At 43.0% G+C, this 125,966-nt stretch overlaps 2 protein-coding genes across 9 annotated transcripts; one reads left to right on the forward strand and one right to left on the reverse strand.

Annotated features, from left to right (window-relative positions):
* Positions 1-36,176: 36,176 nt before the first annotated feature.
* TNNC1 (troponin C1, slow skeletal and cardiac type) lies at positions 36,177-53,356 on the reverse strand. The gene is made up of 6 exons (XM_032805831.2): positions 53,251-53,356; positions 45,459-45,489; positions 43,693-43,839; positions 41,964-42,078; positions 40,140-40,276; positions 36,177-36,978 (listed from the first exon to the last, which is right to left on the reverse strand). The coding sequence occupies exons 1-6, from the start codon at positions 53,272-53,274 to the stop codon at positions 36,947-36,949; spliced, it is 486 nt and encodes a 161-aa protein (XP_032661722.1). The 5' UTR covers positions 53,275-53,356; the 3' UTR covers positions 36,177-36,946.
* Positions 53,357-61,313: 7,957 nt separating this feature from the next.
* Positions 61,314-121,532, forward strand: NISCH (nischarin). Of its 8 annotated transcripts, XM_032805782.2 has the most exons (21): positions 61,331-61,567; positions 68,884-68,967; positions 70,126-70,308; positions 81,268-81,316; positions 84,426-84,589; positions 87,408-87,503; positions 92,545-92,640; positions 93,149-93,301; positions 98,711-98,779; positions 99,284-99,469; positions 99,705-99,833; positions 100,392-100,505; positions 101,767-101,875; positions 107,586-107,707; positions 109,147-109,202; positions 109,780-111,108; positions 111,617-111,791; positions 113,573-113,726; positions 115,361-115,489; positions 118,515-118,676; positions 120,115-121,532. In XM_032805782.2, the coding sequence occupies exons 1-21, from the start codon at positions 61,475-61,477 to the stop codon at positions 120,741-120,743; spliced, it is 4,281 nt and encodes a 1,426-aa protein (XP_032661673.1). In that variant the 5' UTR covers positions 61,331-61,474; the 3' UTR covers positions 120,744-121,532. The 8 variants fall into 8 exon arrangements, 7 of the variants coding, with proteins under 7 accessions (XP_074929020.1, XP_032661674.1, XP_032661676.1 ...); XM_075072919.1 differs by lacking the exons at positions 118,515-118,676; positions 120,115-121,532 and adding an exon at positions 117,326-117,484 and having other exon boundaries at positions 61,314-61,567; XM_032805783.2 differs by lacking the exons at positions 113,573-113,726; positions 115,361-115,489; positions 118,515-118,676; positions 120,115-121,532 and having other exon boundaries at positions 61,317-61,567; positions 109,780-109,966; positions 111,617-111,749.
* Positions 121,533-125,966: the final 4,434 nt, after the last annotated feature.

Raw genomic sequence — 125,966 nt, forward strand, 5'->3', positions numbered from 1 at the left:
GGGCAGAGCTCTGTTTAGCGCACATGGCACAAGCCCGATGACGGGCGTGACAGCAGGGCTTCTGGAACAGAGGTGAGCTGGGATGGATAGGTGCTGCACGGCTCCCCGGATGCGGGGGATCTGCCATTGGGGGGGCGCCTCAGGACAGGGGGGGGAGCTGCCACGGGGAGGCGCCTCAGGGCACAGCTGCTGCAGGGCTGGCGAGGGGAGGGCGCAAGGTGGAAGTTTCGCCTACGGCATGAAACTTCCTTGCACCAGCCCTGCAGAAGACCCTAGGCCCACCCTACCCCACCCCACCCCTTGCAGGGCAGAAGCCCTGAGGCCCCCTCCCCCGGTCCAGTCTGATAGCAGGAGAATGGCAGGGAGGGGTGCATGGGAGGCTCTGAGTGCCACACTTTAACTGTGAAAGAGCCACATGCAGCTCACAAGCCACAATTTGGCCACGCCTGTACTAGATCCAGAGTCATTCACAGGGACTGCTCTCAGTAGACAGCAGGATTCCATGGCCAAGGTAAATGCAGTGGAAAACTTAAGAAAATACCAATGGAGAAAACATGGCAATGCTGAGTCCCCATTGCAGAGGCAGGGCCCACAAATCTTCATATTAAAAAATAACAAGGGACAGGATGTCTCGGTGAGAAAAGAGGTTTCTTCCTGCTCCCCCCTCAACTTCTACCTAGTGCTAACACCAGGACACATGCTCTGCTGGTGTAACTCAACATAGCTCCATTGACCTCAGGGTCCAACTGATCACTATATTTGGGGACAGGAAGGAATTTTACCTCCGGTCAGATTGGCAGAGATCCAGGGGGAGTTTTCACTTTCCTATGCAGCATGGGTCATGGGTCACTTACAGGTTTAAATTAATGTAAATAGTGGATTGTCAGTAACCTGAAGTCTTTAAACCATGCTTTGAGGACTTCAGTAACTCAACCAGAGGTTAGGGTCTATTACAGGAGTGGATGGGTGAGGTTCTGTGGCCTGCAGTGTGCAAGAAGGGTCAGACTAGATCAGGGCTGGCCATCTTGAGCCGGAGAAGGAGCCAGAATTTACCAACGTACATTGCCAAAGAGCCACAGTCATACGTCAGCAGCCCCCCATCAGCTCCCAGCCCCCAGCGCCTCCTGCCTACCGGCAGCCCCCAACAGTCAGCACCTCCCCCTCGCTCCACGCACCTCCTGATCAGCTGTTTTGTGGCGTGCAGGAAACTGGGGGTGGGGCGGAGGAGTGAGGGCACAGCAGGCTCAGGGGAGGGGACGGGAAGAGATGGAGTGGGGGCAGGGCCTGTGGCAGAGCCAGGGGTTGAGCAGTGAGCACACCCCTGGCACACTGGAAAATTGGTGCCTGTAGCTCCCGCTCCGGAGTCGTTGCCTATACAAGGAGCCGCATATTAACTTCTGCAGAGCCGCATGTGACCCCAGAGCCACAGGGTTGGCCCCTCCTGGACTAGATCATGATGGTCCCTTCTGGCCTTAAAGTCCATGAGTCTGAGACCTCAGCCAGTTTACATTAGCTGTGTTCTGGGCCCAACACATCTTATTTCCTGCCTTCTCCATCTCTGCAGTGGTTTCATGAAGAATGCAGCCGGACTTCTTTGCTGCTCCCCCTGTGCTGTCTGAATGAACAGTCTGTTCATTTTGCATTTCCATTGTTCCTCTTAACAACCTTTGCCTCCAAGAAATCTTATTCTTTTAAACTATATAGCTTGTCTATTACACTCACTCCTGCTAGTTGGTACTGATTGTGATTGTTATGACATGGGTGTCCGTCCACTAGAAACTGCACTGAGACAAGCAACTTCTTTAAATATCAGCCACCGAAAAAGAGTATCTGATGGTCTGGCATTAAGGCCCTGCTGATGTGGACCAGATTAGATCTGGTTTCAGATGACTCGTGGCCACTTTACTAATCTCCAAACCAACCAGTTTCCCTAAGGCAGTCGTCACTTTCAATCAGCTAAGAAATATTTTTAATGACCTTCCTCAGTCTTAAAAAAAACTAACAAGTATCAAAACAGAAGAGCTGTAGCCAAATAGAATAGCAAATAAAATGGGAAATTCCTGCATCTTTTGCCAGTATTTCCCAGAGATTTCTGTTCTGCCTGATTGTGACTAATGATTCTACTTTACAATGTCCAAACCCACTGTTTGTTTCCTGATGTGTTACACTCGGGCTCCTTCTAGTGGTTCTTTTAGCTGCTATTCTTGCCTTCTAGGTTAGAATTGCTGAGCTTTCCTTTGCTCACTTTAGTGGTGGAGTCACCCATGCACTCTGGAATTTGCTAAATCTGGGTTAGGATTTAGGTGGACTCTTGGGCCCAAGCGTCCTTTGCGATGGGGCAGTTCTGTGGTGCTACAAAATTGCCTCATACCAGCATAACCAGCCAGCGGTGCTCTCTCGGACTAAGGGAATGGCTGGTATTATAGCATCTACAACCCACCCCTCAGCCCATGGAGCAGTGAGAGTATGTCTGGGGGTAGGGGGAAGAATTGTGAGGCCAAGATGTTCCTACACCCAGATAATCCCCATTGGTCAGAATGGTCTCTCTGATGCAGTCTGCAGGTGTTACAGATTATAGCAGCCTTTGGATTGCTCTGCTCACGGACTGTAATAGCACCAGGGCAGGACTGGGTAAGAGTAAAGGTGTATTAAAGCCATCTTTGTATTCCCCTCCCCCGCATCCCTGAGCTGTGAAGGGTGCAGATTATGAGGGCTCTGGTGTGGTGATACTGCAGCAGAGGCTGTCTGCACATGAGAGAGTTGGGAAGCTACACAGTCTCTGTGTGTCCAGCGTCTTAAATAAAGAATTCTCTGTCCCCTCTCTCTCTCGCTCCCAAGGGGCAAACTTTGGAAATGGTTAACATTAGGGCCAATGTAGGTCTGCCTTGTAAAATGCAATGTAACACAATTCCAATCGCAGGCTGGTCTTGTGTAATTGACAATGTTTGTAAATGCCTCAAGCTTGTTTCAAAATGGACCATACCGGGGAAAGGCAGATGAAAGGGCAGATTTGTTTTCTCTTTTAATGATGGGATGCATTTTGGCGTAATCATGGATGCTGTAAACTGCCATAACAAAAGTTTAATATGTCATACATTATAAAGTGCTAAGGAAATGCTTAAGGAGAGTCTGGCACATCATCATATAAACAGATGTATTAAAAAGGAAGAATTAAATTAATCCAATCATAGCACAACCTGTAGGCAATGTGGTTCCCTGCATACGGACAGGAAAATCTGCCAGTTTAATCTCCAGCTGCCTTGTCTTATTATTTATGTTATGGTAGTGCTTATATGTCCACTGTGCTAGGCACTGTGCATACACACAGTAAGCGTCCCTGTTCTGAAAACCTTACAGTGTAACTAGACAAGACAGACAGATGGGGGATTATTGTTCCCATTTTGTAGAGGGAGAAGTGAGGCACAGAGAATGCAGCTGAATTTTCTCATGGAAAGTGAGTAGCACCTTATTCCCTCATGCACCTTTTTGAAATCCCAGCTTAAGTCACACAGGAAGTCAGTGGCAGACCTAGGAACTGAAGCCCTGATCTCTTGATTCCCAGGCCAGCCTTCCTCTCACTGAGCAACACCACAAGGAATCTTACAAAGACTGATGCTTCCACCACTTCTATTAGAAGTCTTGCAGAAAGACACATTCGCAGCATCACGGGGATGAGCCTAGAACAAAAGGGTGAAAGTTTGCACTGCAGAACATTCGTCAGGCTTCTTTTTAAATGATTTCTTGGATATGCAACAAAAGGCCACCCGTTTCTTACGTGTTAGTCCTCCTACGCCACTTATGTACCATAAACAGGGCCGGCGCTTCCATTTAGGCTACTGCAGAATTTTGCGGCCCTCGGTGGCAATTCGGCAGCGGGGGGTCTTTCCGCGCTCCATGTCTTCGGCGGCAATTCGGCGGCAGGGGGTCCTTCCACACTCCGGGTCTTTGGCGGCAATTCTGCGGCAGGCCCTTCACTCGCTCCAGGACCCGTTGCTGAAGTGTCCCAAAGACCAGGAGAGCGGAAGGACCCCCCCCCCCGCCGCCGAATTGCCGCCGACCGGGAGCGCAGAAGGACCCTCGCCTAGGGCACCAGAAACCCTGGCACCGCTCCTGACCATAAAGCCTCTCCATTACTGTGATATTTTGTGCTTATCAATTCCATGTATTTAGAAATGAAAGGCCTCGTTTGTGGGAAGATTTCAGCTGCAGCAGAATGCAGTTATGCAACTGAGCATCTAGTTAAACTCTTTGCTTTCTTTCTGGCTGGGCTTTAACAATCCGAGGACCTATACTTCCCCTTTTCTGCCCTTTGGGTTGTCATTTAGCCCTGTGCAACATGGGGGTAAAACATTCCCATGCTGAGGTGTCATAAACAGATAGCTAAGGTTTAATGTTTCTTTTACCTGTAAAGGGTTAACGAAGGGAACCAAACACCTGACCAGAGGAGCAATCAGGAAACCGGATTTTTCAAAGCTCAGGGAGGGAATGTTTTGGGTGCGTGTCTTTTGTCTGTCTCTCGGCTATGAGAGGGATCTTTCTATCTTCAAGCTTCTAATCTTCTGTTTCCCAGTTGTAAGTACAGGTATAAGACAATATAGGTTTTTATATTGTTTTTGTATTTACATGTGTGTAGTTGCTGGAATGTTTAAATTGTATTTCTTTTTTTGAATAAAATTGTTTATTCATTTTTTTCTTTTAAGCAATTGACCCTGTATTGTCAACCTGATGCAGAGACTATGTTTATGTGTTTTTCTTTCTTTTTATCAAAGCCTTCTTTTTGAAAGACCTGTTTTGAGTTTCTCTGGGTAGGCTAGGAAACAAGGGAGGAAATTCTCTTGTGTTAGATTAACGAAGGGTGGAATCAGTGAGGGCAGACTCAGGGGAAGAGAGGGGGGGGAAGGTGTTTGTACCTCTCTTTTTGTAATTCAGGGATTAAGATGAAGTAAATCTTCCAGGATAACTCACGAGGGGAAGCCTGGGGAGGAAGTAAAGAAAAGACAAGGGGAGGGGAGTTATTTCCCTTTGTGGTAAGACTCAGGGCTTCTGAGTCTTGGGGTCCCCCAGAGAAGGTTTTGGGAGACCAGAGGGAGCCAAGCCCTGGAATCCTTGGCTGGTGGCAGCAATATCAGATCTAAGCTGGTAATTAAGCTTAGAGGGTTCATGCTAGCTTCTCAGTTTATGAACGCTAAGGTTCAAATCTGAGTAGGAAGCTACGACAGGAGGTGTCAGCATTTTACATGCACTTTGCACAGGGATGAATGGTTGCACATGGACAAGCCCTGGTTCTCCAAGCATAGGAGCCTCATTTGAAAGGTAGCCTTAGCACAGCAGGAGGGTGGTGTGAGTGGAGAGGACACTGGACTGGGGTTCAGGAGACCTGCATTCTCACCTTAGCTCTGCTGTGCGAGCTTGTGCAAATCATTCCACTTCTCTGGGCTTCCGTTTCCCCTCCCACCGTTTGTCTGTCTGTCTGTTTCAGCTCCTTAGGGCAGGGTCTATCTGTCACTACATGTCTGTGCAGTGGCTTAGATAATGTAGGCCCTGATCTTGACCCAGAGCCCCTGTGTGCTACCGTAATACAAACGATAAGAGGGATGTAGTGCTGTTAAAAGTGCACAACCAACAGGAAATGTTGCCACTCAGACCTGTCACATCTTGTGCCAGCAGTGAGTGGTATCTTGTGTGTGTGTGACATATATAATACCTTGTTTTTGCTCCCCAACTAGCTTCCTCTCATCTCCCCTGGCTCCCTGGCCCATCACACCCATTGTGAGCTGCTCCACCCTGTGGGTCACACTCAGTTCTGAAACACTTGGCACCCAGAGCTGTGTAACCTGTGAGTGCTCCCCTGATTGGTACCTGGCTCCCTGCTCTGGCCATGCATGTCAGACAGAATGGAAAGGAAGGGATAGGGACACATACAAATGCTTAGGTGGATAGATAAAAACACAGCTTTAGAGTGCTAAAGAACAAGATGCAAAGCAGGCCAAAGGGATCCAAATCTCCATCCTGCCCTCTACATGGTGCCAATTTCCCTCAAGCCTCTGGCTGGACCTTGGCTGCTCTGCTCCTGTAGTGAATATGACAGTAATGCTTAGCACCCAGATATCACTTTATCTTTACATTCACTAACTAATGCTTTTTGAAGGTGTTTGCTTGATTCACAACCTTCCCACTTGGCCTAATGCTCCTGAGAAGACCTCAACTCTCCAGGGCCCAGCTGGACCTAGTTAACCCTTTGACATTCTTTATTTCCTGTGTCACTATTTTAAATTAATAAAGCTTTGTCTGCAGTAAGAGGGTTGCATTGGGCGCAGCTGTGCTGTGGCTGGCCTCAGATAGCTGAAATGCACACGTGGACAGGAACATATTGGGTGGGATATCCCCACTAAAAGTGGACATCTAAGGAAATAGCGCGTCATTTGGATTTTAAACCCACAGCACTCCCTTCAAAATGTGCTTGCTCCCTTATGCAATGTTGGAGACCACTCGGAAGTAGGCCAAGGGCTTTCAGAATCAGCATCCGCTGAGAATTGGCCCAGCGACTATACTTCCTTGACAATCAGTGAAATGAACAAATGAGGGATTACTTGTGTTAATTCATTGCCCCAAGTATAAATATAGGCTAAAGGGGGTGGTTTCAGCAATGAAATTAGAAATTGCTTCTGAGATGCAGGAACAACAAAGAAATAATGAGGCTATGAGAGTATACAGAAATTGTCTTCCATTATGCAATGCCATTAGCTGATAGAACACTGTCTGTTCCTGTCATTTCAAAGGCATTTTGTGATTTTCATTTTAGCCAATGAATTCTTAAAATCCCAGTTACAAACACCACTCTTTAATAGATAACACTGAGGATAACACTGAGTAATGAAGTCTGTAATCATTAAAACTATTATAGTCAAGATGACCAGCTCTTTATAACACAATAACTGAAGACATCACCTGGCTCATTAAGGCGCAGGGTAAAAACTCAGGCCCCAATCCTCAACTGCTGTAAACTGGCATAGCTAAATGGACTTCAACAGAATTATGCTAACATACACTAGTTCACGATCTGAGCCTGCATGAAATGTGAAGCTACTTGCTTGAGTAATCCTAAGTAAGTGTGTTTACACAGCTTTAGTCTGGAAACTTGACTTGATTTTCTATCCTGTACAGCTAGAAAGAGATGAAAGGGGGGAAAGTTTCTCCATTTGTCAGTGTCTTTATTTGGTACATTTGACAGTACTAGGTGGATAGTCACAGTCACTGTTTCTTCTGTATAGATTGCTGGGCTTCAGTGGGACTACTCATGTTCTTAAAGATAAGCACATGCATAAGTGCTTGCAGGATTGAGGTCTTTAATTATCACACTGATGTGATACTCCAAAGGGAGTTATGAGCAGCGTCTCCAAGAATCAAAACAGCCTTTGACTCTCATTTGAAAAAGGCCTATATTTTATGAAAATAAAACCACTCTTAACAAAGAGTTGCTAACTGGGTAACATTTTAATTAACAAATTGCAAACAAAATTGCTGCTAAAATTATGTAACATGTACAACTGCAGATAAGTATTTCAGACCAAAATTTATCAACATTTTATATGTTCTGTTTCTGATTCTGTGATCAAACAGTGCCACTAAGTGAGAGAAACACATCTCAACTGTACATACGGAAAACACGTCACATGATCTTATGGTTTGGATTCTCAATGAAATGGTTTAAGACTGCCTAAATTATTACATGAAGCTCTCATGTCAAATCTAATCCCTTGTTCCTTTCTTGAGTGAAGGTATGGCACACTCTTTAACTCTGAGCAATCTTGGAGAAGTTTGCATCTCATTGTTCATGCATTCCAAATTACCAGATTAAGATGTATCAAGTGGAGGAGGTCTGAGAAAAAAGGGTTGTTTGGGAAATATAAAGAGATACGTAGTAGTTGCATTTTTTTAAGGGAAGGAGCTCTTGGGCAATGTTGAAGCAGGTGAGTGTTTTCTTACTAGAAGCTTTTCTGGGGAAGCAGAACTGAAGGCAGAGTCTAGAGCGCTTGCATTCTCAATTGGCTTGGCAACCTAACCTCATCCCTAACAGCAGAATACTATAGCCCTAGATTTGAATCCCTAAAAATCAGAAACAGAGTTTTCTCTGTGAACATCATCCTGGTTAGGTAATTTGCTCCACAGACCAGCTGTCAGAGCAAGTTTGCTGTTCTTCAGGGTGCAGTGGGAGGCTCCTCTTTTTGGCCAAGTGTTGATTTCTGGTTGGTACGAGGTTATGGAGGATTTCTCACAGTTAACATGAAGGGGTGGTTGATGAGAGACTGGCTATTACTGGTATTCAGTGTAAGCAGCACTGGCTGACATATTTTATGAGCTGATACTCTTCTCACTTATACCAGTGATTTCAATGGATTTACTCTTAAAATACACCAGTGTAAAACAGAGGAGAATCCAATCCTTTATAATGGCCTAAGGGACATGACTGTCTGTGCAAAATAATGATGATTAGGGCCAGCTCTCATCCTCCCTTTAGGAAGGAAGGGGCATGTGTGTTGCTTTGTGGATTCATCCCCATTTCAAGGACACAGAGAGTGTGAGTGAGACACACAAGTGGACAGTCCCTCATGGGCTGAAACTAGGGTGGACATGCACTGTCCCCCTTGTTGCCCCATAGAGCTTGCCTAGAAAAGGTAACAGTCTAGGGGTCCTGGCAGGAGGCAGTACCTTCCTACCTTTCCTGGTAAATTCCTCTGTGGAATGGCCAGAGGGCTGGGGCTTCACAGACAGCATTGCTGCTATAGCGCTGTGGGGTGAGTGCCAGGAAACGGGATGCAAAGAATGCAAGGCCTGTGCATCACCGGGCCTTAGGGCTTCATGCAGCAGCCGGGGGAGCCTTCAGACTGAGAGCAAGCCCTGCAGGGGGCAAATCTCACACCCCTCCTCGCAAGGAAGGAGGGGGGAGGTTCCCTCTTAGGAACGTCCTGGCTCGCTGTGTCTCAGGGCACCGGCCGTCACGTGGAGGCTAAGCCAGGGCTGCTGTTGCCTGGCCAGGTTTTCTTGGACTACTAGGCCCCCAAGGCCGCCTCAGCTCGCCTCTGCCCGGCCCCCGCAGCCCCGGGCGGCTGCAAGCGGTGAAGTGCTCGGAGACCACAGCCAGGGGCCCGCGGGTGACCCGGCCACGCGACCCCAGCCTCGCCCCCAACACCTCATCCCGCATCCGCTGCCTGCACCTCCCCGGCCCGGAACCTCCACGCTCGCAGGCCTGTTTCCAGACAGACTCAGGGGAGGAAGGTTTCCGGTCCGACGCTTTCCCCTTCCCCCTTCCCTCGGCTGGTTTCCCAGAAGACTTTGCAGCTGCGCTTTCTCTTCCGGCTCGGTCACCGCAGTGGAGAAGTGCTGGTGAGCGTCGATCCGCAATCCGGCGCCATCGTGCCTGCAGGAGCCGGTGGTGGGGCTTGTGCGGGGCGAGCTGTGCTGGGGATGGACCCCGCTCTCCGCCTGGGAGCGCGGCGCTCTCTCCTGTGCGGGAGCAGGGCTGGAGCTGTCGGGACGGGGGGGGCTCCCCGGGGGGGCCGGGGGGGAGGAATAGGGTGGGGGGGGGGAAGCCCCTGGGAGCAGGGCTGGAGCTGTTGGGACGGGGGGGGGGAGCCCCTGGGAACAGAGCTGGGGTTGCTGGGATGGGGAATATTAGCATAAAGCTTGGGGTGAGTCTGGTTCCCACTGGGCTTAGGGCGGACATGTGATATCTATGGAACCAGAGGCAGAAGGAATTTGAACAGGATATTTCCCATTGGGTGGGTAGCATGTGTGGCTGCAGGGGCAAAGTTGGGAATAATCTCTAGGGCTCGGTTATATAGATGGGGGTTGCCTTTTCTGCATTCCCCCATTGGAAGCATCACAGAGCATGTGGGTGTGAAGGAGTCTGGTGCCTCTGTTTCTGCCTGTCCTGAGCTGAATGTTTCTTTCCCCTCACAGGTTTAATCATGGCCAAGTCCAAGAATCACACCACTCACAACCAATGTAAGTTTGGGTTTGGTTCTGACCCAAAAGTAGTGAGATTTTAAAAACATTGCTTGGTTTAGTACAGTCAGATACAGTAGAGGTAAATTTTCAACAGTGCCTCTTTAGTGCTTGTGGAAGAGAGATCTGTATTTTCTATTCCTGAGGGTGAGAGTTGGGGTGGCGGGGGGGGATACTTCTGCCAATAACACTAATACTTAGCATGGGCTTGGAATAGGTAATATTTTGCCATCCTCTGGTTGTCAGAATAATTCCAGGTGTGTTCTGTTAGACTGCTAGTTTGGAGAAGGATTGGGTTAGGGGCCTCATTTTATTTTTCCTTCAATAGCAAACCAACCAATATGGTGAGTTTTATTATAAACTTTTATGTCACTCAACAAGAGAAAGCATTCCTGCCCTTCTTGTTTCCTAACTTGCCTCAAGTTGAAGGAAGTGACTGTAAACAAGCAAAAATAAAACGTAAATGATAAAGAATCGGTATATAGCAGCACAGAAAGGATTTATGCTTACCTCAAAAAGCGTGGAAAACTGGTTTCTGTGGGTTCTTGAAAATCAGTTGTGCCGTTGAATAAAATATTTTCTGTGCCATTTTTCTCATCAAAACTTAGTTACAATAATAACTATTAAACTTCATGTAATGCAAAGGGAAGGTATTATAGAGAGCAGGAACTTTTTTGTTTGTTTTAAATTACTGTTTGTAGTAAGTTTGGCTGTGGTGTACTAAATTCTGTACTTAGTGGATTTTTTTATAGGATAAGTTTTGTTCAAAAATAGCATACTAGCAAGAATATTTGATAATATCTGCAGTTCTGTTTTTAATCTGTGAATGTTTCTATCTGTCAACAGCTCGCAAATGGCACAGAAATGGTATCAAGAAACCCAGATCCCAGAGATATGAGTCTCTGAAGGGGGTGAATATTTCTCTTTTTTTATAATTTTGATGTCAGGTTCTGCAGTCTTACACATGAGCTGTAGACATCCAGCATCGGTACTTGCACACTTACTTTCCAGTCCTCTGTTTGAAGATGGTTGTCTCATTTCCTAATATGCGTGGGTTTAAACTTTACTACAGTAAACACTTTTCTCTTTTCACTATTTTGCACTTGTCTTTCCTGCAAGTCATATACTGTGTTGCAGATTTGTCTAAATAGCTATCCGCAAACAGTGTTTAGTCCAGTGGCTCTCAAACTTTTTTACTGGTGATTCCTTTCACATAGCAAACCTCTGAGTGTGACCCCCCCTTATAAATTAAAAACACTTCTTAATATATTTAACACCATTATAAATGCTGGAGGCAAAGCAGGGCTTGGGATGGAGGTTGACAGCTCACGACCCCCCCCCCCCCATGTAATAACCTCGCGACCCCCTGAGGGGTCCTGACCCCCAGTTTGAGACCCCTGGTTTAGTCTCACAGGCCTTGTCTAGACTCCACTTTAACTCTACTAGCTTAATACCTGTTAAAGCCGGGGGGCGTCATGACCTCTTGGGGGGGTCGTGAGCCGTCAGCCTTCTCCGTCAAACCCTGCTTTACCTCCAGCATGTATAATAGTGTTAAATATAAAAAATGTTTGTTTTTTTAATTTATGGGGGAGGGTCGCTCTCAGAGGCTTGCTGTGTGAAAGGGATCACCAGTACAAAAATTTGAGAACCACCGTGTTAAAAGTATGCTGCCTTGCCTGTACTAGCCTGCTAACATACATTAGCTGACACCTTTCAAGTCCTAGTCTGGACAAAGGTCATCTTTATTATTTCCCATTTTTCTCCCCTTCGGTGAATATATGTGGGTTGAGTAATTATTTTCCATATTTGTTTTTTGCCTAGGTTTCTAACTTCACTGGTTCTCTTTGTACACCTCTACCCCGATATAACACTGTCCTCAGGAGCCAAAAAATCTTACCATAGTGTAAGTGAAACTGCGTTATATGATCAGCCGGAGCACGCAGCCCTGCCCCTCTTGGAGTGCTGCTTTACCATGTTATATCGGGTTGCGTTATATCAGGGTAGAGGTGTGTTATTTCTCTGTCCTTATTGGTGTTGAGAAACTCTATAGGACAGAACTGGCTTTAAATTCCTCTAACTGAGAAATGAGTCAGCTGATGTAACAGCGCCTCCCTTTTTTGGAAAATAAAGTTTACTTGCACTCAGAAGTGAATAAGAACCCAAAGACATTCCCTGTGTTTATGGGTTTATCTGTATTCTCTTGAAACCTTGGTATATGCAATCGTTCTTCAAAGCTTGCCTAATGGTCTGGGTTTTTTGTTTTGTTTTTTTAATCCCACCATTAGGGCCCAGTCCTGCAAAACCTTACTCATGTGACTAGTCCTATTGACTTCCTTGGGATTACTCCTCTGAATAAGCATTATATTGAATAAGACTGCAAGGATCAAGTCCTTATATTGTATGCCATTAAATGCTTTTGATTAGTGAAAACATTGTTTGGGCGACTACAGTAAATAGCAAATTGTGTTTATCTGCAACTTGATCATTTAATAGTGTTTGGCTGTTTGAACTAGGCCATCCTGTGTTTGCTTGAGTTTGCAAGGTGGGGGATGTCCACACATGCTAACTACACTGTAGTGGTACTGTCATAGATTGCTCCAAGAAGCACATAGTTATTTTGCCCTTATACTTTATGGGTGGATAGGGGAAAAAGGTATCTTCTTACCCCATGTTAGCTAACACATGATAAGAACAGATCATTTAACCTCGTGAAGATAAGGCGCTGTTATATTGACCTGGAAATACTAAGAACTGCCCCCCAAAAAATGAACAGGATTTGTTTGCTGTGATATTGGATCCAGAATAAATCATTACATGAAATTTTGATCTCATTGCATGGAAATTAAATTTTCTTTATTATCTAATTTCTACTCCAAAGTGCTCTTTGTTACGGTTTCTAAAACTGAGGGTAAACACTAGTTTAGTTCTAAGAACTACACATGTTGTGTAAAACTCTTAATTCTGAAGTAGTTTCAGATTTAAATGCCACCAATATTTGGGGATTATTATTTTTTAATGTGTAATGTATCTGTTCCAAATGGGGAAACACTGGCGTGCTTCCTATCTTGAATGTACACGTCAAATGCCCTATGATTCCCTCCCCCAATTGGTTTATTTTTACCTTGTTTTTTTATAGGTTGATCCCAAGTTTCTGAGGAACATGCGATTTGCAAAGAAGCACAACAAGAAGGGACTGAAAAAAATGCGGGCCAACAATGCCAAGTAACCAGCTTGACTCTCTGCAATGAAAGGACTGGCTTGTTTTGAACCTGAAAAGCAGTTTTTTTTCTATTGGCATTTGTTACACTCAAAGCATTTTTGTACAAATAAAATGAGAAGTAACAAAATTCAAGAGCAAGCATCCTGGCCTTTTGAGTTTGAAGGCAAGACTTCAAAATGTTGAGTTATCAAAATTTCCATATTTAATATTAAAATTGTTTGAATTTCATATTAAATATCATTGAGGCATCTTAGAGACTATTTATAGTCACCTGTGTGCATCTTTGTTCAGAGTAACTGGAGTTTTCACAGTTGCCAGCTGATGTCTGTTGTCCTCAAAGGAAATTGAAATGACTGTCCCCCTCAGTGCTTTTTTTAGCCTACCACATTATTGGTGTGACTCTGGTTTTGGATTTTATGCACGTTTCACACTAGTCTATTTTTCCAGGTTACAAAATGTGTTTGTTACTTGAACTCTAAAAGTAAAGCTGGAAATGGAGCACCTTGTATAAGTTTCTTTAAATGTAAAGTACTGTCAGATTACTTTGAGGAAAGCATAGTTCACTAAAATGTCTTCTCTGTGTATAAACCAGAATACCTTCTCTAGAGGACTAGCTTCCTTTTCCAGAAATTGCGATTTAAAAAATAGTTTTGATGCGCCAAAATTCTTGCTCTAGCGGTGGTGGGTTCTACTACCGGCAAGGTAGTATAGTTATCAGGCGCCATCCTAACTTTGCATAACCACGTTCTATTTAGGTATTTCTGATACACCCATTGCTGAGGTGAATGACAATTTATCTAAAGCCAAGGGATTATATATAAAATGGGATAGCTGACAGTTTTAAATACACTGGGGGAGGGCCACAGTAGCTGTAGTTCCTTGGCTAATGCCTTCAGTGTAAAGCATCATCTATGAGGTGTGTGCATCCCTGCATTAAAAATGCAATGAGTGACTGCCTTATGTGACTCTGGCCTAACTTTGCATATCATCTGTCATTAAAATGACCCCTTTTTTACACGTCCCTGGCACAAGGTGTTTCTTGGCTATAAAGTTATGATGCTGGTAAAGCCAGCATAACACCAGCATTTCAAACTATTCACTTTAAAGTATGCTGTTGGCCTGATTCTCATTTGGCCTGGTCTACCTACACAAGGTTTTTGCATCTGTCAGGAGTGTGATTTATTTTACTGCTATAGTTCTGTATGGGAAAAGCTATACTTGGGTCAAGTCTACATTACAAAGCTAAGTTGACCTAAGATACATCATTGTACAGCCACTCCAGTAATTAAACCACTTTTGCATGTCCACACTATGTTCCTTATGTCAGCAGTGCGCATCTTCACCTGGAAGCACAGATTTAACTGTCTGTGGGGCATTGTGGGACGGTTTCTGAAAGGCAGCAATAATCAATGTACACGATGCAGCGTCTACGCTGTCACTGCGTCGACCTAACTACATCGACCTATGCGCAATGCCTCTTGCAGAGGTTGAGTTAAGTCAGCATAATGGGCAAGTTACATCAGTGGGAGCTGTATTTTAGTATAGACTACCTGTGGCATGCGTGCTGAAGGCGGCGTGTGAGCTGATTTTCAGTGGCACTCACACTGCCTGGATCCTGGGCACGGGTCCGGGGGCTCTACATTTTAATTTAATTTTAAATGAAGCTTCTTAAACATCTTAAAAACCTTATCTACTTTACATACAGCAATAGTTTAGTTATATGTTATAGACTTATAGAAAGAGACCTTCTAAAAATGTTAAAATGTATTACTGGCACACAAAACCTTAAATTAGAGTGAATAAATGAAGACTCGGCACACCACTTCTGAAAGGTTGCTGACTCCTGGTATAGACACGCAGGTTGACGTAAGCTGCCATACATTGACCTAACTAGTGCAGATCATGCCTTGTATAATAATAGCCACACTAAGGGGGTCTCACTATCTACTGGTGTAATTAAAACAGTGCAACTTTTGTGTGTAGGCAAGTCCTAAGACCTCTTCACAGCACTCTGGTAGTGTTTGAAGTCATAAAGTGGGTGTTTGATGTTTGTTCTCCCTGTATGCTGCCCCAGCTCTGTGCAAAGAGCCGGCACAGCAGACCTCAAGCAAACTGCCCAATGGCCACAAGATTCATTAAAGTACAGAGGCACCAGGGCAAATTTATTGTTGACAAAGCACGGTAATAGCAGCTGGCAGACTCTACGAGGATACTAAGACATGTACGCCCCTGAAAACAGATGCAGCTCAGTGAAGGGTGGGACTTTCCATGCCCTGCCTCCGCTGGACAAAGATACTCCTGAGATACATCTTTATACCCTGATACAAACAAATTAGTACTGTCTCTGACAGAGTTACTTCCCCCTGATGAGGCTAGTTGTCACCCATCAGCTTGTACGTGTTGGTTGAATCAAAACCTCTGTTATGTACTGTCATCCTGACCTTATCTTTTAGGAGGGCTCAGTGTGTTCCTGTTATCCTTGAGGAATGTTTTTTGTACCATGATATTGGGATGTTCTGGTGCCACTTGATATTGGGATGTGTTTGTGTGAGTAATCTGTTCTTAGCATTTCTTAGGAATGTGTATTTCTGCATTATCAGCCCTGTTCTTGCCAGATTTTGTGAGCAAGCCCTGCCTCATACTAGGCCTCTGATACAAGGGCTTATGTTTCAGGCTCTCTTCCTACCACATCAGTTACCTTATTTCATGTTCCCTTTACGCTACTAGAAAAGTGTAAAGATGGCTTAGGGAGAGTATCTCCAGCTGCTCATTTGGTAACAGTTTGCCTCTGGTTTTCATCAACTATCTCAGACCTGTTCTAAGCTCTCTTGTTGCTAGCCAGAAGATAGCTTCTGCATTGCCTAGAAAGGGGCCACAAAGCCAGTTTTTTTGTAGACAGCCTCCCCCCACCCCCAAAAAATTTCCATTTGCTTTCTGGGAAGGAGATTTAGTAATAAAAATAGGCAGACCTATACTATAGATCTAGCTGACTATTTTATTATGCTGGGAAGAATGTGTGTATTGTCATTTATAATAGGTTTCAATAAGATATTTGAAAAATAATGGAAACTGTTGGGAGCTCAGGTGTGGCAACTGTCACCCCTGTAATTATGGATGTTATCAATGGCGCTCTTGCTCAAAACGTGATCCAGGTATGTAAAGCCATGTAAAAATACCAGACTTCAAGTAATTCCTGGTGACTTTACAGAGTTCCTTTGTTAAAATTAGTTGTTATTGTCTCTTTAATGAACTTGGTGACTTGATAGTCCTGGAGATTGAGGGTCTCTACTGCTCCTCAGAGCAAGTGACAGCACAGTGCCCCTTCATGCTGTCTCCTGCCAGTGTGCAACTTGGAAGAACAAGTGACAGCATGAGGGCTGACGCCAACCCTGTGGTACCTCTTTAGACCAGGGGTCGGCAACCTTTCAAAAGTGTGCTGAGTCTTCCATTTATTCACTCTAAGGTTTTGTGTGCCAGAAATTAATACATTTTAACATTTTTAGAAGGTCTCTTTCTATAAGTCTTAAATATATAACTAAACAATTGTATGTAAAGTAAATAAGGTTTTACTTATTTACTTTACATACAACAATAGTTTAGTAATATATTAAAGACTGAGGATATTAGGGAGATTCCCAAACCTGAGCTGGTTTTTGTAGGTGACAAATCTGAGGAACTGTCACAGATTGAAATGTCACTAGAGGAGGTTTTGGAATTAATTGATAAACTTAACATTTACAAGTTACTGGGACCAGATGGCATTCACCCAAGAGTTCTGAAAGAACTCAAATGCGAAGTTGCAGAACTATTAACTAGGGTTCGTAACCTGTCCTTTAAATCGGCCTCTGTACCCAACGACTGGAAGATAGCTCATGTAACGGCAGTATTTAAAAAGGGCTCTAGAGGTGATCCTGGCAATTATAGATGGGAAAGTCTAACATCGGTACCGGGCAAATTAGTCAAAACAATAGTAAAGAATAAAATTGTCAGACACATAGAAGAACATAAATTGTTGGGCAAAAGTTAACATGGTTTCTATAAAAGCAAATCGTGTCTTCTAATCTGTTAAGAGTTCTCTGAAGGGGTCAACAAATATGTGGACAAGGGGGATCCAGTGGACATAGTGTACTTAGATTTCCAGAAAGCTTTTACAAGGTCCCCTCACAAAGGCTCTTTACGTAAATTAGTTGTACATAGGATAAGAGGGAGGTCCTTTTCATGGTTGAGAACCAGTTAAAAGACAGGAAACAAAGGTAAGAATAATGGTAAATTCTCAAGAATGAGGGGGTGTTCCCAGGGTCAGTCCTAGGACCAATCCTATTCAACTTTTATAATCGATCTGGAAAAGGGGTAAACAGTGAGGTGGCAAATGTTATGCGTATGTGGCTGGCATACGGGAGAGGATGAAAACTGCTCAAGATAGTGAAGACCAAAAGCAGACTGTGAATAACTGCAAAAAGATGTCACAAAATAAGTGATTGGTCAACAAATGACAAATGAAATTAATGTGATAATTGTAAGTAATGCAGATGATAAAAAGAAGCTCAACCACCAGCGTAACCACTATGATGGGCCTTAATTTAGGCTACAAATCAGAAAAAGATTTTGGAGTCATCATGGATGTTCTCTGAAGAAGTCGTGGAGTGTGCAGAGGCAGTCAAAAAAAAGCAAACAGAGTTTGGGAATCATAAGGGACAGAGAATAAGAAGAGAATATCTATTGCCCTCATATAAATCAATGTACACCCGCATCCTGAATACTGCGTACAGATGTGGTTTTCTCATTCTCAAAAAAGATATACTGGCACTAAAAAGGTTCAGAGAAGAGCAACTAAATGGATAGAGGGTTTTGGAACGGCCCATAAGAGGAGAGATTAAAGAGGCTAGGACTTTTCAGCATGGAAAAGAGGAGACTAAGGGGGGATATGATAGACGTATATAAAATCACGAGTCGTGGAGAAAGTAGATAAGGAAAAGTTATTTATTTATTCCCAGAATACAAGAAATAGGGGTCACCAAATGAAATTAATATGCAGCAGGTTTAAAACAAACAAAAGGAAGTTCTTCACATAGTGCACAGTCAACTTGAACTCCTTACCTTAGGAGGTTGTGAAGGCTAGGACTATAACAGCGTTTAAAAGAGACCTGGATAAATTCATGGAGGTTAAGTCCATTAATGGCTATTAGCCATGATGGGGTAAGGAATAATGTCCCTAGATTTTGTTTGTCAGAGGGTGGAGATGGATGGCAGGAGAGAGATCACTTAATCATTACCTGTTAGGTTCACTCCCTCTGGGGCACCTGGCATTGGCCACTGTCGGTAGACAGGATACCGGGCTAGATGGACCTTTGGCCTGACCCAGTATGGCCATTCTTATGTTCTTTTAAAATGTTTAAGAAGCTTCATTTAAAATGCAGAGCCCCCCGGACTGGTGGCCAGGATCCAGGCAGTGTGAGTGCCACTGAAAATCAGCTTGCATGCCGCTTTCGGCATGCATTGCCATAGGTTACCTACCACTGGTTTAGACAATGTATTGTTTTTGTCTTTGAACATGACCACGGAGCAATTATTTGATGTTGGGGTTGCTGTAATGACACTTCACCACCAGATGGTGCAAAAGGAATGCTTGTCAGGTGAAAAATGGTCTCATTTTTTTATTCAAGGTCTACACCTGCTCCCTTTCTTCCTTGTGCTTCTCCCTTGTAACTAGAGAGTAGGGTGACTAGACAGCAAGTGTGAACAATCAAGACAGGAGTGGGGGTTATTAGGAGCTTATATAAGAAAACGACTCAAAAATCGGGACTGTCCTATAAAATCAGGACATCTGGTCACCCTACTAGAGAGTCCCCAGGAGATCTGCCTGTAAAAACTTCTAGATACCTAGAGGACAAGTGGACCCAAGGAATGGTGCTCTGCAATGAGGGGCATGTACCTCACACCCAGTCATGCAACAGAGGAGTTAAAAGCTGCTATAGGAAGAAGCTGCCTGGGCTGTCAGTCAGTGCCAGCTGTGACTAGTTAAGGAGCAGGCTTGTTTGTTTGTTTTTTCCTCCTCTGCAACAAAGAGCTGGGCTGGATTGTTGCTTTAGAAGCTAGGAGGGAGTGTAAGTCACAGAGGTCAAAGACAGTGAAGGCTTGGTCTCAGACCACCCCCCTGGCAGTGGAAGTGTGTTTGTTTTCCGGCCTAGTTTCTAATATCTCTGATGACAAGGCCTTCCCTGGGGAAACTATTCCAGAGTCTAACACATCCCCCTGTGGGGAAGATTTTTCTTCTGGTTCGCCTCAATTTTCCTTCTGTTAGTTTTGCCCCCTTTATCCCAGTCGCAGCTCTCTGTGCTGCATGCACTGTTCCCTTTCAGGCTCTAGACCCATCAGTTATTTATAGGCTTTATTATCTCCCTCCCTCCCCCAGCAGTTGACAAGCTCACCATAGTTAGCTCTTTGGACATTTCCTCTAAATCAGCCCCTGCAGACTTGGTGTGGGGGGAGAGATGAATGAATGGGGGCAGGGCACGGAGAGGGGGAAGGACACAGAAGGAAGGAGTGGGAAAGAGGGTGTGAGAAAAGGGGAAAGCACAGTAGGTATCAGAGATGAGAAGAGCAAGAAACAACATGAGAGTCAGAACAGGGGAGACTTAGGAGAGAGGGAGCTGGAGGTGCAGATACAAGGTAGAAAATGGCCAAGGATAGAAAGTGAAGTGAGAGGGGGGAATGTAACATGACCCAGTTTTCATTCTGAAAGCGGGGGTGGGGGGAAATGAAGAGTTAGTACCTGCCCCGCCCTATCCCCCTTCCCTTGGCTGCCATAATCTTGCCGGGTGCTTGCCTCTGCCTGCCCCCAACCTCCCCCCCACAGCAAGCGCCCTGCTTTTCCCACTTCAAACATTGAGTTCCCCTGCCAGAGAGTGACTGGAGAATCTGAGCCCATAGGCCAAACTGAGCACTGATTCAAAGTTGCTGCAGCTTGTTCAGGAGATGGAGACGGCCTGTGTTAAATACACTCTGAAGCAAGGGACTCCGGTCCATCCTCTACAAGCAAGGGGAGTAGGTGTTCCTGAGAAGCAGGGTTCTTGTATGGGCTTAGCTGGTGCGAGAGAGCCTGTTAGTTTTAACCCTTCGTGCAGAGTCTATTTTTAGAGAAATCCCCTGGAGATAATCTAGTCCCCTGGGCCAAGACGTTCAGTCATATTTAGGTGCCTTGTTCTCATTAATTTCAGTGGGAGATAGATATCTAAATACCTTTGAGGCTTGAGGCCTTCATGACTTTAAAGAACAGGGCTGGTCTCTTCATGAACATCTTCTAGGGCTCTGTAGGAGGTCAGTTGTGGCAAAGCTGTGGATCCATCTGTGTATCTGACATTCTGGCTAGTAAGACGTTGCAGTTACAACACTTTGTGCAATTGATAGGTAGAACAGATTGCCGGGGGCAGAGTTATAGTGGTGATGGGAGCCATGTAAATTTTTTGCTGTACATTTTGGTGTATGTAAATTCTCAGCTGTAACTTTGCCTTAAATCTCTGAGGTGATTACTCCTGGATGGCGAGTTCAACTTTTCCTTGTCCCCTCAGCCTTTTCTCACAGAAGTGTCAGCAACTTGAGTACCTTGCTCACAAGCCACAATACATAGCGACCACTTGGTCAGGTTTAGAGCAGGGGCTTCTGATGTTAATGGGGAGAAGGGCCTAAGGGAAGAATTTCTGATCCTTTCTCTCCTACAGTAAAACTGCCTTTGTGAGGAGCCGTTTCTCATCGCTGCCCTTCAGCCTGCCCTTCAATGTGAGAGACTTTCCCAAATATGGGCACAGCTACTTCCTGACCAAAATAGCCCCTGTATGACACAATGCAGTGTGGAATAATGTAACCTTAATCCAGGGCTTCATTGTGCAGAGAGAGGCAGGGACTCTTGAACTTTCACGGCTGCTCAGTGTCAGGTTTACTAGTGTCTGCGTGCCATTTTGACTCTTCCCTATACATGCTTGGGTGTCCTCCAGAGAATCATCTGGGGGCCAAATCCGTGTCACAGCTGTCCTTTCCCACTTTACTAGCTTGCTAGGCTTCTGCTAAATGCAAGTCCATAGCAAGCTACAGCTTGGTTACGGTCGCCATTATCTATTATTTCTGTCACAGTAGCACCTGGGAGCTCTAGGCCCAGACTGGCACCCTATTGTGCCAGGCGCTATACCACAAAAAGCTGGTCCCTGCCCCAAAGAGCTCTCAACCTGCATGTAGGCCAGATGCTCCACTCCATCCTCTTGGGCAGAGGAAAGCACTATGAGTAGAAAGGATGGGGCAGCCTACGGCGGCATGGCCTTTGGGTTTGAGTGTAGGGCTGGAAGTTCCCAGGACTGACACTGACTGCTCCTGTGGCCTTGGCCAAATTGTTTAAATGCTCTGCTTTCGTTTTTCCGTTGGTAATCTGAGGCTGCTTAGGAGTATGTATAAAGCCATTTTCAGATGAGTTCTAACCCTAGCTACCTGGCAGTGAGACTGTTCTGTATCGCAACGTATTATTGGTCACCTAAAAGTCCCAAAACTGTTCCGATGGAGAGAAACTATGAAATAAGAAAGGAAGCCTGTTTTGTTTATTGAGATCTAAGAGTAGCTGAGCACTGAGGTGGTTTCAGAACTTACGGAGTTGGTGCCCATGGAGAGCTGCTACTTCATCTTATGCTCTGAAATCTTCCCATTGAAGTGAGTGGAGGTGCAAGGAATGCAGGCTCAAGCGCACAGTGCAGCAGACAGCATTCTGGATCCAGGGCACCAAAATGCTGTGTGTGCCTAATGTTTATTTTAGGAGTCTTAGGAACCAAACACTAGGTTATGGACTTCTCAGGGACTGTCAAAAAATAGTCAGTTTGGCAGTAAGAGACCCCTTAGACCAGTAGCAGTCAGCTTTGTCAGTAACTTTCTATGCTTTTTTCCTTTATTTTAGATATGAGTTTAAATTCCAGCCTTCTCCCTCCCTACTTGCCTTCATCATCTGCCTGATCCTGTCATGAAAGCATAGCTCTGTGTTTATGATATCACTGTGATGTCACAAATGTTACTGTCAGATGTATGAATCCACAGCAGCAGCAAGTAGAGGAGAAAGCCCTTGTGTAAACAGTAAAACATCCTTGATAGCTATTAATGGGCTAGAGAAGTGCTTGGAAACAAGTGAAACAGACATGGCTGTAACTGAATACGTAAGACAGAAATATATTTTATGTTCTGCTGAAAGTCTGCACTGATATTTCAGTTAGCTTTAACCCTCTTGCACAGGGATTCTCAAACTGGGGGTCAGGACCCCTCCGGGGGTCAGGAGGTTACTACATGGGTGGTAGCAAGCTGTCAACCTCCACTCCAAATTCCGCTTTGCCTCCAGCGTTTATAATGGTGTTAAATATATAAAAAAGTATTTTTAATTTATAAAGGGGGTTGCACTCAGAGACTTGCTATGTGAAAGGGGTCAGAAGTAAAAAAGTTTGAGAGCCACTGCTCTTGCACATGAGGCTATGGAAGGTGCTTGAGCAGCAAGAGTAGCCTCAGGGTTATGAAGGGTCTGAGCTTTATGCATGTGACATTGCTGTTAATAGAAGTACACCAAACTGGACGAGGCCAAGAGTGCAATGTGGAGTGGATCTGGATTAGTATAGGTGGGGTTCATGGTCTGGGTCTGAGGCTGAATCAGGGTCAGTCCTTGTGTTTGGGATCAGATTCTGTGGTACAGAAATAGCACAAGCTGCTCTTGCAAGATTTTGGCTTCAAAATAATATGCTTTGGAGATTTTCAGTATTCAGGGATGAATATCTTACAAGGTTGGCTGTGTCCTAGCCAGAATCAGAAACTCTTCTGGTGGGGATCTAGTCCAGGTTTGTTGTTTGTCTGTTTTATAGTACACCTAGAGGCAGGGCCGGAGCTACCATCTAGGTGACCTAGGCAATGGCCTAGGATGCCAGAATTTTGGGGGGGCGCTATTTTGCCGGGGGGGCGGCACGCGGGTCCAGTGGACCTACCGCAGTCATGCCGGTGGACGGTCCACTGCTGGAAAGGCTCCGGTGGAGCTGCCGCAGTCATTTCAGCAGAAGGTGCGCTGGTCTAAAGGCTCCAGCGGACCTACCGCAGTCATGCCTGCGGCAGGTCCACCGGAGCCTTTAGACCAGTGGACCGCCCGCCGGCATCACTGCAGCAGCTCCACCAGAGCCTTTCCAGCAGCGGACCATCTGCCGGCATGACTGCGGTAGGTCCACCGGAGCCGCGGGGGGGGGGGGCAGCGAAATGGCCATCCGCCTAAGGCGTCAGAAACCCTGGCGCCGCTCCTGCCTAGAGGCCCTAAGTGAGATTAGGTGCCTGTTGTGCTAGACGTTGTACAAACAGCTAGTGAGAACCAGTCCCTTCCCCAATTCACTTACAATCTGAATGGGGGATGACGACAGAGAGGTGAAGTGCTTTGCCCCTGGTGACACAGCAGGTAGTGGGAGATCTGGGAATATAACCCTGGTGTCCTGAGTCCCAGCGCAATGCCCTATTCACTAGACTACATTACTTCAGATGGCAAGTATCCTTCCCATCTCTCCACCCTGACACGTAAAGGGGTTCGGATCAGAGATGAGATTCTGGGTTTGGCCCCTCTCTAAACAAAGTACATGGGGAAATAGTTGTTTACGGAGTAAGTCCTCGTGCAAAGCTTTGTGACCATGTCAGAATGTAATACCATGTGCCAATTTAAAACACCAGTAAAGGATCTGAAGAGGACATTCGCCCAAGAGGGCTGGTATTTACAATGCCATGGTACAGTCAGTTCAGTTGAAACTTTTTGCACAGAATCATGCTTTGATGACAACCAGAAATAAGGCTAGATGTGGGTCTAATTTGTAACACTTTGTACACAGGGCTCAGAAGTACTTTTGGACTCAATTTACACACGTGCTCAGGTGTCTTGGAAGTGAACTGATCTATATCCCTGTTTTGATACAAGTTCTACAGCTCTTAGGCATATGTCTGCATCAATGACATTTTTCACATGGTGAAACATTATTTATCACTAGTGATCCCCAATGTATGCCCATGCAAAAAACATGTACAACGCTTTATTCACAAGATCAACTGTCAGCATCTTAGTCATAAACCTTCTGCCTACCTCTCACAACAAGATGCATAGGAAGTAGCTTGGTTAGTGTAATGCAGTGGTCCCCAAACTTTTGAGGGTCGCACCTCGCCTTCCCCCGTCCGTGCCTCCTGAGAGCCAGGGCCAGGAGCGGGGCTGCAGCTTGGGGGAGATGGACAGAGGTAAGGGGGCCAAGGCTGGAGCCAAGGGTGGGGATGGAGCTGAGAGCAGAGCGGCAGCCAAGCCACAGTGAGGGATGGCAGCCAAGCCTCTGCCCGGGTGTGGAGCCAAGGCTGGGGACAGAGTCAAGCGCAGAGCTGGGGTCATGGCTGGGGTGGAGCCAGAGCAGAGCTGGGGGCAGGACAGGGCTGAGTGGCACTCCCTCCCTGCCCCATGTGGGGTCTGGTCTGGCCTGCCACACCTCCTCCACCCCGAATGTTCCTCCGCACACCTCTAGGCACACCTCAAAGTTTGGGGACCTCTGGTTTAAAGCATAACAAAAAGCTTTGTGCTCAGCTCTGAGTGAAGTGAGGATCTGAATGTGCAATATACCATGGCTAGGGCAGCCATATTTCCCAAAGAGAAAACGGGACACCCAGGGTCGGCTTTAGGCCGATTCGGCCGATTCCGGGGAATCTGGCCCTGCACCTAAGAGGGTCCCGCGCCTTAGGCACTTTTTAAATTTTTTTTTTTTTTTTTACTTACCCTGGTCCCCGACTGTGGTCTGCTCCGGGGTCTTCCATGGTCCCGCTCCTTTGAGTGAAGCGCCAGCAGGAGCACGGCGCAGCACCGCTCTCCCAGTTAGAGCTCCAGCCGGGGCGGCGGGGCTTGCCGCGCCCTGGCCGGGGCTCCAGTCGGTAAAGCGAGGCCGCGGGGCTTTGCCGCTCTCCGGCCGGGAGAGCGAGGCCGCAGGGCTTTGCCGCTCTCCGGCTGTAGCTCCGGCCAGGAGAGCAGGGCGGCGGGACTTTGCTGCTCTCCGGCTGGGAAAGCGGAGTTGCAGGGCTTGCCGCGCTCCAGCCGGAGTGCGCAAGCCCGGCAGCTCCGGCCAGAGCGCAGCAAGCCCCGCTCTCCCATCTGGAACTCCGGCCAGAGCACGGCAAGCCCTGTGACGCCGGCTGGAGCTCTGGGCCCTTTAAATAGCCCTCCGAGCCCTGGGGCAGTGAGGGGTTCGGGGGGCTATTTAAAGGGCCCGGGGCTCCAGCTGCCTCCACCACCCCGGTCCTTCAAATAGCCGCCAGAGCGTGGCCTCCCCCATGCATTCCCCGGTGCTTCCGCGGCTATTTAAAAGGTCCCCGGAGTAGAAGGGGGTTTGGGGGCTACTTAAAGGGCTGAGGTTCCAGCTGCCTCTGCTGCACCCCATGACCTGCCCACACCAGTCCGGCCCCCACTGCCTGCAGCCAGCTCTGCACCCCGTGCCGACAGCCAGCCCCTGCCAAACCCCCTGTCCTATCTCCAGCCAACCCCTGCCACATACCCCTGCAGCCCTGCCCAAAGCCAGCCAGCCCCCCCCCACTGCTGCCCGCACCAGCCCTGCACATCCTGCCCACCCCGCACCCCCTGCCCTGTCTCCAGTCAACCCCTGCTGCACCCCACTGCCTGAAGCCAGCCAGTCCTGCACTCCTCTGTCTCCAACCAGCCCCACACCCCTTGCCCTGCCTGCAGCCAGACCCTACCTCCAGCCAGCCCCATGTCCACTGCTGCCCGGCAGTTTCCTGGGCAGTAACCCTGCACACCTGCTTCAATGAGGGGGCAGGGAGCAGCTGGGACCAACACAGTGCACACCCCCAGGGAGAGGCAGGGACCCACACATGTGAAACGGCAGTCACTAATAGCCAATCAACAGCATATATGATGCAATGTATATAATATATAATTTTATTATTTATATAGTTATGGAAAGTAAATAATACATGAAAGAAATGGGAGGCTTTTTTTTACACTTTTTTTTTTAAGTCATCCTTGCCAGGGCCCCACCAAAAATGTTCGAATTGGGCCCCGCACTTCCTAAAGCCGGCCCTGGAGACACCCCCAGCCGCTTGGCCGAGGGCCCCCTCATGATGTTGTTGCCCATCACTGGAACCATACCAACCCCCCCAGCTCTGCCGCCACCCCCCCCTGCAGGGGGCTGGCATCTCCACTCATCCCCCACACGTTCCTCTGTACCGCACCCCACTTTTTGGACAAAAGTGGGCATTTGTCCCATGTGCTCTTGCCAACTGAGCAATTCAGCAAGAGCCACCGAGACAAATAGCGCCTTTTGAAAAGAAAAAAAGATGTTGGGACAGCCAGGACAGGGCTTAAAAACGGGGCTGTCATGGCCAAAACAGGCCATATGGTCAACCTAACCATGGCAGGAATGCAATCTCTGCCGGCTAAAGAGGGTGCACAGAACATGCAGCTCTGAGCAGGTTTGTGTGCATGGCAAAGCGTGCCTGAGCCTTGTCTGCAGTAGCAGTTGAGCACTGATACAGCAACGCCATGGCTGGCATTGCTGGAATGCAGGTACTCATTTTATTAGTGTAGTTGCTTATTCACCTGTGAAGTGGGAGATGAAAGAGAAGGGAAAAACCCATCAGAACGTGGTTTCTTCTGTTTCACCAGCCATTGCTTAGTTTGTGCCTGTGACTAAAATTGCTTGGAAAAATGAGGGCATAGTGTTGTTCACTATGTTGCATAAGTATTAGGATAACTGCATGCAAAAAAGACTATGATTTTCTAATGGACGGGAGGGATTTTTACCATCTGCAATCGTATTAGAATTGTCCCATTGTATATGCAGTAGAATAGCAACTGTAGTTATAATAACTAGGATCAGAATTACAATCCTCAGTTTTCAGGGTCTGGATTGAGCACCAGGCAGGAATTTCCTCCATGGTATAATAGTGCACAATTTAGGAACGTTATTTATGCCTTTCTCCCTGACATCTGGCTGGAGAGAGGATACTACCCTGGATGGACCAGCCAAGCTCATAAAATACTTGTGTCCCCGTTCACGTGTGGCGTGAAGCATCCCTCACCCCTCCTCAGTGAGGTGATAAATGCCCTTACCCCTCACTGAGGTGAATAGGAGTTGAAGGTTTTCAGGACCTCCATAGGATCTGCTCTCTGCATTGTAATCATGGGCTTCCTCAGTTTCCCTGTAAGACTCATGGATTGGCTCCCAAGACTTCCATACTCTCACAATTACAATAACCAGTCTTTCCTTGGCCCAGATTAGCCCACACACAGGAAACTTGGGGGAGGGGGCCCAGGTTAGATCCTCTGTGTTCTCTGTGTAGGGGCAGGGTTTGTCCTCCAACCCTATGGAAGAAGCAGAGAAGCAAGAACCCCCAAGCCCCACAAATCCAGATCTTGGAGATCCACTGAGGCACAGGAGCCCCTGTGCCCCTCTGCCATCTCTGGCTTCCTGCCAACATGGCTGTGCTGGGGCTTTGCTCACAGGGCTTCTCCTGCCAACAGTGGCTCCTGGAACCCTGGCTTAAGATGGCAGGAGGTTCCCTGCCTGTACCCATCCTGCACCTCACCAGCCCTGAGTCCATATCTCCACAGAGGACTCTGAGAGCCTATTCTCTGCCTGCGAAGGGTGAGATGCACACATGGGAGCAGGCAGAGGGACCTTCCATGCATAGATCTTAGGGGGAAAGCCAGGCTCCTCATGCTTCCATTGGGTTGAATCCCAGTTGTTGTCTAGCCATTGACTTCAATAGGGCCCAGTTCTGGCCCTGTGTGGGCGTTGCCCATTCATGACTCTCAGGGGTTTTCACTGTCTTTTGAAAGGGCTGAGAACCGATGTGACTTGTTGGCAGCAGCTGTTGTGGTGCCGACAAGGCGTCACCTTCTCCCTGCCTTGCAGATGCTCGGACTAAACCCTGACAGAGACACGTAGACACCAGCACATCAAAGGGGATGATGTCCAGGGACAGAATGAGCTGACAGCTGCCTGATCAACGCCTGCATCAAGTATTCCCTGTGTGTCAGGAATAATATGGCTAGAAATAGACACTGTCATACTGGCATAGGACATACCTAGCCTGCATAGTTTAATGGGGGGTTTTTTACAGCAAGGCAGTTGTTCCTAGAGCCCTGTGAGCATGTGCAGGCTGCATCCAACAAACCCAGAACCACAGTGCTCAGCTGGAACCAGTGGTGGTTTTCTCCCTGAATAATACAGTAATAACCCTTTGTGTCTCACTCAGCTCAGCCTGTCTCATCGACAACGCCCTGCAGTATGGTCCAGTGCTTTGCCCAGCCTCATTTGAGATGTCTCACGCGATGCAGTTCCCTCCATTTCCAGTGGGAGGAGGCCATTCACTGCATAATTCATCTCCCTGTTGGAAAAATGTCCTTGATATGCTAGATTCTCTCTTTTAGTTTCTTTTCATCACCCCTAGTGGTACCTGCTGTGTAACCACCGAAACCGTGAATCCCTCCTAGCTTCATCTGGACCTTCTGGGAAACTGGTTTTGGGTTTTGAGATTGTAACATAAGTTTTAAGTGTATTTGCACAACTGTCTTAGAAATTCAATTGCTCCCCTTAAAATGCCTGTGAATAGCAGTATGTCCTGTTAAGAAATATAACCAGTTCATACAGCCTTTTGGAATGCTTTTCAGAACCTTCTGGACTCCATTCTGCAAGGCGCTGAATACCCTCAATGTCAAGGAGGCACTCAGCACCTTGTAGATGCTATTCACTCTCTGTGTCAATAGGCAAATACCAGAACCTTTCTGTACCTCAGTTTACCCTGTTGTAAAATGAGCATGATAACACTTCTCACGCCCTTCAAAGTGCTCTGAGATTCCCCAGTAATTGCAAAGTATCATATCTTAAGGATAAAGACTTCCCTTCGGACTGAAGAGATTCTCCTTTCGCAGGGTGAAAAAGAGTTTGCCATACGACAAAAGAATAAGTCTCAAAGGAATCAGGAAGAAGCAAACAAAATGCTACAGGCAGACAAACAGGTGAGCCAACACCGTGTGGTTCTTCTCAAAGCGGATGGCTTTGAATGGCCTGCACAACCCCAAAAACCTCTGTGTGCAGACGTCAGGACCGCAGGACCATCAGCCCTGGGAAAGGCAGAGGAAGGAAAACACATGAAAGCAGATTCCAAGGTACAGTTAATCTGACACAAGGTAAAATTAACCATGTGATGCTGCAACCAAAGGTAGCAAAAGAGAAGGTGACGCTCTATGAAAACGAAGTATGTTAGAAATGGGTTAGAGCCCCCGTGTTTGCATGAAGAGTTTCAATGTGGGCCCATTTAGCAGACAGGTCCAAGCCTTGGGGTTTGGATCTGGATTCCCCCACAGTTCAGGGAGTGGAATTCCAGACTGAGCCCTATCCCTAGTTCATTTCATGTATGTAAATCAGCGAGGCACACTGCTCTACACGTGCTTTGTCAGCATGTATAGTGCGTGCTGGGTCACGGGAGCCCCAGAGTACAGGGAATGGGTGCAGAGCAGCAGCCTGGCGTTTAGCAAAGGGGCTGCCACATGTGAAGAAGATCCCCAAAGGAGCTCTCTGTGGCTGGAAGGGGTTGAATGGGGTGGGGAGCTGGGACCCTATTTGATTTCAGAGGGGAGAGTAGCATGCAAAGGTATTTCAGAAAAGCAGCCAAGTGCTTAGAAACTCATCTGAACTGAATCCATGAACATTTCAGAGGTTCGGTCACAATTAAAGGAATACACTGTAGCTGGTTAACATTTTACCTTAATAGCCACAGCATATTTTTGTTTAGTCTGTGAGGATGGGGCCAGAGAGAGTCCCATGGGTGCATAAGGTTGTGGAAAGGGTACCTTTTGCACATACAAATGTGAGGTTTGCCTCCATAAATACACGGACATGGATGTCTGTGCATTTTGTGGGCATGTAAGTATGTGGCCATCAGTATTTAATTGAGGCAGTGTGGCACAGCAGCAGACAGCGTCATGGGCTGCGTGTCAGGAGACCTGAATTTCTATCACTGCCACAGACCTTGCAGTGTGATGTAGAGGAAAGAGAGGGCAGATCACGTGACCACTCCGTGCCGCAGTTTCCCCATCTCTAAAATGCGAATGTCAATCCTCATTAGTAAAGCACTTTGGATGAAAAGTTCTATGTAACTACTAAGAATTATTGATGTAATTAATTAGGAATTATTATGATTATTAATAATCACTCTCTCTTCTGAGAGTCTCTGTCCCCTGACATTTAAAAAATCCATCAGTGGCATCCTTCAAGGTGAAATTCAAGACTCTGTTTAAAACATCTTATTTATTTTGTATGTTGTTTGAATATGCTGGATGTGTTTGTTGGAGTTTTCATCAGATTTTATTCCTACTTGGAGATTTAACTGGGCATTTGGACTATGTATTGTAAATTACATTTGTAGTTTATTTTTGCTAAGGTCCCAAGTAGGGCCTTTCAGGCATGAGGTGGTTATAAGTTAAAGCTTATGGATCAGATTTTCTAAAAAACACAGATGCACCAGTCTTTGAGACAAATGCTCACATAATTCATGCTTAATTTGTGTTTGCAATTACTGCAGCTGCACGTATAAATCAGGTAATTGTGCACACATCACCCTAACTGGCCATTTGTGAACAAATTTACCTGATTTGTGCACACAGTTCTGGTAACTGTGCATGCAGGCTAGGTACACAGTTGCATACTTAATATTTTAAAATCTGTCTTTGTTGTTGTTATTAGAGAGAGAAATAAATGGTAGGCAGGTCTCAAATACACATACATAGATTCAGGCCCACTGACGGGGGGGCAAAGAGGGCAATTGCCATGGAGCCCAGGTGATTTTAAAGGGCCTGGGGGCTGCCACTGCTGCTGCAGTAGCTAAGACCAGCATGGCCAGGCTTCCACATGCCCGCCTGGCTGAAGAGCGTAGCCAGCAGCTCTCTGGGCACGAGCCAGCGCAAGCGCAGCACCGCCCAAATGTCTGTGTGGGCGTAGCTTGTGTGTGTGTGCACCAGCCGCCGCATACGGTCCCGCTCCACACCCAGGTGGCAACACCATGCCGATGCGCCGCGGTAGCCCACTGACTGTTCTGCCCTGGGGCCCGGAATTGCTGTCGGCAGGGCCTGTATAGATGGATTCATTGTAATCCAGCATAATTCTACTATACATCAAAAGCGATACAGATAAATAGCATATCACAGATTCAAATTTAGTAATACTACAGCAGGATCAGCAACCTTTCAGAAGCGACGTGCCGAGTCTCCATCTATTCACTCCAATTGAAGGTTCCGCGTGCCAGTAATACATTTCAACATTTCAAGAAGGTCTCTTTCTGTAAGTCTATAATATATAACTAAACTATTGTTGGATGTAAATTCAAAAGGTTTTAAAAATGTTTAAGAAGCTTCATTTAAAATTAAATTAAAATGCAGAGCCCCCCAGACTGGTGGGCAGGACCCGGGCAGCGTGAGTGCCACTGAAAATCAGCTCACGTGCCGCCTTCGGCACACGTGCCATAGGTTGCCTACCCCTGTACTACAGTATGGGCCAAATTCTGGCTGATGCAGGGTAGTGCGTGACCCTCTTACTTCTGATGGGCACAAAAATACCCATCACAAGCAGTATGAAAATTTGCACCTATTCTTGAGACCAACTCTTTGTGCTTCTTGCTCCCTCATGTGCTCTGTTCTAAGAGTAGCTACAGTTTGCATGGGGGCAACTCTTTACAACTCTTACTTCAGATGGCTGCATATGTCTTTGAATGTATTCATGTGGCCAATGCCCATTTCCTCGTGACTGTGCCCTTTGACGTCCTGCTCTTCCCAGCCGATCTAGAGTGGTCTGTGCTCTGTGACTTCCTAAAGCTTGTAAACTGAGCTGACAGCCTTCTTCCAACATGCACTGCCTGTCACTGTTCTGCTGTGCAGGAATGAGCATCCTGACCGAAAACTTGGCCCTGTATCCATGGCTAGTCCACATGTTTGTTGTTCTGTTTCAATCCTATTTGGTTAGCACCCATTCTCGGTGTGGCCAGCTCTGCACAGTTCACATTGGCTTCAACGGGAACCACCTCTGACAATCAGGCCCTTAATGCTCATGCAGGAGTTCTCTATTCAGAGATGACAGACTGATGCATCTGGCATCCATCTTAATAGACAAATTGGAAGTGACCGGCAAAACTACTTCTTTCTTGAGGGTGACCTTCAAAGGAAAACAATGAGTTTCTGTTTTGGTTTGGTTTTTTTGGTTTGGGGTGTGTATATGTGTTTAATGACATGCATAAAGAGGCCTGAAAGAGTTTGGGATTTTTTTAAGCAGCTGTTGTGGAGGAAGAGGTTTTTTAATCTTAGAAATAACAGGAATGTCAAATCTGATCTCTGTTTTTGCTGGAGGTTTCTTTGGATGACTCAGATATGTGGGAGTTTTCTCACTGTTTAAATGAAGGGGGACAGAGTACTGAATCTTCAACAAAGAGAAATTACTCCCAGGAGCTGAACAGGTGCTAAACACCTTGAGTTTTATTGTTTGCAGTGGTACTGTAGGCATGTTGGTCCCAGGCTGTTACAGAGACAAGGTGGGTGAGGTAACTTCTTTTATTAGACCAACTTCTGTTGGTGAAAGAGACCAGCTTTCCTGTTACACCAAGCTCTTCTTCAGGTCTGGGAAGGGTACTCAGAGTGTCACAGCTGAATACAAGGTGGAACAGATAGGTTAGCATAAGCAGTTAACACATCAAAGAGACCATTCAAGGTGAAATGGCCAGTTGATACCCTTCCCGTTATAGGACAAAAAAGGGGTTACAGGTTGTTGAAATAAACCATAAATCCAGGATCTCTATTAAGATGATGATTTTTAGTGTCTAGCAAAGTCATAAATTTAAGCTCCCAGGCTAGTCTTTTGAAATTGTTGTGCAGGTTTCATTTGAGGATGAGGACTGAGAGGTCAGATCTAGAGTGGTCGTGTTGTGAAAATTGTTCACCCACGGGTGATATGGTGTTTTTGTCTTTTTATCATTTTTCTGTGAGTTCATTCTTGAACCAGCCACTTCACCTTGAATGGTCCCCTTGGTCCCCTAGAATATGTGTTAAATACTTCTGCTAAACAATCTGTTCCACTTCGTATTTAGCTGTAACACTCTCAGTACTTTCCCCAGACCTGAAGGAAAGCTCTGTGTAGCACGAAAGCTTGTGTCTCTTACCAATAGAAGTTAGTCCAGTAAAAGATATTACCTCACCCATCTTGTCTGAGCTTGAGTTTTAAACAGTCTGAATAAAAATCACTTCCCTCCCACACACCCCAATTAATCATGTTTTACTTGTTTGGCTTCTCTGATCTTACAAACCTAGACACACATCCTGCAAAGGCCTACTCACATGCGTAACCAGTGCTTAATTTGTAATGAAAGAGGAGCCAGGGCTCAAACAATTTTTTTTACATTCATAACTAATGTAGCAAGCCCAGAGATGCTAGGGCTATGAATTGCCAAGCCTAGAGGTGCCAGGGCTCAACCCTGGAAAGCCCTGGCACAAATTTAAGCACTGAACTTTACATACAGTGCTGTAAGTTAAGCAAAGCATATATGTGGATCATTACAGGACAGGTGCTCTCCTGGATCTCCAGTCAGCCAACAGGGCTTTTCAAGTAAAACAGAGTAGACAAGGCTGAATTTCCAATGTAAAATACAAACAACCAGGAAAGAAATATATGTGGCCTTTTTCATACCTCAAAGAAGCAATATAGATCATAAACCCAATTTTTATTTTCCTTTCCAGACCACCTTTCAGACTCATTGCCCATTTTGTATTAAAGTGGCAATGCACTCATCTAAAAGAAGAGAAATGCGTATGGTGGGACACAGGCCGCTTAGCTTTGCATACATTTTAATTTCAGATAACTAATCATTTAAATACTTCTTTTGTTCTTAGCTAGAATAAAAACATCCTAGAGTAAATTGCATGCTGAGGCACCAAGAGCTCTTTCTCCCTATTATCAAAGTCACTAGGCAATTTCTAACAGGCCCAGCGGAGAATTCCTCCAGCAGTAGTATCTCGATCAATATTTAAGGCACTGAGCAATGCAGTTCTCTCAGCCTGTGGATGTTTCTGCTTTGCTTGGGTAAATGTTTGATTTTAGCGACATGAAAGCAATGTGAGAGCTGAGCTGTGAATGTTAATTCAATGGAGATAAACAGCATGGCTGAGAGATAAGTGGGAGGAACTGTTAATGCTACAGGAATGTGATAATCATCTTCTCAGGGGAAAAAATATTCCAGGGGTTTTGCCACCCCAAGCAGCCAAAAAAAAAAAAGAAAAAAAAGCCGTGATCGCGATCTGTGGCAATTCAGTGGGAGGTCCTTCGCTCTGAGCAGGAGCAAGGGACCCTCCGCCGAATTGCCGCCGACTACCTGGACGTGCTGCCCCTCTCTGAAGTGGCCGCCCACAGCTCCTACTTGCTAAGCTGGTGCCTGAAGCCAACCCTGCTTGGGACCACTATTAAAAAGAAATAAGGGATGGAAAAGGAAAGGAGATACTCCTAAAGAAGTAGTCCCCTGACCCTTCCTCTCTTGCTGCTCTGACTGCCCCCTCAAATCCCTGTCCCCTAGCTCTTTGTCTTCCTCATCGGGCCCCTACATAATCTTGCCCATGTCTAGATCTCTTCTCTCATTCTCTTCTGCTCTCCACTTGCCCCTGTGCCCCACCGAATCCTCTCCCATTACTGCCTTTCTATACACTCGGGCACTGACTCAGCAAAGAACATAAGAGCCTGAACTTGTGGTTAAATCCCACTAAAGCCAACCGGATTTAGGCTTGGTCTACACTTAAAACAGCTGTTGGCCTTGCTACAGTTTCCAGGGGCATGAAAAATCCACACCCTGAGCACCGTAGCTGTGCTGACCAAATAGATGTGGCTAAAGATTGCTTTGATCATCCTAGCTCAGGTAGGTGGAGTTCCTACAGCAATGGAAAAAAACCCTTTTCATTGCTGTTGTCTGCATCTACACTATGGGGTTGCAGCTGCCTAATTACGGCATTGCTGCCCTAGCGCCCATAGTGTAGATGTTCTTAGGCTTAAGTGCTTTGCTGAATCAGGGCCTCTCACCTTTGCATTACCTGACATGCTCCTCCCCCTGATGCTTGGAACAGTTTCCCACGTCCTGCCCAGCAAGCTCTCTCAAACTGCTCCTTCACATCCCTTCTTAAACCTGCTTCCTCCAGGGATCCTTCCTACCTTATTCTGCTTACCAATAATCTTGCCTTGTTCACCCTTCTGCAAACTGTAGTGCCATATTCTGTCTCTGTTAGCTGAGTGTATATTTTTGTTTGGTGCTGAAACAAAGAACCAGAAAAAATTGTTTTGGGTGGTTTTTACCCTTGGAGGAAAAAAATTAAGCACATCTAACTAAATTTCACCACAAAACGTCTTTTCGAAATGAAAAGTCAGAGTTTCATTTAGAAAATGTCTAAACAAGCCATTTTGACTTTTTACTTTCATTTTTTATTCAACCAAAACTGTGTTAAATTCAACCTGAATTTGTGGATAGTTTTTGTCCATCACAAGACTGCATTTTCTAGCAAATGAACTATTTGACAAAAATTTTTTGCCCAGCTCTAATCAAAAGCTTCTCAGGGCCGTGGATGTGCCTTACTCAGTGTTTATAAAGTACCATGACCACTTATGGCACAATCTCAGTGATATCTGCACTCAGTAATGGAGATTATGAATAGGTTATTTTGAGGAAACTGAAAAGCTTTCATCCTGAGAAACTTGTCCCGGCCCCCCCGTCTCCCAACACTGAGTGGTTTTACTCAAACCTGACATGACACTTCATTGAGCGTCTTTCATCTGGGAGTTCCTTTTGCTGGTCTTACAGCTGCAACTATAAATTGCTTCTGTGAAACAAGCAGGAATGGAATAATTACTCTAGCTTATGAATTATTTTATTAGCATTTCAAAAAGGAATCTTATTTCTGTACACACTGCCCATTTACATTGCACTTCAAATCAATGGTTGGAGGTGGAGGAAGAGTAGAGATCGTCAGAATGTTTGGTGACAGTTTAAGTGTCTCAAATCATCATTCAACTGAAGGTTCAAATGCTAATTGTTTCACTATAATATTTTCTAAATGATGTGATTCAACCCATCAAGTGCTGGGGGCCAAATCATGGTAGCATCAAATCCAATGGCAAACTCCTAACAACTTCACTAGCAACAGGAATTTGCTCTAAATGCCTGATTCAATGTGTAGCTGTAAGAAATATGCAGGGATTGAGCAACTCATAAAGGGGTTACATGTGAGTTCTCTGCCCTACTGGTACAGTCTGCTGGCCGTCACTGGTTTTGCTTTTTACAGCTGATAGGTTCTTACTAGACTATAGGAAAAACATTCTTTACAGACTTAATTATATGTTCACTATGTTATCTGCTCCAGAGTGTGTCAAGGGACTCAAGACTTGGCTCTCTCACATTTGCTATTGCTCAAAAGAGCAACAGCTTAGATAATTATTAGGTCTGTTACTTAAATATCCATGAACTGACTGAGGCACTTAATAACAAACAGAGTGTATTCTTCTGATTGCCACCCTGTTCAGCACTTAGTCTTCATGCTAGCAGCCAAGCGGACGCAACCACATAGACAAGATGAGGAATCAGAGGGCTTTAAAAGTCGAGGCTGCACGTCGTGTTTAAGATTTATTCAACTCCCTTCATGAACTCCAGGAATTCTGCAAAGCAAGGGAAATTAAAGACACGTATTTTAGATGACAACCGGAGAGTCAGTGTGTAGCACTTCACACTCTTTCTGGGTATCTCCAGAATCATCCTTCTTCTCTCACCCATTTTCTCCCCTTCACAATTCCAAATGCCTAACAATATAGCTAGCTTTGCTCCAGCCAGGGAGAGGTTTGTTACTCCTCCTGGAAGTGCCACTAACGTGATTCAGCACAATGAAAGATCTGCAGTACAGACAGACTTAGAGGAGGCTTGCTAGCTGGAGTCTGGGCTTAGTAGACAGGTGGTCAAATTTCGTCTTATAAATCAGCATAGCCTCGCTGAAATCAATAGATAGATGCCAATCTATATCAGATGAGGCTCTAGCTCAAGATATCTAACGTTCGGAGCAACAATTCTCTAAAAATGCCCTGTGCGTACAGTTTGAAACTGCAGCTCCCATTTTTTTAACAAATCATATTCACTGGAGCTGGTCGGGAATTTTAGAAATGTTGACAACAGTTAAAACCCAACCCTTTTTTTAAACCAGCTTCATTGAGTGGCTGAAATGTTAAAATTCTGACAAAATGTTGTTGACAAGCTCTCATGTGCATGTAATAGTTTTATTTTTCAGTTTCTGACAGTGATAATGACTCCAGAGCATGGATTGTGCTAGAGACTGGTGCCTGTGTAGGTATGATGAACAAGGCCGGCTCCAGGCACCAGCAAAGGAAGCAGGTGCTTGGGGCGGCCAATGGAAAGAGGCGGCACGTCTGGGTCTTTGGCGGCAATTCAGTGGCAGGTCCCTCAGCCCCTCTCGGAGGGAAAGACCCACCACCAAATTGCCGCCAAAGAATGGAGCGGTATGGTAGAGCTGCCGCCGAAGTGCCGCCAATCGTGGCTTTATCTTTTTTGTTTGGTTGGTTGGGTTTTTTTTGTTTCACCACTTGGGGTGGCAAAAAAACTGGAGCCGGCTCTGATGATGAAAGCTCTGATCCTGCAGCTTGGTGCATTCAGATTAGTCCAGGTGCCTGCATAGAAGCCCTTTGGAGTTCTGTGGGAGCACAGGAGTCCACTTGCATGGAGTCAGTTTCAGGATCAGGGCCTACGTAATTATATTTCTCTGAAGAAGGTACCATCCAAGACACCCCACTATGAAGTCAGTTGTGTTGTTTGTGTGTAACGGAGAAGAGAATTTGGCCACTAACCTCCTGTTGTCAGATCTCTAGTCCTTTAATGCACTCCCCGTGACCAAGAGTTTGATAACAGCAGCCTGGCCTCAGTTTCCCCTTTTTGGTATTCTGAAATGTGGCCTATAGCACTTGGCCTCTCTTTACAGCTCCAGACCCTTTGTCTGTGTCATTGGAATCTCTCCCCTTCTGGAGCGGTAAGGGGCCTCCCGCCACTAGGCCTGGAGCAGGGGTGGCCCTAGACATTTCGCCGCCCCAAGCACAGCGGCATGCCGCGGGGGGGCGCTCTGCAGGTCGCCGGGAGGGCGGCAGGTGGCTCCGGTGGACCTCCCGCAGGCGTGCCTGTGGAGGGTCCGCTGATGCCGCGGACCGCTGGTCCCGTGGCTTTGGCGGACCTCCCGCTGGCGTGCCTGTGGGAGGTCCACCGAAGCCACGGGACCAGCGCCTGTGGGAGGTCCACTGAAGCCACGGGACTAGCGGACCACTGAAGCTGCAGGACCAGCAGACCCTCCACAGGCGTGCCTGCAGGAGGTCCACTGGAGCCGCCTGCCACCCTCCCGGTGACTGGCAGAACGCCCCCCGCAGCATGCCACCCCAAGCACGTGTTTGGTGTGCCGAGGCCTGGAGCCGCCCCTGCCTGGAGCCCAGTATCCTTCTTTTCCTTCTTCACCAGGGAAGGAACAAAAGAAGCAAAAACTGAAAAGTCCAACAGTCTTATGTTAGGGCTGCCAGTCCAAATCTGAGGCTTCAGCAGTCGCTGCCCCTTCCCTCCAAGCTCGCCCTCTCCTCTGGGTCCCAGCCCAGGAAATATATATTAGGCAGTCAGGGGCATTTGTTTAGTTCCTGGGCTGCTTTCTGCCTACAGCCTTTGCGGGCCTCTTCCATATGGCACCCTTCTGCCTGGAAGTTGATCTCTCTGGGCAGCTTTGCCTCATCTGATGCTGTGGAGCTTCCCTATGATGGCCCCCAGCCTCTCCAGCAGCCATCCTGCTCTGTCTGGGTTGCAGCTTTTTATCCCATCTGTTTGCTCACAAGCCACTGAGCCCACAGCAAGGGCAGCGATTGCTCTCTTCATTCTGTGCCCTGCCGCGGGGTCTGCACACCCGACCTGCCTTCCCTAGGTAGTTCTGGCAATAATAATAATACAAAAGTGGCACAGGCAGTTATAAAGCAGAATCTTTATCAACACCCTTCTTTGTATGGTCTAGGGAAAAACCTAGCCAGCTCTTCAAACTTCTACCTGCGACTCTGTGTGCATAATGAACCATATCTATGCGAGCTAAGGGGGCACTTTCAATACACCTCTACCCCGGTATAACGCTGTCCTCAGGAGCCAAAAAACCTTACCCCGCTATAGGTGAAACCGCATTATATCGAACTTGCTTTGATCCGCCAGAGTGTGCAGCCCCGCCCCCCCGGAGCGCTGCTTTACCGCGTTATATACGAATTTGTATTATATCGGGTCGCGTTATATCGGGGCAGAGGTGTACCTCTCACCAACGAACGTAGCACTGGTGCAAGCAAATTCAAAGGTTTGTTCTTCCCAAATATTGCATGTGTAGATTCAGAAGCTATTCTGAAAGCATGGGACTACCAAATGTCATGTTTCAGAGCCTGAACCAAACCTTCTGGAATTTGGAGAGACTGGATCCAGATCTTGATTTTGCACTGGTTCATTGCCTCTGTAGTGGGTGGAAACCAATATCTACATCCTTCAATATTGGAGGCAAGGGGTTAAATCTGTACCTAGGTCTGCAGCCTGCCTAATTTTGAAGCTGGCTCATACCTCTATGAAAGACCAAATCCTAATCCCATAGCCGTACACTCTCAAACTTTGTGGGAATTAAAACCTGGATCTGAATTGTGAGTCTTAGGCCCATCTCTATTATATACTACTTACATCTTTTGTTAAGGCTCTGAGTTCCTGAGGACAATGGATATCCCATTTTTACTTTTAACCGAATTATGCACAAAAACACACCTACCATCATAGTCAATCTTGCCATCATTGTTTTTGTCTCCATCCCTCATCAGTTCCTCTATGTCATCTTCAGTGATGGTCTCTCCTGTAGCCTGTAGCATGATCTTTAGTTCGTCAAGGTCAATGTATCCATCAGCATTTCTGTGCAATGACAGAATGGCTCAAAGATAAAAACCAAAAATACTGTAAATGGATGGACAATTGCACCCCATGTTACATCACTTCCACTTGGTCTCCAATCTGTTTTTTATCAGCAATTGCCCATTAGTGACTCATTGTCTCTGGTTTCCTGTCATGAATTGGTAGGATAAATAAATGAGGGGACACCAACTCTCCCCTTTCTGCAGGTCTCTATGGGAGTAACCCTACAGGATTTGTGTGCCTCCTGAAACAAAGAAAGCAGAGAATAGTAACTATTTGCTTCTGCTAGTGAATTAAGGGATGGTCTTCATGGACATATAGTACATGGAGAAGTAAAAGTCTTTTGCAAGTGATGAAGACCTGATTCAGCAAACTGCTGAAGCATGTGCTTTGGTCCATTTTGAAATAGGGAAATTCTTTGATTTTCCCTGGAGGAGACATTTTTACATACCAACTTCTGCTGAAGGGGAAATGTTAACTTATGAAAAGTAATATCAAAAGACAGCCCTTAATATTATATATTTCTTTTTCAAAACTACTTGTGGCACCAGATCTACTCAAGATTCACGTCTCTGGCAATTTTTGTGTAGATAAGCAATGTCTGAGCAAGTTCAGCCTATAATCTATCATCCTAACAATTAGATACAGGAATCATCAAAACTTAATTACAACCTAATTTCTTTAAATAGAGCCAGGGACAAGATTTCAATGAGTCTTAACTATGGGAAAGTTAAGAGTTAATATAACTCGGAACAAAAGGGGTCTGACACAGAGCTAACTTTCTAAAAGGACCCGTTTTAAAATGAATTTTAATTTATAAACTAATGAATGGCTTTACTTGAAAATTCTCAGAAAATTAATTCTGTGCTCAAAGAATATGTGCTGTTGTTTTGTGTTCTTCAGATATCACAGAGTGGTTGGTTGCTGCTTTCAGCGCAAAATTCAACTGCATTGTAACTATGGGGACATATTCAGCAGCACCATAACTGTTGGGAGATGTTAGGGTTAAGTAAAAACCTGCGAAGCTGCTGGTATGCTGACCTGGCATTAGGGAAGGAAGGCATAGACAAGCAGTATTTCTTCATTTAATAAATAAGTTTCCATTCTTTTCCCTTCCCTGTTGCTTGTTGAGAATTGATAAGGCCTGCAGCTGCATAAGAAATGTAGTTGTCTAAAAAAAAATGTAGTCGTGTAAAAGAAGTGTTATCTCCCCCTTCCTTCTTTCCCAGCTACACAAGTGAGCCCTGAGTCAGAGTCCCTTCCTCCCTCCCCTGAGAACTGCTCATGGCCCCTACCTCCCTCCCCTGAGAACCGCTGATTAAGGAAATTTGCAGCAACAAATTGCTGCAAAGAAATGTATTTCCAAGGTAAAAATGCCTGTATAACATGTATAATGCTGTGAATAAAAGCTAGGGGTGGGTATACTAATTCTATGGGTGCTTTTATTACTTAATAAAGATTTTGGGGGTGTTGTACTGGGTGTAGGCATTTACATACTAACTTAAATAAAAAGAGTGTGCTGTAACTAAACCAGTGCTTACTTGACAATTGGGCCAAGGGGAACAAGTATTGCAATAAAGAAGCCCATACTCAAATCCACCTCTGGCTCAACCTGCTCCTTTTCTTCTAACAATAATAGCTAGCAGTGTTGTTTCTTGTTTTAGTGTATTACATTCCAGTCTCTTACTTATCAAACATTCTGAAGAGATCTGAGAGTTCCTCTTCTGATTTTCCTTTGCTGTCATCTTTCATACATCGGACCATCATAACTAAGAACTCATCAAAGTCTACAGTGCCACTGCCTGAAGGTGAAATAAACAAGGTTTAGATTACACTACAATCTAGAAGGCAATCTTCTGGGGGGTTTGGTTTTGTTTTTTTGTTTTTTTTTGACAAACAGGCATATACATAAAACAGAGATTAAGCTTTTATTTAGTAATCCAGCCACAGATTTCATGTTAGTAGCACTAAGGAGTGGGTAACAGATTATGGGATGGATTCACCATTGATTTGCACCTTATGTAGTCATATAAACAAGTGCAAATTGAATATAAAACACAACTACTCGTGTAAATGTGTGGAAAATTCTGATCTGATAACACTTGACACTCTTGTTGCACAGATGTAAATTACTATGGAAGCTGCAAGACAGTGGAGAATCAAGCACCATATTTTTTATGCTGATGGTATGTTATCATTTGTTGTTTAAATGACACTGGCAAGATATTTTCCTTAATTCTTAGCATAAATTTTCTTGCTTTTGGTTTTAACAAGCTTTTGGAAGCTTGGAACTGAAATCTTTATCAGTTTCTTTCCTAGATTGTTTTCTGGCAATCTGCACATGCTGGCTTGTTATTGTGGCGTTGTTTGTGGGTATATTGTTGTGCATGTACGTGTCCATACACTGAATAATTTGTTTTGGGATTAAAACACTGCACATCTATAATTCCAAGGAATTTGCAAGCACAGAAGAAAAAAAATGGTGGATCAAATTTTCAACCTATAATCTTTGACATGTCCTTTTCTATATCCTTATATTGCCCTCATCACTGTAGTATCTGAGCACCTGTGTCTCTTAAAAAAGGTTTGAGAAATCTCTGTGCTTCCGTTATAATAGTAATATTTCTAGTGCCTTCCATCTGTTACACTGGAGTATTCAAAGGCATCTAAGACACTTAAGCATTCATTGAAATTCAGTGGGTGTCTGCGACCCTTTGAAAATCTCAGCTTTAGCATTTTATAACCTACGGCCCCAGTCTTGCAACTTATTCCAGACAGGCAGAGCTCTGCATCCACAGAGTTCTGTTAAAGTTCCACTAGGGTGGATTGGTCCACCTGCATAGTTCAACTGGCAGGATTGAGCCATGTGTGCCCACAATAGCTCTTCAGTGCATCAATTTATGCAGTGTGTAGTGGCATCCAATTGGTGCACAGCATGCTGCAAAGACATTGCAGAGATGGGACTGTGGCCAATAGCCTTGTGGCCAATTCAAAGTCTTACACAAAATGGCATTTTATCTTTACTGTCCACTCCACACAGAATGTCCGTGTCTACAGTATTACCAGAGTGATCCACCTACATTAACCAGTTTGTCTTACTCCAGAATTATGAAGATGGAGGTAAAAACCACCAGAGTTTGGTTGTTTCCAGGGTGTCTCAACTTTAATTTATAAACTGATGAATGCCTTAACTTGAAAATTCTCAGAAAATTAATTCTGTGCTCAGAGAATCTACTCAACTGATCTACTTTCTCTGGTAGAAGTAGAGTGCACTCTGTTTTCTTTCATGTGATTCTTGTGCCTTCAAAGCCTGACTGCACAGTATTTAAGGTCCAGCTAATAACCACTACTATTCTGGCCCCCTGTAAATGCTTTGCAATGCACTGACACCTAGAGGATTTAAGAGAATAGCTTACCATCTTCATCCACCTCATCTATCATCTCCTGCAGCTCCTCGGGGGTTGGATTCTGCCCCAGCATTCTCATCACCTTCCCCAGTTCCTTTGTGCTTATGCATCCGTCCTCAGCACCCAGGACGAAGATGTCAAAGGCAGCCTTGAATTCTAGAGAGGAAAAGGAGAAATGGAGGGATTTGCCCTTTTAATACGAGTTCGCACACAGGAAATCAAAGGGAGTTTCATTGCTGTGGTGATTCAAAAATGGACAGACTTCAACAGCGTATCTGCAGAAGACTTTTTAGCTGTGTCAATGGAAGTCAAACTTAATACCTCCACCTCCCCTGCATTGGTGTGAAATCAATCATCCTGCTAGGGTAAGCTCCACTCAACACCCAATTTAACACAGTGTGATCAACCCCAGTGGAAGAACTGAGGGATTCTTTGTCAGCCAATACAAAGTACAGGTGGAGATAGAGTGACCAGATATCCCAATTTTATAGGGGCACTCCTGATATTTGGGGCTTTTTCTTATATAGCCCTTATTACCCGCCACGTCCTGTCCCAATTTTTCAAACTTGCTGTCTGTTCACCCTGGTAGGATAGTCTAGACTAGACAGAGCTTAATGGCTCAAAGTTTGGATAAGTACCCAGAAGTTCCAACCAGAGGCTGCTCAAGACAATCTGCTGCCCTAGGCAAAGCTTCAGTGTGCTGCCCCCACTTCCTGCCACAGATGGGTGTATGGGCATGTGAATTATAGAGCACTGTAATGTGTTCCACTGTAACTGCCCTGTATAGACCTTCTGGCATGAACTAAAGGGCACCTAGTGCATGTTAACATAGTCCTGTTGACGCAGGACTACATCAGCACAAACTCGCTACCTCTTCATTCCAGCAGGGTCTAGATGAGGCCATTAGAGCGCTATATGTTAGAGAGTTTTGCAGTTCACACCCCTATAAACCACCTGTAGCACAGTGTAGACAAGCATGAGCATTTAAAAAAAAAATCACTTCTCCCAGAAATCTCTGTGCTGCCCCCAGAAATCTGGCCTTCAAGGCAGCTGCCTAGTTTACCTACAGCTAGAACAGCCCCGGTTCCAACTTCCCCACCACTGAACTTTCCAAGCATCTTAGCTCTACAAAATTGGGCTGGAACTCTCACGAGAACAGGCTTTGTAACAGGATTTCTGGTACTCCCTTTCCTTATTATTATCCAAGACTTTTGACACATAATTGCCCAGAAGCCCCTGTTCAGCACAGAACTCCACTGGTTTTCAAACTAGGGTATGCGAGCTCTCATCAGGAGTACACAAGGAAAAGCCTGTAATAGTGGACAATGCACTTTATTTAGCAAGACCTGGCAAACTAATCATAGGTATATATTATGACCCTATGTCAGATGGGGGTACATGGTAGACTACATTATTTGGAAAGGGATACACAGCCTAAAAAGTTTGAAAACTACTGTACTGATGTTGGTCAGACACATAAAAAGATCCTGTGCTTGCCCCAAAGAGCATTAAGACCAGAAATACCATGAAACATTATTGTAGCAATTCCACTGCCAGCCTCTTAGCCCTTTTTCTAAACTTGGGGATGAGAAGTCATTTGCTTTGCATTGTACTTTGACAGCTGGAAGTGTGGTTTTTCACTTGTGATAGCAATTGTTGACCCTGAGCTGGCCTGTTCAAGCCACAGGCTAACATCATGGGTTAATAGTGGATTGACTATCCATTACAGGAAGTATCTTCTGTCTACAATGGTGTCAGAGTAAAGCCACACGTACCATTTTTCTGTTCTTCTGTTAACTGCTCAACCTGTGATGAAAATAAAAAGAGAGCAAAATTCATTTTTTATTAAACTTAATCATTATCATTAATTGATAATACCACTTATATTGCACACTATTTGTTCAAAATGCTTTACAACCCTCCACTAATCTTCACAACAGCCCTTCTTGTGGAGTAAGAGGGACTTTTACCTAGATAGTTTTGGCATGGTCCCTTTTTTGGGGGCGGGAGGGCATACTGCATTATTCTGTTCCTCTTTTTTGAATATTTTACACTCCTCTGGAGTTAACATTATTTTTAACCAGAGTGTGAGTCTCAGGCATGTGGCATGATTGGTTTTTAGACAGTCAGGGCAGCATTTCATTATGCAGAGTTGGGGGACTGAGTGGGAGAAGCATTTTTCACACTTGAGAGCTACTGTGTGGTGGTTCTTCATATGGCTGATGTAGATGTAGAGCAGCAACTATAATTTCACAGTTAGCTTAAGCCAGATAATTGTGTCAGGAGTAGTGCAGAGCGTCACTGTGATGACTCCTTCATATTTGGGAATCGGACACTGAGTTGTTATATGTTCTCTGGTCTGTTCTGGGTGACCACAGTCACACACTGGAGAGTTTTTAATTTTCCATTTGTGCATCAGGTACCTGCGTCTGCAGTGGTTTGTGCAGGTGCGGCTTAAGGTTGCCCATAATCTTTGCAGAAGACCGAAGCCCAGGATCTTCTGTGTTTGGTCTTTCACAAGTTGTTTGTTTGTGACTTCTTGTGAACTCCATTCAGCTTTCCAAGCTTCATCAAGACTGATGTCACATCGTCAGAGGGTAAGCGCATGGATCCAAAAGAGCTTGTGTGACTTCAAGCAGTGCTGAGGGATGTCTTTGAGGTCCTAGTGGATGGGAAGACTTTACTTTTCCTCAGTTCGCTAGACTTCCTGGAGGGTTGCAGCATCGCGGCAAATGGATGGGCAAGTGATATACGAGAGCACAGGTAGCCATGATGTTGAGATCAACTTGAGGGTTCCAGTGATGCACCGCATTGCAGTGTTCAGTTGGACATCAACAAGTCAAGTGTGGCTACTTCTGGTCCATACCAGTGCACAGTACTCAGTTAAGGAGTAGACAAAGATGCTGATGCCCCCCTTTCCATCCCTCTGATTGTGCTTGCCAGTTTCTGGGCCAGGTTGACCCTGGTCTTCATCTTGGTGGCTACTTTCTTCAGGAGTGGAAAATGGCAGCCTTCATGTGGTCCACTCAATTAAGTGAGAAGTAACGACTAATGCCATCAACCCAGTGACCAAACATTGATCAACGATCTCCTAGTCTTCAGAGCAACAATGCAACTGTGTGATTAATTCTATCACTGAGAGTCTTTACACCAAGACTGGATGTCTGTTTAAAAGATGTTCTAGTGTGGCATCAGATTGTTGGGTTTCATGTAGAAATCGCTGGGTGAGGTTCTATGGCCTGTGTTGTGGAGGAAGTTTGACTACATGATCATAATAGACCCCTTTCACTTGGGCAGGATCTAGGTTTTTTGCCGCCCCCAAGCAAAAAAACAACCTCTGAGAGCGCAACTGCCGAAGCGAAAAAAAGCTGGTGCCTAGAGCCGGTCCTGCTTTTCCCCTTTAGAAGTATGAATCTACTGAACTATCTATTCCACTAATTTTGGGACAACCTTCATTAAAATTCACCTTTTATAAATTCTGATTTTGGATGAAGTATCGAGGGGCTATTGTTTTTTTGACATGTCTCCTACTGTTCAGCTCTCTTGGAGAACTCCAGGATGAGAATTTTAGAGCCCAGTCCCAGATGATTTCAATGGGAACAGGATTGGTCCCTTCAAGTATTATGGGAATGTGTTAGGTTTCCTGGTTTTATTGCATTGCTTTGATTATCAGAAGAACAGAGGGACTTATGTTCTTCCCTTTTCTGTTCTAGTCTTAAGTCACTGGTGCTCTAAAAGTGTGCTGAAAAGTGGAGGTAATACAGAGTCTGAAGAGGAACTAAATAAGGGTAACAAAATGAAACTGCATTACTACAGTTTAATGTGAAAAATCTTAGTGTAAAATTTACCCTGCCAAGTCCTTGAGTAAGTAGGCTTTGTGCTTTGGTGGGAATGGACGCCTGGATCTATGGACAGAGTGGAGGGCAGCTCCGCAGCCCTTCTACAGTCTATTGAAGTCTATGAGTACTCCCACAACCAGTGAAGCTGGCCTATCATGCCCTTGGTCCAATCCCCAAACTCTACATACCCATGGCCTTTTCAAGTTGCAGGAGCACTCTACTCTGCCTTATATAGAGGTAGTGGCTTTTCCCTGCCTGCCTGCTATGCATCATATGTAAATGAGTTCCTCTAGTCAGGTACTGAACTAATACTGGACTGTAAGATAATTTCCATCTCCTTTCCTGGTTATCAAGAGCAAACAAATAGTGGAGGCTTAGTGTAAATTTGAATTAATAAGATACATTTACAGGAACAGAACATAAGAACGTCAAACCAAAGGTCCATCTACCCCAGTGTCCTGTCTTCCGACAGTGGCCAACTCCAGGTGCCCCAGAGGGAATGACCAGCACAGGGAATCACTGAGTGATCCATTCTCTGTCGCTCATTCCCAGCTTCTGGCACACAGAGGCTAGGGACACCATCCCTGTCCATCCTGGTTAGTAGCCATTGATGGACCAATCCTCCATGAACTTAACTAATCATGAACAGCAAATAGGATTGTGTAGTTGAGTCATGTGCTAGTGGTCTGGACCAGTGGTTCTCAACCAGGGGTATGTGTACCCCTGGAGATTTGCAGAGGTCTCCAGGGGGTATTGAATTCATATAGATCAGTGTCTCTCAACCTGGGGTTTGCAGCCCCTAGAGGGGTCATGGGATGGGTTAGAGGGATCGCGAGTTGTCACGGAGTCCCCGGGCAATGCTCTGGAACTGCTCCCCACTAAGCCAGTCAGGACTTTGGGGAGCCTCCTCTCCCTTGGAGCAGACTTGTTCAGGGCAAGAAGCTCACACGTCTTCACCTCCTGGGTCTCTCCTTGGAGCATTCAGCATCCTCTGCCCCTCCGTGTGCTTCCCACAGTGAGCCCACCCAGGCGGGGTCCTAGGGAAGCCACAGGGTTCTGCACCCCCACTTTGCATTCAGACGTGACTCTTAGCCAGCAAAACAGAGGTTTATTCGACGACAGGAACAGGGTCTAAAACAGAGCTTGTAGATACAGCGAACCAGACCCCTCGGCCAGATCCATTCTGGGGCAGTGAGCCAGGCCCCTAGGTCTGCACTTCACTCCTCGTCCCCAGCAAGCTCCAAACTAACAACCCCCTCCAGCCCCTCCTCTCTGCTCAGCTCCTTTCCCGGGCCAGGAGGTCACCTGATCCCTTTGTCTCCAACACCTTCAGTTGGCACCTTTGCAGGGGAGGGGCCCAGGCCATCAGTTGCTAGGAGACAGAGTGCCAGGCATTTAGGTGCACTGGCCCTTTGCTCTGCAGCAATCACACACCTTTATTCCACCACCTAGATACCTAAGAACTGCCTAGGGGACACTGAGGCACCAACACAGTATTCAGAGCAAACATTAAGAACAGTCCCAGTTCGTCACACAAGTACAAGGCCGGCATTAGAGAGTGGCAAGCAGGGCAATTGCCCAGGGTCCCATGAAGCTAAGTTATGTGCTTCAGCCCCTGGTGACAGGGCTTCAGCTGCAGACAAAGGCTCATAAGTGAAAAATAGGTTCAAATATTGCACTGAAATGTAAGTGCACTAATTATATTCCAATCAATTATTTTATAATGATATGGTAAAAATGAGAAAGTCAGCAATTTTTCAGTACCGCTGTGCTGTGACACTTTGGTATTTTTATGTCTGATTTTGTAAGCAAGTAGTTTTTAAGTGAGTGAAACTTGGGGTATGCAAGACAAATCAAAATCTTGAAAGGGGTGCAGTAGTCTGGAAAGGTTGAGAACCACTGGTCTGGACAATGTTAGCACTTCTCCTCTCATCTGAACCTACTTCCCTCTCTCAGTTCATTCCTTCCTGATCTTGATGTTTCATTTAATGCCACATCCTATTCAACTGGCCTGCAGAATTCAGTGGTGCTTTCAGCTCCTTCCTGGTTTCTTTCCTCCAGCAGCTATCCAACTGCTACTGCTTGTCGCCACCCACACTCCTCTGTCACTAGGCAGCTCTATTTTGGTCCTGCCTTTGGTCCTGCTCTCGCAACATTTCCCTACTCCCTTTCTGGAATCAGTCTATGTAAATGGGACCCAAATCTGCAACCACTTTACCAGCCCATAACATAAGGCCAATGAACCACATCATTACCACCAGCTTCCCTAGGTTCTTAGTCTTATATCCCCAGTGTTGCCAATACACGCTGTTCCTGAGCTGTATCACGATCTTAATTCCAGTCTTGAGCCCTGACAGAGCTTTATCAATGCCCCTTAATCTGAAGCTGCAGCACCTGCTATTTCAGCCTTGGGCCTTTGTTGATAAGATCCTTGCAAATTTCTGCTAGAAAACTTCAAAGCCTGTTGTGAGGGCAGAGGCAAAAATGACCAGCATTTCTTACTGAGAAATGTTGACTTTTACAAACCACAAATGCAGAGGACAGACCAGGGAAGCTGATCCATCCATATCAGATGCAGATAACAATAGCAGCAGGATTCTTCTTCAGCATTGCATCACGTAATCTGAACCCTTTTGTCCAGCCACCCATGATGGAAGGCAGGCAGCTGCAGGCTGCTCTTCCATTGTTTTGGCAGTAAAACAGGATAGTTGGGGACTCTGAAGCTATGAGCTGTTCCCAGTAAATAAATGCCTATTGCCACTTTCATGCCTTCCATGTAACTCAACTCTTTTGGCATGTTAGCTATTTATAAGCCCCAATGATTGAGGTGCTGGAGATAAAGATAAACCTTCTGATTGTTCCCAGGAACTGAATGGCATTGGTATTTATCCTTGGGCCCTTTTATCTGGACACTTGTCCTTGGCACTGTTCTTAGCATGGTTCAGTGGAGTTTGAAAGCTTACCAAAATAGCTCTGCATTTGTATAACCTTATCTAGACATGAGTGAAAATGAAAATCCACTGGAGTCTCTTGGTGCATTTAGAGAAATTGGTGGGAGCTAATTCAATGCTTTATTAAAATGTGTCATCAACTTGCAACAAACCACAAATGGTCAATTCCTTTGGATCAAGCTAACCCTCTTTAACTAGTGCCTTTCTTTGTGTGCATAAATTTATAGATATAGGAATGTACTGTACATAAATTAAATGATGGGTAACAATAATGCTAGGAAGATCAATTCACTGCAAGGCTCTGGTAATAAGATAATAAACCATGAGGTGAAATTCAAGTGGTTTATGATCTCCCCAAGACCACATGATCTATTCATGGCCTTTTTCTTTTAGTGTCTATATCTTCTTGTTTTGGAGGTTGACTTCTTTCATTACTGCCTCAGTGTGTAAATGCTGAAGATGCTGTCATGATACATAAGCAGTGCCATAAGGTGCTGTCTTGGTTATTCCTTTTTTGGCTTTGTTCTTCATTCACTGTTTCCATCTGAAATTGTGCTGGTGAGAGCCAATCAACTTTGCCTTGCTTTAGTTACTTTCTAGATTTCTTCCAGTTTAATATTTTCTTACAGTACATATATTTAGGATCTTTTTTTATGGAATGGTCCAAGGAAATATCCTTTACACTCAGTTGTACTGCAATTTAGAACCACGTGTGTGCCTCAACCCAGTATTACTTTGCCTTTGTAAATTAATTACAATACAAATGCATCTATATTAACCTGCTTAAGACAGGAATCCCACTTCATCTATCTACATTACAGTTTTTTAATGGTTCTCATCAACATGGTATTTGAATGTGCCCCAAGCTAAAAAAATTGGCACAGCAAAGTCTCTACTGGACTTCATGGAGTCTTCTGGTCCTCTCTCTTTCTTGACTATAGAACACTACGCTTGGAGTAAGAAGTTTGTTGGTTATGGGAGATGGCATTTTTTTGTATTTGTGGCCCTTTTTTGAGCTAAACTCAAATTCCATTGAAATCCATGGAGTTAGATTAGGAATTAATTTGGTTTTCTGGGTCTTTGACCTGTATGGTGTTTAGCAGGTTGAGAGGTATGAAAGAGACTGAAAATTGTGCATGGGAAACCTTCCTCTATCCATCTCTTGACTCTAATTCTTCCTTTGTGCTAGACAGTGCATTCCATCCACCTGACTGACAGATCCATTTGGCTAATTGTTAGCATTGCTGGCTTTCAAAACGTTTCAACATTTTTTCATAACAATGTATGTGATGCTTCTAAACATTATGGAGCATGAGTCTAATAAAGAGCCAATTGCAGAGACATGAATTTTGTTTACTTCTATAGGTCACTTTTTTAATTTCATTCTTTTTGAGGACCTGGACTTTTGGCTCACTGAACCCAAGAGGACTGGGGTCTGTAGAACGGAGTCCCAGCTCAGTGCAGATCATAGATTAGTCTAATATGAAGAACAACTTGTTTTGTTGCCATGTGTCAACCATGATCCCTGTTCCTTTAGTATCAGAGGGGTAGCCGTGTTAGTCTGGATCTGTAAAAGCAGCAAAGAGTCCTGTAGCACCTTATAGACTAACAGACGTATTGGAGCATGAACTTTCATGCGTGAATACCCACTTCGTCAGATGCATGTCAGCAAAGTGGGTATTCACCCACGAAAGCTCATGCTCCAATACGTCTGTTAGTCTATAAGGTGCCACAGGACTCTTTGCTCCTGTTCCTTTAGGACATCTTGGAATTTTGAAAGAAATATCCACATTTGATTTATCTTAATGCTCTTGATAGAAATGTGAAGACCAACCTAATCAATTGTTAACTATCTGCAACACCATATATAACCCTGTAACCAACCACAAGAATCATGTACAGAACTTGGTAACACAGAATTCAAGGTAAAGAGATCATGCAATACAGATTCCGGAAAAATACCACTCTCATATTGTTCTGCCTCCATATCATCAGCTATTTAAGGTACAAAATAATGCTGCATCTTTACTGAGGGAAGACAAAATAGTTTGGGTTTATATAGTAAGCTTGGTATGCAGTGGTTGAAGGCAAAACTGCTTTCTCTTGTCTTCTTATAAAGCACAACCAGTATGTTTTACATTATAATTTTTTGCAGTGTAGATATCAAGAACAAGGGAAGAGAAATTACAAATCAGATCACTTATTTCCTAAGCCTTTATTAAAAGGGGTTTTCAAAATATATTTTGCAGAAAAACATTCAGCTAGGGAAGAAGCTTGGAAATGGCAGAATTTTAATACACAAAAATAACAATGCTTCAGTTTCAGCTTATTCAAATTCTCTTCAGTTCCCCATTGAAACAGTTGATCTGTCAAGTCCTGGATAAAGCAGTAACCATACCTGATACTTCAGTAGATTTTTCAAAATATATGTAAAATTATATTTACATGCCATCTCTCTATTTCACAACACAGAACCAGGGAAAGACTTATTACAAATAATTTAGCAGTTTATTTTTAGAAGAATCTGCTTACAAGAAGAACATTACATATTTAGAATGGCCATTGCATGAAAAATTCTATGTTCTGAACTAGAAGGTACCTCACTACAACTAACATTCCTAAGTGCATTTCATTGTTACATTAAGTACTTGTAGTGTAAAGATAGTTATTGCTGTGCTCTATTGTGGCTGTAGGAGATCAGCAAAAACTCTTTGAAACATCTTTCTAATACAACAAATGCACCCCCAGACTAAGGTACGTTTAAACATATTACTCACTGCTGCCTTGTAAATATCATCCATGGTTAGTAACTGCGGGTCAGGAGCTGGACAGAGAGGTCAAACAGTAAAGAGACAAACTTCAAGTCTCTGTCAGCTGTCCCCTCCTTCTATCCCTGCTAATATAGCAAGGTGTCAGCCCTAAATGTGTCACTCAGGGGCCGCTGCTCACCACATCAGCAATCTAATACATAACTATCAATGATACCCACTCCAAGTGAGAATTCCTCATCCCTGGGAGGAGGGGAGGGAAGGGGTATTGTGTGAGGCCAACAGCTGGCATTCCAAGGGCCCGATCCAGCTCTCATTGAAGTCAGTAAGCTTAATACTTTAAGTGAATACTGGCAAATATTTGTGTCAGGCTATGGGTCTGATCCTCTGGAATTCCCTGGCAAATTTCCCTTTGAAGTCAAAGAGAACAGAAGGGTGTTCGGAACTAAATATTGGGCATATGTTTTGGACAGCTATACCCTTTCTTTATAACAGGTTGGACCCAAAGCCTGGATCCAAACACTCCCAATACCTGGAATAGTTTGGATCAGAACCCAAGCTCTGTGGCTTGGTCCTATCTCTGCTTCCTTTTTTTATAGACGACAAACAAGTGGAAGCGCTTCCAATGAACAATTTATATACATTTCTCCTTTTCAGAAAGTGAGTAAGCAAAAAAGGCTGCCACTTCAGTTTGTACTATTTCTATCTCACTGCACAGCTATCAGGGACATAATACAATGGGCCATTGAGGTTCATCTACAACTGTGCCACTGACTGATCTTAAGCAAGTCACTTAACCTCTTAGTGGCTCAGTTTCTCTGTCTGCAGAATGGAAATATTTAATACCTAGCCACCTTTGTAAAAACACCTTGAGAGATGTTAAAGAAAAGGCTATTAAGTGCCACTATTATTTTATTGTATTTTAAATTCTCAGTTACCTTGGTGATGCTCACGAGTGACTTCACGACTCCCTGTTCACTCACAAATGTTGGCCCAAATCCTGCCCTCAGTTATACTGGTGCAAATCCATTGAAGTTGATGAGTTTACTCTGGATTTACTCCAGTGCAGCTGAGAGCAGAATCTGGCTCAGCAGGAATAAACTTCTTGTCATTAACTGTACTATATGCATAAATAAATACATGAAGAGTATTTGGCACATTGTTAAAAATCTTCATCTACAAATATGGAATCCCTGGTGAGGTCATTTTCCTTCATTAATCCAGGGCTCCCTCTTGTGTCCAAATGCAGACAGCAAGAAAAAGTAGCAAAAGAAGTCATCCAAATGTGACACCAATGTGTTTCTTGGACTGTTTTACAAATTAGCCAATACTGAAAGCAACGCTATCTCTGCCCTGTTGAGAAAAGGGATGTTCTGTAGGGGAGTGGATGGCTTTTAGAACTGGTAACATGATGCAGAGCTCAGGTCAGTAATGATCATTAATGGCCTAATTTCCAGAAGTGCTGAACACCCCACTTAGTTGCAAGTTTTGGGGGCTCTGCACCTCTGAAAATGAGACTAAAGGTGGTCTATGTGAAATGAGTTTGGTGGCCTCTGTCCAGTTCCTTTTGGACAGGTATCCACATTGGCGCTGGTCAAAAGATAGGAAAATGATTTTGCAGTTTTCAGAGTTTTATTTTTTTCTGTTTTACAGACATGGAAATGAACCTGTTTTCTGTTTTTCTCAAAAAAATATGCAATACTATTTACTGAAATTGACTATTTTTCATTTATTGGCCATCTGGTTTTCAGAAAGAAAAGATGACTTCCAGTAACTGAGAAGTTTTCATAGCAAAAAAATTACCAAAAATACCACCAATAATGTAACCAAAAATAAACCTTTGATTAATGCTAACAATAGTTTGCAAAAAGGTCACTTTTCCATGAGGGGGTGAGGAGGAGAGGACATTTTGTGCAAATATTTTGACCATCTCTAATCCCTAATCTAATCTATCAGCATTAATTGGCAGCCTTGCTAGTGGTCGCAGGGAGGCCAAGGACCAAATGGCCATAGGAACACTCCCTTAAGAAGTAGTCCTTCCAGGTTAGAGTGGATGCTCATTGCCAGAGTGGCAGAAGAGAAACTACTTGTACAGCTGCCTGTGCCTTATCTGTTCTGTGGGCTCCTGCTAGCCTTGTTATACCTGTTCACCACACACAACCGGCCTCTCCTCAGCATCAGCCCAACACAGAAATTAAAAGAAAAAGGTTATTTTATTTCTTTTTAGAGCATATTAGCCTTTGGAATTTGCTCTGAGTAGGGGTTCAGTGCTTTGGACACACAAAGGTCAGCACACAGCAAAGTGCTTCGTGGCTGTGAATCATGGCCACTTTTCAAGAATACACTGTGTTAAGGGAAACTGAAGCACAAAGAGCTCAATTTGTCCAGGAACATTCAATGGACTGGGAACAAAACCCAGGAATCGTGACTTCCAGTCCCCCTGTTCTAACCTCTCGACTGCACTTCTCTCTAGCTAACAGTTTGATTGAACTAATGTAATTAGGGGCTTTGTAATCAATACAGAGTAGTAGTTCCATTTGGGGGGTTATGAATAGTATAGCATACTATACAATAACAATTTTTTGTCAGAAAAGTTCTTTTCACATCTGATATATTATTTTATCCACTTTTGTTTCCCAGGCTGGTAATATAGGATTCTGTGCCAAAAAATGCCATGGTCATTTCAGGGAGTTAATGTGTAAATCTATGACCCCACCCACAACAGCCTTGAAGGTCCATTGTGAAGCAAACCCATAGTGGGTGTTATTCTGAGTGTGACACCTGGTTCATGCTCAATTCCTGCCGCTCTGGGAGGTGATTGCTCCCATGTAAAGCCTCTGGGATGCTTCATAGTATTTTTAGTGCCTGGTTCAAAGCCTTTGGAAGGCTTTGGCTTTTGATCAGGCCCTCCGAGAATTGAAACAGTGATTTAGTTAAGGTGAGCGGAGGTTGGAAAGCTGTAACACATCTCAGTCCATGGTGTTTTGAGAAGGCAGAAGGGAAGGTGTCTTTCTCTGCTAACCAACCCTTGCTGTAAACAGCACAGTGCCTGTTCCCTGTGAATAAAATCCCTGCTCGCTCATTACTAGTATTTGTCTCCACTGAATGAAAACTGCAGTCACTGTTTATGTGGAATTATACAGAGAAAAAAATAGCATGCTCCTCTTAAAGTATAAGGGCCTATTAGACTGGCTTATGAGAAGGGCTTGTAAAATCTATTGAAATCCTTATACCCAGAGGCCAAAACCTATTAGCCAGAAGGGAAAGTTACTTCCCTATCTTTGCGCAAGGACCAGGAGCATGACATGGATAGAAGCCTGTCACAAAGCTCCCCAGGTCCGGCTGACCGGAAAGGGTCACTGCGATTCCCATCTATTCCTAGGTCCTGTGCCTCCCTTTTTTGTATAGTCCTTAGCAAATGGATGTCTGATACATATCAAGCTCTCTTCCCTCCCTGCCTCCTGATTGCTGTGATGGGGAAGCTGCCTTTTGTCTGCTTCAAGTAGAGAACTTCTCTTTTCTCCTCCCTCCTCTCGACAGTTGGAGGGAAACTCTTTCTCCTCTCATTGTTCCTGCCTCTTGCTTGCTTCCAAGAAAAGGTGATTCTCCTCCTCAGCCCAGCCTTCTGATTTCTGTGAGTTGTTAGGACTGAAGTGCTGCTGTTGGCAGGTGGCTGCATTTCAAGGAGTCCCATCTATTGGAGAGGGGTTACACATACACCAATGTTTGTTCATTGTAAATAAGTGTTGTGGTGCTACAATGATGAAAACAAAAAAATCTGTGAACCACAGAAGCTGCAAGGGGCAGAGGCAGATATAGTAGTTGAAACTCCTTGAAACACATTTTAAAAATGAAATTATTTGATAATGTCCCTTTAAAAACTAACCTACTGTTTTGGAAAATTGGTTAAAAAGACAACATGAGGACAGTAATGTCTCTAATCATTGTGGTGTTGTAAATTGCAGTGCTTTGCATAATTAGGGTAGAATGCTGTAGTTCATTTTTTTGTGAGGATTGTGGAGGAAAGGATGAAACTGACTACAAGCACGAAGTAAAATTAACCAAACTAGTTCCCTGTCCGGACAGAATGAACCACAAAACCTGAACAAACAGGAGCGATGGGGAAATGTGAATTCTTTCATTTTTAATATTCTGAAGCATTGTTAGTAACAATGAAAAACTTTCAGTATATAGTCTGATCCTGCTGTCCTCATGGAAGCAAAATCCTGCTGACTTCCATGGCTGTTTGCTCTCCATTTTGATCATCACCCTCCTTCTGTGGGCAATCAAAATGCAGTGCTGGTTACTGGAGATTGTTTCAAAATGCATGCTCTGGCAGTTGTGTGAGGGCCCCGAATGTCATCCGCTTCTGAACCCCCCTCTAACCTTTAGATGTGACCCCCAGGGAGCAGCATGGAGGATGCTTGCACTCCTGCTTGTACATAATGTAGCCCTTGTGGGGATGAACAGAATATCAATCTGCCTGATTATCAATACAGCAGAAATTCACTTAATCTGGAGATCATGGGAGGCAGTACCTTGTGGGCAGCAGGCTCTCTGTGGTACAATAACTGTCATTTCTATAACCTCATTTGTCTGTTAATCAAAACCATCTAATGAGAGGAGAGTGAGAGTGTTGTGTACTGATTTCAACACATTTTTTGATGCAGCTATAGTCCACTTCACACGCTGTGGCAGTAGCTCTAAAAGTGACTGTCTTTGATTACACAAACGGAAATCAGAAAGGGGAAGGAGTGTAAATCTCTGACTTTGTAAGAAAGATTTTTTCCCCACTAGTCACAAGGGAGGGCTTGATATGGCAAGGGGCTGAGCACCTTCTGTAAGATATTGAACGTGCTCCTCTCCCTGCAAATCAACTGCACTTAAGAAGATCAGAACTTTTGTGAGCTCTTGAATTTATTCAAGCAGGTTAAACTCTCAGGGTCAAATTTTTCTCTCTTACATGGGTTCAACCCTGTTAATTTCAATGGAAATTAAATGGTGTAATGGAAAGGGAAATTTCACTCTTGGTACTAAAGTAGTAGTGTCATGCGATTTTATCCTCAATAGACTAAATTCAGCACTGATTTACATCCTGTGCAACCCCAGGTTAAATCAACACAGACTCTGACCCTGTGTTTGCCTAGTAAAGTAACTGAACTACATAAAAATGGCCACAGAGGATCAGATAGTTAATTGGTTTTTGACTATTAGCAGTAAATATGCCCAATAGCCTGTGATGGGATGTTAGATGGGGTGGGATCTGAGTTACTACAGAGAATTCTTTCCTGGGTGTCTGGCTGGTGAGTCTTGCCCACATGCTCAGGGTTTAGCTGATCGCCATATTTGGGGTCAGGAAGGAATTTTCCTCCAGGGCAGATTGGCAGAGGCCCTGGGTTTTTATTCGCCTTCCTCTGCAGTGTGGGGCATGTGTCACTTGCTGGAAGATTCTCTGCACCTTGAAGTCTTTAAACCATGATTTGAGAACTTCAATGGCTCAGACATAGGTTTGATACAGGAGTGGATGGATGAGATTCTGTGGCCTGCGTTGTGCAGGAGGTCAGACTAGATGATCATAATGGTCCCTTCTGACCTTAAAGTCTATGAGTCTATGAGATCAATGGACAATCTAGCCTAGTATCCTGTCTTCCCAAAGTGGCCAGTGCCACATGCTTTAGAGGGAATGAGCAGAACAGGGGCAATTATTAGGTAATCCATCCCGTTGTCTAGGCTCAGCTTCTGACAGTCAGAGGTTTAGAGACATGTAGACCATGGAGTTGCATTCCTGACCAGCTTGGCTAATAACCATTGATGGTCCTATTCTCTATGAATTTATCTAATTCTTGTTTGACCCAGTTATACTTCTGACCTTCACAACATCCCTGACAATGAGTTCCACAGGTGGACTGTGCATTGTCTGAAGAAGTACTTCGTTACGTTTGTTTTAAATCTGCTGCCTATTAATGTCATCAGGTGACACCTGGTTCTTGTATTATGTAAAGAGGTAAACAGCACTTCCTGATTCACTTTCTCAACACCAGTCATGTTTTATAGACATTAATCGTGTCCCCCCCTTAGTCATCTCTTTTCCAAGCATGATATTCTTGTGTAATGCTTCTTTAGACAGTGATAGGAGAAATGGCTGATGGGACGCTGACTGCATATGCTAATCCTGCCACACACGCACAGTTGAGAATTAATTAGGAACAGGAGAACAGGATCAGACAAGATGACAAACATGCCAGTACAGCAAATTGTTATTTACTTAAGAAGATGGAACATTCAGAGGGATCTTAATTAAAATTGCTCTCTAAAAATACTTATCTGATTATGACACAGTGCTTAGCAGCAGCTCTGTCTGACACTGTGATGATGGCAGAAGACCTTCCTGGAATGTATTCAGCATAGGTCTTTGTCTTCTCACAAGCATGATCCCCTTTGAAGTCACAAGCTGTGTGAAAGAAGGGCAGCACTCCCACGCTCAGGGAAGAATAAAAAAAGTATGCATTTATCAAGCTGGCATTTGCCCTCGATGGAAGACTTGTCCTGATTATTTACTGTCCAGTCCCAAGGTGATCCTTTCTGTTCTCAAGACACTGAGACTCTCAGCACTTATTCGATGATTCAGTTTTCCCATCTGTAAAATGGGACTAATGATACTTATCTCTATTGTAAACTAACTGCTTTGAGATCTACAAATGAAAAGTGTTACATAATGAAAGGGGAATAATGATACCTTCTTGATAAAGCACTTTGAATTCTACTTCTGAAAAGTGCTATATAAGAGCTAGATACTATTAATCATAAAATAATATTGGGACAAATTCTACCCTCACTTAAAAAGTGTAGTGTAAGCAATGGCAGAAATTAGACCGTCCCCTACACTGATTTGGAAGATTCTATTTACATATGGGCCAAATTCTAGTTTCAGTTACACCCCATGCAACCCTACCCATTTCATGGGACATAGATCAGAATTTGCTTCCTAGTTCTCCAAAGGTCTTTATCTTAATTGCATTAAATTAACACCCAATTCTAATCCTTATTTTTAATTAATTCTTCTGTCATCTCCCTCTCTCTCTCTCTTCCCCTCTCCCTCCTATTTTCTGTATTTTCTAACTTCTTTACAGGACTTCAATCAAGTTGAGCCTAATTCAATCCTTAATTGCATGGATATAACTGAGGGGAGAATTTTCCCCTTTGCTTTCTTTGTTGGGCATCCTTAGATTCTCTGCTTTCTTCTGTAATGTCTGCATCTGGTGCTATATGCTGTTCTCACTGACACTGGTGTAATTGGGACTACAATGCAGTCAATGGGCCAGATCCTTATAGCTGTAAATGGAGTTAACAAGTGGCTTCAGTGAAGTCAAAGAAGTTATGCCGATTTACACTAACTGAAGATCTGGCCCCATGGATTAACACTGTTGTCGCTGAGGTCAGAAACTGTTCCACTCTCTCTGTTCAGCCTAAATTGATATTTCCAGCTACCCTGGAACCTTCTAATTATGGCAATCTTCTGATTAAAGAGCCTGTCCATGTCAGGCAGGGGCAACTCTGGGGCAAGGTTTCCTCACAGAACTGTTCTGTTGAGATGCTTGTGAAAGCTGCCATTACTACATTCTTATGCTTTCATCAGCCTGAAAGGCAGGGCAGCTACCATTAGATGAGTGAGACTTCAATCGGCCATTACAACAGTAAATATCACTATTTTCTACCATATTTCTTTTTATTTCCAGTCCTATGTACCAGGGAGGGTATGCACTGAAGAAAGCTCGTACCGGCTCCTGCAAAAATGATTTACTAGGTAGAGTGTATTGCATGACTAACCCTCCTGGCCCTTTCCATAGCCCCGCCCATAAACTTCAGGCCCCGCCCTTTGAGTCATATCACCGCCCCTAAACTGAAGGTCCCGCCTCCTGAGCATGAGGCCCCGCCCCTCAAGTGCTACGTTCTAGCCACCGGTGCTGCCTCAGCCTAGCCTGGTGTTAAGCCCCGCCCCTCCCGTGTGCCTGTCCGCGGTGCAGAGTCCCAATAAAGTTGCCGTGGTTAGGGCGGGCCGCTGCCTGTGGGGCGGCCGGGGGAGGGGGGAGAGACAGAGGGGGATGCAAACAAACATGGCGGCGGCGGCGGCGGTTGGTGCAGGGGGAGGCGGCGCCGGGGCCAGGCGGAGGAGAGCGGCCGAGTGAGCGTAGCGCAGCCGGAGCCCGGACAGCCGCCCCCCGCGGGACAAGGGATGGAGGCGGCGGCGGTGGGGGCCGGGGAGGAGGGTGAGGAGCCGCCCAAGGAGGCCCGGATACTCGGCTCCGAGCTGGTGGAGAGTTACACGGTGAGGGGCCAATGGGCTCGGGGCCGCCCCCGGGGACCAGTGTGGGGGTAACGCTGAAGGGCCGGGGCCGTCCCTGGGGACCTGTTGGGGGCTGGAGGCGGGGAGTGGGACTAGCCGAGGGCGCTGTCCCGTACATGGGGTGGAGTAGGATCGTGGGAAGCAGAGAGGGGAGTAGGTTGCCAGCAGGTCCTGTGGGTGAGATGAGGCTGGTGGGAAGGGAACAGGACAACCCTCAGTAGGGTGACCAGACAGCAGATGTGAAAAATCAGGATGGGGCGTGTGGGTGGGTGGGGAAATATGAGCCTATATAAGAAGACGACCCCAAAATCGGGACATGTGGTCACCCTACCCCCCCAATGTGCTAGTACCTAGCTCAGGGTCTTCTGGGGGAGTATGGAAGGGAATTGTCTGAGTGCTGTCTTGGAATAGCGATGTGGCCAGTTTGGATATCCTCCTCATTTCAATCCTCCCTCTACTGCCCTGGGGGTAGGAAGAGCAGAATTTTCAAAAGTGCCCAGTCCCCACTATTGGGGCCAGATTTTCCAAAGTGCTCAGTACACTGGAGAATGAGCCTTTCTTCAAAATCTGGCCCCAACTGCTGGTGCTGAGCCCTTGAAAATCTGGCCCAGGAGCTCATTTGAAAATTTAGCCCTGTGGAGCAAAGCAATGCCTTTTATGTAGCAGGATTTGTATGAGTGGCTATCATGTTCTTAGCATGTATTTGCTATGAAAATGTCAGTAAGGGAAGATAGCTTTTAAACTTAAACTAAGTTAAAGATTTTAGTGCTTGACATAATGAAAACATTTTAAACCTATCTTCCAGTTGAAAAGTTTTGAGAGTTTTCCTGGGGAAAATGAGATGATTCAGGGAGGGTGATTGGGGTTAAAATTCTCAGTAAACATTTCTAAGTTTACTTAACAACTTGGGGAAGGAATTTCAGATGCCATACGTAGCATGCAAATTCTTTTTTTAAACGACATATATAGAAGTTACACTATATAAAATAGTTCCTTGATCTGTTTTTCAGGAAGAAGCTGTTTAGAATTAAAAAAAAGTAATTGCACATGTCCATCGCTCTGTTTACATAACTAAAAATTTGTTCTCCTCCTAGTCTAGTTTACTATGATTAGAACAATCTCTTCTCACTGAATCCATCAGTATGGCTGCACATAGCCATACTGCACTCTGCACACAGAGTGAAGTGCTCAGAAAAATATTAGAAAATTTAAAGGGACACTATCAACTTAAAAGTGGCCCTTTCTGATTTTTTTTTACCTGCTATTGTTACAAGTAACATCTATTCTTACGGTAGCTGAAAAAAATTTTTGAAAAAAAAATCCTATCTTTTTCCATGTTACCTCTGTGAACAGGGCTTCTGGAACAATTTATATGGTGGAGTTGCTGAGAGTCATTGAACCAAACTATAAGCCCTGTATATGATGGAAACTGTTTGAAGCCAGCGGGTGTGGCAGAATCCCTAGTTCCAGCACCTGTTTGTGAACCTTCACACAGTTTTTAAATAGGAAAGTGTGTTGAACCAAGTATTGGCAGGAGATCTCAGACAGATGTAGTCCTGTAAATTCTGTAACTGTTTAAATTGACTAGATTTCGGATTAGTGTTGTCCCTTTAAACACGTGCAATGTGACTATTCTCCTTATGTTTTCCACACTTTGCAATGAGTCATATGTGACAAGCAAATTTGTTTGCTGTTGAAGAGCAATCACTGTGTTGCCTGTACAGCAGGGGTTCTCAACCTTTTTCTTTGCGAGGCTCCCCCCAACATAAAAACTCCATGGTCCAGCTGGGCCAGAACAATGGTTTTTCTGCATATAGAAGCCAGGGCTGGTGTTAAGGGGTAGCAAGGGTAATTGCCTGGGGCCCCACACCATAGGGGGCACTGTGAAGCTAAGTTGCTCAGGTTTTGGCATCAGCCATGGATGGTGAGGTTTGGGGGCTGGGCTGTATCCCACATGGATGGCCTTCAGCTTTCTGCCCTGGGCCCTAGTGAGTCTAATGCCAGCCATTCTTGGTGGCACCCCTGAAACCTGCTTGTTGCCACCTGGAGGTCCAGGACCCTGGTTGAGAACCACTGCTGTACAGGATACTTCTGGATTGGGGATAGTAAATCAAAACATAGGTATCTGCTGAATATTTCAATTAACTTGGTTAAGAGGAGCATTCAGCATGTTAGTTTGTAGAAAACCTATCAAGAATTTTCTTATCAATTTTCTGACTAGTCCTCTTCCCCTAGTTGTAACAAGCATTTTTTGTATATTTATATTGTTGCTGACATGCTAAAAGTGTACTGTATAGCTGGAGAGACAGTTCCTGTTCCAAGGAACTTACTTTAAAAGACAAAGACCAGACAATGCATTGGGAGATGCTGACCAGAGCATTGTGATAATTTAGAACCTTTTTTTTGCTTTGTTTATGAACTGAAGTGGTAATAATGTTGTTGAGCAACTTCTACGTTTATTTTTGTGTAATGATAATGGAGATTCTGGTGCCATGTTCTGTGGATAAGGTAAGAGACTTGTTTAATATTTTTATAGATTCTTTCTCCCTGGTATTGTTTTGGGTGTAGCATGCAGAATCTCACAGGATTAAAACTGCAAAATAGAGATTCATAATATTATAGCAGACTCTGCAGATGGACATTATATAACAGACTATACAAGGCTGCTAGAGATGTGAAGCATTATCTAAACATTGAAACAGGGGGTCTCATAACCCTGATTCCACACCTCTCTCTACTTTATAGTCCACCTCCTATCTTGACAAAGTAACGGAGCCTAGATGGAAAGCATTTGTACTAAATGTATTTGTTCATCATCCCTGGATCACATCTTTGTATCCTATTTTACTACTGTAGTGTTAGCAGAAAATCAAAGTGTACTTAACATGACTGTTAATTTTTTCTCCTCTTCTAGTTCTCAAACACCCAAGTGTTTCCTAAAGATTTGACCTAAAATTTAAATTTTATAAAATCAAGCTTTTATAAAACCTAAGGGCAATAGTAATGTTTTTATACATTTTTTTTAAAAGTCTACAGATTTTTTAAAAAATAAACATTTATCTTCAGTGTTTGGAACTCAAACATTGCAACACTGAGAATCTGAAAGTGAAAGAGGCTGCACAAAAGTGAAATGTTTTAATTGTTTTTTTTCCAATTTGAGAAAAATGTGAAAAAATATAATTAGCAGCAAACTGAATTTTTGTAACTTCCACTTTAGGTAATCCAAGGTAGTGGTAACAGCATTTATATTGTGATTTTTAAGTTCTCTCCTTAAAAAAATTTTTTTTAAATGGCCTGGTGCTGGGTTTTAATAAGGTACACCTTTATTAAAGACACTGAATTAAATAAAGAGGAAATAAGGTAAAAGTCCACCTGCACTTTGAATTTTCTGCATGAACTTTTATTTTATGATGTTGATTTTAAAAGAATCAGCATGCTTTAGCATGATTTCTTCTTATTTTCTTGCACCCCATGAGACTATTGAATTCAAGAATGTCACAGAGACTGGAAAAATTTCAAGAGCCATTTTAATGCCTGTATCTTCATAACAACTTTGTCCTGTAAAATATCATCAGGGGTAAGACAACAGTTCTAGGAGGCTTAAACACATGTTAGCAGTCCTCACTGAAATTGTTATGGGTGCTGAGGAATGGAAAGAAGGATTATGTATGAAACCAGGGTTTCTCAAACTTTTGTACTGGTGATCTCTTTCACATAGCAAGCCTCTGATTTTAATTTTATAAATTAAAAACACTTTTTTATATATTTAACACCCTTACAAATGCTGGAGGCAAAGCAGGGTTTGGAGGAGGAGGCCGACAGCTTGCGACTCCCCCGCCCCCATGTAATAACCTTATTACCCCCTGAGAGGTTCTGACACCCAGTTTGAGAACCTCTGGGTAAAGCTAACCTGACAGAAACTAAACGTGCTGTTGAGTCTCCCTTGGTCTTTGAAAACATTTATCAATGAAAATGTGAAGAGTCAGGGCTTTCTCTTGTTTTTACTACCTTTGTATTGTTCTGCTTCCAATGTAAGCTTTAGGCATACCACAGCTTTGTCCTTCCTACTTACGTCATTGCTATTAGATGCTCACTGAAGGTTGCCTGGTTGAAGATATGACTCTCATACCACTAGCACTGCATTTGTTTCCCCCACACACCTGGTTTGTTGCTCCTCAGTTATGTGCTCCTGCACTTCCTGGCAATTGCAAACATTTTTTAATGTAAATACTTATCTTGATTATTTTAAAGGAAATTATTGCAGCTTCGTGTATTGATACAGAATTTTTACTTGTAGCCTTATTAGGGAGGAAATGTGATTTTGTGGTTATGTCATGGGTCTGGAATTTGGAAGTTGTTGGTGATCTGTACACCTCTGCCCCAGACTTTGGGCAAATCCCAGTTTCTCCATCTGTAAAATGAAAATACTTGCCATTTTCACCATTGTGTTGGGCATAATTCATTAACATCTACTGTGCTTTGAGATCCTCAGGTAGAAGTTACTATGGAAGCACAAATCATTCAAGTCTCTAATGTGAGACTAGCTACTTCCTTGCACCTAGAGCAAGTGAACTGGAATCAGGCTGTTGCACTGATGTTCTCTTTAGCAAATGGGGTTAAAAATCACACTGTTTTTTGAAATACTAAATTAATATAACATTTTATTTATGAGCTTGAGAGGAATTGTATCTAGGATATAAAACTCCTAACTATAACATCAACCTTAAAAAAAAAATCAAAATTCTTATCAGCTATTTATTATGCATGCTAAATATAGGTCTTTCTCCTATATAAACATTTCAAACAAATTAAAAAGTTGAAGTGACTAGACTGAATAAACAACTTCATGTCAAGAATGAAGAGATGCTTGTGATCAGTGCTGTAAGAGTATTAACATGAAAAAATGACAGGTCTATAAATACACTGAAGGCTTTACAAGAGAGGATCTAACCTGTCCAAGACAATTAGTGTATGCTGAAGGGTACCGAGCCCCTCACTAAACAGAGCAATCTGGTAAAATGAGACTGCCTGCAAAGCAGGAGTTGTGCTCAGAGGGGCAAGCCAGTGAACTGTCGGGTTGTGAAGAGTTCTGAGATTTAATAAAAAACCTGTGTATGGCTGAAATGCATGCAAAGATCTCTTGCAGTAAGTTAATTTTTGTCTGCAAGACCATACCTGATGATGCAATTTTGTCATCTTTTTCACTTTGTTTATATCATTCCAACAGATGGCTCGATACCCGACAAATGACCCATGAAAACTCTTAATATAGTAAGCATAGTCAGCCCTGTTGTATTAGTGGGATCAAACAAAATCATTTAGGAATATTTTTAAACATTAGTCTGACAAACCTTTTTTTAATCAGATTTTTGCTTTAACAGTTGGTAGTTAATTCTATATCAGTTTTTGAAACACTGCAGGAAATCCAAGGCGCTCTTCATATTTACTGAGTAAGATATGACAGTGTGGATTACTGTGAAGTGATTCAACAATACTCTGGTTGCTAATGCTTTTAGGGGTGTGTATATGTGTGCTAATACATGGTGAATGAAGTCTACACAGGAATCCTATTGCAGTAATTTTAAAATAGCGTTTTGTGACTCCTATCAGTACCACTAAAAATGTTCATTTGGTCAGATCCATTGGTGATCGTATCCTTATCCATTTGCTTTTAACAAAGTGGCCAATATTTGTTACTTCAACAGGAGATATGAGTCTTCCATAATGCATCTGTGCTAATTGTGCAGTACTTTATTATGTTAGGCGAGAGGAATAAATTCCTTCCTCCTCGCCGCAGGTTATCAGTTTATACTGAGAATTGGTATAACTATGTCTCTCAGGGGTATGAAAAATCCACACCCCTGAGGAACAGTTATACTGACCTAACCCCCAGTGTAGACAGCGCTATGTCAGCGGAAGAGCAGAGGTGTATTAACTACACCGCGTCAGCGTAGAAGCATCTTGACTTAAGCACTACATTGGTGCAGCTGCGCCTATGCAGTGTTTTCAGTGTAGACCTGTAGGCTTTACAGTTTCTTATGGAGTGCAAGTTCCACCATGCCCTTTGAGACTTTATAATTGGGCACAATACTCAGGAGTTTGTAATTCTTCGTATGACCTAACTTCTGTCTTTTCATTACTGTATTTCAAACACCCAAGCAATGTTTTCTGTAGCAGCTGCTGTGCACTAGGTAGACTTCTTGATTGCATTCTGTTGTAGAACTCATTTTTCTTGCTGCATGCTAACATACTATAAATTCTGAAGTTGCATGAACAATTAAGTGTCTTTGACCACTTTTAAAGTGTAAATTGTAGCATATTTTAATATCTTGTATGCTAGTCTTCTGGGTTAATTACATAAAACAAAGGCATTCTTCATTTATTAAGATGATTTGAAAACTGATCACAAGTTAATTTTTTTTAAATGTGATTAGTGATCTGTTTTATTGAGTTCCGGCAGCTGTGAAATGGGACCACATGACCTGCAGTCTCTTCCACATTCCTGATTATATCAAGTGATTTCAAGGCTCGCTGATCAGCTGATTATTCACTTCATGCACATCGAACAGATGTGATGCCTTAAGTTTTGTGTTTCTCCATTGTTGTACACATGGAGATTGGTTCTGTTGGTTCAGAGTTCACCTCTGCTGCCCCTTTTATCTTTCTCCAGCACCTTCCAGGTTTCATCCTGATGGCTTCCTTCCAATCCGTCAGAAGGTGGATTGTAAGTTTTCTTTAGTAAAAGGTCATCTGCAAACGAAAATCTTAAGGTTCACCTATTCAGCACATCCATAATAAAATACTTTTTGGGTCCCACCGATGTCAGTTGGTTCCAGCTTAACTATAATGGCCCCTCATGCACAGTCACACCTGCCGTGAAGCTCTGTCATAGCCTGGAGAAAGCTCATTGGACCTTGAGTAATTCTGTTGATCTTGTCTGGCTTCTCAGTTTCTATACCCTCAAAGGGAATACAGTTATTTAAAAAACTGAAAAATCATTGAATGTACTTGCCTAGGCTTCTCAGAGCTCTGCATGGTAGCTGTGAAGTCTATGGTGTTTGCTAGGTTGTCACACTGGGCATGATTTTGGTAGACCTGGAGGAGAGATGTTAGCTTTTAGGGTTGTGCAAGGTGCTTCTGAAGAACGATTTATCATGGCTAGAGGAAATGTTCAGAGCATAGTGCAGAAAGTGATGGGATTTTGAAATATTTGTGGTTGACCTTTAAATCACACAGATAAATGGTAGCTGAGTTTAAATGCTTCTCAAGTACCTAACTCTGCTGTTTGCTTTCTTTAGGTATACATTATTCAAGTCAGCGTTGGGAGTCATCAGTGGACAGTCAAACATCGTTACAGTGACTTCCATGACTTGCATGAAAAGGTAAAGATCAGAAGACTGGTCTTGAGCTCCTGCAAAATAAATAATTTGTCAAATCTTGGTCCATGGCACAAGCTTACTGACATCCTTTTTAAAAAAATACAAAGTAAGGGATATTTGGCCTTTGGGGTGTATTGTTAATGAAAGAGCAGATTAACTGAATTGCAAAATGAAGTCCTCACTGCACAAGCAATACAGTCTGCCTCTTCTATACTCCCTCCGATGGACCATATTGGCCAATAAGAAGGTAGTTCAACTATAAGGAGAGGCCCCAGCCATTTGGCTTGCCAGGGTGAAAAATGTTTTCATTGCTTCCTGGATCAAGCCGCCCCCCCACTCCCCTCAAAAAAAAAAAAAAAAAAACAACACAGAAACCCTAAACCCAACCACAGCTGTCCAGTCAGCAGAGAGGGACAAGATCCAAACAAACCTGCTTAATTAGTCCAAAGCAAAAACAAATAAAAGCAGTATGGCACCCCCTGGAAGTTTGCATCTGCCTGGCACCAAACCCTAGAACCAGCCATACAGACTCTAATCCTTACACTCTTTGCTGAGAGTGCCATATGTGATCTATTCACCAGAAGTTGGTTTCAGACCAAAGACTTGCTTCATATGGGTTACTAATGAGCAGCCATTGGATAGTAATTTCTAATCCCTACCAACCTGTACTGATTTAAAACAGCAGTATCAAAATATGGAATTCAAGGTCCAAACTCCAGAGAAACATTTTTCACCCCCGAAATAATAAGTAAATAAAAAGATTTTGCAGTCCATTCAAAAGCATCTGGCAGTCTGGATTTGGCTTGTGTCTGCCAGTTGACTACCCCTGATCTTGTGGAACAATGCTGGTGGTTGTACTTGATGTTTTGGGGGAGACTGGGGAAGATTGGGTTCAAAAGTTTGCAGACACTGAGTGCCAACACAAAATATACTTACTGTTAAACTTACTGTTGTTGTTTTCATGTTCTAATATTCTATTCTTATCTCTCTCCAAAAAAACTATCTGAAATTGAGATAAGTAGCCAAGTAACTGCAGTTTCAGAGAAATGTTACAGGAAAAAGAAAACATTCTCTTAGTATCTTAAGTTGTACAATATTGCATCATTCTTGCAAGATCAAAAACTACTTCAGGTAATAACTTATAATAATCTGTTTCTACAGCTTGTTTCAGAAAAAAAGATAGATAAAAACCTGCTGCCTCCAAAGAAGATTATTGGGAAAAATTCCAAAAGTCTGGTGGAGAAAAGAGAGAAGGAATTAGAAGTTTACTTGCAAACAGTTCTGGTCAAGTTCCCCATTGCTGCACCCAAATTGTTGTCACACTTCTTACACTTTCATCTATATGTAAGTTGCATCCTAGCTATCTAGGTATTTATAAAGTGTCCTCTCACTGTGGTATATTGCCCATTTGAGTCAATGAGCAGAGCAAGAGTCTAGTGAAAGTGTACACCCTAATTTTGAGTAGCTTGGGGTATTTTTGACTGACTTAAACAAAATAGCTTTAAAATCACTCCCTTTTGAGGATTTGGGCAACATAAAAAGTTAGGCCATAGAATGAGCTTCTCCAATGAAATCTTTGATGCTGTCCCTACTGTCATTGAAACTGTGCTAGCAAATAATATGGACAGGGCCTTTGACCTGAAAAATATGTTGGAGTTATATTCTGGTACTCTGAATGAATCTACAGTTGCATTAATTGTTAGTCTGAAATCAATATTGTTAGGTCTCAAAAGGAACATTATGTAATTGAACCCAACCCTGCTTAATGGTTAGTGGTTAGAACTATGGTTCATATTAAGACAGCTTCCAGTAGGCCAAATGAAGAAAAATGGTCTCTCTCCAGGAAAACATACTGATGGAGTGACCTCTAGAGAAATATCTCTACACAGCAGATAGAATATTATAGCAGCGAATGTTTGAAGTAAGAAGCAATAACTTCTTATTGTGGTTCACAGATTGAAAATGGTTCATTCATTTCTTATGATTGGGTTTCTCCTTTTTGTAGTATGCTGTTGTGTTGTAAGGCTAAGCAGACATTACGAAGAGGAACATGCACTGGGTTTGAGCAGGAAGGAAAAGTAGTAATTGCTTTAAATGGATGGATATGTGATAGGGTGGATCATTATCATTAAGACTATGATTATGTCACGGAGGTCATGGGATCTGTGACTTCCACTGACCTCTGAGACATTTTCTGCACTGGGGCTGGAGCTCCTAGCCAGCCCTGCCCCCACATCTCCCAGCCCCCAGTCTGGTGAGAGACCCCCCACAGCTGCCCAGCCGTGGCGGTGCGGGACCCAGGAGCCCAGCAGTGGTGGGTGCTGAATCCACCTATCCCTTTTGTCAGGGATATTTTTAGTGAAAGTCAGGGACAGGTCACGGGCTTCCATGAATTTTTGTTTATTGCCCGTGACCTGTCCATGACAAAAACCTAGCATTAATTATAGTTCAGTGCAAAGATTTTGGAATTGAGTCACAAATGATCAGTTAAGTAGGTTGATTAAGCTTTAGTGGCCAAAACAAAACCATTTCAAAACACGTAGTGTGATCATAAATGAGTTTACAAAGGTTGACTGGAGTAAATAGAGGTTTTGTTCCATAATATTGCTATTGATCTGCCATTTTGAGCAGAAGCACTAGTTTAAATTAAATGACAACTTTTAAAAATATTGTAACTGGGCATAGTGACATGGCATAGTGTTTAAAATACAAGATTAGGAGATAGATCTGGGTTCTAGCCTGACGTTGCACAGGCTTCTTGTATGATCCAGAGCAAGTCACTTAACCTCCCTGTACTTTAGTTCCCCTATCTATATAATGGGGATTAATACTTTGATCCATTAATGTTTTGGAAGGTATTTGATTTCAAATGGACGTACTTATGTCGTGAATGTACAAAGCATTATTGTGTAGGCAATTTAACCTATATTCTTTAAAAAAGTATTGATTTGGAAAATGGTATATTTAGACAGACTTATAGATCTAAATTTTCAAACACACATTGTTTTTGTTTGTTTACTGTGGCTGCCCAATTTGAGATACTAGGAGGTGTGAATTTCAGAGGTGCTGTATGCCTGTAACTGCTGCTGAAATTGTGCTTGCCCCACACCTCTGAAAGTCAACCTTGTGTCTGAAATTGAGCAGCTAAACTATAACAGAATGTGTAATACTCTATTTAAATTGATTTTTGGTTTAGCATGAAAGCTAATAATTTAATTCAGAGTACCTCAGGGTTCAGAGTGCTTTCCAAACCCTTACTATACCTAGGGTTTTGCGAGAATTTGATTTTTATTTTTTCATAACTTTGATATAGAAGGATGTTTATTTTTAAGGATATTTTCTATTTAGATGTTCACAGCTGAGAGAAATTATGGGAGGAATATATAAGGGGGTCAGACAACTTAATGACATAGATGAGATTCAAAAAGTTTTAAAGCTTTTTAGTAGTTAATACACAAATTGTAAATATCACATCAAAATATACAAAGTAAAAATCCTTCAATCAAACTCTAATAAGTTCTCATGCGGCACTTTTCTTGCTTTGCCTGTCTGTATATTTCAATTATTATCCATGGTAGTAGTCTTTCCTCGGTTTCTATTTGTATGCTCAAAATCAGTGTTTATTGACATTTACCAATAACAATCTAATCCTTCCAAGCCTAAGTATACGTAATGAGAGAGGCACTGTAATAACATTTTACAGTTCAAACTCAGGGACAGAGGTTGAGACTTGCTGATGACCATCTGGCAAGTCAGTGCTAGAGATGAAAAGAAGACTTGGAGTTTCAATCCCCAGTCCTCTGCTCTTGTGCTAGACTACTTTCCCCTTTGTTTCTGGGAATATATCCAAACCCAGCTCATTGAAACTTACTTATTGCTATGTATTTATCCACTCATCTTTATTTAAAAAAATATTAGAACTGGGATTAGCTATCTAGACATTGACTCTCATTCTGTATTTGGATAATACTTGTGTGTTAGCAGCCAAGTGCAGTGCTGCTTAAATTATACCTCTTTTCCCAGTAGGCAAATCTGGGTTAATGTATGAACTCATAAAATCTTTTTGTTTGGCTGTTCTAGAATACTTTTAAATATTTACATTAGTTAGTTACATATCAAAAAACCCTAAATATTAACTTAGCAATTCTGCTAAATAAATATACCCTCCAGCAGGTCTTTAAAAACATGACTGCCTAGGAAGGAGTACTGCGGAAAGGGATCTGGGCATCATAGTTGACCGAAAGCTAAATATGAGTCAACAATGTAACACTGTTGCAGAAAAAGCGAACATCATTCTGGGATGTATTAGCAAGAGTGTCATACGCAGGAAACGAGAAGTAATTCTTCCACTCTACTCTGCGTTGATTAGGTCTCAACTGGAGTATTGTGTCCAGTTCTGAGTGCCACATTTCAGGAAAGATGTAGGCAAATTGGAGAAAGTCCAGAGAAGAGCATGAAAAATGATTAAAGGTCTAGAAATATGACCTTTGAGAGAAGATAGAAAAAATGGGTTTGTTTCTTCTGGAAAAAAGGACTGTGGGGGACATAAGTTTTCAAGTATATAAAAGGTTGTTACAAGGAGGAGAGAGAAGAATTGTTGTTGTTAACCTCTAAGGGTAGGACAAGAAGCAATGGGTTTTAATTGCAGCAAAGGAGGTTTAGGTTGGACATTAGGAAAAACTTCCTAACTGTCAGGGTGGTTAAGCACTGGAATAAATTGTCGAGGGAGGTTGTGGAATCTCCATCATTGGAGATTTTTAAGAGCTGGTTAGACAAACACCTGTCAGGAATGGTTTAGATAATACTTAGACCTGCCCTGAGTGCAGGGGACTGGCCTAGATAACCTCTTGAGATCCCTTCCGGTCCTATGATTCTATAACAGGGGTGAGCAGACTATGACCTGGGGACCACATCTGGCCCTCCAGATGTTTTAATCTGGCCCCCAAGCTCCTGCTGGGAAGTGGGGTCTGGGGATTGCCCTGTTCTGGCGCTTCAGCCGGGGAGCGGGGTCGAGCTCTTGCCCCACTCTGCATAGCTCCCAGAAGCAGCAGCTTGTCCCCCACCTCCGGCTCCTACATGTAGGGGCAGCCAGGGGGCTCAGCACACTGCCCTCACCCCAGGCACCTCCACCGCAGCTCCCATTGTCTGGGAACTGCAGCCAATGGGAGCTGCAGGCGCGGCACCTGCGGACAGGGCAGTGTGCAGAGCTGCCTGGCCTCACTGCTATGTAGGAGCCAGAGGGGGGACATGTCACTGTTTCTATCATAGCATTCCCTCTCAGATCTGAACCTTAGAGTTCAGAAAATGAGATACTAGCACATGAATTCTCTAAGCTTAATTACCAGCTTAGATTTGATAGCACTGCCACCACCCAAAAATATAGTGTTTTGGGGCACTCTGACCTCCCCAACCTTCCCTGGGGACCCCAAGAACCCAAATTCCTTGGGTCCTTAGAACAAGGAGAAATAAACCGTTCCCCTTTCTTTCCCCCTCCCAGACTTTCCCTCCCTGGACTATCCTGAGAGACTACTGATCCAAACTCTTTAAATTACAATACAGAGAAGCATTCACAGGGGAAAAGACATTCCAGACATAATGTGCTGTATAAAAAAGGGAAACTGAGGCACACTACCATATTGATTGCATGGCTAAATGCCAAGATTCCTCTACTGTGAACAACATTAATATCTATGTTGATTTGATGTTAATTGAGTTCCAAACATTATGGCCAGAGTAACTTGTAACGAAAAATGTTAGTTTCTTTAGCTCTAGCAAGATCAATGAGCATAAAACAGGAATCTTGCTGAGCAAGAGAGATCAATACATGTTGTTTCAACACCGAAGTTTTACCGTTGAATTTGTAGAAAGATTCAATCAAGTTATTGAAGCATGACTTTGAACTAAACCATTTTCTGTTATACACTGATTGGCTTCTAACCCAACACTTGGCTGTTGAGACAGAGCGAACCCAGGGATGGAAGGCTCTTGGATGCCAGTCAGTGATGTCTGTGTCATCCTTCCTGCTTCAATTTTGCGTTTGGAGGTGTGACGTTATTGATATAAACTGGGGACCAATATAGAAAGTGGGTTGCAACCAAGTCCTGTAGTGTACCAAAAATCTTATGTTAATCGGAGGGGTCATATAAGGTGTCTAAGACCAGGTTACGGGTTACTGGTTATGATTATGCTGTCTGTATGTCTGTATCATTTTTGTAGTTGAAGTTATAAATATTGGCTGTATACTGTCTGTATTTCAAACTTGTGCTGTGTTACTGGGAAAGATTCCAGACAAGTTGATGTCTGCTCAACTTAGCCTGCTTGATGGTCCATTAAGGACCATTAGCTACACAATTGACCCATCGAGAGAAGGCAGTTACGCCCTGTGACTCAGCAGGGTGTGCAAAAACTGGCCCATGTGACTGCAGACTCCATTTTGCTGTAACTTTCCACAGTAGGAACAAAGGAGTGTTCTTACACCTGGAAAAGCCTATATAAGGCCGAGGCCTCATCTTCATTTTGTCTACAGTCCTGCTTCTTACCTCTGGAGGGACTTTGCTACAAGCTGAAGCTCTGCAAAAAGGACTGATGACCCATCCCAGCTGGGGATGTTCTCCAGAGACTTGATTTAAACTTGCAGTTTACTCCATCACTGCTACAAGCCTGAACAAACAACTTTGCCATTACTGTATGTAATTGATTCCATTTAACCAATTCTAGCTCTTATCTCTATCTTTTTCCTTTTATGAATAAACTTTTAGATGTTTGATTTTTTTTTTTTTTTTAGAATCTATCAGGTTCTCTAAAAAAAAAAAAATCTTTTAATAAAAGAAAGGAAAAAGTAAAGAATTCTCTATAACTTCAAGATGTAAATATTACAGGGTCCTATAGCTTACAGACACTAGAAGGAAACTTTCCCCCCAGTACCAATACAAATCAAAATATTCCCAGCAACTACACATATAAAAGTTAACCAGCCAGATCCATAATTGCAAATAGAGTAAAACAATCAAAAAGCCTAAATCTCCTGTTTTTACTTACTATTTGAACAGAAACTTAGAGAGCCTGTAGTAATGTCTGGTCTCTCTCAGACCCCCGAGAGAAGAACACACAACGGACAAAGAACACACACACAATCTTCCCTCCACCCAAATTTAAAAGTATCTTGTCTCCTGATTGGTCCTCTGGTCAGGTGTTTAACCCTTTCCAGGTGAAAGAGACATTAACCCTTAGCTATCTGTTTATGACAGTTTCTGGGAGCTGCTTGAGGTAAGCACTACCTGAAGCCTGCCTCCCAGATCTCCTCCTGTGCCCCAACCCCCTGCCCCAGCCCTGATCCTCCTCCAAACTCCTCAGTCCCAGCCCAGAGTATCCTCCTGTACCCCCAACTCCTCATCCCCAGCCCCACCCCAGAGCCCACACCCCCAGCCGGAGCCTCTCCCACACACCAATTCCCAATTTCATGAGCATTCATGGCCCGCCATACAGTTTCCATACCCAGGTGTGGTCCTCGGGCCAAAAAGTTTGCCCACCCCCATTCTGTAACATAAGACTGGCCATGCTGAGTCAGACCAATGGTCAGTCTAGCCTAGCATCCTGTCTTCCGACAGTGGCTGGTGCCAGATGCTGCAGAGGTAATAAACAGAGAACAGGGCAATTATTGAGAGATCTATCCCCCATCTTCCAGTCCCAGCTTCTGACAGTTAAAGATTTGGGGACACTCAGAGCATGGGTTTCGTCTGTGAGCAGCGTGGCTCATAGGCATTGATGGACCTATCGTTCTTGAATTTATCTAATTTTTGTTTGAACTCAGTTATATTTCTGGACTTCACAACATTCCCTGGCAATGGGTGCCGAAGGTTGACTGAGCATTGTATGAAAAATTGCTTCATTATGTTTGTTTTAATCGTGCTGCCTATTAATTTCATTGGGTGTTTCCTGGTTTGTGTGTTGTGAGGGGGTAAATAACACTTCCTTACTCTCTGTTGCCCTTCTGTACTTTTTCCAATTCTAATGCATCTTTTTCTGAGACAGGGCAACCTGCACAGCATGCAGTATTCAAGGTGTGGGTGTACCATGGATTTATTTAGAGGTGTGATATTTTTTGTTGTCTTTTCTAATGGTCCTAACATTAGCTTTATGTGACTGCCGCTGCACACTGAGCAGATGTTTTCAGAGAACTGTCCAGGATGACTCCAAGATCTTTCTTGAGTGGTAACATTTAATTTAGACCCCCATCATTTTGTATGGATAATCAAGATTGTTTTCCAGTGTGCATTGCTTTGCATTTATCAAAATTGAATTTCATCTGCCATTTTGTTGCCCATATGTGCAGTTTTGTAAGATCCCTTTGGAACTCTTGGCAGTCAGCTTTGAACTTAAGTATCTTAAGTAATTTTTTATAATCTGCAGACTTTGCCACCTCACTGTTTATCCCTTTTCTAGATCATTTATAAAGATGTTGAACAGCACCGGTCCCTGTACAGATCGTTGGTGGACCCCACCATTTACCACTCTGTATTGTGAAAACTGACCATTTATTCTTATCTTTTGTTTCTTATCTTTTAACCAGTTACTGATCTACTAGACGACCTTCCCTCTTATCCCATGACTGCTTACTTTGGTTATGAGCCTTTGGTGAGGAATGTTGTCAAAGGCTTTCTGAAAGTCTGTATGTACTATATATGCTGGATCATCCATGTGCACATGCTTGTTGACACCCTCAAAGAGTTCTAATAGATTGATGAGGCATGATTTCCCTTTACAGCAGCTGTGTTGACTCTTCCCCAACATATTGTGTTCATCTATGGATCTGCTAATTCTGTTTTTCACTGTAGTTTCAACCAATTTGCCTGGCACTGAAGTTCAGCTTCCTGGCCTATAATTGCCATACCACAATTAGTATTTCTGCAATTTGGTGTTTAGTATCAGAGGGATAGCCATGTTAGTCTGTATCCACAAAAACAAGGAGGAATCAGTTGGCACCTTAAAGACCAACAGATTTATTTGGGCATAAGCTTTTGTGGGTAAAAAACCACTTCTTCAGATGCATGGGGTGAAAATTACAGATACAAGCATAAATATACTGGTACATATTTATGCTTATATCTGTAATTTTCACTCCATGCATCTGAAGAAGTGGTGTTTTACCACCGAAAGCTTATGCCCAAATAAATCTGTTAGTCTTTAAGGTGTCACCGGTCTCCTCATTGTTTTAATTTGCTGTTTGAATTCCTTCAGAACTCTTGGGTGAATCCCATCTGGTCCTGGTGACTTATTGCTGTTTAATTTGTCAATTAAAAGGATGTGAGAATCTCCCTCACATCCTCTGCAGTGAAGACGGATTCAAAGAATTCATTTAAGTTCTCTGCAAAGACCTGGTCTTCCTGAAGTGCTCCTTTAGCACTTTGATTGTCTTGTGCCCGCACTGGCTTCCTGCTTTTGATATACTTAAAAACAATATTTTTTTTGCTGTTGGTTTTTGCATCTTTTGCTAGTTTCTCCTCAAATTCTTTTTTGGCCTTCCTAATTATACTTTTACACTTGACTTGTCAGAGTTTATGCTCCTTTCTGTTTTCCTCAGTAGGATCTGACTTCCAAATTTTAAAGGATGTATTTTTGTCTCTGCCCACCTCTTTTACTCTTTTTAGCCATAATGGCATTTCACAATGTTTTATAATTTGGAGTATATACTTAGTTTAAGCCTCTATTACAATGTTTTTAAAAAGTTTCCATACAGCTTCCAGGCATGTCACTTTTGTGACTGTTTCTTTTAATTTCCATTTAACTAGCTTCCTCATTTTTGTGTAGTTCCTCTTTGTGAAGTTAAATGCTACTATGGTGAGTTTCTTTGGTATTTTCCTCCCTACAAGGATGTTAAAAGTTAATTACATTATGGTCGCTGTTACGGAATGATTCAGCTGTTTTCATCTCTTGGACCAGAACCTGTGTACTGCTTAAGACTAAATTAAGAATTGCCTCTACCCTTGCAGCTGTTCCAAGAAGCTGTCATTAATGGTGTCTAGAAATTTTATCTCTGCATCTCTTCTGAAGGTGTCATGTACCCAGTCAATATGGGGATAGCTGAAATCACCTGTTGTTGGGTTTTCTGTTTTTGTAGCCCCTCTAATATCACTGAGCACTTTACAGTCACCATCACCATTCTTGTGAGGCAGTTGGTAGTATATTCCTACTGCTGTCCTCTTATTACTCAAGCATAGAATTTGTATCCATAGAGAGAAAGTTCTATACTTCACTTTTGACACCTGAATTGTCTCCTCTGCTAAACTTACAAAATCTTGTAGCAAGCAAAAGAGAATGGGTGCTCCTGGAAGTGCAGCTGAAAATTGATCCTGTGAACAGAAGACTACTGTGGACTAGACAAACAGAAATATGATTAGAGCAGTGCTAGAGACAGAGATTTCTGTTTCCCCAGCTCCCAGGTCTGCCATAGGAAGGGGGACTCTTTAGCCACAAGCTGATTCCTATGTGGTTGTGGGCAAAGTCATTTAACTTGTTCATATCTTGCAGATGGAAAAACTTACTTTCCTACATTACCAGTGAGGTGGTGAGGATTAACAGGTGTTTGTACAGCTTTGTCATCAAGTGCATATGTGCTAAGAATTACCCCTGTTGTAATTTGTTCATTTAAAACAGGAGCAAGAACAATTCGGTGTCACTGAATTATTTTTTAGAATGCAGTTTTTGTAGCTTTTCACCCTAAGTTTATTTGGTTTGAACATTTTTAGGCTGATACATACTCAGTGCAGTTTCAGTTCAGTTTATATTTTAGGAGCATATTTTCTAAAATACTTGCTTCAATAAATGAGCAAAGTAATGTGTAGCTCAGTGGTCCCCAACCTTTTTGGCTGGTGGGTGCCAGCTGAAGGACCACTGTGGCGGTGACGCCTCTCGATGACATCACTTGCCATCGACAAGCAACGTCAGCAAGAGGCGTCCCCACAGAAATTCAGGAGCAACGCCTCTCGATGACGTCACTTGTCGATGGCAAGCGGCGTCATCGAGAGGCATCTCTGCCGAAATTCGAGAGTGACGCCTCTCAATGACGTCACTTGTCAATGGCAAGCGGCGTCGAGGTGTCTCCGCCAAAATGCCACTGCGGTATTTCAGCGGGTGCTGTCCCGGAGCCAGGATGTGGGCGCATGACGATGCCCCCGCGGGCGCCACGTTGGGGACCCCTGGTGTAGCTGATGGACTCTGTGTCTTTATCTCCTTATTATGAAGCATTAGAGCTGTCTGTGGACAAAGTAAACTTCTGGATGAGTACTGAATTAAGAGTCATTTGACTTAAGTGATGTGACTATTTCAAGGTTAAGATTAAACTATTGCATGAAGGTTTACTTCTGATACTGTTTTTGCAGGGCTTTCTTTGTGTCTAACAGAATCAATACAAGAATTATCTTATTACTGTTGCATTGTGTCCAAAACAGCCTCTGAATTTCCATAGCATCATTGCTCATCGTAGGTTGGAAATATTTCATTCCCCATCTTGGTGCCTTTCATTCCCCTCCTTTATGGACTTGGGGAGGCAGAAATGTTGACATCCCTCTATTGAAATTTTTTTGCCCTCATCCTCTCTTCCAAAGTTGTCTACACCTCTACCTCTTGACTCCTGGGCTGCATTAATGGTGATGCCAGAGGAGGACGGGGTGGCATAGCATTAATGCTGTCAAAAAGCAAATATGTTGAAGAAAAGTCTAGAGGAATGAATTTAATTGCCTTTTCTATAGCTGTCTCTTTCTTCACACCGGTGCAAGCCAAAGAAAGCATCTTTTCTATGATAGTGGCATGCAGTCTCAGTCTGACATAGGAGAGGAACTCTTAAATGTTTAATAAATGAATAGTTTATTCCAAGACTTCTTTTCAAAATAGTCGTCTTGACATTTCTCAGCAATGAGTGGTTTCTAGAACTTGTGTAAGGAATTGGCTTACTTTCAAGTAGTGCTAATATTTTTGGTAATATTTACTCTAGCATCTGTTACATTTAAAAGAATAGACATTTAGTTAAGAATGTGCCTATTTAACTATAGTCTAATGCTGTCTCTTTTTCTAACTTATGACTATTTTAATTTTCAAAATTATTGCAGGTAATTTCCTTAGTGACTTTAGTATTATAAAAAATCCATAAGATATAATTATGGTCTCAATACTTCATTTTTTAAGATATTTGTGAAGCTCTTCTAATATGGCAGGAAAGGGAGATTTCTGATAAATGTCAGAAGTGTTAAACATTTGAAGAATGGAAAACATTTAAATTAGTCAGTTACAGTGGTTTGTTCTTCGCAGGAAATCAATGGGATCACAGCTGCGTTGGCTGAAGAGCTCTTTCACAGAGGTACTGTAACAGATTCCCTAGATTTTAACAGAGAACAATAGCGTGTATTTGGTATGCAAATTTTCTTTAAATTATATTGTAAATGAATATACATGGAGTTACGTGTCTCCAGGCAGTCAGATGTAGATTTCCCTTTTGAATGTTGTGGATCACGTTTTCTTTGGTTCTTTTTTGCTCTCCTTCCCTCTGTCTTGCTATCAACTCTTTGCATGCTCCATTTGGACAGATGTGTTTTGGTTTGAACAATGCTGGGCCATTGTCAGTGCTTGCTTGTAAAGATACTCTCAACAGCAATGTGGAAATGCAGTAAATAGGCACTGCCATGAGTCTGCTCTGCCCGGCTCTTGGAATGGACTTACTGAAACTTCAGAACTCGTATATGATGAGCCCAGGGTGCCCTTGCCAGAAAACTTTTTCATAAAACCTCTTGACATGGCATATTATTCCAACACTTCCTCTTGCAACTTACACATGTTTAGCCACATTAATTAATAATATTTTAGCATAAGCTGAATTAAAACTTAATTTGTTCACTGTACATAAATTTGTGGCTATTTTATACTTCTAACTTAATAGTTTAGTTAACCTCATAATTATAGTATCGTGAATGCATCCTAGTCAGCTTGTTAAAAGGCATTCTTTCCTTAGACCTGGAGACTGAATGCCTTTTCCGTTAGTGTAGTGAGTTACCTTATGCTCTTGCTGCTGATAGAGCTGGTCAGTATTGCAGAAGTAGGGAACTTATGAAATTGTAAAACCGTTTCAAAGGGAGTATTCAGAAAATTGTGTAACTCTTTAAAATAATAGTTACAGGACAAAATTCTATCCTGACTTACAGTACATGCAACCTCATTAGCATCAACAGAGTTGCTCTAGGTTTACACTGCTATGACCGTAGCAAAGCAGAACCTGGCATAGTTTGTAACTTCAGCCTTTAGGATGAGATTTCCAAAGACCTTTGCAGCTGGCCTTCGTCTGCTCCCGTTGAGGCAGGGTGGCGGTGAGAATCATTGACTGAGTGCTTTTGGAAACCCCATCCATAATTTATAAAGTTTATTATGAAAACTGATGCTTGTCCTGTCCCTAATGTCTTATTGCTGCCTCTGAGGCCAGGTCTACACTGCGACTTTAAATCGGTTTAATGGCCGATATACTGATTTAACGCTGTATCCGTTCACACGACGTCGTCATTAATATCGAGTTAAACGGCTCCTTAAATCGATTTCGGAACTCTCTCAACGAAGGGAGACCTAAATTCATAGTTTGATTAACTCGATTAGGGTTCATGTCGTTGGAAATCGCAGTTATGGCCTCGGCTGCACCATGAGTGCAGCCACTGACCGCGTCTGACTAGCAATCTGACCTCGGATGCAGCGGCATAAACAGTAAACCCCGAATTTTGAATTATCATTCTGCTTGCCCAGTTGTGACTCTGCATCAGCACTCTGGTCATCCTTCCTGAAATTCGAAAAAGAGCTCCAGCATTAAGACCGTACGGAAGATACTAGTCTGAATCCGCTGTATGGGGAACAAATCTGTTGTATCCAGCTCGCGTTACAAGAGACAAAATGCCAAAGCGTTTGAATTAAAAAACTCCAGCGAACAACACGCTGCGTGACAAGTGACGGGAGCCGAGACTCAAATGGCCTCATGAAGGAGGAGGGACTGAGACTCCATATCCCACAGTCCCACAGGCAGTTCTGAAAACTATTTTGCATCTTGGCTGACTCCAATGGTCTGTAGAGGTTCATAACACAGTCGTCTGGCTGGTTCAGGAAACATCGTCTCTTATTTTCCCCCCACCACGTGAAAAAAAAGGAAAATGGCTGTGCTATGCGTTTGCTCAATGCGACTTCTGCGAAAAGCGCCAAAGGGGTTGGCTGCTGCCTTCCAAAGGGAGGGAGGCTTGTTAGCCCAGCACCACCGGGGATAAGTTTCTGCCCATCAGGCGCATGTGCTCTCAACACGGAATGGGAACTATGGATAGCGGAGAAGCACGCCACGGCATCTTCCTGAAATCGATGGAGCTTTGGACATGAGAAACAACGATTTCGGACACTGTGGACTGCAGCTTAACCGATTTTATAGATCTGTTGTTAATTCTGTTTAAGCTAATTCGAAATAATTCGTGCAGTTAGAGTACCTGATGAGAGGTAAAAATCTAACAATTCCAGAGCAGTTGTATTTGTAGTTTATTGGCTATAGTCAGCTTGAATTGTTCAGATAGTGTCCAGTAGGCTGATGAGAATTCCGATCTATTGTTACTGTTCATAAATATCAATTGGAAGGAACCGCAAGTATCTAGTCCACTCCCTCCCTAAGTGGCCCTCTCAAGGATTGAACTCACAAACCTGGGTTTAGGAGTCCAGTGCTCAAACCACTGAGCTGTCCCTCCCCCCCTTGAAAACCAGTCCAAAATAAGAGTACTCGAGTGAGAAGGGATTGAAGAAATGTTGATGGAAAATCAGGTTAAGTGGGGATGCATGTTGTATTTCAGACAGCGGGAGTTCATTTTGACATTGTGAGTACTGTGGGAGCCTTAGGCCTACCAGTATAGCCATTATAAATGTTTTCTATAATTCTTCATTGTATACAGCAAATGCTGCAAAGTTGGTGAATATGTTTTATTAAAAGGAGCTGTTCTGCAAGTGGAATGGTTAGTGTTAATTGTTAGGGAATTTATCTAAGAATAGTTTGGAGAAAGAGTGATCTTTTACATTAGATAGAGGGGATTCAGTATGTCTGATCCTGTTCTATTAAAGGTAATGAGGGTATGGCTTTAACTCCATTAGGAGGTTTAGGCCTGTTGTGGCTGAAGGGCCTATTTTAAACATTTAGATTTTCTGGTGCAAGAAGTCCATAGTTTTCTGTTCTTCAAATATTTGTTTAAAATGGCAAAACTTGTGGATGTTGCTTCAGTACTTCGGTCAGAGCTAGGGTGTAAAGGGCAGCCAGTTAAATCTCCAGCATGAGGTGCCCACCACCACCATAATTCTCCTTTCTTGCCCCTTCCCCACAGTAGTGGTGAGCATCAGCTGTTTATCTCTTTGGATGAAGTCTTAAAATATTACAACTCCATGTTTAACATCACTGTACTCTTGTTTTTCAGGAGAACAATTATTAATGGCTGGAGAGGTCTTCAGCCTCAGACCATTGCAGTTATATGCTGTTACTCAACAATTGCGCCAGGGGAAACCTACATGCGCTAATGGAGATGCCAAAACTGATCTAGGTCATATTTTGGATTTCACATGTAGACTCAAATATTTAAAGGTAGACTGTATTGATGTAAATAATGTAGACATTGTTTCCAGCAGTATACGCTAGAACAGGGGTGGACAAACTTGGCCTGAGGGCCACATTGGGTTTCCGAAATTGTATGGAGGGCTGGTTGGGGCAGCTGTGCCTCGCCAAATAGCCATGCGTGGCCCGGCTCCTACCTCCATCCGACCCCCCCCTGCTTCTTGCCCCCTGACGGTTCCCCTGCGACTCCAGCCCCATCCACCCCTCCCTATCCTCTGACTATCCCCAGACCCTCTGCCCCTGACTGCCCCCTACAGCCCCATCCAACCCCTCCTCTCATTCCTGACTGCCCCCTGGGATTCCTGTCCTATCCAACCACCCCTTCTCCCTGATGGCCCCCAGAACCCATGCCTCTGACTGCCCCCGCCCCCCCGCCTCATCCACCCCTTCCTCTCATTCCTGACTGTCCCCCCAGGACCCCTGACCCCATTCAACCCCCCTATTCCATGCACTCTGACTGCCCCAACCCCTCTCCACACCCCTGCCCCCTGACCACCACCCCACACTCTGCTGCCCTCTATCCAACCCACCCTGCTCCCTTACCACACTGCCCGGAGCACAGGTGGCTGGCGGTGCTACAGCCGCACCGCCCAAGAGCACCAGGACAGACAGCTGTGCTGCCCAGCTGGAGCCAGCCATGCCACTGCACAGCACAGAGCACTGGGTCAGGCCGCGATTCTGCAGCTGCGCTGCCCAGCAAGAGCTCACAGTCCTGCCGCCCAGAGCATTACGTCAGCGGTGCAGTGAGCTGAGGCTCTGGGGGAAGGGGAACAGCAGGGGAGGGGCCAGGGGCTAACTTCCCAGGCCAGGACCTCATTGGCCAGGCAGGAGGGTCCTGCGGGCCATAGTTTGCCCACCTCTACACTAGAAGTTAATGGTGTGCTGTCAGTGTCACTTTTTTCCTTTGAAAGCATGGAAATACTAATATTAATGCTGATTAGGTGGCCCAGAGTCTTTACTTTATTGTGCCTAGAAGCAACAACACATAGCAGCTGATATTTTCCTGCATGACATCACCTCCCCAGAGCCCCACTGTAGGCCCTTTGTAAATAGGCATACAACCATGTAATCTTTCTGAGCCTTGGTTGGCCATTGGGAATGCATATAACTCCGTGATACTAGCCATCTAATGTAGAATTTATAAAAACTCTGCCCCCCCAACATTCTCACTTCATTATTTTATATCTGTAATTGTAAATAGTAACTGTTCTATAGTTGAGAGTTGCAACTGAGTTTCCATTAAAAATCAATTTTAGCCCTTTGTAATCTTAACAGTAAAAGCTCATATGGCAACCTCAAAACTAGTAGGTTCAGTCTGGAACCATGACAGATTTTTCTTCTGCCAAATTTGGAGTTAATTGGAAAGGTTTCCCTCAGTTCTCATGTGCAAAAATTGAGAGCTCATCAGAATTAAAAAGACTGATTTTTTTCACTCTTCATAGCAAAAAGAGAACAACTTCCCTGTCTTATCTGACTTCTGATTTAAATCTATCCAACTGAATTTACAGCTTCTGAAGTCCAGTTGGAAAGGTGACCTTTCAAGAACACTTAAAAGTTAAAGCACTCATGTTATGTTCTTGCACACTTAATTAAATCTGAATCAATTTTTTTATTTGGGATTAGAATAGTTAGTGTTAGGGAGCAGTGGAGGAGTTCAGTTCCTTAATAGGCAAAAATGAACAGCTGGGGAGAATATGGAAACTTCATCAGAAACTTTTGTGCTCTGTGGAAGCAAAGATGCATCTGCAGTTTCATTTCTAAGGAGCTTTCCATTCCCCAGCCTTGCAGCTCCAATGCTACAAAATTTACACGGTATTAGAGAGAAACCTGTGTTCTTTGGCCCCAGTGGTGTTTTCTGACCATGTAAGCTCTGATCGCTTGTGCCTAGAGCATGTCAGCTCCTTTAGAGCTTGCAAACCCCAGATGAGTCCAAGCAAGATATCCTGCAGACTTCTCAGATTCGGATGTTCATGGCAAGTGTTTCCGAACCTTCTATATTGGTACTAATATTAATAGAAGACAAGCAGATAAAACCAATTTGGAGTTTCTAGATTTGCGCTTCAGTTTGCAGATATCTAACAATGCTCAACTTTTTCCAAGCTCTCAACTTGAAAATGCCTTGCCCTATTTGAAACTCTGGGATGGAAATATGCATAACTTTCTGATTTTATTTCAAGAAGAGAGATTATTTTTAGTGAATGGGGGACTAGGGTGTCAATTAGTTTAGAATGGAAAACTAGTGACCATCTTAACTATGAAGTCTTTGCCACAACTCCATGTGCTACAACGTATAAGCACAAGATGGCAGTCTTAGGCCAAGTCTGCACTATAAACTTATATAAACCCATGAGCGATGCAGTTCTCCCAACCTATACCCAGTGTAGACAGCGCTATGTTGATGGGAGGGCATCTCCTGTCACCATAGCTACCACCTCTCACAGAGGTGGAATAACTATGCTGACGAGAATCTCTCCTGTGGGCATAGTAGCATCTCCGCTGAAGCGCTGCAGCTGCAGTGTTTTAAGTGTAGACCTGCCTTTTAAGTTCAGCATCTTGCTTTCTGTGTGTTCGGCTTTTGCCTTTAATTTTTTTCGTCTTTTTTTTAAATGCTAAATTGTGTTCAAGTATCATTAACAGTGGAATCCTTCGACTTCTTTGGCTGTCATTTTAGAAGGTTCTCAGTAATTGTATTTATATGATTCAATCCCTGTAATTTGCAACAGACACTACAACAGATGTGTGTTGATTGGTTTTGTGTCTTAATTCTGTCTTTAATCTTGATTACTAGGTAACTGGCACAGAGGGACCTTTTGGAACCAGCAACATTCAGGAGCACCTCTTGCCTTTTGATTTGTCAATATTTAAATCTCTTCATCAGATAGAGGTATGGTGGAGATACTGTTTGCTCAGTAACATTCTAATGGCTATTCAAAAGATAGTCTAGCAATACCAATATTGCAGTGTATCGCTTAGTATTGGTGAGCTATCATTTACTTTGGCTTGGCACTAGAAGTAATACCATGTTTTATATTTATTGCTAATAAGTGAGACAAATGCCACTTTCTCTAGTCTGGAAAAAATGGATTCCAGACTAGATATTTAGAACAGCTGATTTTGTACTTCCCCTTAAAGAACAAGTTTCCTAATATAATTACAGCAGAACTTTGTTTTAGATATAAAAATCAAAACCAAAGTAGTGGTGATTTATCTGCTTCTTAAAAAAGATCTAATAACAAAGTTTTAGCAAGGTCTCGTTACTAAAACATCTTTACTTGTTGAAATACCAAATATTTACAAATATACCATGAAATAAATGTTTTCCGACAGAGCACTTTGTGGTGCAGTACTTTTGTTTGTTAGCTTACTTGTTAATTGGCAAAATTTATTTACAATTGGTCTAACATTCATTAGTGAAACTTAGCAAGTTTCTGATAGAACTTCAGTCATTCTTTTAATGTATTACGTTGTAGCTTGCTTACCAGACTGAATATTTACATATTATGAAGACCTGCCAATGTCTGTACCTTATGAAATGTAAAGCAATAGTGAACTTCCATTTTGGGAGTACAGTAAATGTTAAAAATGAGAGGACTCTGGTGTTCTAATGGCAAATGCGTCAAAGGCAGCATTGGATCAGCTAGAAGAACTCCAATCAATCAATATAGATTCATAGATTCCAAGGCCAGAAGGGATCACTGTGATCATATAGTTTGACTTTCCATGTGACACAGCCCATAGAACTCGCCCAAAATAATTCCTAGAACCTATCTTTTAGAACAACAGTCAATCTTGATTTAAAAATTGTCAGTGATGGAGAGTCCACCACAACTCTGTGTAAACCAGTGGTTGATCAATCTAGCCATTAAAAATTTACACCTTATTTGCACTCTGACTTTGTCTAGCTTCAGCATTAAAGAGTCCATTATAAAATGTTTGTTTCCCATATAGGTACTTATGAACTGTAATCACATCACCCCTTAACCTTCTCTTTGTTAAACTTAATAGATTGAGCTCCTTGAGTTTGTCACGGTAAGGCAAGTTTTGTAATTCTTGAATCATTCTTGTGGCTCTTTTCTGAACCCTCTCCAATTTAACAACATACTTCCTGAATTGTGGTTGCCAGAACTGGACACACTATTCCAACAGCAGTCACACGAGTCCCAAATACAGAGGTAAAATAACCTCTCTACTCCTTCTCAATATTCCCCTGTTTATGTATCCCAGGGTCACATTAGCTCTTTTGGCCACACTATTACATTAGGAGGTCTTGTTCAGCTGATTATCCACAGCAACCCCAAAATCTTTTTCAGAGTCATTGCTTCCCAGGGTAGAGTCCCCCATCATGTAAGTATGGCCTATGTTCTTTGTTCTCAAATGTATTCATTTACATTTAGCTGTATTAAAACACACATTGTTTGCTGGTTCGTAGTTTCAGAGCAGTTTGAATCACCTGGTAATCAGTGACCGGTCATCTTTATTTGCTGCTCCATCACTTCATTCGTGATTATTTTGTTTTCTTCCGGTCATTAATAAAAACATTAAACAGCATAGGGCCAAGAACCGATCCTTGAAGGACCCTACTGGAAACACATCCCTTGATGAGTCTCCATTTACAGTTACATTTTGATACCTATCAGTTAGCCAGCTGGTAATCCATTTACAGTGTGCCATGTTCATTTTATAGAGACAAGGTGGGGAGTAAGAGAAGAACTCTGTGTAAGCTTGAAAACTTGTTTCTTTCACCAACAGAAATTGGTCCGATAAAAGATGTTATATCTCCCATCTTGTCTCTTTGTATCCTGGAACCAACATGGCTACAACAGTACTTTAGACAACAGTGCTAATTTTCTATCATTCTTATTTCTTAATCAAAATGTCATGTAGTAGCAAGTCAAATGCCTTATAGAAGTCTGCATATATTACATTAACACTATTACTTTTATCAACCAAATTTATAATCTCATAAAAAATCAAGTTACCATATATACTCATTCATAAGCCGTATATTTTTGGTAAAAAAGTGATGCATCAAAGAACGGGGTTGGCTTATAAAAGGGTCTTCAACAACATTTGATTATTTTAAACTCTATGGAATGATAGAATTGAATATCTAATACACTGTTCTTTTGTTTACTTGAAGCGTCTGCAGGCATGGAGCCCCTCAGCTCCCTGTGGCCACGGTTCGCCGTTACCAGCCAACGTGAGCTGCGGGAAGTGGAGGCTGATGGCTCGCAACCCTCCATGTAATAACCTCACAACCCCCAGTTTCAGAACCCCTGTTTTATATTATCTTTTTATTTTTTGCGATTGCCTTCACTTCCACTCTAAATCAGATTGTTTTTTTAACCAGTACAGTCGTCTTCCTCAATTGTGGCTTTTTGGACATCTAGTAAGGTGTTCTTAAATGATTCCCAATTATCATTCATATTTTTCTGATTAATTTCTTCCTAATAGCTGTTTAGGTCATAATTGTTTTCAGGTTCGTGAAATTGGCCCTATTAAAGCAGCAAGTATGTATATTACTGGTCTGGGCTTTATTCTGTTTGCACATTATAAATGCAATCAAGTCTTGATCACTTGTACCTAAGCTAGCATTCATTTTTAGGTCTGTGATCAGTTCTTTTATTAGACAGGGTCTAATAAAGAATTCCCCAGTGTTTACTGCAATGCTTTTTGAGTTAGGAAATTATCTGCAATGTTTACAAAATTGCAAGGATGTTTTAGTCCTGGCAGCATGAAATGTCTAGCATATGTCACTGAAACTGAAGACCCTCATGATCATGCACCTTCTCTTTCTACACTATGTAGATAGATGCATAAAGAGATGGTCATCTTGTTCCCTAAGCTTTCAATATCATTTTTTTCTGAGTTATCAGTGACTCAGAAGCAGGCAATGTCACTCCCCCTTCCCTTTTGCCTTCTTGATCCTTCCTAAATAGGTTATAACCATTGATTTTAACATTGCAATCATGCAAATTATCTTGCCAGGTTTCAATACTACCAACTAGGTTGAATTTATGCTCATATCATTAGTGCTGATATGAAACATCACCAATAGATCCTAACCCACTGACTTCAGAAGCCTATCCAGTCTTAGAGTGACATCTCTTGTCTTGGCTCTGGGAAGGCAGCATACTGTCCTGTTGTCCACCTATGCCTTGCAGAATGTTCTTTAATTCTTCTGAATATTGAATCTACAACAAGGATTGTCTGTGTTCCTTGGACAATTGGAGAACTTTTCGCGGGCAAGCTTGATTTTCTTACAGTTTGGGCCAAACTGCCATCCACATGTGTATCCAATACATCCTTCCGTTCCCTTGGACCTCCAGGATCTTGAGAGGTATCTTCTGTAGTTTTCATGTTAAGGACCTGGTATCAGTTTGAAACTTCTAGCCATGTGGAATTCTTCCTATTGTCTTCTCTCTAGTGGCCACAGCCTTCCCATCCTTATCTGTCTCCAGCTATGTAGAATGCTGCTTTGACCTCTTGCCTCTGGTGGTTATGAGCCACCAGACCTCCTATGACTTCCTCTCTCTCTCTGATTCCTGGGAAGTCAGCTGGATGATCATTATGATCCCTTCTGGCCTTAAAGTCTGAGGCCAGTGTCATTTTTCCTTGGTGTTTCCCAAATCTTGCTGTCTCCTCAGCTTTGCTGATTCTCAGTAGCATCTCAACTTGTTCCTCCCATCCTAGAATCTTTTCTTCCAGCATAGTCACCATCTTTTCTTCCAGCATAGTCACCAACTTGCACTTCATGCACAGGAAATCCCTTCTGTCTTCAAACACCACCACTGTTCCATCACTGGCCATCTTAATATCTCACATACTGCTGAACCTGGAAAGAGAGCTTCTCTCACTTGTCAGAAACCCTGTTAGTTGCCTCTATTGGTTGGAGCCTTACCATCTTTGCCAAGGCACTGATCAAAGTTCCAAAGCCAAGAGCCTTTCAGCCTTTAGTAAGGCATCCTGCTTACTCAGGGCCCCATGGCTCTGCTAAGCAGCCCATACACAAAGAACAGCCAGCCAAACAACCCACAGATGGACCAAATGCTCCACTCACCAGGTCCCGCTACTTTCAAGCACAGAGTCTGCAGCTACTCCCTCCAAAACTCCCCTCTTAGTGGCCTCTGTTTGTAGCATTTATTTAATAAAGATTTTTTAATTAATTATCATGTGGGAAGGAAATATATCAATAACTCTTTGAGGGGATCTAACTAAAATGTGTTTTGTTTTTTGGATAGGGGCAGATCACTTTCTAAAAAAGGAATATGGAAAAGGAAAAATAATTTAACATGAGGGGTTTTATAACTTGAATGTTCATGCAAAGTACTAGATTGACTAGCTCTGGATTGACATCCTCTTTACAATAATAATGCAAACTTCTCCATCAGAGTATCAGCTCTGTCCTAGAAGGACTCCGCTTCTAAGGATGACACTTACGTTTTTTTAAAATGTAGAGAATGCATAAGGATTGTTAGTATGATCAAATATCTGCTGCTGTAATTATAGTTAAACTTACTTGCAAAAGTCCTTTCCATTTGGTAAGAGTGAAGTATTATGTTCAGTTAAGCTGCCTGGGTGGCTTCAGCATGAAGAGAATTTTTGCTTGTGCTGGGCAACTTTGTTGAAAGAGCATTTAGAATTTTGCTTCTTTCGGGTTGCCCCACTGATTTCATGGTCAAGACAAAGAAAATTAGACAAACTTCCAGTGCAATAGACTGGATCAGCTCCTCCTTGGTCCGGTTGCTTATTTATATTCTTATGGAAAAGAGATTTTAGAGGAACACTGTAAATGCTCTCTCTGTTGATACAATTGAACACCTGGTATACCAGCTATCACCAGCATCTTCCTTACTTATTTTGTTTGTTCCAATACTCATGTCCTTGTGACTTATTTTGTACAGCTGTATTTTCCCTTTAAACAGATAAATCACTGTGGTGCAAATCTTATTAAAGGGCTGACATCATCAAAGCACACTTTAACCACGATGAGTGTTCGGTTTTCAGCATCCTCAATGAAAGTAAGTGCATTTTCCCAAGGCTGGCAATTGTTTAAAGCATGTCCAAAAGTATTGCAGTTGCAGGAGTATTTCTCTGAAGTCATGTCTTGCTGTGTCAAGTGTTACTGTTAAAGCCATATGACTGAAGGGTCCTATATTACTTTGAGAGGTAATGTCATTTTTATAAATTGGAAGGAAGTGTTTATCTGTGTACCAACTCTTTAACAGCTGTATTTACAGCCGGTATTCATGGCAACTGTAGTTATTTCTCAATAATCCTAGTGTTCATGCAGATTCTCTGGTTGGATTGGCTATGCTGTCAGAACTCCCTATCCATATGCCCAAAATAAGCATAGTTCTTGCAGTTTCAACCCTGTCTGTCCAGATATGAAATTCTGTTACATTTAATCTGAATGTGTTGTTTTATCCTTACTGAACTGTTGCAAGACTTGTTTTGAGAACTATTAGTTTTCCCTGAAGGCATAGCTGTAGTGCTTTAATAATATTCTTTAATGTCTGTCTTAAACAGGAAATTCTAGTGCCTGAGGCCTCTGAATTTGACCAGTGGGTTCCAGAGGGTGCCCTTTCAAGTTTTCCTGTGACAGCGGTTATCCCAACTTGGAAGACTTTAACAACTTTAGATATGAGTCACAATCGCATATCTCAGATTGATGATTCAGTGGTAAGACCTCATGGAGTTTAGTCTTGAAGACATTTTCTTGTTTGGAAAAAATGCACAGCAAGCATGCTGTGAAACAATCTAGATAGCCAGCAGGGCTTTAAATTTACATCAGAAACTTTCTTTTGTCAAGAGGATTTCCATTTGCACTCATATTTTGCTTTTAACTTAAATTGTACATTGACAATCTAAATCACAGAGAAAGCAATATTTTTGGAAGCAACTTAAGCAGGTTTGTTTAATTTCAGTAGTTTCTGCCCTCAGGCAAAGCAAGGGCGGGGGTAAATGCAATATCTGTATGCAGCATTTTGTGTATATGATTAGTTGAATGCTGTACATCTTCTGAAACTTTTATGCTTCAAATCAGTTTTATTCTTAACCCAATTATATAAAACAAAATCCTGTTCAGGGATAGAATTTACTGTATGTTACGGACCTTATTGGTGTTTAAAGGCTGCCTTGAACCCCACCAGTTAGAGTAGCACAGTTGACAATGACTCACTATGAAAAGTCTTCCAAACATGAAAACCACATCCTAAGTATTCAGTCAAGACATCGCTTCCTTTGTTTTTCTTTCCATGCTGCTTCTGCAGTTCCCAAATTAACGATAATTAAGTAAACTATGGGTTTTTTATAGCTGTCACCGCTGTGTCATCTGTGTGCCTCACAAACACTGACACCTTTTTCCTCGCAACCCATGTGTGAAACAGGGAAGTAGTTATCCTCATAACTCAGATGGATAACTGGAACACAGATTAAGTGACTTGTCCAAGGTCATGAAGTCTGTGACATAGGCAGAAAAGAATCTGGATATCCTGGATCCAAGTCCAGGACCTTAACCACAGTGCATTTCTTCCTCCCTTCAGTGTTAGCAAAGACTGATCTTTAGGGAGATCAAAACTAAAACAGGGATATAATGCAGGCAGGATAACACTAAGGCTCTGAATGAGAATCAGTAATACCAGACTTTAATTCTGCAATATGAATAAGTTTGAAGGCAAGGGTCTAAATGGGATCTAGAGTTTATTGTGGCTTATAAATGTTTCCTTGAGGTATTAAGTTGGTGCATGAATTGTAGACATAATCATAGATTCATAGAATATTAGGGCTGGAAGAGACCTCAGGAGGTCATCTAGTCCAGTTCCCTGCTCAAAGCAGGATCAACCCCAACAAAATCATCCCAGCCAAGGCTTCATCAAGCCAGGCCTTAAAAATCTCTAAGGATGGAGATTCCACCACCTCCCTAGGTAACCCATTCCAGTGCTTCACCACTCTCTAGTGAAATAGTGTTTCCTAATATCCAACCTAAGACTCCCCACTGCAACTTGAGACCATTGCTTCTTGTTCTGTCATCTGCTCCCACTGATAACAGCCTAGCTATGTCTCTTGGAACCCCCCTCAGGTAGTTGGAAGGCTGCTATCAAATCCCCCTCACTCTCTCTTCTGCAGGCTAAGCAAGCTGAGTTCCCCTCAGCTCTCCTCATAAAGTCATGTGTAGGCTCCCTAATGATTTCATTGCCCTCCGCTGGACTTTCTCAATTTGTCCACATACTTTCTGTAGGGGGGGGGGACAAAACTGGACGCATTACTCATGTGTGGCCTCAACCAGTGCCGAACAGAGGGAAATAATCCTTCGTTGATCTGCTAGCAATGCTCCTACTAATACAGCCCAATATGCTAGTTGGCCTTCTTGGCATGCTGCTGACTCATATCCAGCGTCTCGTCCACGTAATCCCAGGTCTTTTCTTCTTTCTGAGAAACTGCTGCTTAGTCCAGTCGGTCCCCAGCAGTAGCATGCATGAGATTTTTCTTTCCAAAAGCAGGAGACTGGCACTTGTCCTTGTTGAACTCATGAGATTCTTTTGGCCAATCCTCCAAATTTGTCTTGGTCACTCGGACCCTACCCTACCTCCAGCTATCTACCTCCCCCTTAGCTTATTGTCACTGTGAACTGCTGACGGTGGCAATAATCCCGTCGTCCATGGTCATTGATAAAGACATTGAACAAAACTGGCCCCACTTGATACTGGCCTGCCAAAGGACATAAAGCTGTTTGATCACTACCCGTTGAGCCCAACAATCTAGCCAGCTTTTCTATCCACCTTATAGTCCACTCATCCAATCCATACTTTTTAATTTGCTGGCAAGAATACTGTGGGAGACTATATCAAAAGCTTTGCTAAGGTCAAGATATATACATCTACCACTTTCCCCCATATCCACAGATCAGTTATCTCATCATAGAGGCAATCAGGTTGGTCAGGCATGACTTTGCCCTTGGTGAATCCATGTTGACAGTTCCTGTCACGCTTCCTCTCCTCCAAGTGCTTCAGAAGGATTCCTCAAGGACCTCCTCCATGATTTTGCCAGGAACTGAAGTGAGGCTGACCGGTCTGTAATTCCCCAGATTCTCTTTCTCCCTTTTAAAATATGGGCACTATATCTGCTTTCCCATCATCTAGGACCTCCCCCTATCACCATGAATTTTCAGAGATGATGATCATGGCTCTGCAGTCACATCAGCCAACTCCCTCAGCACCTGGGATGCATTAGATCTGGACCCCATGGACTTGTGCACGTCTGGCTTTTCTAGATAGCCTTAACCTGTTATTTCACCACTGAGGGCTGCTCAGCTCCTCCCCATATTGTGATGCCCAGAGCAGCAGTCTAGGAGCTGACCTGTCTGTGAGTACCTAACTGTCCGGTGTTGGGACCTCGCCCTCTCAGACAGCTGGAGCCAGGGCACTCACTACAGGAGGCAATAGTTCGCGGTCCGGCCCTTCATGCAGAGGTTAAACAACAAATAGTCTATAAGCTGGGTCAGGGCGGGGCAATAAGCAGTCCGAGCTCAGAGCCCCTTCAGCAGGGGCTGAGCAAACAAATAGTCTGTAAGCCCAGGCCCTGGGTCAGGGCGGGGCAATAAGCAGTTCAGAGCTCAGGCCCTTCAGCAGGGGCTGAGCAAACAAATAGTCTATAAGTCTATGAGAACGGCCTCCTCAGGCCAGTGAAAGGGGGAGTCTGCCACTCTTGGAAGGGTGGCGGGGGGAACGCAGGCCCTCCCACTCCTCTGCGTTCCAGCCCGGGGCCCTAGCAGCGGCAAAGGCTCGCTGCTGTCACTAGGGATCCTGGCCGTAACACACTGACATCGGTTCAGGCTCTCCCGGAGCCAAACCAGGGTCAGCTACCCCCAGGCCACTTCCGACCTCCCCCTCTCGGGGTACCTGTGTCTCGTCGGCGTCTTCCAGTGGGTCCCAGACTATGGGTTCCTCAGGATACCGGGCACGGGGAAGCTCAGGCAGCTCCTCAGGATACCAGGCACAGGGAAGCTCAGGCAGCTCCTCAGGATACCGGGCCTGGGCGAGCTCAGGCAGCTCCTCAGGATACCGGGCCTGGGGAAGCTCAGTCCGGGTGGGAGCTTGGCCACCCGCATCTGGTCTCTTCGGCGGTCGGCCTCCAAGTGAGCGCCAGGGCTGGGCTTTTATGCTTCCTATCCCGCCCCTAGACTTCCGGGGGGGCAGGAACTGGCGTCAGTGGCTCCGCCCACTTTGGCAGCAGTAGTGGCTCGGCCCTCTCAGGCACAGCTGGGAGCCAGGGTGCCTCTCTACAGAGTAGTTGAGCTTTTTCCACATCATCTGTCACTATGTTGTCTCCTCCATTCAGTAAGGGTCCCACACTTTCCCTGACCACCTTGTTACTAACATAGCTTTAGAAACCCTTCTTGCTATCCTTTACATCTCTTGCTAGCTGCAACTCCAGTTGTGCCTTGGCCTTCCTGATTACACCCCTGCATGCTCTAGCAATATTTTTTATACTCCTTCCTAGTCATCTGTCCAAATTTCCACTTCTCGTAAGCTTCCTTTTTCAGTTTAAGCTCACTGAAGATTTCACTGTTAAGCCAAACTGGTCAGCTGTTCTTTCCGCACTTCAGGATGGTTTGTTCCTGCATCCTCAATAAGGCTTCTTTAAAATACAGCCAGCTCTCCTGGACTCCTTGCTGCCTCATTTTGGCTTCCCAAGGGGATCCTGCCCATCAGTTCCCTAAGGGAGTTTGTCTGGTTTTCTAAAGTCCAGGGTCTGTATTTTGCTACTCTCCCTTCTTCCTTTTGTGAGGATTCTGAACTCAACCATCTCATGGTCACTGCTGTGTAGGTTGCTACTTCCCCTACCAATTATTCCCTGTTTGTAAGCAGCAGGTCAAGAGGAGCACGACCCCTAGTTGGTTGCTCCAGCACTTGTACTAGGACGTTGTCCCCAACACTCCCCAGAAACTTCCTGGATTGTCTGTGCATTGCTGTATTGCTCTCCCAGCAGCTGTCAGGGTGATTGAAGTCCCCCATTAGTACTGGGGCCTGTGATCTGGAAACTTCAGTTAGTTGTCCGAAGAAAGCCTAATCTACATCATCCTTCTGATCAGGAGATCTATAGCACATGCCAACCACGACATCACCCTTGTTGCTCTCACCTCTAAACATAACCCAAAGACTCTCAACAGGCTTTTCTCCAGTTTCAAACTGGAGCTCTGAGCAATCATACCACTCTCTTAAATACAAGGCAACTCCTCCACCTTTCCTCCCGTACCCATCCTTCGTGAACTGTTTATCCCCATCCATGACAGTGCTCCAGTCATGTGAACTGCCCCATGAAGTTTCTGTTATTCCAATCATGTCATAGTTCCTTGATTGTGGCAGGACTTCCAATTCTTCTTGCTTGTTTCCAAGGCTTCTTGTGTTTGTACATGCACCTAAAATAACTAGTATGAATCAGGATGCTTCCCTTCTTGTACCCTCTTCCTTGTATTTCCTCCCAGTATCCCACTCCCCCACTTACCTTTGGGTTTAGGTCACCATCCCCCGGTGAACCTAGTTTAAAGCCCTCCTCACTAGGTTAGCAAGCGTGTCTGCAAAGATGTTCTTCCCTCTCTTTGTTAGGTGGATCCCATCTCTTCCTAGCAATCCTTCCCGGAACAGCATTCCATGGCTGAAGACTCCAAAACCCTCTCTTGAGCTGATTCTTGCAATTTTTAGCTTTATACGGATTGCTGCATAACCCAAATACTCATCGCTACTAAAGTGAAACATCTGAAATGAACTTGGCCTGTAATGAATGGCTTAATTGGGAGACAGACCATTAGTCGGAGTATGAAGCCAGAATTTCAAAGTAGAACTTGACCTCACTTCTCAAAGTAGAGCTAATGTTTTTTTCAAGAAGTGCATGGTGCCACTTAGATTGCTGAACTACCATATTGAGTGAGTGAGTGAGTGTTTTTTGTTTTTGTTCTTTTTACTTTAGAGACTCAGGACCTAGAAATATCCCTTTTTTAAATCATTAATCAGCTGACAACCTCGCAAATGTGGGCTGACTGACAGACACAAAAGGGCATTTTACTGCATAAAACCATTTCTTTTCTTCCAGAAACTAATTCCGAAGATTGAATTCCTAGAATTGAGTCACAATGATGTGTCGCTAGTAGAGAATTTACAGGTCAGTGACATTATTGAGGATTCACTTTTGTCTCCAAAGTCTTGGGATGTGAGAGCACAGAGCTGCTTCGTTTGGACTCTGGTATTGGCTGCCTTTCTCATGAATAGTGCATTAACTGTAAAGATTACATTCTGACATTATTAAAAACAGTTTGGGGTGGCTCCCTCCATGTCCATGCTCCACCATATACTACTTTCAGTCCTCCATTTTCCCTCTCCTGTATTTTTTCTTGTTTCACCAGCTCCCCTGCAGTTCTTGTCACTTTGCATAGCAACCAGCAGTGAAGGCAATGTGGGTCTGTAGAACTGAGCCAAGGGAATCTCTCCCTCCCTACATGGGCCCATGTGGATGAATGATACCATACACAATTTTTTTTAGCAATGCTGTCTAGTGTGCAATGTAATCTCACACACAGCTGGGGTAAACCTTAGCACAATGTCTCCAATAGATGTTTAATTTGATTGAATTGGTATGTGATGTTACTGTTGTGTTCTGATGTTGCAGCATCTTTACAACCTCATTCATCTGGACTTATCCTACAACAAACTTATGTCGCTGAAAGGTGTTCATACAAAACTTGGGAACATCAAAACACTGAATTTAGCGGGAAACCTTCTGGAAAGGCTATGTGGCCTTAACAAACTGTACTCGCTAGTCAATCTGGATCTTAGCAGCAACAAAATAGATCAGGTAAATGATTAGCTTCATTGCAACAATGAAATTAACTTTAACAAAGTATCCTTCAGATTATGGAGAATTGGTTTCAAAGTTAAAATACAAGTATACTAGATTTTTGTGCTTGTGGCATTATTATAGTTTTCCTGTTGTATACACCATATACTTTAGTCTACACATTTACACGTATGCTCATATTCAAAGAATGCAAATTTGAGTTACGCTTATATTTATGTGCAAATACTTTCAGATTGACGAAATAAGAAATATAGGAAGCCTTCCATGTTTAGAAAAGGTGGTCTTATCCAACAATCCTTTGAGCATCATTCCTGATTATAGGACCAAAGTGCTAGCTCAATTTGGGGACAGAGCCTCAGAGGTAAGCCACGTGGAATTTTTATTTGAATTTGGTACCTAACAATCTTTTTATTTTCTAAAAATCTGTAGAGAAAACAAGTGGCTAGTTCAGCCTTTTTTGCACAGCTGTTAAATTTGCAAAAATGCCCTTAAATGTTTACTATGTGTAGTAGATGTTTTCTGTTTTAGAGAATGAAACCAACTTACTCTTGACAAGGTCAGTTATGGGAAGAAAACTTAAAACCCCGTGTAGGTAGAGAAGCAGCACATTTACATTTGAACACAGTTTTTGCTACAAAGGCGTGAAAATAGCTTTTCTGGCACTTTTGAACTTACATTAAAACTTGTCTCAGTCCTTTGGGAGTTAGGGTGGGGAGGTCTGGTTTTCCATGAAAAGTAACCCTACAGATGTACTTCGTTTGTCATTATGGTACTGGATTATTTTAAATGTTTGTATTAGTGTAAACAGTCAGTGGTCATCTTAAAATAGCGGCAGTGTCTTGCTTCAATCAGTGCATCATTCTTTTAGTATTGCTACTGAGGCTTAACCAAGCAATTTGTCTTTATGGATTTTCTTAAGGTCTGTTTGGATAATATCAGTACCACAGAAAAGGAACTTGACACTGTAGAAGTGTTGAAAGCTATTCAAAAAGCAAAGGAGGTTAAGTACAAACTGAATAGCTCTGATAAGAAGGTGAGTTTTTTTAAGAGGGGGAGGATCAGGGGCTAGAAACCATGTAAAGTAAAACATGAACAATGTGGTGCTTGGAGAAAAAAAAAAGACTTGTAGCTGTTAAATAATATCTCAGATTACTCTTGGATCTATTTGGCTTACTAATGAAGTATCTATATTGTAACAACTTCTACAAAACATGCTTTGCTTACTTGTTTTAATGACTGATGCACGTTAAATGCAGCAATTTTGCACATTTTTCCTGTTCTGTTCCTTTAACTTCAGTAATGTCTTCTGTGTCTTCCTTTCTGTGGTGGTCTGGCAGATGGGTAGAAGGAGGGATAGATAGAATGACTTCACAATATACAGAGTGGCTAACTTGATGAGAAGCACAGCTATGCTGGTCCATATTGCAAGTTGTAAAGTCCATTCAAATATGATCACTAAAAATTTCCACTGGTTATGCAGTAAAGTATTAAAATAATTTTCTCAAAGCCCCTCCCTTTTGGCAGTGGTGGGGATTTCCTTGATTTTTTTTTTCTTTTTTTTTTTTTTGGTTGGAGAAACAAAATCAGGCAATACTGTCCCACCTGTGCGGGTACACATACTCAGACTTGGTCTCGTTGAGCTAGTGCAGGTATAAATAGAAGTGTATCTGTGGTAGCATTGGTAGCAGCAGAGTGACTACCCACGGGTTTCTGACTCTTTTGTACGTGGCACATCTCAGCTGTGCTTCTGCTATCTAAGCTACAGCTGCTACACTGCTATTTGTACTCAGTGAGAGCTAGTGCAGATGTGTACATGAACAGGGGAAGCACACCCATCTCTTGTAGCATAGACATATTCTGAGTACTTCTCACCTGTAGTTAAATTATGTTTCAGGTTTGCACTTTTGACTGTGAGGCCAGGTATAACCAGACTGTCCAGAGTTGGCATTAGAAGAACTAGCACAAGTTGCTCTGTTCTTTTAGTCACTCATCTGACTTGTGAAATGCACTGTTCCATCAGTCCAGATATAACAACCGGTTAATATCAGTATAATCAAAATGGCATTTTCTAAAATGGACCCTTATAACAGGATTTCACTGTAACAGAAAATAAAATACAGACTTTAATGGATGTGAACTGAAAATTGTTCATGACAGCTGAGCTTTCACAGAAAAGAAGCCATGTGATTATGTGGATTTGTTTGAGTTCTTGGGATCTAATATTTGCTCTGTATGTTTATTGTCAGTGGTGCTAGATTCTTGTTTCTTTAACCACTACATACTTTCTTTATTAGATCAGTGAGGACTCCAGGCTCACTGCTGCCAGCGCCAAATCAAACTGTTCTTCTCTTACTGTTCATCCTTCCTCTTCTTCTCTGCCTCGTCCTGTCAGCTCCAGCCAAGGTAATCATGTATGTATCGTGCTGCTGTGTTGGGCCTCTTGGTCCTGTTTTTCTAGGCTGCATTGATATACATGAAGTTTATATACTAAATATGGGGCTTTGTCAGCATCAGTTGAAGCGTAAAGGCAAATGGGTACTGTCCCAGACATCTAAGCTATATTTATATTGGCAAAATTCTGACCTGTAGTTTTCCTCTGGTGGTGTTAACTCTGGGAGCTGTAGCATAAACCTGGTGCAAATCTTTTTACCACTGTATCTCATCCTGCTCAAACCACTGGTGGAGGACTACACATCCAGCTTTTCCTAATGTAGATAAATCTCTAGTGCCCTAATGGCAAACCTTTATGTACAGCAATGCTTTAAAATGGCTTTTCTTCCCTGTTTGGTGTTGGGATATTAAGAGGGAACTGATGTGGTGGTAGTTCCCATATTGCTTTTTGTCAAGAGACACAGTTAAGTCAGGAAACCTGAAAGAAGGTAGAAAAAGAAGGGGAACAGAGAAAAACATCAGTAGTTACAATATTAACTTGAGGATTATCACACTGATTCTAACCTTGTGATCTCAATATACCCATTGTGCCAAAATCCTTTTGACAGATGTTCATAAAAACAAACCCACTGCATAAATATGGCATACACAAAAAGACTTTGTGCTCTGTGTACTGCTTTTGCAGCAGCCATTAACACTATTTATAGAGCTATGCTCATTCCTGCTGATTTACAGGAATACTGATGCATGACTGAGGATAAGTGAACATCACTGAGCTTTTTTGGCTTCAGTTGAGTTAGAAACACAGAAAATGACTAAATGGAAACAAATGGTAGGGGTTAAGACTATTTCTAATTCCTTAAGATGGTATTGCAAACAAGAGAGTATGTCAATTGTATGGTTTGGGATGGGAAGCAGTTGACCCTTTTCCTGTAAACATTTTATTCCGGGTGAGGAAGGTGGAAGTATCCAAAGCTTGTGCTCCCATTCTGGGAAAGAACAAGATGTTACCAACATTTCTGCAAAATCTCATGAGGTTTCCCCAACATCATCTTCTATGAGAAGGCAAAGATTATTATGACAGCACTCACATGATTATTTGTATGTGACCAATATAGGAATCTACACATCAAAGCAGACTCGGTTACCCTTTTTTGTACTTCACCTAACCTTTCAATCTGTTTTAGATTTTTTTTGTAATCTACAGATTAAATGCAGTCAATTTTTTTAAACTCAGGACAGCTGCTACTTAATTTGTGTTAGGTATTTTGATTCTGTAACTGCTTTTCCATGTACTAAAGTATTCCCTATTCTAGGTCATTGCTTGAGAGTGGAGTTTTTGTTATAATACATCAACATGTAGCTTTAGATGGGCATCCATGAAGAAGTAAAAAGGAAGGTGGGAAATAGCTGACAAAAATTGGAATTAAAAAATTTCTGGGAAATATTTAGGTTTATTCTTTTTCCTGTTTTTGTAAATGATTAGGAGTATGTTAAATTGTGGACTTATTGACTGAAGTGCTCAGTCATCTTGTAGAAATTTGCTGCAAGAAAGATAGTGAGAAGATTAAAGATTTAAGGTAAATGAATTTTAGTAAGTTGTTTTAGTAACAAGACGGGAAAGGCTAAAATTAAAAAAAAAAAAAAATGTGGGAAAAGAAGTCCAATAACACAGCTGGCTACTACTGAGATCAGTTTATAAGACTTAATTGTAAGTATTTGAGCATCCAGAAAGGGGATATTTTAAAATCTCACTTGATTTTAAGAATTCTAGGTAGAAATTGTGAAATATGCAATCTAATTATCAGTTTAACTGTTAAGCTTGTTACTACCAAGAACTGAACTTCAGTCCCTGACACACTGCTTTTATGAGCTGTATTCTTGCTGTCTCTCAAGACACCACGTGTTTCCGTGATATATTAATCACATTAAATGTTGCAGTAAATTGCTTACGGGAGAGATGGAAGTAGCTAGATAGGAAACAGTATACCAGAAATAATGATTTAGCGGTCTCTTAGCTCCTTTTGTTCCCTGCATAGTTAAAGCAGTGTTTCCCCTGAGGAAATAACTTTTTTCAACTGAGTTGGGAAAGAATATTTGATTTGACTTTATGATCTTTTTAAAGCCAATCTAGAAAGTTGCATCCGTAACTTCTGTGCAAGTCCTATACTTCACTACTTCACATCAAGAGTTACAATATCAATAAATGGTCCATTTGTTTCTAATCATTAATTAAAAGTATTTATATGAAATGCTGATATAAAACAATCCTTATCATTGGTAGCATTGAAAAATTGATCCACTATATTGTGTGAATAAACACTATTAATATTACATAGAGCTTCCCATACAACCCTTGCTTATACACACTCAGGCAATGTAGTTCGGAAAGCTAATCCTTGTGGAACTCAAATCAGCTATTCTGAATCAGGTAAAATAACGGTTTAGGGTTAGTATTTTGGATACCAGCCACATTTCAGCGATCTGAGTATATGTGTATGTGAAGGGTTTGGATTTGGTGAGATTTTGTAGCTGTAAACTAGTAGAACATAAAGATGTGAGAGAAAATCGCAAAGGAAGCACTGCATTTTTCAGTTTTGCTGTACCAGCCAGTAAATGTTTAAAATACATTATTCAGATTACTACTGAGTTTATTGTACCAAATGTGGAGGCTAAATTCAATCATTTGTTTGAAAGCCCTGCTCTAAGGTATGTCTACACTATGAAATTAGGTGAATTTATAGAAGTAGATTTTTTTTTAGGAAACGATTTTATACAGTTGATTGTGTGTCCCCACTAAGCGCATTAAATCAGTGGAGTGCATCCACAGTACCGAGGCTGGCATCAACTTTCGGAGCATTGCACTGTGGGTAACTATCCCACAGTTCCCGCAGTCTCCGCTGCCCATTGGAATTTTGGGTTGAGCTTCCGATAGGTCAAAAACATTGTCGCAGGTAGTTTTGGGTACATGTCATCAGTTTCCCCTCCGTCCGTGAAAGCAATGGCAGACAATCGTTTCATGCCTTTTTTCCGTGCAGACGCCATACTGCTTTCAGCAGACAGTGCAGTAGGACTGCTAACCGTCGTCATCCAACAACCGCTTCCGCTGCAGCTCTGCTCTCCTGGTGCTGTGAATCCACCTCGCAGGTTCTCTTGTTATTCTTTATAAATATCTATTCTCGTGGCATCCAATCATCATCCACCGCTTCCGCTGCAACTCTGCTCTCCTGCAGATGCCATACCATGGCAAGCATGAAGTCTTCTCAGCTCACCTCTGCTATTGTGAGCATTGTAAATATATCATGCATTATCCTGCATTATGTGCAGAGCCTGCAAAAGCAGGCAACGAGGCGATGACAGCACGATCACAATAGTGATGAGGACATGGACACAGACTTCTCTCAAAGCACGAGTCCTGGCAGTTTGGACATCGTGGTAATGGGGCAGGTTCATGCCATGGAATGCCGATATTTGGGTCCAGGAAACGAGCACAGACTGGTGGGACCACATAGTGTTGCAGGTCTGGGATGATTCCCAGTGGCTGCAAAACTTACACATGCATAAGGGCACTTTCATGGAACTTTGTGACTTGCTTTCCCCTGCTCTGAAGCGCAAGAATACCAAGATGAGAACAGCCCTCACAGTTGAATTACCTTTGGGGATGTTGAAATGCCTATAGTTATCCTTGGGAACCCAGCCTACCCCTTAATGCCATGGCTCATGAAGTCATACACAGGCATCCTGGACAGTAGTAAGGAGCAATTCAGCTGAGCAAGGGCAGAATGGTGGAAGAATGTGCATTTGGACGTTTAAAAGTTCGCTGGCACAGTTTCCTGACTAGGTTAGACCACAGTGAAACCAATATTCCCATTGATATTGCTGCTTGCTGTGTGCTCCACAATATCTGTGAGAGTAAGGGGGAGACATTTATGGTGGGGTGGGAGTTTGAGGCAAATCGTCTGGCAGACAATTACAGTGTGACAGTTCTGTTTGTTTCTCCTTGATGAAAACCCACCCCCTTGGTTGACTCTACTTTCCTGTAAGCTAACCAACCTCCCCGCTTCGATCACTGCTTTCAGAGGCAATAAAGTCATTGTTTCAAAATCATGCATTCTTTATTAATTCATCACACAAATAGGGGGGAAAACTTGCAAGGTAGCCTGGGAGGGGTGGGTGAGGAGGGAAGCACTGGGTGGGGTGGTGGATGAGGGGAGGAGGGAAGGACAATGCCGCACTACAGTTCAAAACTTATTGAATGCCAGCCTTCTGTTGCTTGGGCAATCCTCTGGGTTGGAGTGGCTGGGTGCCTGTAGCCTCTTCCACGCCCCCCCCCCGCCCCGGCGCGTTCTTGGCATCTGGATGAGGAGGATATGGAACTTGGGCAGGAGCGCAGGCGGTTATACAGGGACTTCAGTGGTGGTCTGTGCTTCTGCTGCCTTTCCTGCAGCTCCACCAGATGCCTGAGCATGTCAGTTTGCTCCTACATTAGGCTCATTAGCCTCTGGAATGGAGATGATAGGGGGAGCGTAGAAACATTTGCAGCTGTGGGAGGAAAAAAAGGGAGAGTAGTATTTAAAAAGATACATTTTAGAGGACAAAGGAAAGGCTATTTCACACTGAATCAAGCGATTCACATTACACAGCACGCGTACTTCACCCCACCCTCACGACGTGTCTAGTTTCAGGGAAGATCTCTCTCAGCCAAACACGAACAGCTCAGCATGAATGGGCTTCCACCCACCACGTTGGCAAAGGCTTTTAGAGTACCTGTAGGAGAGCTTCTTGGTGATGTCCCTGGAGGATTTCTGCTCTATCCCCAGACACGTTAACAGACTTTTCCAGTAGCTATACTGGCCTTGATTGCATCCCAAGTCTTCAGGCCAAATTAAACATTAAACACGCTTTTAAACCTTGTTTTATATTTACAAAGGTATACTCACCAGAGGTGCCTTCTCTGGCTTCGTGGTCCAGGAGCCCGCTTTGGGAGGGTATTGGCTCCAGGGTGATGAACAGTTCCTGGCTGCCGGGGAGAAGGGATTCTCCACTTGCCTACTGCACAGATTCTTCTCCCCACACAGCGATCAGATCCAGTACCTCCCGTTCAGTCCATGCTGGAGCTCTTTTGGTCATCTGTGCTGATCAGCTTGCCACGGTGGCCGCCAAACTGGAAATGAAATTCAAAAGTTCCCGGGGCTTTTCCTGTCTACCTGGCCAGTGCATCTGAGTTAAGAGTGCTGTTCAGAGTGGTCACAATGGAGCACTCTGGGATAGCTCCCGGAGGCCAATACAATCGATTTGCATCTACACTACCGCAAATTCGACCCGGCGATGTCAATTTCAGCACTAATCCCCTTGTTGGGGAGGAGTGCAGAAATCGATTTTAAGAGCCCTTTAAATTGACAAAAATGGCTTTGTCGTGTGGACGGGTGCAGGGTTAAATCGATCTAACGCTGCTAAATTCAACCTAAACTCGTAGTGTAGACCAGGGCTAAGTGCAGATCTCAGTGCAGCTACTGATGTCTCCATAGTAAGACTTAAATTCAGCATATAAACAGACTTCCTTTGATTGGTACAATCTATTGTATGAAACTATCCTCTACTGTATTAATGACCACTTGTCAAGTTTTGCTTAGATATTTTAAGAATACTTGTCATACAGTTGCAGTTAAAGTGTGGTGGTTTTGTTTTAATGTTCTTTAAAAGCTATTTGTATTTGTTCTAGAAATAATTTGTAGAAAAACAGCCCTAGCTAGCATTTTATCGCCATCCAGTAGTTCGACTCCTACAGACCATACAGTTACCCAGAGATGCTCTGAAATACTAGACTCTAGATACAGAAATCAGGTAACTGCAATTCTCTTCCCGTGTGTCTTCTGTTTAAATATTGTTTTTAATTTGTTTTTTCTTGGAGCAAAAACTCTTTGTTAAAATAATCCACAGCAGAATTTTCCTGTTAATCTGATTATTTCTGTACTATGTAATCTGTTGTAATGGGGCAAAGCGGAGTTAGCCCCAAATTACTTATCAGTTATTAAGAGGTTTCAATTTGTAAAATACTTAAACTAAATATTTTACTCTGAACTTTTATAATAAATTGGGTATAAAATCAGTTTTCAACTTTTAAGCAAGATATCTGAGGGCCAAAGGCAAAGCCACTACCTGTCCAGCTGTAATGGACTAAGAACTAAAGACCTAATTTACAGTAACTGACAACTTTCGGTCCCATGGACACTTAATGCTGACTTTCAGGAGTTTTCTTCCACCTGAACTGAACGTAACTCTTCTGTAGCTCTAGAGGGCTTGATTCACCTTCTAATATTTTACTCAAGTAGTGTATGGAGTTGCAGAGAACAGGAGTGTAGTGTCCTGAGATTGCTTCACGGTACTTGCATTGTGATGTTGCAGTTCAGTGCCATGACATATTGACATAATGTCAGTATCACATCACTGTCACTAACATCCACCTAGCTGCTAAGATTGCAAGATGGGGCTTCCCCTCTCTCTCTCTCTCTCTCTTTTTCTCTCTCTCTGCCGCTTCTGTCTGGTTGCTTGAAGGTGGGATGGATGGCAGGAGGCGGGGGAATAGCTATCTACTTGCTGCTGGGTGGGAAACGTTTCTCTTTGGTGCTGATAGGGAAAATTCAGGGTGGTTTCAGTTTTCCCCATCCAGACTCCAGGTTCCTGATGGCTCCTTTACCATTACTTCATTAGTTTTAAGCTACTTGCGTTTGTTAAGCAATGTTGGGAGCATTCCTGAGTAGGGGGCTGAGTCAGCTGGCACCTTTGATTTGCCACTGGCTTAAAGTGACTTGTTGAAGATTACTCTATCTCTCTATACCTCCCTTTACCCATCTGCAGTAAAGTTTTGCACGGCATATATTCCTTCATCCAAAGATCTCAAACTGCTTTTCATACGCAGTCTCAAAACAACCCAGTGAGGTAGGTAAATAACCATTTTACAGGTGGGGAAATAGGTTCTATTCCTGGTTCAATTTCTGCCTACCTCATGAGGTGTTCAGGCTGCTGAAGTAATGTTGGCAAAATATTTTAAGGTCCTCTAATGAGGTCCTTTAGGTGAAAATTAATTACCAAGTAGTGCAAGAGGCATACCAGCCAGATCTTTAGATTCAACCACTTATTGATCTGACAGACTATAAACAGCTCAAGAACTCTGTTGATTAATATTTTTCTATGACTAAACCCATGTTTACTGAAGTTTGTTTGACACTTCTGTTTGTTAAATACAACATGGCAGCTCCCTGACCTTGCTTTCTTCTCCTTAGGTGCCTACTTCTCTGTTGGACTTATCAAAAGAATATGGAAGAGGTCTTCACATTTGGTGAGATAAAATGACTAACTTCTAATATAAATTTGCTTGTAGTAGTTGGTTAATGTCTCTGGATACTGTGTCCGTCTCTGGACACAGTCTTGGCCTTTAAAGCAGAACATGTTCCCGTTTCTGGAACTCTGGCCCTATTTTTCTCATCTTGAAAATTTCTTCATGAAATTTCATCAAAGTTCTCTTCTCTTTTGAACTGTGGGATGTATTTGAAAGTCCACAAGTGTCTCAGTGGCTGTATAGTGAAGTGGTCAAATGACAAGGTGCCATCCTGCTTTAATACTGATTAAACTATCATTACATGTTTGGTGATTAAATTTATTAGGGATGAGGAAGAGAAGATAAGAGAACTCTGTGTACTTGTCAGTGCTCTAAGGGTTAAGTTATACCAGTCTTATGTTTGAAATAGGTGGCTGAAGATCACAGATTCTGTACAAACTACACTGTGGTACACTTTCTCTTGAAGTGATTGTATAGGCTTGAGAATCAGTGTCTTGATACACAGTAGAAAAGGTCTTGGATAGGTATGATTTCTCTTAAACTCAACCTTACACTTTTTTTTTTTCTGTTTCTGAAGTTTGGACCATTCAGATGAAGAACATGGTGCATTGCCTGACCCTCGTAACACCATCATCTTGCCTTTTACCTGTATGTCATACACTGCCACCAACCAGGATTTTATCCAGCATCTCTCCACCTTGATAGCACAGGCTTTGCAGAGATCACCCCCTTCCTCTACTGAAATAGAAAACAAAGAGAGCCCTGTGAGTGATTCCAGTCTCACGGATAATGAAGATGGCTATTTTGAAATGGGACTTGGAGACCGGACTTTCGAGTTCTGTGCTACTTCAGATATTGCCCCACCAGCTCCAGATAGCACAAGAGCAGAGAGCGTAGATATAGTCAAAGTTCTCTGGAGTTTTTCTATTCAGGTTCATAAAGGAAGAGTCAGGCAGTTTGCCTCTTGTTTGGTTTTGACTGATAGTGTAGTAGCTGTGTTTGAGATTCCTCATCAAGATCCAAAAGGCAACTGCCAACATATCCCAGCTGCCTTGAAACTAGCACTGTGCTTTCCATATACAGATCTTACAGAGTTTGGCTTTCTCATGCCAGAAATGTGTTTAACCCTCAAGATGAGAAATAATGACAACTGCCTATGTATCGTTTCGGACTCCCAAAATCTTCAGGACTTCTATTCCTGTTTACAAACATGCTGCTCTCAAAGTTGCACATCCCTGTTATCAAGTTCCACATTGTACTGTGGCAAAGCAAGCTTGCAAGAATTTGTCTACCAACTGATGGGATTTTATCAAATTTCACCAGATGGCATGGAGATAAAAGGTTGCTTCCCAACTTACCTTGTTTACAGTAATAAAACTGATGTTCAGAAAGCCTTGCATCTACCAGAATCAGTGGATGATAACAGAGCATGGTCTGACCATGCCTTGTGTTCTGCACTTTATTCCACATTGTATAAATCTGCTGAACAGAGTCACTATGCATTCCATCCTTGTTGGATATTTCTGACACCCCAGCATTTGCACATAGTAAAGGTTGATTTTAATGTAGTGCCATCTAAATGTATAGACTCAGAAGATGCAAGAAATGTATTCAAGCTGAGCAGGATTCCACTGGCTTCTGTTGTGTTGCATCCGACCAATCATCCCATCCAGCAGAAAGGGTCATTTTCAGATGGACATGTGCTAGAGTTACTCATTGGACACAAATTTGTTACAGCAGTATTTGTTCTACCTCATGAAAAATTCCATTTTCTAAGAATCTACAGTCTTTTGAGGACACTTCTGCAGGATGTTAAAACTATAGTTATTTTGAAAGCTTCCAACAGTTTGGCATCAGCAAGAAATCACCTCTTGGATTCAAAAAACAGACACAGCCAGACAGCAGGGTAATTGACTCCCTTAAAATACATACCGTGCAGCATTGAAATTAACGTGGCCTAACCAGCACAGCGTTACTGGAAACTTACATTTAACAGTGCAGCAGGACCTGGGTGTATGAGAATCAGGCCCCTAGTACTTGTAGTGTCTGTCCTTTCACTCTGGACACAGGATTATACAATATCAGTTGACAGTTCATTCCTGCTGCTCAGCTTTATGTTTACAACCTATTGTGTGCTCTTGTGAAAGGAAGCTTTGCATTTTGCCTGAAACCTAGTAAAAGGAAAGCAAACAACAGAGGTGTTAAAGTAAAATAACTTACGTAGTGAACAGGAACTCCATTGAGACAAGATATAATATGCTGCTACTAAACCCACAGATCTCTGTTATGAATTACAGAATAGACTTTAAAGTATGAATGTTGCTTATGTGGGGAAAAAACTGCATCTCTACTTGTTAGTTACAGTTTGAGTGTGCATTCTGACGTGATGTTTCTTGGTCTCTTCTGCCTCCTAGCTTTTGCAAGCCTTGTTTGACGCTATCATCTTTATATCCATCTGAATTTCTGATGCAGAAAATTACGGAAGATAACCAAATTCCAGCTTATCTTCCAATATCTTTATCTCTTCAGTATGTGGCTGGGCTAAAAGGAAATGCGATTGTGGAGTTTTTCCATAACAGCGTTGCTGAGGTATTGTGTGCAAATTAGGGACACTTTATGCAGGCTACCATCAACCTTTTAAAATTAGAAATGAATTTAAAAACCTTTCTTGTTCAAACTTAAACCCAGAGCATAATAGATACTCCTAAATCTGGAAGTTACTGATCAAGACCCCAACCCTGTAACTGCTTCCAATTGAATGAGCCCCTATTCTGAGTCTCACAAAAGTTGTTGTGGCCCTACAAAGCTCCGGGTCTGGCCACAAGGTCCTCAGTGCAGGATCAGTACCTAAATTAATGGCATATTTGTCTTGAAAACAGTGTTTCTCCAAGGATGCATGTTTTTTTTTTTTAGTATGAGTTAAGAAAGTTACAAACAATTGGTAGGATGGGCTTTGAGGAAATTTAGTTGCATGCCATTCAGATTTCACTGGAAGTGTGTCTGAGGTCTTCTTAGGTGATGCTTGTGTATAAATACAGAATTACATAGGTATTGCAAAAAGACTAGTGCTCTCTGAGTTGACAAATCCAATATCTGATACCCAAGCAAATATTAGGTGGGTTGTTAATGGATTGGATGTCCAGCTTGAAAATACAACTCTTATCTAAAGTCATTTTGCTGTAGTTTGAAAGAAAACTCACTATGATCAGAATGAAAATGTCAGTTGAAAAGCTATTCAAACTTGCAGCGAACACCAAAGAATTTTTTCCTAATTATTTAAAATGCAGTTAACCAGACTTTCAGTAGAACGTACTCAGTCTACATGATACTCAATTCTGCAGTTCATAAGTCTGCGACAATGGTTTTAGTTGAGAACCTACAGACCTTTTATGTAATGAGATCAAATTAGGAGCTGTTAAAATAATGGTTTAGAACAGTGTTTCTCAGACTACGGGTCCCAACCCAAAAGGGAGTCACAAGGCATTGTAGGGAGGTTACAAGATCACAAAAAATATTGCTAGGGGAAGGAGGAGCTGAAGGGGGAAGGGAGATACAATAGCAGCACAGAAGTAAGGGTGGCAATACCATAAGTGTGCTCCTATGAGTATGTACAATAATTTTCTATCACTTTGGGGCAGGGGAAGCATCACAACCTGAAATATTTTCAAAGTGAGTCCCAGAAACCCTGAATTAGGAAATTGAAACAGCAACATTGTGACAAATGTTGGATGAAGGATTTGTGAACTCAATTTAGTTTTACTGAATTTGGAAAAATCATTGGTGTAGTTTCAACAGATATCAAGTGTTCTGGGCATAACATCTAAGAAACTATGCCAGTAAGTTAATTTAGTAAAATGCATTCTAATTCTACTTCCCAGTATAACATGTGTCTGAGGTAATTGCTAGTCATGCTTCCTCCTTTTTTCATAAAGCTGCTTGAAACTTATCTCCTCAGCAGTATTTGAAGGTTTGTGTTGCTCTTTGAGATATGGCAGGCTTCGTGAACTTTACTTTTACTTACAGAAGCTCCTTAACTAGATTTTGTGGGCATAACTCTGCCAGGTTTGCTGGTTTTAGATTTTTTAAATAGTTCCTTGTCAACTCTGTGAATCTTGGAATCGAATAGTGTGGTAGGCTAGACCACAATAAAAACTTTGTTACCGATTCTTAATCTCATACACACTAGAACAGTTTCATAGACAACTCTTCCGATACAACTGCACTCAGCAACTTTGGGGAAAACATTATCACACTTTTGTGTTCTTATGTTAGTTTTGCATTAGTTTACCAGGAAAGCAGTTCCCAAAAGCTGCTTCTAGCAAGTCAGAGGTGAAGATGTGCAAAATCAAGCAACATAATTTGTCTTGCAGGTAGAAAACGAAGAGCTGAGACATCTTATGTGGTCTTCTGTTTTATTTTATAAAACTCCTGACACAGAAGTGACGGCTTGTGTCATGCTCTCAACAAAAGCTATTTACTTTCTGTTGGATGATTCTGTAACTCATACTAATGAGCATCAGTTGGGTAAGACAAAAAGGATTAATTTTGAATTTCTAATAAAGTTGCAGGGTTAGTTGGTAAGTGAGCCTCTATTGTCGCACTCTTCTTCCTTTATATTCAAGGTGATCATAGAATCATAGATTATTAAGGTGGAAGGGACCTCAGGAGATCTAGACCAATCCCCTGCTAAATCCCTAAATGGCCTGCTCAAGGGTTGAGCTCACAACCCTGAGTTTAGCAGGCCAATGCTCAAACCACTGAGCTGTCCCAGCCCCCACCCCATTTTTGATTAGCACTCATTTTTGCAGCCAAAGGACTCTAAACATCTCATCATGGCTTTTTCCAGGCTCGCCCTTTGCAGCATGCATGCATGCCTGGGGCTTTACCTTGCAATATGGGTTTTGGGTCTTCATCCAGCTCTGCACCTCAAATAGCCCCTTCCCCATGACTTCTGTGCATGCTTCTTTCTGATATTACTTAGCAATCCCCAGCATCTTCTACGCAATTGAAATGCCATTCCATTGCCAGCAGTAAGGTGCGACAGGCCTAAGGGTTGTATTGTGCCCCTCTCTGTCATGTGAGTAACTTATTGACTACTTGTCAGTGGGAGTTGCATGTGATTCATGGGCGCAGTATAGCCCTGAGAATGTGACATGCTGTCAGCAATATTTGCCAGTTCGAGGAGCAAAACACCTCAATTGCTTTTGATACTGGGTCTCCCAGTCCGCACTAGCGGTTTAGCACATGATTGTCTTCTCAGGAGCGAGGCTTAATATTTTTGGATTGAGGTTGCCTAATTTTATTTTGATTATGTATAAGCCATTCCTTGAATGTGCTCATCTTCAGAAGGCAAAGTACATGTTCTGCCAAAGAATGGGCAGAAATGGAGAAAGTAACAAACTCTAAACACTGAATATAAGTAGGTTATATTTTAATGGCTTATCTGGCATGGTTGCCGAATAGAGATCATCCAACTCTTTAATCTAGTTGCGTACAAGTAGAGATTTCCCAGCATGATGATACTGTGGCTCATTGTAGATCAGTGGCACGTGTGGCGGATGGGTTTCTTCTGGTTTGGGCAAGAATAAGACTTCTTCATAAACCTCTTTCCTCTTAACATTCCTCTGTTCACTCTGGCATGTGCGTTTTGAGCCAGATTCTTATTTCAGGTATACTACCAGAGATGAGGTTCAGAGCTGTAGTTTACCCCAAGAAAGCTGTTAGCCACCATTTATATTCATGAAGTGTGGTATCTTAGGGCTAGTTTCTGCCTTTGAGTGCAGCCTGTGTCCATGTGTTTAGGGGTCCTGTGCCTTTGTGATATACTTTGAACTCTAAGAAAGTCTGAAAGCAAGTTATATCATCCTCATGGATGGTGATGGGAGTGGGGGGGATTTTTCATTGAATGCAGTATCATCTCGTGTTTCTGAATTTTTGGAATGTATCTGCATAAAGAAAGCTTCCAATATTAAATGAGTAGTCATTAAAAAAAAATGCTTTTCAAGGATTTGTTTCAAGCACAACAGTGGAGAAATTTATAATTAAATTTTTAATATAGATCACTCTAGGATCTGAATGTAATTATGTTTGTAGTCTAAATTTATCATTCTTCCTTTTTGTGACTTGCTCTTTATCATACTATATTCTTCGTTCATTAGACTCTTGGAACCAAGAAAACTCAGATTGTGAAAATAGCTCTTTCCACCTCTCTTGCTGCTTTGTGCTAAAACTTAACGATCTGCAATCAGTGAATGTTGGACTTTTTGATCAATATTTTCGAATTACTGGTGAGTAACATTTTATGCTGTAGATTTTTCTAGTTGGAGATACTACTGTCATCTTGATTTCATCCCTGTCTTCACTTCAGTCTTGATAGGGAGCACCATGTTATCCTGCTGTCTTTTTATAATTAACCATTTCCAATATGTTAACATTCATGATGTCACACTGGTGCCACTATATAAATAAGCGTGTCTTAAAAGACTGTCCAGTTCCAGTGGCTTATGTTGCCCAAAGAGTAATTTTGGGGTGTGAAATTTTACACTTTCCTTGCCTAATGTGAAATAAAATATGGGGAAAATAGTCACTTTAGCCATGTGTAAAACATTCAAGGAAAGCAGGAGTGAACATTTTCCAACTGAATGTTTCATATCTTTTTGCACTTTGATAAAGATTTGAATTTAAAGTATGCATGCGTACAGCATAGCGCACTCAAAGGATTAAGTGATCAGTGAATGAAAATGTTGTGCTCTGCATGTTCAGTGTTTTTCTTGCTTTGTGTGCATAGTGGGTTGAAACTTGAAACTTGTAGCCTTGTGATGCATTTAGTGGAAGTGTTTCACCACTAGTGCCTCTGCCATTAAGATGTCTAGGCAGATAACCATGAACTACTACAAAATGATGGTGCTTATTGAATCTGTGGCTGTAGCTTCATTCAAGCAAAAGGCAGAAACTTATTTTATGATAGTTTAATGATATTTGGCTATTGCCTCAAGACTTGAATGGGCAGAAATGGAGATAGTAATGAACTCTAAACACTGAATATAAGTAAATTATGTTTTAATGGTTTATTTGGCAGGTTTGCTGAGTAGAGCTCATCCAGTTCTTTAATCTAGCTGCATGCAAATTGAGATTTCCCACCATATTTTGAAATAGATGCAAATATCCCCTGACTCTTACTCCATTATGAGAGTTAGTGTCTCTTGCCAAGAGACCATTCTGCCAGTTTGCTTGAACATGCTTCCCAGATACATAAGGCTAATAAACAAGGGAAATATAAACTATTCTTCCCTAGTCTTTCATTCTTAAGAATTTGTAGCACCTTCCATTTTTAATGTGAATTTATCATAGTCACTCATTAAATGTTGTCATTTCTCGTTATAATTTTTCTTTTGGCTTCCTGAAGTTATTGTAAATGTTTATGCCTTGAAGCCTCTATTCTGTCCTTATAACCAATCTTGAAAATTGCGTGGTATGTCCTATTTTCATGTCTCAGTGATGTGATGCCAACAGAGACCTCCAGCAAAAGTAGACACTAAACTTCTAGCTGGCCTAGGGTAACATTTGCAAAAGAACCTGTCCCATTTTGAAAAGTGATACAGGTACTTAGATGGCTAAATCTCAGTGAAAGTCAAAGGGATTCAAGTGACTTAGTAGCCTAGGAGCTTTTGAAAATTTCACCTCTGTTCTTTTTGGGAACATAATATAACAACTAGCTTAGCTCTCCTAAAAACAAACCCCATCAGAGAATAATATCATCTGTGTCTTATATAGCACTTTTAATCAGTAAGGCCAGATATTTAATTAAAATATAAAAAATAAATTTCAAGTTGACCTGAAATCCAAATCCAAAGTTAGGAATACAGCTGTCAACTCTGTTCTTAGCTTTTTCTGTCATGTGAAGATTGCGATTGAAGGTATAATTTGTACAGCAAAGTTTATGGGAGACTTTAAGACTTGAAACCCAGCCCTTGTACTTTTTTAAAGGGATTCTGTCATCTTGAAATCTAGTGAGTTTAATATACGAGTTCAAGTATTACAACTTACCTGTGACTACCAGATGCTGGACTAAATGATGGCATTGATCACTCAGTAATTGTACTGTTTGTTCATTTCCTCTGAAGCACCTGGTATTTGCTGCTATGGGTAGACAGGATACTGGGCTAGATGAATCATTGGTCTGACCCAGTATGTCCATTCTTATATCCTCTCTGCTGTGGCAAAGATCCTAATGAGGAAACTGACCAGAAAAAGGTGATGCTGTAGGTGACCTTAATCAAAGTGTAAGTGCACAAATTGAACTGGAAAAGGGGGAGTTTTTCCTTTAACTTAGTTCACTTTTAACATCCGTAATTAAAATATTTTCAGAAATTTGTTTTCTTTTGAAGGTAAATTTTCAAAGTAATGAACAGTTATGGTGTGAGACAGACCCAAACCAGTGGGGTACAGGAGTCTGGTAGAGGGCAAATATACTGGTCACTGGGTGAGTAGTTTTCTGTTCCCTGAGTGACCAGAGCAGGGTCTGCACTAGAGTAATCAGGAACTTGCTAGAACCAGTTAAGGCAGACAGGCTGATTAGAACACCTGCAGCCAATCAGGGCACCTGGGTTTAAAAAGGAGCTCACTCCAGTCAGGTGGGGAGGAGCTAGAGGAGAGGAAGTGCGTCTGAGGAGCAGGGAGCAAGAGGCACAAGGAGCTGAGAGTGAGAGGGTGTGCTGCTGGAGGACTAAGGAGTATAAGCATTATCAGACTCCAGGAGGAAGGTCCTGTGGTGAGGATAAAGAAGGTGTTTGGAGGAGGCCATGGGGAAGTAGCCCAGGGAGTTGTAGCTGTCATGCAGCTGTTACAGGAGGCAGTATAGACAGCTGCAATCCACAGGGCCCTGGGCTGGAACCCGGAGTAACGGGCGGGTCTGGGTTACCCCCAAACCTCCCAACTCCTGATCAGACACAGGAGGAGTTGATCCAGACTCTGGGGAAGATCACTGAGGTGAGCAAATCTGCCAGTAAGCGCAGGACCCACCAAGGTAGAGGAGGAACTTTGTCACAGGAGTTAAATGTCTATGTTCAGAAATGTTCATATCCAGTGTTCCAAAATAAAGTACCTTATGAAAGTACATGCTCTAATCTTTCAGTACATCTGGGAGGGTCCCTTATCTTTTGGTCAGAGGATCAGTTCTAACTAGTTAACCAAATAAAGACATCTCAAATCCGTCACTACAGGAAATATTCTATGGTGGTGAATGAACGTCTGCTGAAATTGTAGTAAAGCTACAAATAGATATGTAACTGGCTTATATTCTGTCTTCTCCAGGACATTCTGCAGATCATATAGTAACCTGCCTAACCAGAGACAGTTACAGTACTCATGCCTTTATACAGCACCTCATGGCAGTGCTGTCATTGCTGGCACGCACACCTTCACCAGAACCAATAGATAAGGATTTCTACTCTGAATTTGGGAATAAAAATACAGGTAAATGGTCCATTCTACACTCTTAGGTTAGTGTATCAAATACTAGAGGGGTAGTCGTGTTAGTCTGGATCTGTAATAAGCGACAGAGTCATGTGGCACCTTGTAGACTAACAAGTATTGGAGCATAAGCTTTCATGGGTGAATACCCACTTCGTCAGACTCATGTGGTGGAAATTTCCAGAGGCGGATATAAATATGCAGGCAAGAATCAATCTAGAGGTATCAAGGTTAGTTCAATCTGGGAGGATGAGGCCCTCTTCTAGTATATATAGAATACTGTGTAATGTGTATTTTTTAAAAATCCAAAAGTAAAAGATTTTATGCATTGATTGTTTGCTTCCTGTTAACTCAGTTCCACTTCCACTTGAAGTCCTGTGTGAGTTTATCCTAGACTTTCCTGTCTGAACAGAAATATTTAATTTCTAATACATTTGCACAGAGGAAGGCAATGTGATATAATTCTCCTTTTATAGAATCCAATAAATTACATCCCTTACATAATCTTTTGAGCCATCTACAGCTGTAGCTTATATTTATAGGTCAGACTTGTAACTTAGCGCTCTTTAAGGAACAGTTTCTTAACTTGTGCAGGAGAGACACTTTTTTGGTCTCTAAAGGTTGTACGTTCGTGGACCAGTAAGAGTGACAGATTAGATAAGATTTAAGGGATTTTTAAAATGTGTTAAATTTGTACCTTCAGCTATTAAAATGCATAGTGATAACTCTGCTTTTGGCTAGATTTCTAAACTTAGCAGAAGGTTCTCTAAATAAAGCTGAATTTTTTGATGGTGCTTGTGATTATTTTAAGAAATTTTTTAAGGAAATCATTCATTAAGTCTGGCCTAAAACATTTTACTTACAGCCATTTATGGTAGACCAGAAGCAGTGAATCCTCCTCCTACTGCAGGAGCTTGCTCCTTAGGGAGTGGTGTGCACATCATGATGTGACATTAGACATAACACACAACTTGTGAGAAAGTTCTTTTCAGAGGGACCATTTAAAGATGTCTGTTCATCTGCTATAGCAATAATAAGGGATTTCATATTTGTGTTCTCAGTGATTCTGTACTGGATCTGTTTAGAACTCAGAAGTTGATTTGTCTCTCCAACTACTAGCAAGACAAGTATTATCTATGGTCTGAGAATCCAGCTATTTTTTCTGTCTCTTACGTCACCACCACTAATAAAGATTATTTAATTGGAACTGAAAATGGTTGATGATGCAAGAGGCAGATGAGAAATCCAGTTAAGGACATGCAATCGAAGTAAATTATTCACATATTTTATACAAATAAAAACTGCATAAATAATAGCTAAACTTGAGTTGTTCCAGCTGCAACAAACTGTGTCAAAGTATCTAATGTTTAGCCACATGCATCAGGGAAGCATTGTGTAATACGGAGTGTAAAGTAAAATTCATGTATATTTGTGCTTGCAGGAAAAATGGAGAATTATGAACTGATTCACTCTAGTAGAGTAAAGTTTATATATCCCAATGAAGAGGAAATTGGGGACCTTGCTTTTCTAGTGGCAGAGAAGATGTACAGTCTGGCTAACTTCCAGTCTCTAAATATCCTTCTATATGTGTTGGCATTTCAAGTGAATCATACAGAAGAAACTGCTCAAGCCAATAGTTCACTTCAGCCTAAAACACTCATTTTAACCAGTTCGGATTTGTTCCTTTTCAATGAGGATTATATCAGTTACCCACTACCTGAATTTGCAAAGGAACCACCAAAGAGAGACAAATATCAGCTCACAGATGGAAGACGAATCCGTGATTTAGACAGAGTGCTTATGGGCTATCAGACATATCCACAGGCCCTCACGTTTGTGTTTGATGACGTTCAGAACCAAGATCTCATGCAGAACTTAATGCTGGATCACTTCGGAGATACTTTCAGTGCCCCAAAGTTAAATGCTAAACTTAAAGGCAGTGGGAATAGAGAGATCCAGTGGTATATCTTTATCCCAAGTGCAGAAAGCCGTGAGAAACTAATATCACTGCTTGCAAGACAGTGGGAGATCTTATGTGGTCGGGAGCTGCCTTTGGAACTCACTGGATAATTGTCGCACAGCTAAGTGATTGGAATGTGAAATAAAGAACAGTACTTGAATAAGCAGGACTTTGGTATTATCTGAAAACTTAATCAGAGGCTGATGCTCAACTCTATTGTCATTATGGTTCCCTTGTGCAGTGAACAATTTAATATAGTAATACAGTGTAAGCTTCCGAAGTGTTAACTGAGAAATAAGCTTTTTGTGAATTCTATTTTTATGCAATGGTATACCTACACGATTTTCATGAAGCATCCTGGGAAACTGTATGGAACAAAAGGAGTCAACACTAGACGTTGTCTAGGGCTATTAACATTTCCACTATTTTTCAATATATATCAGTTTAGCTGTTCTATACAAACTATATTGTGTAAATAATGGTAAGAAAAATGCTTGTGACATGTTAAAAGTGCAATGGTATTTGTACAAGATGTATTTTATTGGGTATGCTGCTAACACTTATTATTTAATGACGACAAACACTTCGACATTTTGTCTTATTTGAGGTCAAATTTAATTGTTTGCTGCTAATCATGAACCTAGTGGCAAAAGTCACCTGGAGAAACCACAATTAAATGTTACATTTTCATCTGAAATTATAGTTCCGTGGCACTCTTTCATTATAGATTTGTAAAATGATTAAAGCAGTTTGCTACTGTCATGGAAATGAAGAGCGCCCAGCATTGATATACTAACATTTTGCCAGCAAATAATGGTAAATTTGCACCTCTGAGTACCAAGTGTTGTTTGTTGCCTACTTTCTCAATACAAATAAAGTGAAATTTGACAGTTTGTTTACCTGACTTGTTTTCTGTAGATCTTTATTCACACTGATTATTTCAAGCAATTTGCAAGATTGTGTAAAGCAGCGTAGCTGCAGTGACTGCTATAGAGCTTATGCCAGTTTAGATCAACTGAGTCTCTGGGTACGTCTACACTACGGGATTATTCCGATTTTACATAAACCGGTTTTATAAAACAGATTGTATAAAGTCGAGTGCACGCGGCCAACGAAGCACATAATTCGGTGTGGCATCATGTACCGAGTGCTAGCATTGATGTCCGAGCATTGCCTGTGGGTAGCTATCTGTACGATCCATGTTCCGCAGTCCCCGTCCCGGAATTCTGGTGAATCCTACTGCAAGATGGTGGCAAAAATGTGTGGGTGATTCTGGTAAATGTTTACTCATTCCTTCTCCGTGACACAACGGCAGACACTCAGTTTCACGCGCTTTTTCCCTGGATTGCCTTGCAGACACCAAAGCATGAACCGTTGCCTTTTGTCACTGCACGATGGTACTGGATGCAGAAGAGGCGGTACTGCCGCTACATACAGCATTATTTGCCTTGCAAGATAGCAGAATGGTTATCAAGTTGTCTGTACGTCTGCCAGCATTCGAATTGTGGCGATGAATGAATGGTTATCAGTCGTTCGTACCACTGCTGCTGTCCTGGGCTCCTGGCTGGGTCGGCCGGGGGTCAAAAACTGAAATGAGAATGACCCCCCAGGCATTCCCTTTATGTATCTAACAATAGAGTCAGTCCTGCCTAGAATATGGGGCAATGTGCTAGAGAACCAGTGTACCAGGCATCCTGTTAGATCCCGCAGAATGATGAGCTGCATGCCATTCTAGGTGCCTCTGCAACAGACCCCACGTTGCTCCCTCACTCCAACGCCTCCTGGGCTACCATTGCAGTGTCCCCCGATTTGTGTGATGAAGTAATAAAGAATGCAGCATAGAAACACTGACTTTGTTAGTGAGATAAAATGAGGGGGAGGCAGCTCCACTGCGATGATAGTCCAGGCAGGACATTAAACGGTGCGGGGAGAGACTCAACATCCTGCTGCTATGATAGTCCAGGCAGTACAGAATCTTCTTTAGACATGAAGGAAGGGGGCTGATTGGAGCTCAGCCCCTCGTTGTATGACTAAGACAGTACCAGCCGTTCTGTTACACCTACTGAGAATGACGGGAGTCATTTCTATTCTTACCCAGGCGCCCCAGTTGACCTCACCTGAGGCCAGCCAAGCAGAGCATAGGTGCTGATGATGAGGAGATAGCTTCATATTGTCGTCCACGAGGAGGGGAGGGGAGAGGTGGCGTTCGTTGCCCATCGTGTCTACCAGCAGCATCAGTAGACATAGGTGACATATAAAAAAGTCAAGAAACGATTTTTTCCCTTATCTTTTCCGGGGGGAGGAGGAAATTAACGAGCTATACCCTGACCAGCCGGACAATGTTTGCACCACAGGGGCATTTTGAGCTCACCAATAAAGCCAAATGCTTTCGGAGTCTGCGGGACTGTAGGATCAGCGGAGTCCTCAGTACCTCCCCTTAGAGCGTCCATTTGGATTCTTGGCCTTCGTTACGCTTGTCACGCACACTATGCTGAGCCCCTGCTGTGGCCTCGAGATTTCCAAATCTGTCACATTTCGCTTCTGGAAACGGAGCTCTGATAGAAAGATTTGCTCCCGTACGTGATCAGATCCAATATCTCATAGTCCATCGCTGGACTTTTTGGATTTGGGACTGCAGCGCCCCGTGCTGAATCAGAGCTACACGCTCGGCGTCAAACAGGAAATGTAAATCAAAAGTTCTGCGAGGCTTTTCCTGTCTACCTGGCAGTGCATCAGTTCAGATTGCTTTCAAGCGGTACAAAGGTGCACTGTGGATACGCCCGGAGGCCATTACCGTCGATTTGCGCCGCACTAAACTCCTAATCCGATATGGTAATAACCAAATTTCAGCGCTACTCCTCTCGTCGGTAGGAGTACAGAAACGGTTTAAAGAGCCTTTATATCGATATAAAGGCCTGTGTGGACGGGTGCAGGTTAAATGGTTTAATACTGCTAAAATCGGGTATAAACGGCAGTGTAGACCCGGCCTCTTGTCTCGAACTCTATAAGTATAAATACTTTCTGTGATGATGTAAGTAAGTGCTTCTTGATTTTGCAGGTTGTTGTTGTATACATTTTTTATACCCCTCTCATCATTTGTGGTAGCTGAGCGCCTTTCCTGTAGGGCCTTAACTTTTACAGCATCTATCTAATGGCAAGGGAGAATTTTGTTTTGGAATATTTTGTATTATAACGGCACATGTTTGCTATACGTTTTGTGGAAAAGGAAAGGTCAAGGTTGCCTTGCACTGTAGCGAAAAGTGCTGAGGTTTGTGCTGGTTCTTATTCCTGTGAGTTCATTCTACAGCCTTGGACGCAGCCCAAGAAGCTGCCTCTCCTGAACTATAGCTTTGCCTACGAGAAAGTTCCATTGTGCCAGGAGCAAAGTTGCAACAAGTCTTCATCTCAGACTTCATCGATCTCTGTAGATATCCTGGGTCCAGATCATGAATTGCCTAAGATAATGCCTGAGACGCTGTATTAATGCGACTATCATGTGGGAAGCCAGGGGAGATGATTTCAGAACCTATGTTGCGTGGAAATTGGTGTACCATCTGGAGTTGCTAAGCACAGAAGGCTTCTATTCCAGTATCTGAAGGGCATAGTCGCTGAGAGATGAACAAGCGGAATAATCAAGGCAGTTTCAACACCGAAAGGACAGAAGTCTAGCTAGCTGAAGTTGTTAACTGGCGCCATGTCAGAGCTTAGCAGCAGTGAGTAGTCCAGAGCACTCCTAAAACTATAGCACTGAATTAATCAATTGTGGCTGTGAACCTTCCCCAAAGGAGACTGCCTGTGGCAAAAGTTCTTCAGAAGCAAAACATCTCTTGGCTAGTGCATCTAGAATTAATACATATGACCTCAAATAGCAGTTTACCTTTAACTTCATGCCTTTAGAACAAAAAAACTCTCTTACAAGAGGAAAATAAGGTAAAATACTTCAAGAGCGAGGTCAATTGAGTTACATGCCTATAAGCCTTCAGGCCTAAAAGTTACATGTGAAGATTGATTTAAAACTCTTCTGACAACGTTTTACCTTAGGTACACTAAAAAAAGTCTGTCTGGCAGCTATTTTATAGAAAAGCCTCACAGATGATTTGGTATATAAGTATATAGGCCAGCGTCTGCTGTTTAACCCAAAAGTTACTCCACTCAAGTTACTAGGGCACAATCTAAATGTGAAATGCACCTATGTCACCTAGGTAAAGTGAAGCCAGAATATTTAGAGTAGAGCCTCTAACAGCAAACTTGGCTGACATATGGAAGTGATAAGCCAATACTACGCTGTTTTACCATACACTTACTTATTTCCAGCCAATGCACTTATTTAAAAAATAAACTGAGCAAATGTGAAGGGAATGGCTTTCTAGAAGAATTTCTCTGGTGCTGGCTTAAGTTAATTCTTAGTCAAAGTTTCCACAGTCAGCCAAAGTAATGTAGCCTAGGGTATGATGTGTAGTATTGTTCTGTTGAAAACCACTTCTCCTGGGAGAACACACAGAATGATCGTTTATCATCAGAATGTGCTAAGCTGTGCAAAATACGGCATGGAAACCCTGTCCGCCCTGAATTTGCAGGATTGCCTACCATAAGGGGGTTTGAGTTTGATGGGAGTTACGCTGCTAGCCTGAAAATAAGAGTGTTAAATACTGATGGATGCACGGTGTCTGAGGGAATTCAGTGACTGCTTACGTGGACCCCTATGCCCATCTGTCTTTACGTTGACCCCAGGCATTTAAGAGCCCCTTAAGATCACTGGGCTTTGTGTGGTGCCAGGATATTCCGGCAGATTCAACTACAGGAGCAGAGCGACTTGTTTCTATTTCACGTCCCAGGAGCGGTCAGGGTTTTTGGCGCCCTAAGGCCCGAGGCCAGCTCTAGCCATTTCGCTGCCTCCAAGCTACGGCGGCACGCCACGGGGCATCTGCCAAACTCGCCTGTCAGCGGCTGCCGGTGGATCCTTCCGCAGGCGTGCCACGGATGCTCCACCGGAGCCGCGGGACGAGCGGACCCTCCACTACGCAAGCCCTGCGGGATGGTCCACCCGAGCTGCGTGACCAGCGACAACCCCGCAGCACGCCTCGGGAGTCCACTGGAGCAAAATGCCGCCCCTCCAAATGCCTGGCGCCCGTAGAATGACCGCCTAAGTCGCCTAAAATGGAAGCGCTGGCCCTTCCGCCCCTTCACCAGCACTAGCTCTTGTGCAGCCTATCGCAATCATCCTCAGTATTCCAGATAAGTCTTCAGCTAACATAATGGCAGCGACACCTTGATCTCTGCACCTAATCACTCCATTCTGTTCTCATTCCAAAGCCTCTATCTTTCACCTAAAT

This window comes from Chelonoidis abingdonii, chromosome 16 (assembly GCF_003597395.2).
Source record: "Chelonoidis abingdonii isolate Lonesome George chromosome 16, CheloAbing_2.0, whole genome shotgun sequence".
Classification (NCBI taxonomy): domain Eukaryota; kingdom Metazoa; phylum Chordata; order Testudines; family Testudinidae; genus Chelonoidis; species Chelonoidis abingdonii.

Bases quoted from the DNA above. Each gene is read 5' to 3' on its own strand.
- TNNC1 (XM_032805831.2), bottom strand. From the start codon at position 53,274: ATGGATGATATTTACAAGGCAGCA. The intron at 45,490-53,250 runs GTGAGTAATATG...TTTTCATCACAG, and splicing joins ATGATATTTACAAGGCAGCA to GTTGAGCAGTTAACAGAAGA. The intron at 40,277-41,963 runs GTAAGAGACTGG...GTCATTGCACAG, and splicing joins CTCTTCAGAATGTTTGATAA to AAATGCTGATGGATACATTG.
- NISCH (XM_032805782.2), top strand. From the start codon at position 61,475: ATGGAGGCGGCGGCGGTGGGGGCCGGGGAGGAGGGTGAGGAGCCGCCC. The intron at 100,506-101,766 runs GTGAGTTTTTTT...TTTCTTTATTAG, and splicing joins TGAATAGCTCTGATAAGAAG to ATCAGTGAGGACTCCAGGCT. The intron at 113,727-115,360 runs GTAAGACAAAAA...TTCGTTCATTAG, and splicing joins TACTAATGAGCATCAGTTGG to ACTCTTGGAACCAAGAAAAC.